This window comes from Hakea prostrata, chromosome 2 (genome assembly GCF_041222555.1).
Source record: "Hakea prostrata isolate BN-2017 chromosome 2, UWA_Hpros_2, whole genome shotgun sequence".
Taxonomy (NCBI): domain Eukaryota; kingdom Viridiplantae; phylum Streptophyta; class Magnoliopsida; order Proteales; family Proteaceae; genus Hakea; species Hakea prostrata.
The window spans coordinates 59315437-59435368 of record NC_142601.1 but is presented as its reverse complement, the minus strand read 5'-3'; the positions used below and the strand labels follow the sequence as shown (position 1 = coordinate 59435368).

The window sequence follows — 119932 nt, the reverse complement described above, 5'->3', positions numbered from 1 at the left end:
AAATCAAACTAGAGCACAACTCTTGAGACAATCCTCTCTAAGGATGTCTGTCATTTTCTGCGGGGATCATTGAAATAAACCAGATCATTTCTTCCAATTAGCCGCCTCTTAGACAACCAATCAGCAGCCTTGTTATTTTGACGCCTCACATAACTAAATCTAACATGGCCTCGAGAAGCATATAGGCTTCGAATTTTAGCAACTAATCTTCCCATCGATCCTTGCTCGTTAACTTCTAGTTCCAATAACCTTATGGCCTTCAGCGAGTCTGATTCTATTTGGAGTGGCCATGCTCCCATATCCAACGCTACCTTTACCTTTTCTTTGATTGCGCGCAATTCCGCCTCTACTACATGGCATAGAGGAATCTTGATAGCAAATCCTCCTCTGAACAAGCCTTCTTGATCCCGAATCACCCCAGCTAATTGAGCGTAGCATTCTTTCACTTTTACAACAGCATCCGTGTTGCACTTAAATCATCCTCTTCTAGGGCATGTCCACCCTAACACTTCCAATTCTTTACTTGGATCAAGAATAGGGCTTCGGCATGTTGTCCAAGCTTCCTTATTGGCTCGATAAAATTTTTCGATAATGAGCATACCATTCCCTGGTCTGGAAAAATCTACCTCATGGATATCTCGATTTCGCCATCCCTAAAGAAATTGTAGGGTACACACAAATCGCTCGGGCCAATCGTTGCTCCATTTAGCAATAAACCCACACATATTGGCATAGATCCATTCCTGCTTTTCGCACCTAAAAAACCATATTTGATTTCGTGGTTTAACCATATGTTTCCAAATGCTTATTGTAAAGCAACAATCCCTAAATACATGTAATACATCTTCAACCTCTGTCATGCAAAGATTGCATTTATCATTATCTTGAAGATGCAAGTGGCGCTTTCTAGTATTAGTCATCAACCTATTCTTTACAACTAGCCAAAAGAAATTGCAAAATCGGTTTGGAAGATGAAGTTTCCAAGAAGTATTCCAAAAATTTTCATCGAATATTCCCACTGGTTCGTTCTTTATCAATGTCTCATATGCAGAGTGTATCGAAAAAATACCTTCAGTGGATGGGATCCAAGACATCACATTAGATCCATTGTTACTAGAGGGAAGTGGGAAATCCTTCAGTTTGGTGCAGATTTTTATAGGGAGGTATCCCTCAATTTTTGTTGTCCATTCCATGTCATTACTTTACAAGTATTGGTTAACGACTTCCCACTGCCACTTACTAGGAACTGGAGAAATCACATTTTTATTATAGAACGATCAATATTGTATTATATATATTCAATTAAATCATATAATTGTAATTATAATTTTTTATTTTATATTCAAAGGTGTTAAACATTTCAAAATTTACAGAATCATTTCCTCGTTCGTTGAAAATGATTAAATCCCCCATTTCCATTGGCAAGAAAACCCTAGAATACCAAAATTTGGCTTTAACTAGTCATTTCGTCATCTTTACATTTGATTGGTTTCTAACTCATGTGTCTTTGTTTTCATTTCCTTCTTCACTCATTCAACACAAATAAGAAAATAATCAACCTGAATTTATCTCACCAAATGTTGTCTCACACCCAATCTCTCATTCCTTCATCTTTCCCACTTCTCGCTTCCCAAAACAATATCTTTGTCCGCTACTCCTCCAGCAACAGAACTTATAAAAAGAACCCACTTGAATAGTACAAAGAAAAACCTGGTTGTCAATCTCCCATTTCAGCCTGTGAGATGCTCAGTTTTCCGTTGTATCAGAATCTACCCAGAAGGAATTTTTGAAAGAAGCCCTCTCCAACGGAAATTTCTAGAACGATAATGGCGTTATCTTCTATGAGTAGTCTTTGTACGTTTACGCAACAAAACCCAACGGGCCCACTCGCTTATGTGAAAAAACCCAAAAAGGGATTGTTTAACTTTTCCACTCCTCCCTCTTGGTTTGGGTTGCCCATTTGAAGCCTCATGGGGTCCTTCTTGCCCTTTTAAGGTCAATGGGATGTGGAGGAGGACTTGGCCTAGGATCTACAGGTTTGGAGTAGGCCGGTTCTTGTAGAGCTTCTCCTACACCATTCCTCACCGCGATGGGGAGGTTTTGGCAATGCAGGGGTTTACATCAAGTGTTTTCAATGCAAATTATTTTTTTTTTTTTTGGGTGTGTGGGGGGGGTGGGGATGTTGTTGAATCATACAACCAACAACTGCTGCAGATCCATCAGACGAGTGACCCTCCTTGGTCCTATTGTGCTTAGGAGAACTACCTTTTAGCCAGGAAGGCACACTTGGTGTCTGAAAGAATGGTGTCTCGTCCCAATCATTGGTTGTTTGGCCACTTGTCTTCCTTGATTTGAATAACTGCTCTTTTACCCCTCCTCCCACCCCCTAAATTTTTTTTTAAAAGAATCACACACCAATTTACATCATTCAGTCCCCTCTGGATTCGTTCTTTTAAGTATAGTCAAAATGGGTTCTCACTCTTTTAGTCTCGTGGGTTTTAATTTTTGTTTGGTACTTATTGGTGTTGTTGTATGATATGATAGCTAGACAAATATTAGGCTTATCAGCCTACTCTTTTGGTCAATAATGTATTACCAAGCATCTTATTGTGATGGGACTAATATATATATATATATGAAAAAATTTTTGTAAGTGAAAAATAGACAAGATACATAGTTTAATTTGATGACAATACTCCTCATCATAGGTTCTCTTCTTGTATTATGAACAAATAAATGATAGTGGGTGAAAAATCAACAAGAAACATAGTGTATATTCAACAATAGTATATATTTTAAAAATATAAAAAATCTTTTCATAGTTGAGACGAAGCAACTCATGATATCAGACCAGCAAAGGATCAAGTCAGGCCGGGCTTTTGAAACACTGGTATACTAGTCATGATATAGAGCCAGTCTGGTACAAGCTAGTTAGGTTAACCACTTAACTTTGATCGTGACCCTAATCCTAATCTTGACATTAGCCTTCTTTGTCTCTCAACCCCTAAAAATTATACAACATGAATTTGATTGACAAGTCATGTGGATGCTTACAAATTGGTGTGGACCACCGTAGCTCAATATTGTGGGATGAAACAAGTTCATTTACCTTTTTGTCTTTCTACAAAGCAATTGGGTTGTTGAAGTTTCTATAAATGTACCAACCGAGAAAAAGAGGGCCAAGTCGGTTGTGAGCACGACTATTTGGCCTATATCCGCTCATTGGTTGCGAAAACTTTGTGTAACCATTTCCTCGAATATGCCGCTTGAATAAATGACTTTTCTACCCAAAAAAAAGAGAAAAAAAGACTCCATAGCAGGGATATGTTTTCAGAAAAAACACCATACGGCGTGGAATTATAGTAATATTACATGTCCATGTGTTTGTGTCGAAAAATCGCATTAGCATTTAACATTAGGATTAAAAAAGTTCAACAAATTAAAATTCACGTAATATAATTTTCACGTGAAATGGCAAGACTTATCCTCATTTGGCAAAAGGTTAAATTTACAATGGTGTTCTAACCGAGTTCAGATCCTCAACCCATTGGGGGAACAATTTGTGCTCTCCGACGGCTTTACCACCACAAATTACAGGGGGCCCAGGGGTTGGTGATGGGAGTTTTTATTTATTTATTTATTTTATTATTATTATTATTATTATTATTATTATTATATATTACCTGTGGGGCCCACCAATTTTCTGGTGGTAAAATTGTCGGAAAGCACTCTGTGTTCCCCTGATGGGGTGATGATCCGGATTCGTTCTAACCAACCATGGTTACAACCCCTATGTTTTATTTAGTATCTCCCGTACATCCTCAGTCTATTAGAATATAGTGGCATTATTGCAACTATAATATGAGAGAATCTCAACTGAAGTAGCACCCACACATGCATATATATACAATAATGCTATATAGTCTATGAGCGCCCCAATAAGAAGCAATGAGATTATTCATATGTAGGAAGTTAAGAGTGCTTAAGACTAATAACAAATATGTATTTGAATAAATAATTAGTCTATAAAATAAGATATATATTATAGTCCTCAATTATTTTGAGGTAAAGTCAAGGGGAAAGAAATCTTCTCCTGTGCACAGTAATGTACTTTTTATACCAAATAACAGGTTGAGATTTAAAGTTCGATTTCAAATTTGAATAGTTTAAAATAGTCTTATAATTTTTTTACTTTCTTAACCAGTTATTTGGTATATATGTACATTATTGTACATAGCGGAGGATATATTTTTTTTTCCAAGTTAAAGCATGAGAGCTTCTGAACGACAAGCCTCTGTTTGATATGCATTTTTATATAGCATTTTAGGTATTTATATATATACATTTCGTTGGTATGAGATCAATTGCTTTTTTTTTTTTATAATAATAAAATAATATTTCTTTATCATCTGATGACGTAAAATAGACCTAAAATGTATTCTAACAATGAATAAACGCAACCTAAATTCAACGCATCTCATATCATATACCACGGGCCATAAGACAATCGAAAGGTAGGTCGCATGAGCCACCTAACTTCCATCAATGGATCTTTGACCACAATGAGGTTGTCATCATCGTGTGAACTGTGAAACCTCTCAATTTAGCATAATTTTAATGGTAATTATCATCTCCACGTATATAAATAAAATTAAAAAACACAAACACACACAAAAACAAGCGTAGTGTTGCAATCTTATATTTGAGTTCACAAAAATATTGTTCTCAAACTCCAGGTGATCACAATAGAACAACTTACTATTGTATCAAGGCGAGAAGATCCACCTCTCAAAACTGGTCTAAACCTAATCCTCTAATGTCAGACAACATACACAAGTTTGGATTTGCAATCCCGATGCAAAGCACAAAAGTACTCTCTGCCTCTCTGGTCACTCTCAGACCACAAATTACAGGGGTTACAAGACTCACAAGTCACAAGGTATTGATGTGAGTTTCGTCATTTCTTAGTTTTTTTATTTATTTTCAAGTGAATTTCACTTAATTTTGTGATTAAAAAGTATAAGAAAAGCATTAGAGGTGATGATCCAAGGGTTTAGCTTCAATGATGCATATGGTCACGATCGAATCAAGTGGTCGAGGTCGAAATCTCGACCACTCATTTTGCATTTTTTTTTATAGGTAAGTATGGTTGAAAAAGTATATTAAAAAAAAAATTGAGACAAGATGATCAAGATTTCGATCTCGATCACTCATTCTATCATTACCATACGCAATTCAGTGTCTAATTATCTAGACTGTACAAACACCCAAAAAAGCCAGGAAAAGATGGTCAATAACCATCAAAACAACCATACCATCCTACCACCTGCTAATAAGGGTGTCAAATGGTACAGTTTCGGTAATTCGGTATGGTACCAACTTTGAACACCGAAAACCAGAACCATACCGTATCAAATTTACATGGTACGGTACGATTTCGATATTAAATCGATAAGGAAAAAACAATTTAAATACGGTATCTAGTGCAGTACACTTTTGGTACGAACAAACCCAAGCCACTTTTGTTATTAGTTCATTAATATCATAATGAAATTGCGATCAAACAATCGATATAATTTGATATTAACAAAGACAAAGCAAGTAAATCTAGAAAGAAGAGTGAAGGACAAAACGAAAAACTGAAATAGGGAATTATGGATAAAGTAAAGGTGAAGTGTTTTAATTGTAAAATTACATTTACATCCCTTAATTTGGTACAGTATCAATTCGGTACAGTTTTAGTACATACCGACGATATGAGTACTTGAAATCAAAACCGTACTGAAGAAATTCGGTTTTGATACGTATTATACTAAATTTTGAACGGTGCGCATAGTTTGGTACGGTTAAACAATTTCGATACGCAATTGACACATTTGCTTTCTAAAGTAAAACAACTCCCACCCATGCTCTCGGCTATATAATGGAGCTGCTTCCGAGAAGATGAGAGATGCAGGGTAAATTTGTATTGTCATTGTTGAAATGATTGCTTCAGACCTGGTGATTGATGCCAATGATCAAGCAAACACAAAAAGACAATTGGAGACACTACATGCCAAAGATATTTAAACTAAACAGAAGCAAAATTATACTAATTTATGATACGAACTCTAGAATATTCAGAGACATTAAATACAGATCTCATTCAAAATATAGCTTTCAATCACTCTCGCTGAGTAGCTGGTGATCCAGGGGCCTCAGAACTGATTAGATTTCTGTAAATGATCGGACTGAACATTTAGTTAGTTAGTTGTGATGGAACCATATTGAGTACACATACACAAAAACACTTGAATATGGAAGGTATTCGTACAATTTATAATCAAGGAAGAAAGAAGTATTTGACTTCCTGACAGAGGCCCATCACCCATGTGATGCATGTGATTGAAGACAAAAGGAAAATAGAGAGTTCAATTCAGTGGAATTTAATTAATAAGCAACAAACGAAGCAGTTAGAAACTTATCTGTGCCTGCAAAATTCAAATCCAAATGAAATGACAGGTTCACCTGCTTGTATTTGCACATTCTCCTTACTTCTCATCCTATCATTCAGAGCTTCAACTACTTTGGGCACTAATCACTGCACTTTCTCATCAAGTAGTGCTGGGGAATTGAAGGTCATCATGTATATGGCCATTGATTACTGCTGCCGTATACATTACCATCATCTTTCATATCAGATTCAGATCCACCAGGGATGGTGGATTCCACATTCCCAGTAGTGAGAACTATATTGTCTGGCCAAAAGTCACAGAAGATCTCACTGGATCTGACTCATTTTATGCCCTAGAATAGTTAGCAGTATCTCTCTTCAGTAACCAGAACGCTTTGAATATATTGTCACCTCAAGTAGTTCAGACTGTTTACCAAAGAAAAAAAAAAGTGTAGTCCAGACTGGTGATTTATTTGTGCCAACCAGAACAATAAATTTTAGTTGACTGGTGGCCTAAAAAGACTTGTCAATTCCCATGCCAATGGGGTAAGAGGTGTTGGGGCAGATAATGACTACTACACCAACCAAAAATCCATAGGGAAATTTTCAACTATTGGAATGATCCTTATATACACAAGTGATTTTACATATCGTTATCAAGCAACTCTAAATCCAAATTGCCTTAATTTACAACTAAATGAGGGGAAACATACTTTCCCCCTTGCTAGGCCAACCTCCATTTGCCAGACTTTCAAAAGAAAAGATCCTCAGAAGATTACCAGGAATACATGGAAGAAGGGAAACCAGATGGATATGAAGATGTCAAGCCGCATTTCAAGCAAATGGAGGTTCCCAAGGTAGTGGAGAAGCATACCAAACACAAGATACACATGTGAAGCTCTTCCAATTAGTTCACAGATGGGTTGGGGCCAACTGAACGTGTAGCTTCCGTTAGTCTTAGTGATCCTCCAAGTTCAATAGGAACAAGAGGTATAAGGGAATGTAGAACATCTGTAATCAATGGTCGATAACTTGGTTCTGGTTGCACACACAGTACAGCTACAGCAGCAACCTGCACATCATATTGCAAGATCAGTTTATTAGGGAATACAATATATCCACAGCAAAATAAAAATATGAACTTAGGAAGTATCAGTTTTCTGATTGATGTACCTGGTATAAATGTTTCAAATCCATTGTATTTCGGATTACAGGATCCACGATATTTGGAAGCTTTGATCGATCGCTGAGCTGAGGCATGGCCTGCACAATAGACATATCATGGGACAATCAGGTTTCCAAAGTATAAAGCATGACTAGAATTGTAATACCATTTAAGACTTTATTGTAATAGTGAATTTTAACAGGGAATTTCTGCCTTAGCGAGAAATTGAAGTGTATACCCATGTAACAATAGATTGGCATTGAGATGGTGCCATCTTCTCCACAGGTTTTCTTCCCATCAGAAGCTCCAAAAGGACAACTCCAAAAGCATACACATCGCTCTTCTCTGTCAATTTACCTGAAAATTCAATAATCATGATCAATAATGACAAACTGCAATATTATAACAGTACCAAAATGCCATGTCTTAAATTTTCACTAAACGGTTAAATGACAGTGTTAATCAAGGGGCAATCAGATGGAGTTCTCAGATGGTTGATTGAACACAAACATTTGCCTGTGGTAGACATACAGTTTGACTGTAGACACACTATTTGATGTTCCAAGCTAAAAATAACCAAGACTAAAAATAGCACATGGGTTAAAGGGTCTAACATTCAATCTGCAAAACCACATCATATGGATGGTTGTTTTTCTCTGATCCACCAAATGAAGGATACAGCATGGATGAAACAGGTCAGCTTTAGCCACAGATCTTCAAAGTAAGATCCACAGCTCCACTTCCCAGCATGATTCTGCTGGCTGAGTATGTTCAGCCTACACACCTTCAAATAAGCATTTAGCCCTCCTAGACACGGGGAAAAGGAACAAAGGAATGATTTCTTTCAACACGGAACTAGTTAGAGCAGTACTGAACCCCATCCTTACCATCAAATCCCACAACAAACCCTTTCTCTCCCTCCTTCCCCACCCAATGCCTTCCAACCCCCCCCCCCCCATCCCCCCAAAAAAAAAATCATCAATGGAGAAAGACAAAGAGGAAACTATAATAAGTTCAGGAGGGATCATGGAAGGAATTAAATGATGATTCAATTAAGGTGACACGTTCAACATGCAACCAGGACAAGCAAAGTACAGAAATAAACTTATTGTAATGTCATATAACAAGCTTGCCAACCATCTAGAAGATATTCCGGGGCAACATAACCCAGAGTGCCTGAAAGCTTGATACTGTTCTTGTTTTGGGAACCAACAGCTACAGCAAGGCCGAAATCTGAAATCTGGATCAGAACAAGAACATATAAGATTCATCAGACAAAGATAAAGATGTCCATTAATGCCACAGAAAAAATAACACCTCACAGATTTTGCAAAGCAATACCAAAGGACCCTCTCATTGCAATGGAGATGTACCTTGGAATTGAAGTTGGAATCCAGAAGAATATTAGATGATTTTAGATCTCTGTGTATCACTGGAGGGTTGCAGTGCTCATGAAGATACTCCAATCCTCTGATACTCATTTAAAGGTGGACACAAATAAGAGAGGATATAAACAAAAACGAGCACACTGTAACATGACCCTGAATAAAAGACAGGAATGTCAAATGTAGTGTGGCATAATAAACTCACCTAGCTGTATCCAAGGCAATTTTCATCCGGATATGCCAACTTAGAGCTGAACCACGAGAAGGTCCTACAACATAAATCAAGATAAACATGAGTGGAGTTGTTCATAATTTTTCATCTTGCATTTTTAAGTACATAGGGGGCGGGGGGAAAGAGAAAGAAAGAAAAATAATTGTACCATGCAATTGAGTTTCCAAGGAACCATTAAGCATCAGTTCATAAACAATAAATCTTGTCTCGCCATGAGTGCAATAACCCAAAAGAGAAATTATGTTCGGATGCTGAATTCTAACCAGGAGATCCACCTCGTTCTGCAGTGTCAATAGGCAATTTAGAAAGAAATCATCAGACAACAATGATGAATTGCAGAACATGAAATAAAGATGAATGTCAACAGGAACGGTACCTCGAATTCTTTTTCAGCATCCTGCGTGCTGCAATCAAGTCTCTTCACAGCAGCAAGCAAGTTGTCGTCAAACCGAGCCTTATAGACACATCCAAACCCACCCTCCCCTAAAACATCACTTTCTCGGAAGTTATTCGTTGCTGCTTCTAACAACTGGTACTCAATTACAGAGGCCGATCCCTTCTTACCAGTAATCCTCAATGAATTCAATTTGCCCAAAACTGGACCTAATGCAGGCACTCTATCAGCATCGTCACATTGAATTTTAATGGTTGGGAAATATGTAAAGAGCGTAACAGAAAAGAAATGAAAATTGAGCACAAATCTGCGATTATAATAAATCAAATATTTTTGCGCCACAAAAATCGAAGAACGATATAATTGCAAAATTAGACAGCCATGCCAAGAAATCAGTGAAGAGTGTTTCATAGGACGTACCTGAGCTCTGTAAGTTCTTAGGATCAGAATTTCGCCATTTATTGTGTTGATAATAAACACATACAGCCAATATAGCTAGGACGACCGCAACAAATACAGCAGATGCAACAATTGCCGCAACCATTTTTCTATCTAAATTCTCATGTTGCTGTATTCTTTCTACCTGTGCGCCTGGTTGCAAGAAGTTCAAACAAATAGCTTAAGCAAATGCACTTTTCTGGAGATAAGACCAATCAAACTAAGAGATTGTAGAAGAAAAACCCTCTTCCCCCCCAATCCCACAAAAATTTAAACTACAGCCCGGTAAAAACTTGAGGAGAATAAAAGGCCCAATCTCTGAACTCTGAAGCAAAAAGGAGAAGAAAAAATGTAAAGATGAGAATTGCTTTTGTCACAAAAAGATTTCAATCGATGGATAAGTAAATGATTTTACGTCATTTTAAATATTCATTGAACAAATCTGAGAAAAATAACAACTACGAAATCAAACAATAGATAAAAATCCAGAAAGTCAAGAAGAAATCACTACTGTTTTGTTAAATGCAAAGAACTAGTAGTTCAAATTTCAAATTTTGAATTCGGAAAACAAAATATTGATGACATATTTGTTTGGTGGAACTCTCACTGCGTGCATGACTTATCTACTAAAACCCAAGTACAAACTACTATCTACAACAAGAATGTGACTCCGAAAGCCCAGAAATCCAGAAGAAGAAAGAAGTAAGCACGATGGGAACAAAGCCTAGACTTGAATACCAGGAGCAAGTGCCGCCATTGTTGCATAAATTGGAGAAATAGGTCCGTTCCCAGTCGTGGCAGGTTGAGAAGCAGAAGAAAACCATGGCTCCGGTCTAGCATCACTGAGAAGAGACAACAGCGACAGGCAACAGACAGAAATGGGTAGAAGAAGAAGCAAACGACGAATAAGAAGATTCATGGCTTCTCGAAAAGACACAGAGATGGGTTTGTTTAAGTTGCCAATGAGAACGAAATCTGTGAAACTAGGAAGCCTTAGAGGTTTGGATCTTCTTCCCTTCTTTTGAATTCTTGTCACTTCTGGATCTCGTTGCTTTCCTGATAGAGGAAAATCAGAGAAGCTCTTTATCCTTTGAGACTGAGTTGGGTAAATGCACAATAATCATGTGGCAGTTATCGAAAGGTGAAGACCAAAAGCTCACGCTCAAAAATGTAGAACCCGAAACTCAAAAGTAGTGACACAGAGAAAAGGGAAAGTCCAGCTTCAGAGCTTCCATGGGACCATTCAAAATGACCAAATTAACCCTATGATGTCTGCCCTGAAAATTTTTCCATAGTTGTCCGAAAAGCAGATTGCAAATTTGAAATAGACTTTTCTACCAAAAATACGAAAAAAAATAAATAAATAAAAATGAAATAAATCTTCCTTTTAATACCTTCTTTTTGGCAATACTTTCCTCTTGATACCTCAAAACTGAAAAACAGAAGCCTTTTAGCAAAAAAAAAATTTAATAAATTGAAAGACAAACTCTTTCTCAAAGTTTGTTTTAATACCAATGTTCATCTAAGACTTTTCTAACCCTTGTGCTATCAAGTTCTTGTACAAACCATTTATTTTTGCACCTACGATTATAAAACGAACTTCCAATATAATACATATTCATTGACGTGTATGCTTTTGCAACAGTTACATGATCAACATGTTACCAAAAAACAAAAAAATTACGTGACCAGACAATGAACGTTTTACTTTTATCTATAGATTTTACTATGAGCTAATATGCTATTAGGGATGAGTAGCCAAATACAAAGACTACTAGGGAAGTGTCTTAAGTCACAATTTTAAGAGAAGGGGCAGCTAGGGGAGAATAAGTGTCTTGAGCTAGTTTCAATAATTCTCACCACTTCTAATTTCTAAAGCATATTGGACACTGTAATAAGATAGCCACATTGACATAAGATTTCGTATTGTATCGGAAAAAAATACCTTAATGGTATCGTTTTATTTTTATATAGAAGTAGTTTTGATTCATCATTATGTGTAGCAAAACACTTATGTGTAATCAACATTAATACCATTACCAACACATACAGATATATTAATAAAATACGATGAAATGTTAATGTAAAATTTCCCCCTCGAATTCAAGTGAGCAATTTTTCAACATAAATTTTTTATTTTTATTTTACACATACATAATATTTTTTTAACTTACAAACTCCTCCCTCAATGGTATCATGGAAAACCCACATTGAAAGGTTTTAATAAATATCATCGAATGGAACTCCCATAAGTATCCTATGCCTAAGGTTTCTGATACTCACATGGTAGCAACTCATCCTTAAAAAATTCTTGAATCCACATGCGATGTTTATAATACTTATACGAAGAATTATTGACAATGAATATAGATATATTATGATGTATGATAGATCAACTATCTAAAGTTAGATTGATGAAATAGCCATGTGACAAGTTTTAATATAATAGTCAGCTAGGTTTTTTTCATATTAACTTTTCTGAATAAAAGTTGAAATAAGTTAGATGATATACTATTTGGATCAAATGAGTCAACTTAAATTGGCACTTACATAAACCTAACCTGGCATTATATTGTTGTTGGTTACCCAAAAAAGAATTATTCATAGTTGAAATATTTTACCCTTGTTTTTTGTTGGACTTCAAGCAAAATGTACGAACACTATAATGTCTTATTGAAAATATTTGTTGCAAAAGAGATTCATGTATAGCCGTTTTTATATCGTGCTTGATTAAGAATAAAATCAACGAATGAGGACAATAGTTTCCTTCAAATACGAAAAACATCTCCTAAATGACAAAACAACCGAGCTCAAAACTTTTTTTCCTTTCTCTTTTCATATAGGACTTGATAATAAGTCTTGGATTAGGTAACCGTTCTACTTGTGAGAGAAATCTTCCTCACCTTATCAGTTGTTACGTGAGAAATGACTTTATCAACAAAAGATCTACAAATTTCTATATTAGGACATGTCTTAACCTGCATTTGATTTGACCATAAATGGATAGAATAAATACAATTTTTTTGACTTTGATTTTTATTGGTAATAAATCTATTGACTTAAGATATCAAATTTTACGCACAACCCCCAAACCCCTCACTCACGTCTGGACCACGTTTCTAACACAATGTGCTTCAACCACATAATAGAAGGTGGTGCCCAGCCACAAGGTATTGATTGAGGTTCTACATTTGATTATTTTTTAATATTCATAGAGTGGCTCGACCAGTATTACTTAAAAAACGTCAATGTAGCACATTGTTCTCTCCTAAAAGGGAGGTGAATAGGTGATCCAAACACCTCCACTGTAAAAAATAATAATAATAAAATTAAAAATTAGAAATTAAAAAAAAAAAAAAAATCAAAATAAAAGATATCGATAGGCCACCTCCTATTATGAGTTTATAGGTAATTTTATTTGAGAAAAGGGTTTTTTGGTAAATTAGGTTCTGCATTAAAATTAAATTCTGGAAGTATACCGGGCTGGTACAAAAACGTGGAATCCGGGAAATGGAGCGTGCCTTATTTAATGAGGCTTCTCAAAAATGTTTATAGCCCATTAAGATAAGCTTATCTGGAGGATCTTTTTATTTAATTTTTTTTTTTTTTAGAATAGGCTAACTTGTAAGGTTGCAGATTAGCATTGGTTCAATTTTCTTAATTTTCATATTTAAATCAAATCTCTTTTCATTTAAGAAGCATTTGTACTTATGATTTTCCCTCGATTGTCTTGAAGATGGTTAATAGATTTTGAAGGTGATCCACAATGTACTGTAATATTGAAAAACTCTGTTTAAGTTGCAGTAAAAATTTAGAAAACTTACTGAGTCTTTTTTTGCGGTTTAAGTGGTTCTCATACTACAACATTGATATTTTTGAAATTTAACTATCATTATAAGAACAAAAGTGTCTTAAAAATGTCAATATTACCACTCTAAACAATACAACACTAGACAAAAATTCAATTTTTTTTATTTATCATCATCGGGTTCTTTGGACTTGGGATCGATCGTCATTTTTTTTTTAAAACCAAGTTGATGCTGGTCATTGTGACTGGGAGCAAGCTTTAAAGTATTGGTATGGAGTATCGTATCGGTCAACTGATTTTAAGAGACGTATCGTCCTGTATCGAGTATTTGTATCACTCTGACTAATGTATTTTAGTGTAATTCAATGGAGAGACATCGAGATGTATCGTATTGGTTGGGTCAACTATGGATACGTATTGGCTAATATCGCATGGTATCATAAGATACTTTAAACCTTGACTGAGGGGTCTACAAGCCCTTTGGAGATGGAATGGGAGATGGGGGAGGAGAAAAATGTGAAAAGAACGAAAGATCCAACCACAGATCTCTTAGAACTTTAGGACTCTAAAAAGCGAAAACTGTCTCTGTTGAAATATTTGAGTCATACCCAACTTATGTTGAGGTACTCAAGTTATATACCCAACTTATTGTTGAGGTATTTGAGTAATATCCAATTTATGTTCTAATATAGACAATTAGATTAGTTACGATCTAACGTTGTAATGGGCCTTAGTGGGAGAGTCTAATTACCAATAGAACTCAATATTATTCTATAGATATTAGCTAGAAGCAGCGGTCTAGGTATTTCAATCTAGATACTCAGGGTGTAATGCTTTAAAATTGTAAGTAACCTAAGCCTAATAGTCTCAATTGTTTTCGATACACTAGAAGCGCACCCACATCATTAACCCACATCATTATATTGAATATGCTTATATGCCATCCCGAAATCAAACATGACTTGACAGAAATCGGTAAGATGAGTCTATCAATAGTAGGTTTTTCTTTCTATAAAAGAGGGCCACGTTGCTCCTGGAAAGAAAATATGATAATAAAATGATCACATGGTAGGTGAAGGGTTAGACTAAAAAAAAAGGAATCACTGGCGATGTCCCACCAAGATGATCATCAGGTCAGCCTCATATGGTGCCACGCAAATGGAATCCTCCTATTTCAATTGATATTTTTATTTTTAAATTTTGATTGGCGTTCCTCAATTAAAAATTGGGTAATTTTCATCTAGACCCCTGAGGTTTGGTCTATGTCATTTTTAGTCTAAAAAAATTAAAACTTTGCATCTACCTCCCCTGTATTATGAAAAAAGTCAATTTAAGGACAAAGTATCACTTTTATGACCAATTTGCCCTTTATCTTTTTTAATTTGAATTTTTACATAATTTAAAAACTTGAGGATTCAGATCGAAGAATAATTTAAAAACTTGAGGATCCAGATCGAAGAAATTCCCTTTTTTTAAAATTTCTTCAATAGTAGTCGTGCTTCAAGATTCAAACGCATTTTCAGTGAAAATTCCAAGCTTCAAATGCATCTTCCTGTATGGACCTGAAAAAACAGTATATTCCCCATTTGAGTTCTAACTGAGCAAATCTGGAAACAAACTAATTAGAAAAAGGAAAGAGAAATCAAAAAGAACTTCCTATTTCTTACCGTTTGAAGATTTTCTAATGCTCTTTTGTAATCAATGGACAATTATTTGAGCAGGTTAATGGCTTATGGGATTTACATGTTGTGTTGGCTAATACTTTATACCCTTGTCGATTAGCTGTTCTTTGTTGAACGACTCCAAAAGCTTCTTGGGCAATTTGCTATGGAACCTTTTGCTTTTTCACCATCGATGGAGAGGAGAGAATCAGAGATGTAGAATAAGGAGAAACCATGAATTTTTCTAACCAATCACGATTGCAAACGTCGGCCGCTACACAGAGGGAAAGATCAAGAATTTTTAGGGTTTATAATTTGTGTACTTTCCCTTGCAAACGTCAGCCGGCCGCTACACAGAGGGAAAGATCAATAATTTTTAGGGTTTATAATTTGTGTACTTTCCCTGTGTACTTTCCCTTGCAAACATGGCCGCTACACAAAGGGAAAGATCAAGATTTTTTAGGGAAAGATCAAGAATTTTTAGGGTTTACAATTTGATTTGTGTAATTTCCCTTGCAAACTCGGCGGCTACACAGAGGGAAAGATCAATAATTTTTAGGGTTTATAATTTGTGTACTTTCCCTTGCAAACATCGGCCGCTACACAAAGGGAAATATCAAGATTTTTTAGGAAAAGATCAAGAATTTTTAGGGTTTACAATTTGATTTGTGTACTTTTCCTTGCAAACTCGGCGGCTACACAAAGGGTTTACAGTGTGTACTTTCCCCCGTAATAAACATTAGCGATGGTAGGACCAGAAAAAAAATAAATAAATAAATAAACATGAAGATTATATATGTAAAAAAATTTAATTAAAAAAATGGCAAATTGGTCATAAAATGATAATCTGTCATCAAATTGATTTTTTTTATAGTACAGGGAGACAGATGCAAAGTCTCAGTTATTTTGGACTAAAAATGACATAGAGCAAACCTCAGGGGGTCCAGATGAAAATTACCCTTAAAAATTTAGAACGAGTTGGACAGATTACAGTTAAAGTCCGACTCAGTGTTAGCTGATATGGAGACAACTAGATTCACGATTCCATGAAGACTGCAGTATTATCCGATTCCAAGAATTTTGTCCATCTCATCAGTTTATAAATTATTATATTTATATTTTTAAAATCTTTTTAATTATGTACACTTTTTTTTAATCATATATCAATTGTATCAGTTTCGGAGTTACCCAAAAGTTGCTCGGGCCGTGCCCTACCATCTGGCATCTCTCTCAACTTTTTGAAAATTTTCCATCGTCTTTTTGGTCAATACAGGGCCGGTAGAGTGATAAGATTCTTATTTCTCAATGGAGAGATTATGGCTTAGACCATTGCGGATGACAAAGCTTCATCTGAGGATGTAATTGAGGTATGTACAAACTGGCCTGGATAAGTCTCAGACAAAAAAATAATAATAAAAAAAAATCAGCATTTGGCCTCTTATATAAGAAAAAATAACAACGACGAAAACAATGAGCTGAAGATCATTGTGTTGTGACTTTTTACTTGTTATTGTTTTATTATAAAAAAATAATATTGATTTTGAATAATACTTAATAGTTTTTTGTTTAAATATTAGTAATATAAATTTCGATCGGCCTCTGTTGATGTAAAATCCTGGTTCCATTGTTGAATCGCATTGTTACCATTAGAATAATTAAGTTTGTGAATAAATAAATAATAGAGTTAACTGATGCGTAAGGATTTACAACACATCCAAAAATCCTATACTACCATTCTCATCAAACCCTAAAAAAACCCCTCCTCAAAAAAAAAAAAAAAAAAAAAAGAAAGTTAAAAGGAAATGGTAGCAAGAAAGAATAAAAAGTTACAAAATCTTTACCAAATTAAAAAAAAAAAATTCCAAATCAAACCAAACCAACATCAAGATAGATGATCTCAATTACCTCATTTACCCTTATCACTCACAGTCTATTATTATAAGTAATTACTTACAACTAAGTTATTGTTATAAAATAAAGAAAATATAAATATAACTGTCATAAATATAAATGTAAATATGTTGATTACATAGATTCACATGTTCTCCTAAACACCAAATGTAAAAAATAAAAAAGACCCAAAAAAAATCATCCCAAGTTGTAAACCAGTTATTTTTTTTTATTGATTAACAACATAGGAAGTCCTCAATTAATTAATTGACCATAATATTTACTTTTTGAGAACTAATAGGATTTTCAAAAGTGTGGGGCGTGATGCTAAGGGTGTTTTCAAGAAGATTGTTTTCAATATTCCGTAAAGTATTACCGGAAACAACTTCTTTGTTTCAATTAAGTGGAGTAAGCCCGCCAGGGATCACCTTAGGAAGCCAGGGTTTGTTCTGGTAGGGGTGTTCTTGCTGATGATAACATGTAATATACTTGTACACATAATAATTTAATAAAAACTTATTTTCTCCAATATTTTCTGTTTAAAGGGTTAAAAGAAGATTAATTTTAATAATAACAAAGAGTCCATCTCATGGTTATAAAATCTGTTCTTTTTAAGTGAAAGTTTCTAGCTCTTACAAACATATTTTTTTTGATTAAAGAGAAATTTCTATTGACATCATTAAATGTATCAAATAACTTTGTAAATTTCTAAACAACTCTTTATAACCTTAGTGTTATTTGACCCAAAAAAAAGAGTAATTAATAACAAATATAAATTTTCTCTCAATTTGGATAAAATGTCACTGTACATGCAGTTCCTAACAGATTTTGTTTACACAAAAAGGATACATCAATGGTATATGTATTCTAACCAAAAAAGTGATGTATGTACTATTATATGTTTATTTAAACCAACAAAAACGCTCACACTCTCTATTTATCAATTAACGTTTTACAAACATGCAAATCATATTGAAAGGTTTTCATTCTTAATGGAATATTTAAGAAAAGAAAAAAGCACCTTTTGGTTTAATAAGGAAAAGCTTGTCATATATATTACTGTTTAAACCCTAAAGCAAACAATTAGTACTAATTGAGGTAATCAATAATTAAGACTCAAAGAGTTTTATTGGTTAATTAATATTGAATAAATAGGGGGGGGGGGGCCCCCGGCTTTAAAATAATCCACCAGCGACCACATGCGGGGTCGGGGGCCCTTTGTGCCTCCCCCTCTTCCTTTTTTTTTTTTTTTTTTTTTTTTTTTTTTTTTTTTTTTTTGGTGGTTTTTTTTTAGAGAAAACAAATTATGCGTGAGAATCTCTACAATTAATTAAAGGAGCAGAACAATAAGGACAAGGGCGATAAAGGACCACGATCGTAACCAAAGTTTTGTCTTTGTCTTTTGTAAAATGTGTCTAATTATGACTATAATGCTTTTATGTTACTTGTAAGTTGGGAAAGCCTTTTATAATCATTTTAAGTCCTAACTTAAACGTCTCCACACTAATAGTGGGCCATCATAGGTCTGAATAAGAAATAACAAATGATACTTAAATTTGAATAACAATGTTAAATATAAATTAAAATTGCACCTAATATACTCACTAAAAACTTCTCTGGATGATCTTTATTTTGGGCAGTTGAGAATAAAAGATCACTTTATTGTATTAATTTTTCATGGATTTAAAATTCCATATTATATAATACTATAATTTGATAAAAATAATAAAAAAAAATCATCCGGATTTTTTAATTTGTTAAATTTAATAGTTAAAATTATTTTTTTCTCATTAACAAATCAAACCCAGTCATCTGTGGAAAAATAAAAGTAGTTATGATCAATAATGAACTTTGAGAAGGGATTATTGACGAGTCTTGGTGTTTCCCACTAATTGCATTGTAAACTCCTTCTTTGTTTGTTTCGGGTTTTTGACTTTGAGAGTTTACTATAATTTTAGCTTTGTTAAAACAAAAAAAGAAGCAAATTTGTCGCTGAGTTGGTTGGCTTGAGATTTAGAAGTGACAACAACAATGACTCACAAACTAAGTTTGTGAGTATATCAGAATATTCTCTTTTTTAAGAGAGTACCAAACCAAAGATCCTTGTTTGGAACATGTCTCTTAAGAGATCTTGATCCTCTAATAAAATAAGAATAAAAATTTGTCTTTCTCACTTGTTTAATAGTAACGAAATCAAACAAAAAATCATTAAAAAAATAAAAATCAAAGCAAAAGATTTCTAATTCTAAAATAGAAGATTTCTCGAGGGAATTGGGATTCACATCTTCCCGGCAAATGCAAGTCTATTTAGAACCTTTGGAACAAATTTAGAATAGGTTGGGAAAGTAAAATTTTGTTGAGAATTAAGAGTTGAAACCTCCAAAAACAATTCACATTAAATTTCACTCATTTTTAGTTTTGAGTGAAATTTTAGTTAAAAGTTTAAGAAATGTGAAGTTTTTGGAATACATGTTAAGGTATTAGCATGTTGTTTATTGCTTCATTTGCTGGTTAAAATCTTGAAGGTAGAACGTTATCAGTTGATGATATCACATGGTACAATGTTGTCTATTATCATAAAATAATCCAGTGAATGTTAGTTAATATATCCATCCAAATAAATTTAATTAGCTCTACGTAATTTTCTGTAGCATTATGGGGGAGATGAAGGGGATTATTTAATATAATTTTTTGTCTATATTTTTTATGCATATATAAATTTATTTAAAGGAGTTTCACATATAAAAAAATAACCCTAACTCCCCCACGATTCCTGTCTCTCTCCATAAATTAAATATGAAAAAAATAAAAAAATTAATTTAATCTTTTTAAAGCAAATAGATATCAAGCTTTATGGCAAAATTAGAAAAAAATACATTAAAAAAGACCAAGTAAGTCTTATAGCTCATGTAGTTAGACATGAAATCGTACTATTTTCATAAAATATAACTACTTTGATTTTTTTTTAATATTACCTTGAATCAATAGTATTCAAAATTCATGAGATGGTTTAGTTTATTTTCCTTAAGTCCACTTCTTTGATGCCTAATGGAATATGATAATGGAGGGAAACGATTCAGATACCTCAATTGTGCGTGGAGCTTATGTTTTATATAGGGATTACCTTATTTGCTTAATCATTGGATTCGTTCGTGCCTTCTCTTGGTGGTTGTTGGATCCTAGGGTTTGACCCATCTTTTGGTGGTAAAAGTAGTTACCTTAATGAGCTTTGACCCATCTTTTGGTGGTAAGAGTAGTTACCTTAATGAGTCTAGTTACCTGTTATAACTCAATCATAGTTCCCGAATCACGTTTATCTTCATAACGGTAGTGTTCCTTCATCCTCACGTAACTAATGGGTTTGAACCCCGAACTGCTCCCAACCAAAATTTATAACCCGACTGTGATTAAACCCGATTCGGGTTGTTTACCAACATCATTCCTATTTGCATTTTTGTTTTAAAAAGCAAGTTTGTTGAAGCTAGAAACATCAGAATCTATTCTTCAATGGGTTATCAAGCATGACCTAAAATGACTTATAGAGGCATAATTAATTATCTACCAGTTGAATGTTTGCAAAATACCTTCCTATTTCACAAAAAGAAAAGAAAAGAGTACCTTCCTTGAACACTCTTTCCATAGCCACTAAGGGCCTGTTTGGTTACATGAGTCTGGAGATTTCAAATATCTAGAGATTTCAAATCTATGGAGTTATAATTTATAAAATTAGATGTTTGATTGTGGAATGAAATTTGTGAATTCATCATAAAAAACTATTTGATCGACGTGATTTTTGTGAATGTGCAAATGTATAGCTTTTTTGAAATCTTTGAATTTCACCCCTTACCCATAAATCTATAGATTCATGTTTTTAGTATAAAAAGGTGAATCTCTAGATTTCATTAATCTAGAGATTTTTACAACCAAACGGGTATAATTCTCAGATTCATGAATCTTGAGAAATCTCTAGATTCATGTAACCAAACAGGCCCTAAATTGGCTGAAAAGTAGATTTTGTGGTTTGAAGTGTGATCATATATTTGGGGAAGAATTTAAGAATTTTTGCACAACCATGCAAATTAACTAGAAGCATGTGAAAACGTGCATGTAGGAATTTTATTCCCTGACACTAGATAAAACACCAAGTTGATGAATTAAGATAATTGTAGGTCAAATGGAGCCTTGTGGATGCATTTTAACAACTTTTGTTCTATCCAGAAAATGAAAACTCAATAAAATAGTGCCATCTTGACCCCACCCCGACTCATGAACCCCATCCAACCTGCTTTCCTAGATAATAGGTATGAAAAATATTTCAAGAACATATTTATCAAACAACCATTTACAAAATACAAAAAAAAAAAAAAAAAAAAAAAAAATCAACACAGCTGATCTTTCAAAACCACAAGGATACCAAACTTGTGCCTTTCTATGTAAGTAATTTCATTTTGCTACTAAATGTTAAGTCATTGTATAAATAATGTTGTTGTTGTTTTTCTTTTTCTTTCTTCCTACCTGGCATAGGTGAAGCATTCACCTACTAGTTCAGACTGGGTCTGCAAGCAATCCAAATAAAGATCAATGACCAAACCATTGTTCAGATCTTGATTATGTGGTTAGAACAGGGGATCTAACGGACCAAATAAAGCCAAGACAATAATCACAAACTATAAATACGAAAGGAACGTGAACTTAGTTAAGATTCAATATCGGCAGAGATCTATCAGCAATCTTTTTCTTGCCTTCTTATCCTTTTGGAACTAGGGTTCTCAGGAGCTCTAGCATCTTCTTCTTAGGTCTTCACTTACTTGATTATTAGAGATGGATTGCCGATCAAGTTGATTGGCTTGGTTTCAAATGAAGCCTTTCGGATGCATTTGCTAATGGTTTTGAGAGAACAATTCCAGTGTGCTTTTATTTCCAAAGAGCAAAATAGCAAGTGCTTAGTGATTATCAAGACAATTTGTTTTTTCATGTCAAAGAATGAATCAACAAGAAAAGTGGTTTAAAGAACTACTTTTGTTTTTATCCATAAAAGTAAAACTCAATAAAATAGTGCCACCGTAACCCCTAACCCCCCCCAAAAAAAAAAAAAAAAAACCCACCACTCGTGAACCCCTTCCACTCTACTTTCCTATGATGCACCATTGCTCAACTACTAAATTTTTTAGATAATTGCTCCAAAAATATTTCAATATCATATTTATCAAATTGCTATTTCCAACCTGTTACATAAAGATGTTAACACAACTGATCTTTCAATACCAAAAGGTTACCAAACTCTTACCTTGTAGTTGATGAAAGCTAAAGCAGTTCATAATGCTGTTCTCCATGATAGGACCATAGGAGAATTCAGTTCCATCACATCTTTCACCAAAAAAGAAAAATTTCCATCACATCATCTTTTTATGTGATTGCTTGGCTTTGGTGAAGCAAATTCACTGCTCTTCCCATTGCTCTGATTGGACCTTGGATGCCATCGTGAATAACATTGGGAGGGGAGGTCGTGGGTTTGCCAATGAGGGATTAGTCTAGCGGTAAAAGACTTGCACTCTCAGGGGAGGTCGTGGGTTTGCACCCATTCGGCGGCATATATATAAGTAAACATTTAATTTATGCATTAATATAAAAAGCTACCCTGAGGATGTAATCGTGACTAGCACAAGCTAGTCCGATGAACCTCAGATCCAAAAGAAAAAGAAGAAAAAAAAAACGTTGAGAGGGGCGAAAGGCTTTCTTGATTTGGTAGCAGATCAAGTAACCCTTTTTTCTTGCACCAAATTTTCTCTAAAAGTACTAGAAAAGTTGTACAAGATCTAAACCTTGATAGATGCAAAAAACCATAGTCTTCAAAAAAATAATCAGTCTCAATCTATTCATGTTGATTACTCCAAAGGAGTCCTCCCAAAAAGAGCAATAGATCTATATGATCTTTTTGGGTTTTGAATGAAGAATCATGCACACATTAAAATAGAATAATGAATATTATTTAATTTATGAAAAGAAATACACATACATCGTTTGAGTTGTTAAGATATCAGATATGGATGATCTGAGGTTTACTTTCCCATGAACCAATCTAGTTGAAGACAGACATTTCGATTTTCATATATAAGAAAGTAGAATGAAATAGAAATTTCTCTCCCTTTATCTCTCTTTTTATTTTGGGGAGGGGAGAGATTTTTATTAGGTCCATTTCAAAAATGGACCATCCATTTTGTTCTGGATGAATGACACATGTTCATTAGTCACATCGAAAGGTTAAAGTAAGATTTATAATATACAATATCTTTTATTTTAATTTAGTTTGAACCTTTGAATGTGATTGATGGACATGTGTCTTTCATCCAGAGGGAAATGACCTGATAAAAATCTGGGGTCGATTCAAGAAAAGAGGAATTTGAAATGGAAATCATGGGCTTGGCGCTTGTTTATCATGAACTTGGACGGATTTAATCGGTAATTAATTGGGTATTTGCAACTTGTGCTGGCCCGCTGGCCCATGATAATTGGACCTTGTCATCGAGCCCATATTTATTTTGGGGGTTGAACATCGGGCCCATATTGGTGGTTGCACATGTAAATCGGTTAACTTGGCTCAACCAAGTTGTATCATTAACAAGAAGTTTTCATGCATTATTTATTTATGTAAGGAGTGAGGTAAATGATGGTTAACTCCGTACTTTGTCAAAGTGCAGTTAACATATTGGGTTTTTTTTTTTTTTGTTTTACATATTTATAGTAGAAATAAAGTCATATTCAATATGAAAATATTATAATCTACAAGAAAATACAATATATGATTATTATACAGAATAATATGCTCTTAATATAAAATAATAGATTGCTGTGAAATTCAATTAATATAAGAATGTAAATTATCAAGATTGCATGCTGAGATAGTTAAGATATTCATTTAGAAGTTACGTATTTTTTTGTAATATCTCTTCGAGAGTAATGGATATCTACAATCAATATTATTTATAATAATATTAATTTATTTGAATTATTTTATAAAAAATCAAATAATTTTGAAAACTAAAAAAAAAAATTTAATTTTAATTATAAAAAAATATATTTTAAAGAAAGGAGAATTTCCACTCAAATGATTTCCCAAATCCACACGGTACCAGCTTTCATTTTTATCCTGATGGTTTTGAATATATCTCACAATGAAGAAACATCATGAAACAAGCATTTTCCTAATTTGGGGGAGATAATCTATATCAACAAAACTAGCTGATTGGATTTGTTTGGACGGTGAGTCATCCATCGAAACTCGGTTAAAAGGCCTAACTCAGTCCATTACGTTTCTGTTACAGCGCTAGACGGATCAGAATACTAACAGGGCCTAACATGGGGTAGAATGGTTATTAGCGTCGAGAGAAGGTGTAAATGTGTAATATATCCTCCGGCTGAGAAACCTATGAAGTTTATAATAAATGATATCTGAGAAAACATAATCTCATTTCCGATCTTTTTCTGGCCCAACTCTTTATTGTAGTGGGTCCCACTCCCACGGCGATATTTCGAAGAAGAAACAAAGAAAAGCATGAGAAAGAGAAACACGTAAAAGACAAGCCATTATTGGAGGCGGTCTAATACGGTGGTGTCATAAGTTCTGGACTTGAACCGCCCAACAGAAATTGGTTGACCGGATCATCACGCGCTTCACCATCAACCTCTACGTCACGTCGCCGCCACAACAGCCATGTCCACCACATCCACGCCAGCTGTATCCCCCAAGAGAGAGGAGATACAAAGGCCTTTAAACTTCTTTCATAAAAGCAAATTCATTACCCCATACCGCCATACGGACCTGACTGTGTAATGACTATATTACCTCTAAACAAACTCCAATAGCGTACTTCTAATAATGGTAAAATTGTAATTATTTAAAAACGATGAGCTCATGATATATACAAGAATATGATAATGCTATCGGTAGTTTTGGGGCCACGTGACAAGTGGTATTCAAAGAAGCGGTTTTAATGGCTTTTTTCTGGTTCACCTCTCGAGCCACTTGTTTCGCCCCACGGGCCACGACCGCCTTATTTCCTATATATAACAATGAGGGCTTCTTCTTCTACTCTTGTGTTTCGTTGTTTCATGATCTCGTCATTTTTCGTTCACCGTAACGGGCGTTACTTATTTTCTCTGTCTCCTCTGTCTCCATCTCTGATTTCTGATTTCTGATTAACAAGTTTGTTTCCTCCATGGCGACTGCGGTTCTCCGCTCTCAAGATTGTCTCAAAGGTCGGTTTCCAGCCGAAACCCTAACCTCTTCTCCATTAAGACCTCGCCGGAACGGCAACCCTAACACAAATGTTAACCCTAATCCTAACCCTAGCCCTAGTTTTTCCAGATCTGGCCGGAAGAAACGAACTCCGGTGGGATCTTTGGACAAAGAGAACGGGCGAAGTGCAAGATCGTTCTCTAAAAACTTGGTGATGGGACAAGTTACGATTTTGAAACGCGGTGAGATTTTGAAGTCGAAGGAGGAGCGGATTCATGTTGTTGAGGAAAAAGCCAAGGTAAATGAAGTTCCGGTTTTGTGTTCGACAGATCGTCTAGGGCCGGAGCCAGATATGGTTCCGAAGCGGATCGGCCTAACGGATGTGAAGTCGGTCGAAGGAGTTTTTGCTGGTTCAGCGTTTCTTTCTTCGCCTCCGCCAAGTTCCCTTCCCTTGCCTGGTTTTTTCACCAAAAAGGCAGGGCCGAGCAAAACCGATGTCGCAACAACAGATCTACGGCGGATTCTGAGGTTGGACGTTTCTTGATTTCGGTATTCTACAAAAGTGATATAAGGAGTTGGTGCCGTTTGGTATTGTTTGATCTACAGTACCTTCCACTATTAGTTGCTCCGTCCTTGGATCTTTTTCGATCTTCCTTTATTTTTTTGAATAGGATGATTCGATTTAGGGATCAGATGGAGGACTAAGAACATCTTATGCAGATGCACTGCTAGTCTGCTACTCTACTGTTCTATCGATGCATATTGTTTGTGTTTGCTCGAGGAAGAAGTGGGGTAGTCAGGTGAATTAGAAAATATGTTTCGTTCACATGTATAGCTTACATGATTTGGATTTTCTCATATACAAGGTAGTTTGGTTGGTTTTATTTGGTTTTAGGGTTGTAAATGGGTAGCAGCCTAGCAGGGTGGTTTGTTTCTGATTTTTGGGGTTTTAGCTTAAGGTTCTCTCTCTCTCTCTCTCTCTCTCTCTCTCTCTCTTAACTTATAATTTGTCAAGTTTGTCTTCTTGATGGTTCTCAGTTTACAGATGTACCTGTGAAGAAACAAATTGTATGCGATGGTTTATAGGGTTGGTTGTATCAGTTCAGGTTAAAATTTATTTATTTCAGGAAGTGTCTTCGAGTTGGAGATTTAGTTCTCTAGGTTTTGCTTTTGTTTTTTCTTTGATCTACATGTGATGGTTTTATTAATAAAGTTTGTAATAATCTACTCGGTTTTTTCTTTATGGTGGGTGGTTCATGCTTGTCCATACAGAAGATTTAGTTCTACGTTATGTTTTTGTTTTTCTCTGATCTACACATAATGGTTAGATTGATGAAATTTATAAGAATTCTACAGAAGATTTGCAAAAATATTTTCTCCAAGCGGTGGCTATATTGGTACCCGTCCCAACTGGATAATAACAGAGGGGTTTTTGCTCCTTCATGAACGATGATTAATATGATTTTTATCTGGTCTCCAGATTTTTTTTCTCTCTTTTGTCAACAAGTAGTTTGGTCGGTGCGGTTTGATTTTTTCGATGGAGTTTTTTCTATCTGGAAAAATGGGCGAGAAGTGTGGTGTGGTCTTACCAACTGTAATGAAATGTTTCTCGTTTACCTCCGAAGAAATTCTCGTTTCTATCTCCAGGTGGAAAAGAAAGATTTGGCGACCGGTGCCATGATGTTGAACCATGAGATGGTTCCTGGTTACTTGTGACAAACTACTCCAAGCCCTGTGCCAACTAATCTATTAAACACCATCCTTCCTAGTTTCGAAATGGACGATTTATGTTGAAGAGTCTTGCACAATGGGAACCCTCCCAGCTGGATTAAATTATGATTCATTCCTTTCCTTCTGAAAGAGACTCACTTGTGCGGTTGTGCCACGCTAAACTTGAAAGTGATTTGGCACCTGTCTCTGTCATTACATAAATCTTGGGTTTGGACTGGTGGCGTTGGATCTCAGTTGCCACACCAAAATTTTAGTTGACTCTTTAAGGAGGATTTAAAACGGCTGGTTGCATGATTTCTCAAACTATATGATTATATGAGGACAGTGAGGAATGATAAAGAAATAGAAAACCTGAACAAAAGAAGTGTTACACAACTACACAAGCAAGTTAAATGATCAAAGGGAAACCATTTACACACGACTGCTCTTAGTCATTGATACCATGAATCTCTTAACTGTACAATTTGACACCATGTAGCATGCCTGTTCTCTCTCTGTCTCTCTCTCTCTCTCTCTCTCTCCTGTTTTCTGTTCTTCATTTTGTCATTTTGTCATGCAGCAATAGGGATGAAAATCCCCTTGCTGAACAAATGAAGCAAGAAAGAGTAGTATCATATCTAAAGCCCTCCTTTTTGTTTCTTATTTGTGAGATAAAAACTAGCAAATGAATTCTGTCATGAAAAGAATAGCATACATTCGAAATGGACAGTTCATCAATTTCTATTAGACTTGAATAGAAGATTAATAGTGAGAGGACACCGTAATCAGCACAGTTGGATTAGGAAAACCATTAAGTTTGTAATCCCTTAGAATTGTAGTTTGGCTGTGCTAGCGAACAGAGCTGCACTCCATTTTACTATTAATGTCATATTGTGCCTTTTAGGTGTTTTTAACATATATGGACTAAAAAATCTACTTCAACAGAAAGTGAAGGAACTGAACTGGTTAGCTATTGGCAAATTTTGAGATTACATCTAACTGAATTCTCTTAGAATGCGTTGCTTGTTCCAGGAAAATTTTAAGTTCATTTGATATGATTCCAAGAGCATATATAGAATTCATGAATTTAAATTCTTACTTCTGTAGTATTACATATTCTTTATCAAAACCTAACAACCTTCCTAGACAATTCAGCAGCCATTCTTATGGATTTCGCAGCTGCTGACGCCCCACCTCCATTTACTTGGTTTGTTCGTTGGTTTCCTCGTCAAGTTCAGTAGGCATAAATCGCTTCCAAAACCAGTGCTTTCTCCATACAAATATCATCTCTTCAATGGGAACCCCCTTGGTTTCAGGTAGAAGGAAATAAACAAAGATGGTCATGACAGTGATCCAACCAGCAAAGAAGAGGAAGATACCAAACTTGAAGGAACAGAGGAGGGAAAGGAAAGCCTGTGCAATTACAAAAGTAAAGAACAGGTTGACAGTTACAGTGATGCTTTGTCCGGCTGACCGGATTTCTAAAGGAAATATCTCACTTGGCACAGTCCACCCAAGTGGCCCCCATGACCATCCAAAAGCCAACACAAAGAGGCAGATCACTGCTACCACTAGTACTGAGAATCCTTTCGAGAGCTCCTCATTATTATTGAACTTGAGGCCTAAGATGATGGCAACTGCTACCTGATTTATGAGCAAAAGATGAAAAAGTAGGAATAAGATTTAACCGCAACAGGTCCATTTGGCTAGTAGAACATAACTAAGAAAAACAGCAAACAAACTCTATATCTACTATAACTAGATTGGGAAATATGGAATGAATGGTATAATCTAATCTAGGAACAAGGTTTGTTATCGCATTGAATTCTTTACCTGACAAACAATCATCTGTATTCCTCCACTGATTAGTAGAACTCTACGACCCAATTTATCAACTGCTGCAATTGAGATAAAAGTTGATAGAACAAGAACAGCACCAGTCAACACTGAAGAGTACAGCGAAGCATTTCCCCCAAAACCCATGCTCTGGAACAGCACTGGGGCATAGAATAGAATGGAATTAATGCCTGTTAGGATCTGGAATGTTGGCATGAAGAAAGCCATCATCAACTGAGGTCTGTTTCTTCTCTCAAAGATGCTTCTAAAGGGATGCTCAATCGAGTTCGAAAACTCACTAGCATCAATCATGTCTTCAAACTCTGCATCGACATTGTGAGTCCCTCTTATCTTTTCTAGAACTTTCCTTCCTTTATCTTGCATTCCTTGTTCAATTAAGCTGTTAGGTGTCTCTGGAAGAAGGATTCCTCCTACGGTCATCAGCAATGCAGGGGCTGCTGCGAGACCTAGAGAGAGCCTCCATCCCCATGGTTTGATTTTCTGTGTCCCAAAATTTATCATGTTCGCAGTGAAGATGCCTAGAGTAGTAGCTACCTGAAACATCATGTTCAGGCCTCCTCGGAGATGGGCAGGTGCCATCTCTGACAAATACAAGGGAACCGCCTTCAAGTAACCATGAACAGAGAGTAAGTAAATTGAACACTGCAACAATAATGACAACAAACTTGGCCTTACCCAACTTAAGGACGTTCGGTGCATGGGTCATAACAAAGTATCTAAAGCTGAGGTCTATTAATAAAAAGGGAATGAAGAGAGGGGAAATGAAAAATGAAAATGACAGATGAAATATGGGAAATAAAATAAAATGGAGGATGAAAAATGAAAGTAAGAGGAAAAAGGCACAACCCAGCAAGTCAGGGAGAATCTCAGCTAATGGGATCTGCTACAAGGGTCCTATACTCCGATAGACTCTATCCAAGGTGAAACTTGGAATGACAATGAAAATTCAAATATACTGGCAGCAGCCTAAGTTGATTGTCATTCTATTGGAGACCATATGATGTCTAGGTCTCAAAATTTTCTCCTGGCATAAATGTTCCTATATCATCAGCTTGTTCTTGATAATGAAAGAAACCTGTCTATATTCACTAGTACGGCGGTCATATATGAAACCCAGAAACCCTCTATTGAACCTTTGTTTATTAATCTATTTGACTTCACTAACTGTTCTCTGTACTTCTGGCCATTCAGAAGGCCTATAGAAAAGCATAACTCCGTTCTGGCTATTAGTGACTTTCCATCACCAGACTCTAAGACATGCATACAGAAAAAGCTTAGCAAAACAAGAACTCAGGTACTCTTCTTAGATTTATCAGGATCCTCAAAGGAATGAATTCTCATTAGTATCATCATATTTAGAACTTGCAGTGCACTAATAAAAAATTTAGAACTTGCAGGATTACATATTTACATGGAAGAAATGAAAGCTACCTGACTATTAACCATGCTGGAATACATAAAGTCAACGAAAAATCTACCTGATTACCAAATCCAATCCCAACACCAAGCATGATTCGACCCAATATCAGCATTGTCAAATTCATAGCAGCAGCATTAAGAGCAGCCCCAACGAGGAAGCTGATCCCTCCGCATATTATGCTTACGCGGCGTCCATACTTTCTTGTCACAGGAGAAGCTGCCAGAGATGCAACCAATCCAGCAATATAAAGAGAAGAAGTGAATGCAGAGAGGCCCTGGTTGTTGTATTTGCAGTAGTTACTTTGTTGCACATGATTCTGCTTGTAGTAGATTGATGGGAAAAATTTAAGCAGAAAATCATCCATAGATGTCACCCCACCTATGAAATTTTAAAAGGAACAAAAAATTTGATTAAATAAAGCCTCAGACCTTTTTATTGACTGAGATACTGCAAAGCCAATCTTCAGTTATGAGTTTGCCTCCTTCCAATTCGTAGCTGCTTCATCACTAATTAAAGGCCAAAACTCTAAGTTTATTCATTCATCCAAACTCGGATGATGACAAAGTTTTTGATTCATTAAAATTAATCAAAACTAATTCTTTGATCATTTTTTAGAGTAAGCTTTTGCCAAGCAATAGAAGACCTTATGCCCTTATTCTAAGAATCCCTTTGGACTCTTCAACCATTTACAATGAATATTCGTTTACTTTAGGAATCACTCATCGGAATCAACGATATCTTTCCATGAATAAACACTGCAGAAGTTAGAGAGGTGACAGTGATGAGAACACAGCTTATATGCCTATGAAATAGAAAACCAAAATATAGATTTTTCTGCTTATTGATGAAATTTGACTGTAACATATAATCATCAACTAATTCCATCCACTCTAAGAAAGCTAATGATTCAAACCCAACGAAATGAAAATGGTACCTGAAATTCCAATATCATAGCCGAAGATTGACCCTCCCACGGCGGCAACGATACAAGCAATCACCACATACAAGGTGACCTTCCCCTGATACTGCTGTGCTCTCTCCTTAGCCACGCCGGCCGGAGCAAGAGATCCCCCAGCCATTTCAGCTTTTTTTCTCTTTCTCTCGCCACTAGCCGCCTAAGCTCACTAGTCCCGGATACAAAAACAGCTCCAAACAGAATGCAGCTTCAAATTAAAATCTCAATCTGAAGTCCAAGACAGAGAGGCCAAACAACAAAACCCTTTTTAAATCTAATAATAATCACTTGGCACTTGGCAATTGGCATGAACTGAGAGTCAAATCAATCGATTAAATAATGATTCTACTTTACTTCAATTGATAAACTCACCTTTCCCATTGTTAATTCATTTTTGACTTTGATACCATCAGAATTATAGTGAACACTCTGGACTTGGAGCACGAAGTGTGAAACTGCAACATGTCTGACTGACCCAACTAAGCTTTTGCTCCTATTTCGCCTTGTAAATAAAGAGGTAGGACCAATTTGGAAGGTGAAGCTGAAAGAAAGTGACTGTAAACCGTAGAGAAGACGTAGAAGGCTGGAATAGCTTTTTATTGAGAGTCATTAATTTCCATGTTCAGTCAGTTCCTTCCCATTCTGCACTTCTGTGTTGTGTATTTTTTCTGGGAAAACCTTTTCTGCTGTGTGGGTCTTTGCCCAGTTTGAGATTCGACTCATCTCTACCTCTCATGACGTTTTCCCTTCTTTTAGATACGAAAAATTTGCTTCTCTCTTAATGAGACCATTGACTTCTTGAATTAAGTAATCTGAATGCATCATTATCCGATCACACATCAGGTGGCAAGTGGGAAGAACAGACGGGTTTATATTCTTTCCAACTCCCTGCCCGTTTGCAATACTTTATCCAGACATGGATGGGGTAGGCCAAAATTTTATAATCTTGGCTGTTTAATAAACACATTTTATTTTTCTTTTTTAGAAATATATTTTCAGACATAGAGTGCAAACAATAATTTAATGTGGTTCTTCCATTGTTGGAAACAAGAACATGGGTTGCCAAATACTTTTCCAAATATAGGGTGAGGAACACTAAACAATGGCATATAAAGTAGTTCTATTACTAAGCAATGTTTCCTTGTGAAGTCAATTACATTCTTGAAATTTATTATATTTTTCAGATTATGTAATAAGCAGTAAGGTGTTTAAAGAAAGAAAGAAAAAAAAATAGGGTATGCATATTATTGGGTAATATGATTGCTTATAGGAGGGAATTGTAAGGAAACGAATTATAAAGAATGTGGATCCCTGTTATAGATTTTTCAAATCGAATAAGATATTTTCTTTACTTGAAAGTCAATTTACAAGAGTTCCAAATTGCATACTTTTTCAACTTGGGGACCAGGCGATAATAAAGATATACAAATTGAATGATAGTGGAAGGCAAAGAAAAAAGGAAGGCACAATCTTGGGTAGATAGCACTTGTCTTCTCTTTTTCTTCTTCCTTCTCTCTTTCTTTCTTTCTTTCTTTCTTTTCTTTTCTTTTTCTTCTTCTCTTTTTTGTCAAAGTATAAGAATCACTGTATGAAGGGGGGTAGATAGCACTCTCCCTTTTCTTTTGTTATTGTAGTAATTTTTTTTATAATAAAATATGATTGATTGCTATGTTACGTAACTAATAGCTTATGTCCATGTTCCGATGAAACAATGAAATAGTTTATGTGGAGCACATAAATTTAAACCTCTTTGTGAAAAAATGCTTCCAAAATAAAAGGGTTTGTGCATGATACTTATATTTTCAATTACTAAATGATAAGTAAAAAGTTGTAATCCATGTGGTAATATCCATTTAGTGGTAGAAATTACAATAATATGAAAAAAGGGTTAGACTTGATTTTTTTCAATGTCGGCTGTTGAACCGATGCACCAACTCTCCTTCTTTACCTGGCTTGGGACAAGTAACAAAACACTAATAGCGTTAAAAACTACAATAATATACATAGTTGAAAAAAACTCTTCCTTTTGACATGATAAAAAGCCAAAAAACAGGATTGTGAGAAATTTATTTGAATATGTGCTAGAATATCTAGAGAGGCAGGTTAACCATAATTGGGGGTGGCAAAAGGAAAAGATAAAAGGAGAGATGCATAGATCAGACCTTTACAAGAAATGATATTATAATATGCATAGATCAGACATTACACCGAAGATGATGTTACAGTATCTGAATCTTATTACATATTCGGACATAAAAATTTGTAAGACAATGATACTTTACCCAACTCTTTTTACTTTTATTTTATTATTATTTTTCAAAATAATATATATTTTAAATAAAAAAAAATGCTAAACAGAAAGGAACTCCTTTGGACATGTTTGCCATTCATTTTTGCTTATATGCTGACCTCCTTTCTATATAATACTTGTCATGATATTTTTTTTTAAGGATAAAGTTCTAATTTATTTAAACTTAAAATCAACCTAGATTATTAACTAAAATTGACCCCCCCAAAAAAAAAAAAAAAAGAAAAGAAGAAGAAGAGGGGGTGGGGGAGCTGATTTGTTGCTCCAAACATTCCATGGTGTGGCCAAAGTCTAGAAACAGGAAGCTTGCACTGAGATCCTGAATATCTTGAATTGTATGACTAATCTTTCACGGAATTGATTGAGAATTAATTTTCACCTTCAAGAGATGAATCATGAATGAGGTATAGGTTATCATGACACACTTCTCAATGGGACTGTATTTAGTAGTTTTTATTTTTTATTTAAAAACACATTTCATTTCCTGGAAATTTGGACTTTCCACCTAAATTTTCAGCTTTCTGTTCTTCAAGATGGTCTGTCTTAGGAGGTCATGCATGATAGCTTGAGTTCAACAAACTCCTCCTTTGACAGGAAGGCATTTTGATTATCTTCAATGCTACTTATTCTTTTTTTCTTAGTAATCAACAAACTTCGCATCTACTAATGACATAATAGGAGAAGTATGGAATTCAACTCATGTTGATTGGTTATCTGACAAACAATCATCTCCGTTCCTTCACTGATTCCTACCAAAAAAAAAAGTGTTCCTCCAATGATTAATTAATAGAATCCTACGACCCAATTATCAACATGCAGTTGGAATTCAGATTTACAAAAGTTGATAAAACAAGAAAAACACCAGTAAACACAGAATAAGAGGTGAAGCATTCAAATTCCATGCTCTAGAACAGCACTGAGGCACAGAATAGAATAGAATTGAATTAGTGCCTGTAAGGATCTGGAATGTTGGCATGAAGATTGTTGTCATCATCAACTGTGGTCTGTTTCTTCTCTCAAGGATATGTCTGAAAGGATGCTCAATTGACTTCAAACCCTACATCGACATTTTGGGTCTCTTGTATCTTTTTTAGAACTTTTCTCTGTTTTTGCAACTGTCATCTTATTAGGCTGTTAGGTGTACCTGGAATGAGGACTCCTACTACCATCAGTAACGCATGCAGAAACTGCTGCAAGTCCTGAAGAGAGCCTCCATCCCCATGGTTTGATATTCTGTGTTTCGAAAATTGATCACCTTTGCTGTGAAGTTGCCCAGAGTATCTGTTGAAAAATCATGTTCAGGGCCTCCAACAAAATGGGCTGATGCGATTGTCATTCTGACATAGTTATGAGGTGTGTATCCATTTTGCCATATATCTTTGAGATATTCTTCAAATTTTCTTTTTCTTTTTAATCGATTAACGCTCTTAATTGTATTTCCTCCATTGATGAATTCAACTCGAATATATAATTTCCATATGACTTTGAATTACAGAAGTAGAATCCAAGAGGCAGGTCCCACAAGTGTACAAAGACTTGAGCCAGTTTCCACATTAGTCGCATATACAAGCCGCACGATTAGGCAACATTCTTCTCAAGAAAATTTTTTGATAGCTCATTAACTAATGCATGTAACGATTTTAGGTTAGCTAGTGTTAGTAAGGATTTCAGGTCAAGTTTCTTGGTGCTCGAGAAAGTGCTATTCGTTTGAATCAGTATTCGAAGCTGAATTATCGACTTACATAACAACCTCAGTAAATTAAGTAAAAGGGAGATCTGGAGAGACACAGAGAGAAAGAGAGAGCCCCTATATCAATGATCAGTCAGCTGCAGAAGAAGGACAACCAGTTAGTGCGAAGCACTTGGGCGTTTAAGAATTACATTTAGCAATGCATCTTCTAACTCATCTGCTGGGTGTTCAGTTGGGTTTAATCTGTGTCGACACATACCCATTCCATTCCTCAACACAGAGACAAGTGTGAGTTGTGAGTTACTGTGCCATGCATTTCAAGTTTTCAACACCATGGCTGCGGGGCCATATTTTATTACAAAGTTGGTCCTCTTCATAAATCTTAAGGACCCAGTCCCACTCTTTTCCTTCTTCATCTTCTTTAAATTGAAGTATAGCATGAATGCATGCATGCATGCCGCCGGCACATCAAACTAGACAACTACCCCCACCAACATTGAATTCATCAGCCCCTCCTCTTCCCAACTTCCCAGGCTCTGACCTGAACGCAGCTTGTCTTAGTTAGTTATATGCTTTGCTGAAGAAACAGAAATCTGCAAGCTCCAAACCCTAGCCATAAATTCATGGCTTTAGAGGGAGAACTCCATTTCCATCCAAATGTCGCTCCTCAAACATCGAAAATGGAGATCCGTAGCTGTCCTCAGTTCCCGCTGCTGATTCTACCTGATAGATTTTATTTACTGGAGGGAGAAGAGATGAAATTACAGTTCTCTCTTGGGCACCATTACTTCAGTTAATGAAAAAGCTTCAACATGGAAAAGACCCACATCCAAACCCAGTTTCGACCGTTGGATATTGCTCTTGTTTCGTTGATATCGATGGCGTACACTATAAATAGACACAACTCATGCACGAACGTAAGTCTAGTTTGCATGGAATACGTACAGAAGGGCTGGAAAAACTAATAAGTTTGAAAGACAGACAATGAGAGGCTATACTGTGAGAGTGAGAGTGAGAGTGAGAGTGCTAGTGCTCTTGGTGGCACTGCTTCTAGCTAGTCTCAGTTTGGCGAGATCAGCAACACAAGCAAGAAGCATAGCACTTCCGACAAGCCAGCACCACCACAGAGCAAGTGCAGTAGAAGAGAAGAGAAGAATCAGCTTCCACCGACACTGGAGCAGAAGCAGAAGAAGTGGTAGAGGATCGAGAAGCGCTGGGCAGAATTGTGATCCATTGTATCAGTATCTATTTGATTGTTGTGGTCAGTGGCCTTTCTCTACCTGTCCTTCTCCAAACAATCCTTTTCTTCCGACCCTCCCACCACCACCACCTCCTCCTTCACCACCACCGCCTGAGCCATGTATTGTACCACCTCCGCCTCCTTCACCACCCCCGCCTGAGCCATGTATTGTACCACCTCCACCTCCTTCTCCTCCTCCTCCACGTTTTTGTTGTGTATGGCCACCAATAGTGCTTCCTTCAATTCCACCTCCATCACCACCTCCACCTGTACTATTGTCCCCACCACCACCATCTCCTCCTCCTCCACTTGTACCCTCACCCCCTCCACCTCCACTAGTATCCTCACCCCCTCCTCCTCCTGTACTAATTCCTTCTCCTCCTCCCCCAGTAATTTCCCTTACCCCACCATTACTCCTTTCACCACCACCACCACTACTGGTGTTACTTTCTCCACCACCATCTACAGGGGTACTACTTCCTCCTCCGCCCCTTGTAACTGATCAACCACTACTTCCACCTCCGCCACTTGTAACTGATCAACCACTACTTCCACCTCCGCCACTTGTAACGGATCAACCGCTACTTCCTCCTCCGCCCCTTGTAACGGATCAACCAATACTTCCACCTCCGCCTATTGGTACAGATCAACCGCTAGTTTCTCCTCCACCTGACTTTCTTTCACCACAACCTCCTGATCTTTCACTGCCTCCACCAGTAATTACACCGGCACCACCAGACGTTGTGTTTTCTCCGCCGCCAGCCTCACTGCCTCCACCCGATGACTCTGAGCCTTCGACACCTTCTGCACCAGTTATTTCTTTGCCATCACCAGTCATACCGGAAACCCCCGTTGATCCTCAACAACCAGACCCGTTCCCGTCTACACCACCGACACCAGATGCTTTTCAAGGTCAGCCAGATCCCTCTCCACCAGTAGAACCGGAAAACCCAGATGATCCTCAACAACCAGAACCGTCTACCCCACCAGCACCAGATGCTTTTCAAGGTCAGCCAGATCCTTCTCCACCAGTAGAACCGGAAAACCCAGGTGATCCTCAACAACCAGAACCGTCTACCCCACCAGCACCAGATGCTTTTCAAGGTCAGCCAGATCTTTCTCCACCAGCGGAACCGGAAAACCCAGATGATCCTCAACAACCAGAGCCGTTTCCGTCTGCACCAGATGCTTTTCAAGGTCAGCCAGATCTTCCTCCACCAGTGGAACCGGAAAACCCAGTTGATCCTCAACAACCAGAGCCGATTCCGTCTACACCACCTGTAGGAGATGGTTCTGAAGGTGACCCAGATCTTCCTCCTCCAGTTGCGGTGGAACCGGATGTCCCAGTTGATCCTCAACAGCCACAACCGATTCCGTCTACACCACCTGTAGGAGATGGTTCTGAAGGTGACCCAGATCTTCCTCCTCCAGTTGCGGTGGAACCGGATGTCCCAGTTGATCCTCAACAGCCACAACCGATTCCGTCTACACCACCGGCAGGAGATGGGTCTGAAGGTCAGCCAGATCTTCCTCCACCAGTAACGGTGGAACCGGATAACCCAGTTGATCCTCAACAGCCACAACCGATTTCGTCTACACCACCGGCAGGAGATGGGTCTGAAGGTCAACCAGATCTTCCTCCACCAGTAATGGTGGAACCGGATAACCCAATTGATCCTCAGCAGCCACAACCGTTTCCATCCACACCCCCGGCAGGAGATGGTTCTGAAGGTCCACCAGCCGATAGCTTCTCTCCTACATCATAGATTTTCAGTAAGTACATATCGTCTGATTCTGCCACTCTTGACAAGACCCCGCGACTCCCCTGCTCATCCATGGACAAATGCTCGGGTGGGTTGTGAATTGTTAATAAGGACCTGTGATGTGGTTCCGTATATTCCTTGATTTACTTACTACATAAGTTAGTTAGAGGAGAGACAGCTTCTGTTTTAGCTTCTTCCGCAAATCCGAGCTAGCATCTCATCATCACTCTCTTTCTATCCCCATCTCTGCATTTCCTGGTCGCACCAATCATTCAAGTGACTTGCCTATTCTTGACTTCCTTATTCTATTTTATCTGAAAGGAGGAACAGACTGCATGTTTATATCAGAATTGAGACCGATCTTTACCCATAAGAAGAACAGAGATCGAGACAGAGAGAAAACAAAAAGAGGGAACAATCATGGACTTCTGGTTTCACCTGAAGGTCTAACCATGCAGACTATCATGACTTCAGGCACTAGATAAATTCTGTTTTGTAAGCTGCATGCATTCGCCACCATGATTGATCTGGAACGCAAGAACGCATCCATAATCGGCCAGAAGTTGTGTAATTAATCTTCTCAAACAATAATACAAACCTTATCAGTAAACAACAATAAATGGGCCAACACTATAAATCTCCTCACGTTCAGTTTAACAACTCAGCCCATCCCAGCCCAGCTTAAGTACCAGTCTGGGCCGAGACAGACACTCCAAAAGGAATAGGGATAATAAGATTCGTGCGTATGAGATTTTCCATGCAACACGTCCTTTTTTGGTCAAAAGTTCTAACATTTCATTCATAAACTTGAGAGAAAACATAGACAAAAACACCAAACAAAAGAAGAAGAAAAAAAAAGAAAAGCTAAGGGATGGGTGGTTGTGACAACTACAGAACCAGAAAAGCATAATGAGTATAATATACATATCCACCACCACCGCCTACGGAGACACACCACAAAGGTGGACATTGACTTTGGATGAAAAAAACACACGCTACCAAATGCTTTCATTCCACACTCAAGGCCGGGGCTGACTGCCACAAGGTCGGATTCAGAACACGTCTCATGTGCAAAGACATAACAAGCTACAAGGGCTTACATACCACACGCCACAAGGGCGGATACAGAATACGCCTTATAGACGAAAACAGAACACACCACAAGGGCACCAACTCAGTTGTTGAAGCGAAAAGTGCCGGATTTTGTTTTTGAACTCCTATCTTGAAACCGCAAACATGGAACAACCAGTAACAATAGATGAACAAAATCAAAATACACGACCAAAGCTCGCATCAACCGCCGTTTCTTTTTTCTCTTTTTTATTTTTTTATTTTTTTATTTTTTTATTTTTTTTTATTAACCGGAAGCTGCAAACAGTGATAAAAAAACAGAGAATAGAGATGGAACATGTCCTCATAGCTAGGGAGAAAAGAGATGGAACATGTCCTCATAGAGGGGTGTAGGATAGGGAGGAGCTATCCTAGGGCTGGGGCTAATGTTTTGAAATTTCTTCCTCCCTTTTCTCAAATTTAGAAAGTTTTTTTTTCACTCTCTTTTCATGTGTAGAAATATCATTTGTCACCCCTTTACTTTTCCTAATTTTTGAAAGTTTTTTTTTGGCCTTCTTTACATTATTTTGACCTTTTAGAGGGAGGTGATTAACCGGTTGGGGAATATTTTTAACAGTAAAAATAATGAGCATAAAAATTATTGTATTGTATATGAAATATAAATATTTGGTCTTCCAAGGGAGGTGCCTAACTGATCCAGCAGGTGTTTGTCCTTTCAACAGCATAGGTGTAATACGTGCGTCCATGAAAAATAAATATTGCCTTTGGATGAAAAGAAAAAAAAAATAAAATAATATTGTCATTTGCCTGGTAGTTAGTTTTTTATTTATTTTTATTTTTATTTTTATTTTTTACAGCCTTAACCAGAGTCGAACCCACGAATATAAAATTAAATAAAAAAATTGCGGAAAAAATAAAATCAAATAAAAAGAATAAAAAAAAAAAGAAAGGAGAAAAAGAGAAAAGATAAATATATTGAGAAAGAAAACCTAATTATGGAGAAGAAAACTTTTTTTTTTTTTTTTTTCTAAATTTTTCTTAACCCACGCTTATAAAAAAGAAAGAGAATAAATAAGAAGCAAATAGGAGACGTGAGAAAATAAATAGAGATTGAAGAATTAATTTTTCAAAAATCTCTTGAAATCTTTTATACAAAGAGAAGAGAATAAATAGAAAGAAAAAGATGCGAGAGAAGAGATAGAGAATAAATAGGGATTGATGAGTTTGTTTTTAATCAAGAATGACATTTACATTTATTATTTTATTTTTAAAAATTGTTCTCAATATTGAGGGGCCAAATAGTGATATTTTACATGTAAGAAGAAAAAAACTTTAAAAACTAAAACAATTAATCAAAAATTTCAAAAAAATGGGGGACTAGGTCCCTTCCAACCCCAATATAAGTCCACCTAAGGTTGAATTAGTAACTTAAAAAATAAAAAAATAATAATAATTAAATTATAGTACAATAAGTTAATAATAATTATCCCTTTATAAAATCATGCTAGTTATTCCGTACTTGTGATTCTCATTTATTCGCATGTTTTTTTTTTTTTTAATCATGAAAAAAGAGAATAGAACGTATACATTTGTTCCATCTCAACCAGAAACCTCTTTCACACGCTAGGGCCTTGGGCACAGATGGGTAGGACTTAAAGGTGGGTTTTTTTTTTTTTTTTTTTGTTAAAAACTAAATTATTGAGCCAAAGAGCAAAAGAACCAAGAAGCATTTAGATTACAAAGATCAAGAAGCCATTGAGTAGCTAAGGGCCAAACTGTCCGCCTTGCCAAAGGCAAGACCTGTTGTGTTAGAACATACAAAATTAGTTGTTTTAGAAATAAGGTGAATTTTCAAACTTAAGATAGACCACATGGTTCTCACATCCTTAATAACACTACAAAAGTCAAGAAGAGGGGGAATATGAGTCTTGGAGATTAAGTCCACAAGCTCAACACAGTCCGATTCGACAGTGATCCGGACATCTTGAATCTCGTTTAGCTCAGAAGGCCCAACAGCAAGGACCCAAGGAGGTTGGTAATGGTACCATTGGTAATATAGAGGAAAATCCCGCTCATTTACATTTGAAATTCATCTAAATCTAAATCTCAGTAACGGATCTCCACTTTTCTAAGATCCTTTTTCTTATAAAGAAACCAAATCTCTTGGTCTATATATATTTCTCTCGCTTTCTCCCTATTTGTTCCTCTGTTTTTCATTCATATAAAAAAATTATCAAATCCTTAAAAAGCTTCCCTGGCTTCTCTCTGTCTCTCTCTCTCCCTTCAAGTTGTTTGATCTCTTCCCCCAAAATAACCACCATTCATCAACAACCCCACTGCTACTTCCCCAGATAACTCCTCCCTTCCTCTGTCTCTTTCTCTTTCTCTCGAAAGATCGATCCTTTGGTACTTGGAAACCCTAATTCCAGTTTTGCAGCAATTCTTTCTCTCCGAGTCCTGGTAATGGCGAGTCGATGGGAACATTTGCCGGAAGAGTGCTGGGAACTGGTGTTCAATCGCCTGGGTCATAACCGCTACTTGGAAGCCCCATCGTTAGTCTGCAAGCGGTTTCTTTCCATAACGAATCGACTTCGATCTAGTTTAACCGTGTCCGATCCTACAGTTCTACTCCACGGCAGCACTTTGGGTCTGCTTCGACGATTTCACCACCTTAAGCGCATAGATCTCGCTGAAGTCCACGGCGATTCGAATCGAATTCTCCGGGAGATCGCTGTCTCTGGGTTCAACATCGAAGTTCTCAATCTCTCCCAGCAGAGGAGACTTCCTGTCGATGGCATGAAGGAATTGGGAGCCAAGGTGAAGACTTTGAGGATTTTGATCTGCTCGAGATTGTGTTTCTTGCAGGATAGTGACCTCCTTGTAATTGCTGATTCGTTCCCGTCACTGGAGGAACTCGATATTAGTAATCCGGAACAGGATTTTGCTTCTTCTTCTGATGAACTGGATTATGCGGATCACCATGCCCTCTCAGGTTCTTTTCCTTGTACTGTATCAGATGCAGGGATTGAGATTTTGTCATCGAAGCTTCAGAGACTCCGCAGAATTAATATCTCTGGAAACCATTTCGTTTCGGATCAGTCCCTTCTATCTCTTTCGTCCAAGTGCGTTTTTCTGAACGAAATTGTGGCTCGTGATTGCAGTCTAATAAGTGAGACTGGCATTGCCTTGGCGATCCGTCACAATCCTCGTTTGATTTCTCTTTCGGTAAATGGAAGCATGGTCTCCCCTTCGGTTGCTGTTGCGGCTTCCTCCTTTACAATCGAAAGCTCTTTGATCTGTGCAAGAGCTTTGAACACTCTTGATTTCTCTCAAATGAGCATTTCAGATGAGCTTCTCAGTTCAATCATCCAGGCAGATCTTCCTTTACTACGCAGGCTCGCATTATCTCGCTGCCGAGGATTCACCATTGCTGGAATATCTTTGGTGTTGTGCAAATACAGTTCTCTAAACTACTTAGATATAGAAGGAGCAGCTTTTCTTACCGACCAGTCCATATTGGAGTTATCCCACTATCTCCATCATGTAAACATCATAAACTTAAACTCCATCACCAATCTTACAAATTCAACCTTCTTCTTGTTGGTGCGAACCTGTCCTCATCTGAAGGAAATCAGAATGGAGATAACAAGTCTAGGCAAAGAAGATGGCCCTTCACAGTTCAAGAAGAATTCCAATCTCCGAACCTTGAAATTGTCATGGAACAAGTGTCTGACTGACGAAACCCTCAAATGGATAGCAATGGTCGCTCCCAACCTGATGTCACTCGACATAAGCCACTGTTGGAGCATTACAGGCAAAGGAATTGGGTATATTGGGATGAATTGCTGCGAGATTAATACGTTAGAGGCAAGCGGGTGTAGCGGGATGAGTAACCTCGGGACCAGTTCTGGCTTTTCCAAATTGGAATTTCTTAATGCTGCAGGATCAAGCATCGACGATGAGGGACTACGAATGATGGTGCAGAGCAGTCGTTGGCTTCTACGTTTGAACTTGGAAGGTTGTCTGGGAGTAACTGCTCAGGGATTGAAGGAGTTGGTAACGAATTGCAAGGTTTTGAAAGATGTTAGGTTGAAGATGTGTTGCAATGTCGATCCTGGTGTCATTGCTTGGATGGTGATCTCAAGGCCATCTCTGAGAAACCTAATCCCACCATTTGATCTTGGTTCCACCCAGAAGCAAAGGGATTTTTTCTTGCAGCATGGCTGTTGGGTTCATGATTGTTAGCCATTGCTATTGGCAAGATCTCCAATCCCTGTTTTCGGACATTGAAATTGTAATTTTTCAATCTTTCATACTAAATACATTCGATATAATCTTGCTTCTCTTGATTTCTTGAGGGGGTTGTTAAGACTTCCAGCTTCAACTTGATCTTTTTGTTTCCCCTTTAGTCAGTTTTACATTCAGTTCTTCCCTGTTTCCCTCCCCTCCCCCTTATCCATAAAATGCCAACATAAGTAGGTCCGTATCCCTAAATTTTAATACAATGTGACAGTCGTAATAAATTTCATAAGCAATCACTGATTCTACAAGCTGCATGAATAGCAGAGTATAGGAAAAGTGTCAAATGCTTCTGTAAACATGACCTGATCAAATACAGGTGAGAATCTAACCGTGCAAGCTCATGGGGAAAATTTACTGGTATTGATGATTATGTGGATTCCTCAGCCATTTTAGATTCCATCATAAATGCATCTGGATATCTCACTTCCTGCGTTTTTTTCTTTTCTTTTTCTTTGAACTTTATTATCCTCTTGGACAGTTCAGCCAGAATTGTTGGTATCACATAGGGATTAGGTCACGTTCATTAACTCAACTGTAACATCAAGGAAAATTTGATGCACTACAATAAAATTCTGCTACATCTACTTCTTGCACCTTCACCAACCATCTGAGAGCAACACAAACCGATGGGAAAAGGGAGGGAATGCTTCTTTTCAGGGATTAAATCACGTTCATTAACAATCAAAGAAAATTTGATGCATTACAAACTTCAGCTACATCTACTTCTTGCACCTTCACCAACTGTTGAAGAGAAAATGTGAGAGGCGTGCATAAGGAGAGACTATCGGTGATTGTGAGTATGAGAAAAGATGACCCTTAAGAAATAATGGTTATACTCCCTCGCAGTCACCAATTCACCGGTATTCAAGACAACCAAACTGTTGATTTTTCGTTTTCGACTTGCTGCTCTTTAAAACTTTTGGTTGAAAATATAGTCTTAGTTTGGGAAAGTTTCCTATATTTGGGAGAAATCTGGACTCTCATCATCTGGGTTTATCTCCTCCCTGGTGGGGGAAAATAGTTAAGATTCCTAATTCTAGGCTAACGAATAAACCAGTGCCCAGGGACTTTGGGGAAAATGTACCCAGTTTCACAACTTCCACAAAAAGAAGGGGTTTTCCATACTCAAGCCTATGACCACTTGGTCACAATGGAACAAGCTTACAGCTTGCAGCCCAATGCTTTGGACTCTAGGTCAGCTGATAATGCAATAATCATTATATTGACGATCATACAGTTGCATAAACTAAGAGAAAAATGTATAAGACAATGTGATGGACTGCTAGAACAGCTCCGAAAAACAGTCACACGAGAAGTAGATACGCTATTGTTGACCTAGAGTAACCAGAAATTGATATAGATGCCATTGGGAAACTTGTGTCATAAAGCCATTGCCACCATCATTCACATAAATGAATAACATTTACCTCAAAAATGAATTGTCTCAAACACAAAGTACACAATTATGCTGAAAATGGTCTCCATTAACAAGTGATCAAAAGAATTTGCTCAACTTAAACATTAAAACATTCACCAAAAAAACAAAAACTTAAACATTTAAACGATTCTACTAAGAAAAAGGACGACAATAACTCTCTGCATAAATAATAATACATAGATCCTTCAGCTCAGTCACCAAATATAGAGAGAGAAAACCTGATTCCACAAACTACGAGCAACTGCCACTACCCAAGATGCAACGAAAGAACCGTATCATGCAGCAATGAACAACTGAGGAATTAATCAAAATTGGGCACTGATTGTACAACCTCTACCAAGTTTAAGAAGAGAATAAATTCAGGACAGCATCATAGAGGGGTTCAAGGTACACACGTGCTGTCCTGTTCCATTTTTCTGATCATCTCCACTAGTGATTCAAAAATAAAAGTTTCTTCAGGTGGGGAAGCTCAATCAAGTTTCACTGAAGAGAACAGGTAATGCACAAACCAGAAGGAAGACATGAAGCCAACTGTGCCCGTGGCAAGCATGATTGCTACAACCATGAAGAGTGAGTAGCCAAGGAAAAGAGTAGACGACATAAATCCGCTCAGATTCCTGAGATCAAATACAAGATAGTTTATGCAGTACAAGAAAATGTAGAGGGCAACAGAACCAGAGGCAAAGAAGGATTTCCACCACCACCTCCAGTCTTCAACACAGAGGTGCATGTAAGTTAAAACAAGGGATACTTCAGCACACACTACCACAAGCAGGGACAGTACTATAAACAAGAAACCAAAAACATAGTAGACACGGCCCATCCAAATGCTAGACAGTATGAAGAAGAGCTCAATGAAGAGCGTACCGAAAGGAAGAGTCCCTGCTCCAAGGACCAACAACCAAGATGGGTACTTTTGGGCAGGGATTTCACGAGGGATCTGATTGGTCCGAACAGGGTATTCAATGTGTGCAGCCTTAGACCCAAGGTACCCACCCACAAGAGTAAGAGGAACAGAGATGCAGAACCAGAGCAAAATCAGAACAACAAATATGGACAAAGGAATTGCCCCAGTACTTTGGCTACCCCACAAAAGGAAATTCAAAGTGCTAAGTATCAGAAAGGCGATACCAGGAAAGAAGCAAGCAGCTTGCCATGAGATTGAAATCCATCCCACGTCACTGCTACAGCTGATTGTCCTCCAAAGCCTAACAGCAACATAACCTGCTGCGATTCCAAGGAACATGTAAAAGAATAGCATACCCGTTAGAAGCGCCCCACGAGAAGCTGGAGACATGAAGCCAAGGGCAGCAAAAAAGATAGTCACAACAGCCATTCCCAGAATCTGAACACCATCTCCAGCCATTATACAAAGGAGTTTTGGATTGTTCGGTATCCTGAAGACATCTCCTACAACAAGCTTCCACCCGGAAAGCTCCTCGTTCATCTGGGCCTGAGCTTCCTTATCGAGCTGCTCATAACGAGTAAGGTCTCGCCGGACAGTCCTCAAGAATATCACAAGCACAATACCAGCAAGGAAGGTTATCACCATAAGAGAATTGAGAATTGAGAACCAGTGGACCTTAGCACCCTCCATCTTCAAGTACGCATCCCATCTCGACGGCCACTTGATATCACTTTCGACAAAAGTTACCTCATAGGTGAAGGCCAATGACTGACCTTGTTTAACGGCCATTGCCACAGTGGTCGGATCGCAATTGATAGGAGATGGGTATTTATCATACATACTCAGTTTCTTTACCGCTTCCATATCGTGCTGGATACTGCACGGAACCACCTCAAATCCCACAACCATGTAACCAGGTACTTTGGATCCGGCCTTCTCCATTGTAGGGATCACCTCACCAGCATCGCCAGTGCCCATCATTCCAGCCATATTGGATTCCTCGTACTTGTGAATCAGAACCGTGAACTTCAAATGGTTAAACATATAATAAACATCCTGAACCTTGATACCGACGGGGTAACCCGTCCACCGGATGAAGAAATTATCTTTTTTTGTATAGCGAATCGCAGGGAGGTTATCAAGGATCAGATTCACCTGATACATCTCTTCTATCCTCTTGGTCAAGACACTGAAGTCGTCGGCCGACAATGGACTAGTTTGGCAGAGAAAGATCTCGGTCTCGTTGGTGTTCATCTTAAACCTGATCGGAGAATTCTCGATCCTGTCCCCCATAAGGAGTTCCCCAAGATTTTCTCGGCTATCTCTCACGCCCTCTGGAGGTTTGCAGAAGGGGAGACTGTAATAGCTAAAGGGCATCTCCGCCTCAATGGAAGTAAGGGAATTCACTTTCACTGCTAAAGTCTCGCCGATTTCGTATTTATGAGGGTAACTACCCGGAAGATAAAATCCATCTCCGGGATGAAGAACCAAGCAGAAAAGCAATACCCAAATCCATAGCTGACAGGAACAGCCCATCCTTGCAACGTTTTGCATGGTTTTCTTCAGATCTGGAAGGTACCCAGATCAAAAGATGCGCGGAGACGACCAAATCTTGGGATCAAGTTAGATCTAGAAATAAAAACTTAAAATTACTTTCCAATTATATGTGAACTATAGAGCTAACGGTGATTAATATTCAATACTACCGAGTTTTCTTCCGAAAACTTTCTACGGGAATGGAATGGAATGGAAAAGGAAGCTGACCTTTAAAATAGAAAGCCAAATTCAAAAATTCCGAAGACGAAGCCGGCTCCGTTTAGAGATTTCTGCAACTGTGGAGATCGTCTGGAATCCGAAATCTGTCTTTGCTCGTAGGAGGAATAAGCCCTGATTCCGAAACCTCTCCCTTCCAAGTTCTGAGTCTTCTGACCAAATGGAAATGGTGTTCTAGATGTTCCGACTCAGACTATAACCCTTGATCTCTCTGGAATCCCGAAATGAGGATATTATACGTTTACACCGTCACCGTCTCGTCAATAGTTTAATGACACAACTACCCCTATACTCTCCGTGTTATTACTAATTACAACAAAGCCGTGATCCACGGATCAAACCTGCCCAGTTAATTGAACCAGTTTCATGTTGGGCTTCGTGATCCAAACGATTCAAAACAAGGTCTTGGATCAATTTGATAACTCACAAATGTTTCTGTTTCGAAAAACACTGGAAACAGAAACACTTTGATAAAACTTGCTTCTCAAAGTAGATAATTTATAAAATTTGTCATGTTATATTTAAGGTGCCAGATTTTATAAAAGGCCTGTTTGGTTACATGAATTCAGAGATTTCAAATCTCTGGATTCATGAATGCAAGATTTGTTCCTAATTGATTGTAAAAATCTCTATATTCATGAAATTTAGAGATTCATCTTTATATACTAAAAATGTGAATTTGTAGATTTAAGGGTATGGGGTGAAATCCAGAGATTTCTCTACTATAAAAGCTCTAAACATTTGCATATTCACAAAAACCGTAAATGAATTCACATATTTGGTTAACCAAACAGTTAATTTTATAAATTATGACTCGATTTGAAATTTCTAGATATTTGAAATCTCCAGACTCATGTAACCAAACAGCCCCTAAGTACTCCTAAAACTCTCGCTTAAATCTAGAGATTCACATTTTTACACTAAAATCGTAAATCTGTAGATTTATGGGTATGAGGGGAAATCGAGAGATTTCACCCATACTATCAAAGCGTTAAAGATTTGAACCATAATTCAATAAATATTTTTTTAGGATAAATCTAGAAATTTCATTCCAAAAATTCAAACTAACCAAACAGTTAATTTTACGAACCATGACTCTAGAGATTTGAAGGCTGTAGATTTGAAATCTCTAAATTTTTGAAATCTACAGACTCAAGTAACCAAACAAAAAATTTCATAAATTTCAATTTATGTTATAAAAATTTTGCAAAATAAAATAATTTCACCAAATAATTTTTGACCAATTTTTCTGAAACACTATAAATTGTTCTTCAGTGGATTATCAAACGGTCATTTAATCTCATTACCTGTACCCAGATTGGACCAGCTGATACCAAGAAAAACCAGCCGGTCTGGACCGTTACTGATTGATATCTTTATAGAAGTTTTGACCATAAAAAATAACCCTTAAATGGGTTGGATTTGGAAGAAATTTGCTGCCTCGATCGATTTTATTGCCTTGAATGGCGCATAACTTCGTTTATACAAGAATAATCATGAAGCGTGGGAGTGAACTGGCAAAACAAGTCACCACTTCAAAAATAAAAATAAAATGGCAAAGCAAAGTCTTCGGAACGGAACGGAACGGAACGTGGGAGGGGAACCTTGCCTTTAGCCTCACCGTTTTTCGTCACTCTTTACGTAGAGCTTAAACAATGCTTTTAAGTGGCAAAAGTTTTTATTAAAAAAGGAAAAAATGCAGGAGGTGAAAGATTCCTTTCCTATAGTTGAAGTGACCATGCACGTTAATACCTCACACTAATAAAAAAATAATTATTAATGTGTCCTTATATTATTGTAAATTACTTATAGATAATCATGTATTCCACGAAATTACCATTGTGCTTTTCATTTTAAACGATATTGGGTGACTATTAATGTACAAAGACCATTTTATCATTTTTAAAATTCAATTATTGATGTAAATGTCTATTTTACTCTATTAAAAATGAAATAGATGTGAAATTACTATTCTGCTCTCATTGTTGACTTATGAACGAATTATTAACTTTAATGCTGCTTAAATTTGAAGAATAATCATAAAAAGTCAGTTCTTTTAATCTATTATACCAAGGGTGGAAACTAAGAAAAGTACTATAACTAAAAGTAAAATCAATACTAACTACCACTCAAGGTTATTTTAGACATTTAAAAGAAATTAAAAGATGCCACACCATTAGTTAGCAAATTATTTTTAACGGCAAGGGGCAATAATAAAAGTAGGCAAAGTATAATATTTGAAAAATAATTTCAAAGCATTTAAGGGATAAGATTGCAATTTAAGTATGTTGTAGGGGGACAAGAAAAACTATCATTTTATTTTTAAATTATCAACATGGACGTGTAGTAGGCTTTTTTTCTCTCTTTGTATTGACCCAAAACAACATCGATCGAGTCATATTGACATTGAATCATTCAACCTTCCTTGTAAGTAGTGAAGATCATTAAATATCTAACCGATCCCAAGGGCAGGAGGAGTTGAATTTAAATTTATCAAAAATAAGACGAGTCATATTCAAGACCTCATACTTCCTTTGATGATGACTACACTACTATTTTGAATTTAAAATGTATAAAACCTTGACTGCATCCACTTTTTTTTTTGGAGGAGGTGTAAAACGTTGACTACATCCACAGGGTCAAGGTTTAAAGTATCGGTATCGAGTATCGTATCGGTTATGCGATTTTAAGAGACGTAGCGTCCTGTATCGAGTATTGTATCGCTCTAGCTAATGTATTTTAGTGTAATTTAATAGAGAGACGTATCGAGATGTATCGTATCGGTTGGATCAAATACGGACACGTATCGGCTAGTATCGCATGGTATCGTGGGATACTTTAAACCTTGCACAAGGTAGCCATTGTTGTATACTTTCAATATACCATCAACGAGAATTAAATCCATGATCTCTTCATCAAGAGACGTTGGTCATTACTAGTTGTACAACCCTTCAATGTTGTTCAAGGATTTTTTTTTTTTTTGGGGGTACTAGAGCACTTTTTATATAAAGGTGATGAGAATATTACATTTTCCATTCGCCTGTACCCGCAACCTCTTCATTAAGAGGAGTTGATCATTATCAATCGAGCAACCCTGCGATAGTTTAGGGTTTTCATATTGATATACCAAAATTTGATAGACGAATAAAAAATAGACACATGTTACTTTGACTTAGTTTGTTGCCCCTTGTACCGGTTTGAGGATCCAAGGAACCAACCCCTCCAGACTTGATCGAGTGACTCAGTTTGTTTTCCCTTGTACCGGTTGAGGATCCAAGGAACCAACACCTATAGGTCCTATCCAGTGACCCGGTTTGTTTTCCTTATACCAGTTTGAGGATCCAAGAAACCAACCCCTTTAAGCTCTACGGAGTGACCGCTAGTAGTGATAAGGATCCCCAACCCAACATCTTTGCCTCCTCCAAGCCGTTTGTCAATTGTCTCTTGAGACAGTGAGATGGAAACCCTAGGAGTGCACAAATGTGTCTAGATCCTCTTCACGCAACTTATTCATACAGTCATACACCTTCACTCACATGAATGTGGGACTCACACTGACTTGCTGTGGTACAGACAAGCATTGTATGGGTAATGTCCCATACTCATGTGAGTGTGGATATTTAATTGTATGGACCGGCTGAGTGGAAAGATCCAAATTCTGCAAAAATCCCTCTGGTGCTGGGAGATAACCTCCCAGTAGTGACGAAGAGACACCTGTCCATTGAGGACCACATTTAGCTGAACGAAGTGCTATAAATCTTGTTTTACCGAAAAAAGAACAGATGCAATTGATCTTGCCTCTGCCCTTTGGTGCAATATTTTCTTTCTTTCTTGGCAAGGCATCTGGTGCAATATAAAACCAAGTACAATTAATCTTGCCTCTACATAAACAAGTTGAGTATCTTTGCTTTCATTCGACCAACTATCCTCACCAGGATCATGCCAAGGGTCTACTGTAGCACTTTATGTACTACTAGAAGGAACAACTAATGTAAATCTGACTTCCAGTGATTTATCACCAGTCTCTTAATTAATTTTCTTCTTCTTTTGAATTAGCCAAAGAAAGAGTTTCAGAATACATATATTACAGGACTTCTCTGGTTTAATTATGACATTGCAAACTCAACCAGCTGACCAGTAGTAGCAGCTACATTATCATACATAACTGATACTTGAGGCCTCAGATTTACATAGTCAAAAAGTGAGTTACTAATTCAAGACTTTGAACCATTTCTCAAAAACTGCCTTCCTCTAGCATTCTACCTAAGCCACAACCTACTCAAATTCTTTTGCAGGGATTGGACAGTAAAAAACCAACCACCTGATTGCACAAGTTATTTCAGCATTTCCAATAGCTTGGTCGGAAAGAGTACCTACATTTCCAGTCAAGATTTGAATGTCCTCTAATAGTTCAAACTTTTATCTGCTTAAGACTTTAGGGTTTTGCTCAATTGTTTCTGGAACTCAGCCATGTGTTGTTAATCAATCCAGATCATGTTTTCTACGCACTAACTCAAAATTGCTGTCCAATCTGTCAACGGGTAGATCCTGGAAAATATACAGAACTGAAATGAGGAATTCTAAAGTGTTTGTGAAGTGAAACATGCATTGGACTGTTCAGAGCCTGTAATTTTCTTATAGAAGTGTAGTACTGGATAATACTACTAGTGCCGTAGCCAAGCATACATATCACAAGGGTAGTATGGAGTGACATCAATGGAAGGCAGGAGTCAACCAGTTTACAGCACAATCCAGCAAACACCTTCTTCAATCCAATGGAAGAAACTTAGACTAAAGATAGAAGTATATAAACCAGAGTATAAAGAAGAACCAAAATGACCAGTAAACTATCTGACCAAATGATAGGTCTTGGGCATAAATGGTATACATAGTCCTGAATTCTGTTGTTACTGAATTGTAAAAATACATGAATACAATTCAAGGTAGAGCTGTCTGGTAAAAAGATCATTCATTCATACTTTAGGTGCATTAGGTCTGTAAATGATACAGAGTTATCTACAGCTCCTAATGCAGTTGTTTTCTTATGACAAATTCAAGGTTTATGAAAAAGCAGAAGACAAGCCCTGAAAATGAGAACACCTCGTAGTGTCACATGAGAGGTAGAAAACAAACCGCTCAAATAAGATATTTGGACAATATTAGATTGGAAACATCAAAATCAAAATCCCTCTCCTTCATTAATCCATTGAAGTTCTAAAAAGGAAAAAAGAAAAAAGACACCTGCAACTACAAGCATAAGTTTCTATGAATCTCTTAAGGTGCAAAAAAAGAAAGAATCCGTGGATCAACTACCTACTCAAAAATGAATCAAAACTGGATGAGGTCATTATTACCTTTACCAAGTTTACAAACAAAAGAATCTGAGGACCGGTGGCTAATAAAACCAAGGCATATTCATGTTGTGTTCTTCAATTTTCCTGTATGTTGCGCCAATCTCGTTGAAAAACATCACATGGGGTGGGCAGAGCTCAATCCATTTTCACTGAAGAGAACAGGAAATGCACAAACCAAAAGGAAGAAAGGAACCCAACAGTGCCTGTGGCCAACATAATCGCGATAACCATGAAGAGTGAGTAACCAAGGTAAAGGGTAGCTGAGATAGGGCCGCTCAAACTTTTAAGATCGAATATGAGATAGTTGATGGAGTAGAAGAAAATGTAAATGGCAACTGAACCAGAAGCAAAGAAGGATTTCCACCACCACCTCCAGTCCTCCACACAGAGATTCATGTAAGTGAGGACTAAGGACACTTCAGCACAGACTACAACAAGGAGTATCATAACAATGAACAAGAATCCAAAGACATAGTAAACACGACCCATCCAAATGCTGGACAGTATGAAGAAAAGCTCGATAAAGAGTGTTGCAAAAGGAAGAGTTCCTGCTCCAAGAACCAACAACCAAGATGGGTATCTCTGAGCTGGGATTTCACGGGGAATCTGATTGGTCCTAACTGGGAACTCAATTTGAGGTGCCTTAGCTCCAAAGTACCCACCCACAAGGGTAAGAGGCACAGATATGCAGAACCAGAGCAAGATCAGAACAACAAACAGCGAAAAGGGAATGGCTCCAGTACTGTGGCTACCCCACAAGAGGAAATTCAAAGTGGATAATATCAGAAAAGCAATACCTGGGAAGAAACAGGCAGCCTTAAATGAGATTGAAACCCACCCCTCTTTATCACCTCGTCCAATGGTCCGCCAAAGATGCACAGAAACATAACCTGCTGCAATTCCAAGAATCAAATAGATGAACAGCATACCCGTAATAAGAGCACCACGAGAAGCTGGAGACATGAATCCCAGTGCAGCAAACAAGATTGTCACAACTGCCATTCCAAGAATCTGAGTTCCATCACCAACCAATATACAGAGAAGTTCCTTATGGTTTGGAGCCCTGAAGACATCTCCCACAACAAGCTTCCATCCAGACAATTCCTCATTCATCTGCATCTGGGCTTCCTTGTCGAGCTCCTCATAGCGAGCAAGGTCTCTTCGAACAGTCCTCAAAAAGATCACCAGCACAATTCCAGCGAGGAATGTGATCACAGTCAAAGAATTGAGAATCGAATACCAGTGGACCTTGGAGCCCTCCATCTTCAAATATGCATCCCATCTTGAAGGCCACTTGATATCGCTTTCCACGAATGACACTTCGTAAGAGAAAACCAACGGTTGACCTTGCTTAACGACCATTCCAACCGTGCTGGGAGCACATCGAATGGGTGATGGGTATTTATCGTACGTCTTCATCTTCTTCACTGAGTCGACATTGTGCTGGAAACTGCAAGGAACCACCTCGAACCCGACAACCATATAGCCCGGGCTTATCTGATCCAGCCTTGTCAATTGTGGGAATCACATCTGCAGCATCGACAGTCCCCATTACTCCAGCCACATTGGTCTCCTCGTACTTATGAATCAAAACTGTGAATTTCAAATGGTTGAACACGTAGTGTACATCTTGAACCTTGATCCCAACAGGGTAACCTGTCCATCGGAGGACGAGGTCTTCTTTCTTCGTGTACCGGATTGCAGGAAGATTGTCTAGAATCAGGTTTACCTGATACATTTCATCGATCCTCTTCGTCAGAATCTTGAATTCATCAGCAGATAAAGGATTAGTTTGGCAGACAAAGGTCTCCGTCTCATTGGTGTTCATCCGAAACTTGTAAGGCGAATTCTCGATCCTATCCCCCATGAGAAGCTCACCGAGGTTTTCTGCACTGTCCTTCACGCCTTCCACAGGTTTGCAGAATGGAAGACTGTAATAGCTGAAGGGAATCTCAGTGTCGATCGAAGTAAGGGAATTCACTTTCACTGATAACGAGTCGCCAACACCGTGTTTGTGAGGAAAACTGCCCGGAAGGTAGAACCCATCTCCGGATTGAAGAATCAAGAAAGAAGACAAGACCCAAACCCAAATTTGATAGAAACAGCGCATCTTCCCTTGTCTTACCATGGTTCTTGTCCGATCGAGGAAGAACAGAGATCAAGAAACCGGTGGAGGAGACCAATTCAGAAATTTCCAACTAAAATCTATTAATCCAGCGGCAATAATAGCAGTGACAATTACAACGAGTTCTTGGGAATGTTTCAATGGGAAAGATTAAAAGACAACTGACCTTTAAAGTAAACGACTACATTAGACACAGAGATAGAGACCGAAAGAAAATAACTCCTCCATTTTCAGGGATTTCTGAAACAATGGAGACATGCGAAGCGTCTGAAACCTGGTGGCGGAATCTGGGATCAAAGTTAGTTTTCATCTATTCCTCGTTTTAACAGTTGAAGGCACCTTTCTTCTTCCTCTGAAATGTCAGTATACACCTTTCTCAAAATCAGAATTTCTGGTGCATTTCCTTAAAATCATGGAGAAAACCGGTTCTGCGGTTGGACTGAGATGTGGAATCGTACCGTAGGCATAGAGGCGCCCATCGAACCATTCAATGAGATTTTTGGGGTTATTACCCACAAAAAAAAAAAAAAAAAAAAAAAAAAAAAACCTTAAACGGATTTGCTCAGCGGTTGTGCAGAGTAGTGCACAACCACACGGGTAAAAGCACCCAATGTCTTGGAAAAGAACAACATAAACCGATAAACGCAAAACGCTTCAACGACACAAATTTTGCGGGTTCTTTCAATTTTTTTTTTCTATATGCTTCCTTAGAATGTGATGAATAAGAATCTAGATTTTATCTTATTTTCTTTGTAGAATTGTTTTAGCTATTGATTACGACTCGGAAAGCACATGAGATCAGAAGTAGAAAGCTTTTTGTTTTCAGCATATTTGAGTGCCCCAAAAGAAAAAAAAATTTATGTGCAATACCTTGTAGACAAATAATATCACTGCATCCCCTTGCAGACAAAGAATCATATAATCATTCAAAATCTAAAAGAAAATTCTTAAATGGGCTAATGTAGGGTTGTTGAGTGGTAAAGACTCATAATCGTTAGTGAATATGTTATGCGTTCGACCCTTGCGGACAACATATGTAATACCCCTATCTTTATATATAAAACTCTCTTGCTTCAAAAAAAATTCTTACATTGACCCCTTAGAAATTTGAAACTATTACATTCCTTACCCTTAATTTTGTTTTTGTTACTGGGTTCTCAACGAGAAGAGGAACCATGGAGGATGAAGTTCCAAAATAGACAGAAGTCTAATTGTAAGGAGTGTTTGAATTGGTTTTCTTGGTAATGGGCGGGGGGCGGGGTGTTATTTAGTAAATGGATCTCAAAACTGGGTTCCTTTCACTTAAAAGCAGTCATTTAACCTCAACCCTTTGTTTAGGGTATTTCATGTGGCGCATTGTGGTGGTGTGCACAACATAAGATTTTTTTTCATTTGCTTAGTTGACCGTAGGCATAGAGGCGCTCATTGAACCATTCAATGAGATTTTGGCTCAAAACCTTAAAAGCGTTAATCCCCCTCTCCCCCCCCCCCCCCCAAAAAAAAAAATCCTTAATCGGGTTTGCTTAGTTGACGAAGAAGGTTTAGATCCTCTCCATCCAACCTGCCCTTCCACCCATTCACCCTCCCTCATAGGGTCTACCTATGTTAGGGTAGAGCAATGTGGTCATATACTCGCGTGAGTGTGGGTGTAAGTGGAAGGGTAAACCGGGTGGGGAGGATCTCCACTATAAAAAAACGAAAGTGTCATAGCATAAGGCTAATAATTCAAATTTCTTTGGAATGAAGTGAATATTTAAAATGATATACCATATTACTAATTGTCAAAGGCCCTATTTGATTATATGAGTTTGAAGATTTTAAATATCTAGGGATTTCAAATCTATAGAGTAAAATTAACTGTTTGGTTGTTGAATGAAATCAATGGATTCATCCTAAAAAACTATTTGGTCAACATGATTTTTATGAATGCACAAATATTTAGCGTTTTTATAATAGAAGTGAAATCTCTAGATTTTAATGTAAAAATATGAATCTCTAGATTTCATGAATTCATGGATTTCATGACCAAATGGATATAAATCTCGCATTCATGAATTCAAAGATTTCAAATCGTTGGATTCATGTAACCAAACAAGCCCTAAAAGGAATCTATATGTTATACCAATTTGTTATTTGTGAAAGAATATCTGCGACGTGGCAACCACACCGTTAATGTAAATGACTGAAAATAATAATAAAATTATCATGTGCAGAAAAAGAGGAGATTTACCAATTTGTTATTTGTGAAAGAATATCTGCAACATGGCACCCACATCGTCAATGTGAATAAGTATCTTACATCGTCAATGTAAATGAGTATCTTATTATATATATATATATATATTTGTTATTCTTACTTATTTATTAATACTACTTGCTCAACAAAATTGTAATTTAAATTGAAAAATCTAGATGAACCCAGGATATGCGAGTTGAAGTGTTGAAATTTCTTCTGGGTCAAACAACAGCACCTAGTGCGAGGGAAGCTCAATCTAGTTTCACTGAAGAAAACAGGTAATGCACAAACCAAATGGAAGAAAGGAACCCAACGGTGCCAGTTGCCAACATCATCGCTATAACCATCAAAAGTGAGTAGCCAAGGTAAATGGTAACTGAGACAGGGCCGCCCAAACCTCGAAGCTTGAATATGAGGAAGTAGATGGAGTAGAAGAAAATGTAAATGGCAACTGAACCAGAAGCAAAGAAGGATTTCCACCACCACCTCCAGTCCTCCCCACAGAGATGAATGTATGTGGCGACTATGGAAGCTTCAGCGCAGACTACCACAAGGAGAATCATAACGATGAATAAGATTCCAATAGTGTGGTAACCACGGCCGAACCAAACGCCAGACATTAGGAAGAAGAGCTCAATGAAGAGTGTTCCAAATACAAGAGATCCTGTTCCAAGAGCCAACAACCAAGATGGGTATTTCTTAGCTGGGATTTCACGAGGGATCAAATTGGTTCTCCTAACTGGGTATTCAATTTGAGGTGCTTTAACGCCAAGGTAGCCCCCAAAAAGAGTAAGAGGCACAGAGATGCAGAACCAGAGCAAAATCAGAATTAAAAGTTGTGAAAAGGGAATGGCTGTTGTACTGTGGCTGGACAATTGAAGAAAATTTAAAGTGAAGAATATCAGAAAACCAAAACTGGGGAAGAAGAAAGTAGTCTTGAATGAGATCCGAACCCATCCCTTGTAATCGTCACATCCTATCGTCCTCCAAAGGCGTACAGAAACATAGCCACCTGCAATTCCAAGGATCAAATAGAAGAAAAGCATACACATGATGATGATGATGAGAGTGCCAGGATAAGCTGGATGTGTTAATCCCAGGGCAGCAAACAAGAGTGTTAGAGCTCCCGTTCCGAGAATCTGAATCCCAGTTCCAACCATTATACAGAGAAGTCCCCTATGGTTTGGAGCCCTGAAGACATCTCCCACAAGAAGCTTCCACCCAGATAATTCCTCGTTTATCTGCGTCGCCAGAGCTTCCTTGTCGAGCTCCTCATAGCGAGTGAGGTGTCTTCGAACAGTCCTCAAGAAGATCACTAGCACAATACCAGCAAGGAATGTGATCACCGTTCCGTAATTGTGAAACGAGAACCACTGGAATCTGGAACCCTGCGCGAACAGATATGCATCCCATCTCGAAGGCCACTTGATATCGCTCTCAATGAATGAAACTTCGTAGGTGAAGACCAATGGTTGACCTTGCTTAGCAACCATTGCAACCTCTGAGGGATCACATCGAATAGGTGATGGATATTTATCGTACATGTTCATCTTCTTCACCGAATTTTCATTGTGCTGGTAACTGCAGGGAACTACCTCGAACCCAACAACCATGTAACTCGGCACATCTGAACTAGACTTGTTGACTGTGGGAATCATCTCTACAGCATGGCTAGTCTCCATAACTCTTGCCAAATTGGTCTCCTCCCCATAATCGTGAATCTTAACTGTGAATTTCAAATGGTTGTACACATAGTATTCATCTTGAACTCTGATCCCAACAGGGTAACCCCTCCATCGGAGAGGGAAACCGCCTCTCGACCTCATCGCATATCGTAAAGCAGGAAGATCTTCCAGGTTCAGATTTACTTTATACATTTCCTCGATCCTGCTCGTCAATATCTTGAAGTCACCAGGAGATAAAGAATCAGTCTGGCAAAGAAAGATCTCGGTCTCATTGGTATGCATCAGAAACCTGTAAGGTGAAGAATACTCAATTCTATCCCTCATGAGAAATTCACCGAGGTTTCCCTTACTGCTGGCCACGCCCTCCATAGGTTTGCAGAATGGGAGACTGTAATAGCTGATGGGAATCTGAGTGAGTATCGAAGTAAGGGAATTGACTTTCACGAATAATGGGTCACCAACAGTGTATTTGTGAGGATAACTATCCCGAAGGTAAAACCCATTGCAAGATTGAAGAATCAACAAGGAAGATAAGAACCAGAACCAAGGTTGGCAAAAACAGAGCATCTTCCCTCTGTTTTTGAATGGTTCTCGTTTGATATGGAAGTAAACCAAGATGAAGAACCAGGTGGAGGAAACCAATTTAATTCTAGAAAGCTTTTCGAGGAAATACAAACTTAATCCAGCGGCAATAACCGTGATATTAGTACGAGTCCATAAGTGCTTGAGAAGAATGTTTCAGAGGGAAAGGAAGCAGTTGCTACTGACGATGTAAGGTAAAGAAAACACTAGAGAGAGAAAGCATATATATTTTTCCACATACATTCTTTCACAAATTGATAAGTCAACTGTCAAATGGTTTTTCTCAATTTTTATAATTACTTTTTATTTCAGTATGGAAAGAGAGAAACTTTAGGGTATTTACACAAAAAATACCCAATCCATTGATGGTGCTATCTCACATAAACCAATGGATCGTAGTTTTATAGATACAGCAAAATGAGGAAAACCGCTTCAATCCCCAGGAAATATCAATACAAAATAATTTAGTGCTACTTCAATACTTTGAAGACAATATTTGTGCCAACATACCACAAACTAATAATGTTATTTTGATGTGTGCAAGAATATCTAACAAGTGAATAGAAACATGGGTGTATACGCGGGTGGACATATAAGGTTCAACAATTTTGAAAAATTATATACAATGGATGAACTGGAAGCGACACTTTTTGGTCTAAAAATAAGAATTGACAAGACAACACAACACAAGGGCTAAAAATACGAGAGATGTGAAATAATCATCATGCGCTACCATCTTTCTTACCAAAACCGATAGCAAGAACATGGCATCTTAATGTAATCACTAGGTTAATGAATGTTACTAAGACAATACAAACAACTACGAATGACAACTTCCCCTCCCCCAATGCTCCAATTTTGGTTTGTTAATCTAACTATAATAGCATCTACTCATGCAATAGAAACTAATGGATTCCAAACTGATATTTGTAAGCGTTTTTAGTAAGATAATAGATTTTTCTTTCATCCCAAAAAAAAAAAAAAAAAAATAATTTCAAACCCCAAGAAATTTTGAATATTCTAGACTGACTTTTGACCTTGATTGTCAAAGATAACCTGTTTACATTTTACATTTTCTTTTTGTTCGTCATAAGTATAAACTGTATTCTACCAAAAAATATAGATATATATATATATAAACTGTATTATGGGCTATTGGAATGGATATCACAGGTGTCCAATGGACTTGTGGCCAATATGATGATACAATCAAAACCTTTTGGAAGTGAGATTCAACTGTATATGACAGGTTACATTTCACCTCTAAAACTGATTTTTAAATGGTAATGACTTCCATAAATGATGCCAAATACAGCCTAAGAAAGAGGCAAAATCAAATGGTTATAGGCTTATAGCTCTCATAGAATCTCGATATCTGAACTTCTAAACATAAGTATGTTTAATTAGAATTCTAGATCCATGTTCCAAAGGGATAAAATTTAGTTGAGAATAGGAAAAATGATTAGAATGACAGGAAGAAAGCGACACCGCCTCTTCAAATTGAAAAATAGTTCTTATTCGTCTATCATTAGTTTCTTCCAATACCTTAAATATTCTTAACAATCTTAAATATAAAAATGACCATAAAAATGTAAGAATGATCATAAAAGTTTATGAGCGATAAAAATATGAAAGGATATTTTTCCTCTTAACAATCATAAATATAAATGCAATCGATTAAATTATTATAATGTCATTTCATTTGAAAGAAAATGCAATTAAGATTTTTCATTTACACAATAAATGCATGCAGTTACAAAACAGAAGGTAACATGAGAATCACAAGTTAAAAAAATAACAAGCACGATTTTTGGAATTAGTTCAAAAGAATAAGAATTTCGTTAATCCAAATCAGCTAAAGTGGGTACAGTTGTGGACAAATCTCTACCTTTCATTCGAGAAAAAGACCTCACTTAGATGGAGGGATTTTTATTTGCGGCAGCAGCATGCAGCTGCTGCCGACGGCTCAGATTTACCCACATAAACAAAATTACATCAAACGGCTGTAAAAGAGAAACAAAGAGTATATATGTAAATATAAATAGTTATTATTTTATCTAAAAGTTTAAAAGTCTTGAAATTTACAAATCAATCCCTCGAACGGACGGAATCCCTAAATTCCCAAACCCTTTGTGTGCTCCGCCTCTTCATCGTTCCACCACCACCTCCACCTGCAGACTTCGCCAGTACCTTCTTCGATGATGAGCTTTCCATAACAAATAATACTGACCACAAACGAAATCTGAAACGATGAATAGGCCAAAGGGACCTTAAGAAATCTGAAACGATGAACAGGCCAAAGTGATAGAAGCAGGAATCGGGAAATCGACAGCACACGGATTTGATGGAATCAGTGAGGATCGTGGAGGTTGATGATGAAGAAGAAGGAGATGACGAGGTTGAAGTCGTGGTCGAGTTTCGCCATCGTCATCGTTGTTGTGATTGTATGCGACGACACCAACAATCCCTGTGATGATGATGAGTGTGAGCAGCAGGCTTCTCCTGAGGTGGACTGACCGGCACAGCCCCATTGTCCACGGCCTTGTTGTAAGCCTCGTCGACGTTTGAGAAGCGAAGCACACTTCCACTGGGTTCCTCTCCGCCCACTTCCAGGTATCTGTACTTCACCACTTCTTCCATCCGTCTCATGTTGATGTGCCGGCGTGAGGCTATCGTCGTTTGCCCACTCTCCAGCTCTCCCATCTGTTGTATGACTTAACTCATAGTCATATCCAGCCACAAGAGAGAAAGAACATAATTAATCAACCCAGAATTCAGATTTGGCAGGTGAAAAATATATATAAAATAAAAATACCTGTGAGATTCGTCGAGCCGGCGAACTGAGTATTCAAATGCCTTTGCGTAGAACTCCACCGATTTGGCTCGTCTTTCACATAAACCACTGTGTGCGAACTGGAAAGCCAGTCACATTTTTGGATGCCATGAGTGATAGATACACCGGTGTGTTCTAACTTACCTTGCTACCTGCTTCAGAGTATTCCAGGTCTTCTCCGACCTGCGATTTGCGTTGTTTGGATGTTAGACGGCAACGATGAGCAAACGCTTGCGACGAAACTTCGGGTCACGGGTCTGCCGAATGGATGGACATAGGCTTTGTTACTGCTCATTTGGAAGTGGGTATACGAGGGATTCGTTTTGTAAATTAATAAACTTTAAACCTTTAAAGTGTAAAAATAAAAAATAAATATTTACAAATAAATCCTGTCTATTGATTTTCAACCATTCGATCAAAATTTATTAATGTGGGTAAATCTGAATCGTCGGCAGCAGCTCCTGCTGCTGCCGCAAATAAAAATCCGTATGTGATACCCATACCTTACAAAGGGTTCAGATTTCTCCCCACCTATATCCATGTGAGTAGCAAATCTGAAGATTTTGAACCCTCTCAAATATGTTCATATTGAAGAGTATTCTTTTTTTGCCCAAGATTGAAGAGTATTCAAGGGTGCTAAGCAAGGTTTAAAGTATCGGTATTGAGTATCGTATCGGTCAGGTGATTTTACAAGACGTATCGTCTTGTATCGAGTATTGTATCGTTTTGGTTAATGTATTTTAGTATAATTCAATGGAGAGACGTATCGAGATGTATCGCATCAGTTGGATCAAATATGGATACGTATCGATTAGTATCGTATAGTATCCTAAGATACTTTAAACCTTGGTTCTAAGGTGGACAGTATTGATAATGGCTGAACCACTCAAACATGGACCAAACCGACCGTTTCACTATTGTTGTACATGGGGAGCTTTACCATTAATATCGGTTTTGTATTGTTTTCGGTTAAGTTATGGTTTTGTTCTTCATGTTCAATGTGATTTTCAATTAGTCCACTGCAATCAATTTTCCAAATGATTCCCTGTCTTCCAAACCAAACCAAACCGGTTTTAAAGAAATTTGTTGAAGCAATGAGTCCTTAATCAGGTCCAAGAAAACAGATCATTTTGTGGTCATGTGAGCATTGTTTTCAAATAGCTCATCTTTTCTAATCAGCTTGGTGCTCGGTTTCATACCAAAACGTCCGACCCAAAAACATTGTAATTTACCTTTTTTTTTAGAGATTTTTACATGTAAGTCCCTTTAGTGGACCATAAACTAATGTTGGATTTCCTTAGTGCAATATATTATATGTGGGTTTGTATGTGTTAGGGTAGAACAACGTGGATCATACACTCATGGAAAGGTAGACGAGGAAGAGAAGATCGCCACTATAATAAGAATTCAAATTTCTTTGGAATGAAGTGCGATGTATATGCAAATTAGCTTAAATGAACTTCATTTCCAAAAAACCAAAGCTAACCCAACCCCAACTTTTTCAAAGGATCTTTGTTAGTTGCATTCTAGGCTAACATAAATTGTTCATCACTATGGATTTGCATACACAAGGTTTTTTTATTTATGCCAATGAAGGGTGGTCGGTAAGGCCCATACCTCTTAGTGAAGTTGTCGTAAGTTTGACCATTGGAGATGACACATGTAATATCCCGATCCTTTATCTATAAAAGTCTTCTGTTCCCAAAAAAAAAAAAAAACACTATTAATTTGCACAAATTACAATAATACACTATATTATTAAATTATGTTTAGTCATAGTTAGATAATTTTATAACTCCTAAATTGCCCTTAATTTCTTGTGACAGTTCCTCTTAGTAAAATGAAATTATTTTCTTCCTTCTCCACAAATTTTTTCATTAATTCTTTATTTTATGATATAAAATTTAGAATAATTAATTAAAAAATATATATTATTTCTTCTAACTATCTTATAAGAAAGAGACCAACTACTAACTTAGCATAGTTTTAGAATGTCTATACTTTTTAAGATATTACCAAAATTTTATCTTCTTTTTTACTAATACACTCAAAGGAAGCAAACTAGAAATTATCAGCTAGAACAAGTAACAAAGAAATAAATAAAAAAGATAGATCAATCAAAAATGTAAAACAAACCATATCTAAACCGTTTTCATGTTAGTAATCTCCAAAATTTTCCTCATTATTAGACCAGATTCTACAGAATCATCCCTTCTTTTTTTGATACATAAACATGGTTAAAAAACCCAAATCAATTTAAAGAGAGCTGGTCAAATGATCCACCTGAAGGAACCCTTCTATCCCTTTTTAAAATATACAATTAATTAACACAAACTATTAATAATTTTCCATGTTTCAAAATATTTAAATGATATTCCATATTACTAATTGTGGGAAAGAATCTATTTGCTATACCAATTTGTTATTTGTAAAAAAATATTTGCAATATGGCACCCACATCTTCAATGTAAATGACTAAAAATAAAATTATCATGTGCAGAAAAAGAGAAATCTCCCCTCTTAGTGGAAAAGCATTTCTACTTAAGTTATTATTTAAATATACATATTTTTTTTAAAAAAAGATTTGACCCATTTAATTGGTGGTCTGTTTGTCTAAGTAGATTTTTATCCAATCCATTTTCTTGTAAATGTGTGACATGTGTTCTTACATTAAGTCAAAAGATTGAGTTTTTGTTGATAAGATAGACAAAATCTTTTAATTTAATCACAAGCCTTTAATGTGACTTGTGAATATTAGAAATGAATTGAATTAAAATTGTATCCGAGAGAGGGATGGATTATTGAAATAGTAATTTAAAAGGGTAGTGTTGGTATCTTAAGTTGATTTTCTTGTGAATGGATTAATAGTCATTAATTGGGGTTTAGGTATTCATTTCAACCCCTGGATGTAAAACATTTTTCACTATACATCTTAGCAGTTATTTTCTTTATCTCATGAACCCAAGAAATTTAGGATACCTAGCCTGACTTTTGACCTTGACTCTAATCGACTCTATTTTAAGCTTGATTCTAATGATAGTCTAAAAATTATTTGCATTTTACATTGTTTTTTGTTGGTCAGCGGTGTGGTCTGAAGCGGGTGCCACCTCGGAACTCCGCTTTGCCGGTTCGTGGGGTGCTCGCTGCCTTTGTCCGTCCTCTCCTTTGCGTGTGGCCGCGGTTCTGGTTGTGTGGTGGTGCGGCTGTGGGCGTCCTTTCCGGGCGGACTTGTTTGGTTTGGTTCTTGCGGTTCCTCCGCTTTTTCTCGCTCCTTCCGTGCTGTCCTCGCCCGTGGTTCTTCGGGGTCTTTCGGGGGCCGGCGGGCGGCGGCTGGTGCTTTTCTCTTTTTGGGGGGGTTTTCTTGTCTTGGCGTTGGGGAAAGATGAAGATAGAAGTTGACACTTACATAGCTTGTTTGAGGAATTGCCGGAAAATCAGCGATTCCGGTGATTTTTAGCAAATATCAACATCGGTCAAATTAAAATATCGCCAATGCCGAAATGGCGGAAATTTGATGAATTGTTTTTCGATGGTAATAAGTATTGGAGTGTATTATGGGCTATCGATATGGATAGCACAAGTGTCAAATGAACTTGTGGTCAATATGATGATACAGTCAAAAACTTTTCGAGGTCAGATTCAATTGTATATGATAAGTTGCACTTAACCAACCATTGGATTCCTGTAATAATGAAGAAATAACAAAATGACATTAATTTATCAAGAAAAAAAAACTTAAAATTAACTAATACCTTGTATAATAATTATCACTTGATTTCTTTTGGCTGTATTTCAGTATTTGGCATCATTTTTCATTTTTATTAGAAACGTTTTGGGTTGTATTTGGTACCATTTATGGAAGCTATTTCTATTTTAAAAAAATTTTAAAATAGAAAACTGAAAATAAATAGAGACTTTTCTAAATTTTGGTTTTCAAACTATTTTTACTAAGATTTTAAAACCTGACGGGAGATTCTATGAGGATAAATTGTTATTGTCATAATACAAAACCCACATGAGATATTACGAAGATAAAATTGTAAATTTCATAATACAAAATAAGGGAGACAAATAGTGTATGTGTATCAAATAACAATCTAAAAGCTATATTTTCCATTGTGTTTCTCCTCAAGTCTTATGGTCTGCAACTAAGTCAGGGATTTCAAGGATCGCTACTTTAACACCCATTTTGATAGAAACTGTTTCTTATTTTGTGCTGATCGAAACACTACACATCATCTTCAAGAATTACTCTATGCAAAAATACCCAAGAGTAGAAGTCATGCCTACTCCAATGGAAACAACAATTTCATATAAGCAATAATTTGAAAGGTAACAAAAAAAAAAAAAAAAAAAAAAAGAGAGTTCAAAATGGAGAAATTTAATCAAAAGCAAGAGATCTGCATACCTTATGGAAACTCAGTTTTCTTTCTAAACTTGGGGCTGCCATAATGGTGATGGATGGGTCTAAAAGCTTCTTCCTCCAACACCTCACAAATTTTCTTTGTAACGACTAATACCTATCAACCTCTGATAAAGTTTACATTGGATGCAAAAGAGTAGAATTAGGTATTATTCCTGTCACTTCATAAAATCTAAATAAAACCTTAGACGGTGAAATGGTAAGCAAAGAAATGCCGAGATTCAACTGGACATTTTTTTTTTCCTTTCAAGAAATCAAATAGCGATCATCAAAGATGAGAATCATATTTCTTTTTCTAGGATGGGAAGAACATCAACCTCCATGGAATTGTGGGTGGAGTAGTTATGGAGGAAGAACTGCAATCCAATGGTTATAGGCTTTTAGCTCTAACAGAATCTTAATATTTCCAAAAAGTCTTGATATTAAGTTGAAAATGGGAAAATTAGTTGAAAATAGGAAAATTTTAGTTGAAAAGAAAAATTATGAGAACTACAGGAAGAAAACACCACCACCTTTAGATTGATAAATAAGTTCTTACCAGTCTATCATTAGTTTCCTCCAATACCTTAGATATTTTTTAAAATTTGTGAACCATAAAAATATGAAAGGATGTATTTCCTCTTAACCATCTTAAATATAAATGCAATCGATTAAGAATGATCACTAATTATTATAATGTCATTTCATTTGAAAGGAAAATGCAATTAATATTTTTAATTTACCCAACAAAAGCATGCACCTACAAAATAGAGGTAACATGAGAATCACAAGTTAAAAAATAACAAGCACGATTTTCGGAATCAGTTCAAAAGAATAAAATTTTCGATAATCCAAATCAGCTAAAGTATGTACAGGTGTGGATAAATCTCTACCTTTCATAAGAGAAAAGGACCTAACTTAGATGGTATGTGACATTCATACCTTACGTAGGGTTCAGATTTCTCCCCACCTATATCCATGTGAGTAACAAATCTGAACCCTCTCAAACCAGCTTGAAGAAGCAACAACTACATTTCTGAATTTACTCCCATTATGTTCAGATTGAAGAGTATTCAAGGGTGGTTGGTTCTAAGGTGGACAGCACTGGTAATGGCTGAACCACTAAAACATGGAGTCCGGATCAGCTCCCCCGACGGTTTCTGACCACACAAAGCAGTGGGGCCCACGGTGAAAAACACTTTTTGGAAAAACACAAACAAAATTATATTTTACCCGTGGGCCCCACGTTTTGTGTGGTCAGGAACCCGTCTGGGAGCACTCTGTGCTACAAGAGTGCTACCCGACGGGGTGAGGATCCAGATTCTAAAACATGTACCAAACCTACCGTTTCACTATTGATGTACATGGGGGACTTTACCATTAATATCGGTTTTGTATTGTTTTCGGTTAATTTATGGTTTTGTTCTTTCATGTTCAATGTGATTTTCAATTAGTCCAGTGCAATCAATTTTCCAAATGATTCCCTGTTCTCCAAACCAAACTGGTTTTTAAGAAATTGGTTGAAGCAATAAGTCATAAATCAGGTTCAAGAAAAAAACATTTGCAATTGATTTCTTTTAAAAATTAGTAAATGTAATTAATTGTAAATTCAGGAAGTCTATGTGTAATTTGCCCTTTAGGAGTCATTTTTTTTCCTAGTTGTTTTTCTTTTTCCTTTCAAAACACACCTGAACGCCAATGGAAAAAATAATATAATCAATAAGCTGGCAATGGAAAAATAATACTTTCAGAAGAAACACTTCCTGAGCATAATTTTAGCGAATTACGACCCAATAGCTTCGAAATCGAAATCAATGCAGACATCAACGGAATTGAGCAATCAAACATGTTCAAAAGCTTCTGTCTCCCAAGTCCCAACTTCGCTTGTTTGTTACTATTTTCTGCAAGTGGATCAGCGCCAATCGTCACAGCTGCACATCTATGGAGGATGGATTCCACAATTCGATCAACAGGAATGACATTGGAGCAGCAGCTTGTTTCTGAACTTCCTTCCATGGTTTAGTCATCATGTTGGGGATGTTAGGAAACCAATTAGTGCTTCTGCATCACTCAAGTCCTTTTTTTCCCAATGAATTCCACTGTCATAGCATCACATTTCCATCTTAACAAGCAAACAAGGGACTAATTCAAGGGCATATATTGTAGTAGATTTCACAATCCCATGAAAGAGTAGTTGAAGATAATCACCTGTCAGTAAATTTACAATTCACAAACATAGAAATCATTCCCATGAGAGAGAGAGAGAGAGAGAGAGAGAGAGAGAGAGAGAGATACATACATACATACATACCCATCATTTAGCACCTAATCCTAAAGATTTCGGGCGCCTAACTGCAAACACTGGGTTGACAATACCCTGAGAATCTCTTCCCAAGCCCATGCCCTCGACGAATCCCATCCTCGTCATCATCTTTGAACCAAACCCTTTCGTGTGTTTCTCAAATGCTCCTAGCCCCTTTGGGTGTTTCTCAAATGCACCACTTTTATTCGATCCAGCCCCTGAAGCTCCTTTCATAAGTTTCTCAAATGCTCCACTTTGACCCCCTTCAGTTTCTTGGATGGGAGAGAATTCCACACCCAATCCTAGTGACTTCGGCCGTTTAATAGCTTCTATGGGCTCCACCATTCCTTGTCCATCCTTTCCTAACCCTCCCCCTTCCACAAATCCCATCTTCGCCATCATCTTTGATCCAAATCCCTTCGTGTGTAGCTCGAAAGCACCTAGTTCTGAAGAGCTTGTTGTGGGCTTTATTTCAGAAGCGCTCCTCATATTTGCATCGGAAGTGATTATCTCTACATTATCAGCTTGCATCACACCACTTGAGACGAATGACAAAGGTTGATTAGCATAAGGTATACTGTTCCTCCCATCATGTTTCTTCCCACTTATCTCGATTTTGCCATGATGCTTAGTTGAGTTCTTCGACTGCTTGCTTCGGGCAGATTGGTGTGGTTCTGAAATATGCAGACCCCTCAGTTTTGAGGTAGCCTTGGCTCTTCTTTTCTGATTCAGAGCTTTCTCTTTAGGTCCCACATTGACCACAAAATCTGCACGCTCGTCACCAGGTCGCACCAGCTGGAGTTGATAATTCAAAGACGATTCAACAACATTAATATCTAAAATTTTGTTTGAGTGAAAACTATTATACTACTAATGTAGCTCCCCAAAACCCAAGTTGACACAACTTAGCTAGATTATGAACTGAAATTTTCCACCACACCAAAGACAATCCAGTGTGCTGATAAGTACTAAATAAGTTTTGCTATTATTAACCTGAAATAGGGTAAGGGATTGAACTGGGAAGCAGATTTGCAATCACAAAATCATACCTTCTCTAAGCGTTGTTGATCAGTTGAAGACGGCATGCATGTATGTGCAGTTCGTGTCACTGTAACAAACCTGGCAGTAGAATAATATCTTCAATCAGTCTTGGACATAATTATGCTAGATCACTGTTGGAAAAAAAAATTCTCTTCAAGCCCATGAATCATGAACTACTCTCAAACACTTTACCAACCAGAAGATGCATCAGCAATTCATTCAGACATAAATGGGAAATTCAATATGCAAAAGAACTAGGAATTTGCTTTTGATTATGCATTACAACAACATGAACAACTCAGCGTTACCCCAACTAAATGGAGTCGGCTACACAGAATGTTGCATTTCAATCAGCTCTATTTGATGTCATACTTGATCCAAAGCCAAAGCCATGCATATACATTCGCACTTCTCCTAAGGTAACTTTGATCTGCTTTTTATCATGCATTATTTTCTTCAATTTGTGTTCTATTTTTACATTTTACATTTTTTAAAGCAGGGAGTTTTCTCTTCCCCCCCCCCCCCCCCCCCAAAAAAAAAAACCAGGGGGAATTGTGGGGAAGGATATACAGTAAGAAAGTTAAACAGGCTATTAGGTCCTTTTGACTAGTTGAGGACACTGATATCCTTCTATTTGTTTGCTACAACAATTCCTGCTTATGTTTCATATATGAATGATGCAGATAACATATTCTAATGAGTACCAAGAGACAGAAGACCTGGAATCAGTAACTTAGTAACTCAGTGATGCTGTTGAGTTAATTCAATAATTTCAGTCCATCTTTCAACCTGTTCAGCTGGTTCCATTCCTTGTTTCTGGTCCAGCCATAAACCAAATAATTGGAAGGCTTTTAATAACCTAGTCTCTTTCTAGTTCCTACTTACTAGCAGGAATCTGGACCGCTGATATATTATTACAAAAGTTTGTTTAATTAAGGAATTTCAAACAGCCGAAGGTAGAAATTTATGATGATTAAAGAATCTACTTTGCTTCTAATTCTGTTTTACTTCTGTTCTCAAGAGTTTGATGCCACAATTTCTATTTGCCAAATTAAGTGGAATTTTAGCAACATCCCATGGGACTTAGATGCTGCCTGGTGAGATAGTTTTCTCCTTGATACCTTCTTTGCATCATCTTCTGATCACAATCCTGCAAATCGGTCAGATTCTTAACCAGATTCCTTGCACGTAACACTTTTTGTTTCCCTTTCCATTTAGTATATTTTAAAAATATTCGAGCTGGGGATTGTTTCCCAATTCCTTACTTTTCCCCTAATTGAAAATGATATATAAAATGATATAAACTTTTTCTTTTTGGGGTTTCTGCCCATGTTTCCCCCTGGTCTCTCTTTTGTTTTGTAGTCTGCCGTAGTTGTGGTGCCTTTCTGCGTTTTTTCTTTGAATAGTAGACTGAATCTGATAGATTTCTATCATATCTGACTGAAGTTCTTTTAAGTGACATATTCTACAAAAGCACCTCTTATACTTCCAGTTTCCTATTTTTGAATAGAGCCCTGATCCCAAAACTGTTTGATTTCCTCAAATTTTGAACTCAGTTTTCGGTTCAACATACACATCCAGGAATTGCATGTGATAGTTTTCATATCAGATTACATATTCAGGAATCACATATGGTACTACCACATTGACTTCACATTCAAAACAGGCCTTCTCATCAAGTCATCTCGGTTTCATTCTCAAGCAACTACCTGAATCTTCCGTCGAATTTTGAATTCAAGTCCTAATTTGAGACTTAATCTGTGATTTTTGCTGGTTGATCAAAATTATTTTGAAGTTAAGTACTAGTGTTCCCTACACCTGTTATATTCGAATTACTACCTTAAGATCATTCCAACTCCACAAACATCAATTCTCAGTTTCAAGTGGAAACTACTATATAACTTGAAATCTAACCGTTAGGTTTATTTATTTTCTTTCTTTTTTTTGAAGGGGGGGGTTACCATAGATCTAAACTGCACCAGATGGGGGGAGAGAGGGGTTGGCGCTGATACCAGATCTTGTTTGTCTGTATACATTGACAAATAACTCTTCACTGCAGCATTCACTCAAAAACCCTATATCCTTTGGCTTCTGGAAACCAGTCCCGAAATACACTGATATTAAACAAAACAGAGCGAGGGAAAGGGAGGAGGAAAAAAAAAACTCCTACATCGTGTCATGTCACAACAAATGAGTAATAAATATTAATACAATCATACATCAAGAACAGTATGTCTTGGTAATAAGTTCATAGGCATTTTTGCTTTTATTTTTCTTTTTAAATGCAATACACTCGATTATAAGACCAAAAAACTGGATCTTACACTTATGGCCATTCCAAATAGCATGCATGAGGAGGTTGAATCGTTTCAGAAGGATTTTTTAAGTTTTGATTCCAAGCCAGTTTAATACCTCCTCTAGTGCTAGTTAAGGGGGAGGGAAGATGTAAACCAGGAGGCTTGAACTCAAGACCTTCTGGTCACACTGGGCTTATACACCCCCACAAGCCACAAAGCGCACTAGGCACTTGTTCACACGGTTCAGTACCACTTTATTTATATTTTATAGTCTTATTATTGGTAAAGTGGTGGTTTGAGTTGTATTCAGGTTGGGCCAAATTCAATCATAGAATTAAAACTCTTGACAGTCCTGTAAGCATATGAACCCTAGACTCTGGCATTACATATTGATATGAATAAAGTAGAATTCCCTCCAATGGTTTTAGCTGCTGCTATGAACTACAGGCATGGCCGAAAAGTATCTTTCTTATCTTCTTCCTTCTTTTCTGTTGTTTTTTCCCCCCATCTCATTTCCTTTATCACTACAGGTAATAAGCCTCATAATAAAAGCAGAGAACATACCATTGTGGACGTGTGTGTGTGTGTGTAAAGTGAAAAGGCAGGATGAAAACTGCAACCCAGTTTATACCTTTTCTTGCCAGAGCCTTGGCAACCACTCTGTAACCGATAAATTGATGCTAGCCGCCTTACCTGATATGCAACAGAAACCTATATAAGATTTATAGACCTGATAAAAAGAATAGTTTGGACCCAAAAAAGGGCTACAATCAAATGGAGAGTTAAAGCACCATCATAGATAAATGGTGTTCCAGGGGAGGAGCAATTTTCCCCCCCGTGTGTGTGTGTGTGTGTGCTGGGGGGGGGGGGGGGGAGATGCTTAGATTAATAAAATGCCAAAGTTAAAAAGATAACAAAAAACATTTCAAGGTTTCCAATGCGGTGGGTGCAAACATAAACATAAAATTGCACCAAGTTTCATTTCTGGAATTCTACTGAACTCAGAACAGAAGGTGATGGCAAGTACCCAAGCATAAAGCATTACATTAAACTAATAAGAAAAAGATGCCATTATTGGGTACCAACTACCAAAATAATTAGAAAACCATCCAACACATAACATTAAAAAGCCCATGTGTGGAATAAAAATATAATTTATTTGTAGCTTGAGCTCTGAAGGATCCTTGTGTTCACTATCATATTTAAAAGATATTATGGGTCATTAAGAATGGACATGTATTCACACATCAAGACCAAGACATAGTCAATCCAACTAAGGATCCAAGTCTGGCTTGCTATGAGTTCCTCAGAGGTAAATCAGTTTCAACTTGGTGGGAAACAATGAGAAACATTAAATAAATATAAGAACATAACCAAGCTCTAGAAAATAAAAGATTAAAAAATAAGGTGTACCATGGGCATTTTGCTTCAGTGCAGCCGTACACCCATCTTGAATCTGAGTCGTTTAATTCAATGGCTCACATGTTGGATGGGTGTACGGCTGCCCATCCAGCCATTGGCTGCAGTTGCAGCAGCTGCACCCAAGCAAAGCCCATACCATGGACACATATATAAGCAACAGGAATAGGGATGTACTCAAATCTATTTCTATGACCAAAATATGAAACGATAAACAAAACTAGTAAGTGCATAAAAGGTTAATGCCATATACCAAACAGCATGCATTAAAAATTACTTATAGACATATAAGAGCTGTTGCAAAATCCAAACAAAGATACTGTGATACCCCTAAAGCCAAATGAATGGCATTAATCAGATTTCAATACCTGCGAACAATCACGAGAATGCATTGGGTGAAAGGATAATATATCAACTTCATCCAAGACCATCTGCCTCAGTTCCTGCAAGTTAAGAATCATAGCTTTGTTGACTTTCTGGATAATATACACAACTGTATACACCTGAACTGTTCACTCTACAGCAGAAAAAAAAACTATAAATTGCAGCTGCCCAATCAATAGAAGAACAAACGTAAATCTAGACCACAACTCCCACAATTAGCATCAAGGTGATAGCTAATATTATTTGGGAAAAGGAGGCCTGTAAGGAATTAGTGATGCATCCACAGTCTGAGTCACTTTGTTAATGTCTTCTCACGCCCCCACTAAAATAGCAAATTTTGCAGACAGTGAGAGGAAGTCCATCTAATGCAGTTTCAGTTAAACACTAGGCCTGTATTGATAGTATTTGGTTCTGGGCTTTTGCTGAAATGTTTTTGTATGTACTGGACGACAGACGTCACGGACCTCGGTGCAATGGTAAAATTGCACCATTTTGACCTGATGGTTGCTAGCTCAAATCAGGAAACAAATCTTTGTAAGCGGGGATAAAAGACATGTACGTTATGACCCTTCCTAGACCCCTTAACAGTGGAAGCCTTGTTGTATGGAGTGGGCCCCTTTTTTAATATTCTATAATGGACTCAATTAAGTAATTAGTAACTGTAGAGATGCCAACCCGTAAGCAATTAGTTAAGAAGTTACCTTGTTATATAAGGTTATCCTGTCATGGATATAGTTGAAGGAGATATAATTAGTTTGAGATATATTAGGACTCGTTCGAAGAGTTTCTTTTTCAGTTTTGAAGTAAATTATTATTTACTAAATCAGCTGTATTAGGACACCGAATTAGCATGCGGCTGAGGGATTAGATTTGGTTCAAATTGTATTGTTTTGATTTTGTTGATGACAGTGTTTAGATGGATTTACCCCAAAAGAAAAAAGTGTTCAGATGGACAAGACAAAAGCAAAGATTGACAACAGGTTAAGATATGGAGATCAACATTGGATCAAAAAGTCTTAAACCAAGTAGAACAAAGACGAGAATATGATCTTCAATGCTAGTTGCAAGCCCAAAGTAGGACAGCTAATGAGAGGGTGAACACTGACATGAGGTAGATTCCTCAGTGGATCACTCTAGATAGCCAGGCTCAAAGTAAAGGCAGCAATATAGCAGATGATGTGGCTCACTTGATTAATACAGGATAGATGAAACAATTGGCATATACCTTTAAAGCAGCTTAAACGAAATATTGTAGGACTGGCATATATCTCCTGTGTGGTGCACCAACATAATGTTGGGCAGCTAAGAAATGTCATACAAATAAGTTAAGTGCAGCAGAGATGTGGACAATAAGGTAGATGTGCAGCAAGACTAGGATGGACAAAGTAAAGAATGCACATGTTCAAGATGAACCACACGGGGGTGAGCATGTACAACAGAACCCTAAAGATGCACCACCACAGAGGAGTGATTTGAGTCAGATTGAAGGTACTAAAAAAGCAAGGAGCTGGCATCAAATAACCATAGGAGAAGTGATAAGGAAAGACATGCACCACCAAGGCCTCATTTCACTTATGTTGTCAATATAAATGACTGGACAACAAGGATCCAGGTTGCCGACCCAATTTAATCAAACAAAGAACCATAAGACTACATTGTTGTTGTTGAACCATAGAATCCAAGAAGTTGATCCTAGGTTGAATCACATGAGTAAACTTTGGGCAAACATAAAAAATTCCTAGTTTTTACTGAACATTAACTGATTGCTCCATCATCTACCGGATATAGAGATTATGGGGGAAGCAGAATAGAGTAGAGATGATGATTGGGAACTCAAATTGTTAAATAAATAAGTAAAATCAGTACACACTGAGGGCGTATTTGGCAATGCTTCTAGCTCTTGTTTCTGGCATTTTTCCACAATAGTGGAACCAAAAAGCGGAATCTTCCATTTGGATATATCATTCTGTCTTTGTGTGCCAAGAAACAAAGTGGTCCATTCTTTGTGCCAAAACAAGACTTGGAAACACTGAACCTCATTTTATCAATCTTCAAAACAACATTTTTTCTTCTTTAAATAAAAAAGGGCTCCAAGTAAAACATTTTTCCTCCAAACTTCCACCAAAGGCTCAAACGAAGAAGAGAGAAGGGCGAATGGCTACCACTCTCCATCAACTTCCTCCTCCAACTTTACCTCTAGAAACAAATTCAGAACAGGTTTACCAGACACCATTTTATGGCTCAAAATATTTTTTTAGCAAAAGCAAAACCAGATGTTTCAGATGAAAAACATTTCTTAGAGAACAGGAGTGTTCCAAACATAACCTAATTGAAAAAGAACCCTAGGTAAACTTCTTGGTTTACAACACCTATGGATATAATCATATATTCTCCTTTACATAAGTAATGCAATACAATAACACAATAGGTCACAGCTGCAAAGAAATGGAAAACAAAACAACAAATTGTTTAGCAAAATGGTTAAAAGAAAAAAATCCCAAGCGCAAAAAAGAAGAATTAAATGTATTAATTTATGAATCAAGCATTATGATACGTATATAAATATGAAAAAAGAAACTTTAGAATAGCTGAAGTACAATCACTTCACCATATTTATTTGCTCCAAATCAACACCACGGCGCAGCATTCTCTCATGACGCTTCACAGCAATCATTTCTTTTCGATGTTTCTTTTTTGCACCTGAATGAAAGTAATTCAACTATAAATCACAAAAAGAACCAATAAATTGGAGCTCTCGGACAATAAATACAACCAGAACAAAGACGTCATGCAAAACTAACTGTGCATAACTTGAAAATAGGAAACTAAAAGCAAGCCAAGCAACTGCCCTGGCAAGGCAATCACTTAGCACCCCAGCACTGGGGAAACTGGGGCAGCGATGGTGCGGAAAAAAAGCCCACTTATAATCACGCCCACAAGTGTTGCCTACAACCCCAATTTGAGGCACAGGAAGGTGCAGTATCTTCGAGTCAAATTGCAAGCAAAAATGAAGCTTCTAACACGGCCAAATCACCCTTTCATACAACCTAAAAAACCAACGGTCAGTGTTTTGCCACATCTTTGCCTAATTAATATTAGGCCAAATTGTATTCTAGGTGGGCAATATGCGACTACTCTAGTTACACAAAATGCCAAGTCACAGTTGGGAGAATTATTTACCTGGGATGCTTCTAGAATTCTTACTCTTGCGAGTCTCACGGGGCCAAGACTGAGGAAACCGAACAGCATGCATCTTATTAACAGACGCCATTCTGGCATCCTTCAGATAAATGGCATCATCTAAAATCATCGACTGATCATTCATGGAGGATTTGAACCTGCCATGTCCTATTTGAGTCTTCTTCTTTGATTTTGTCTTCTTCACACCATATGTCATGGATGCCTTCGTCAAAGCGGCACCTTCAAACTCTTCTAAAACATCATCACTGTTACTGCTTGAAGAATCATCTTCATCCGAGTCATTCGAATCCTGCTTCAACGACCACTTAGTGTCCACTGATTCTAAACTCCCACCAATTCCTTCTAAATAATCCTCGGCAACCTCGTCATCGATTTCAGAATCATCATCAGAGAACACTTCGTCCATGCTACCGTATTTAGATGATCCATCTGAATCGCTCGACTGTGAACACTCGGAACTACTCCCATCAGCTGAATCAGATGAAGCTTCATCTTCATTATGCACAAAACCATCACTTTCCTCATCAGAAATGTCCTCTGTATATAGTTTGAGACCTCCAATTGAAATAAATCCTGAATTCTTCCGGGAATGTAATTTCCCAACAGAAATTTCACCCTTCAAAGAAGACCCCTCTTGACAGCTGGTAGTCTCAGCATTCACTTCCTTGTCCGTAGAAGATAAATTGAACCCCAATCCCTCTCTCTCTTCCTCCTTCGCGGAAGATGATCCAATTCCACTTGGGGTCGTTTCTATCTCATCGCAGTAGCCCAAACCTCTGTGACAGCTCTCGCCCAGAACAAAACTCGAACCGTATTCATACTTAAAATCCCCACTATTTAAGGCGTTAGCATCAGGTGTTTGGTCCACATAAGCAACAATTTGGTGCTCCTTGGAATCAACCAGAACAATCGGCTGCGACTCCTCCACTTCAATACCTTTCAGTTTGCCTCCGGTGGAAGACTCCGAAACTAAAAGCTCCTAAAACAAATACACCAACAACCCCAAAAGCAAATAAGAACCATACGGAATCCCCTCCCAAGTTACAAATTTCCAGACTCGATACTTCAATTGATGGAATTTTTTCTATTTAGCCATAAACACTGAATCAAGAAAGAAAAGGGAATTTTAACTCTAAATAAAGCATACCTTACTCTTAGTGACCGGATAATTATATCCAAAAGGATTCCCAGTACGATTCTGAGATCTACTACCATTTGAAGAAAGCCCTTTCGGCCTATCGAGTTTCTCAGATTTCGACACAGATTTTCCATTCTCTTTCGCGGATTTCCCTGCATTTTCGACAGATAAAGAAAATAAACAAGAAGATAACAACACAAATGGAGAGAAACCTCCCAAAAATCTTTTAGAAAATATCACCTCGAATTGGAATCGGCGAAGTAGAATCGTTCTGCCAATCTGACAAGAGGCCACCATCGATGAAGAGAGCTTTACCAGAGCGAGCTCCACCTCTGTTCTTTCCGAAACTCTTCTTTCCTCTACCCATGGCGTAACTAGGTGTAGTAATGAAGCTTGATTTTAACTTACGAACTCTGAAGTTCCATCGTTCCCCCCAAGAAACTGCAGATCAATCTATATACTTAGCTTCGGGACAGACGCAAAAAAGTGAAAAAACAAAGATGATTTTTTTTTTTTTTTCCTTTTCTTAAGAGACGGAGATAGCCGTATCTTCCATTTGGCTTCTTCAAAGAAGGAAAAAAAAATATTCTCTTTCATTTGGCACACAACCACCCGAATATACCCTCGATGCCGTTACGTGTCATGGAGCACCGCTCCGAAGGAAGGAGAAGTTCTTATTGAAGAATTGTATAAAATACCCATGCGTGAAACAATACAATTCTTCCCTATTTTTAATCTTAAAAATTTTCATTTACTAAAAAATCTTATATTTCAGGATCCATACAAAAGAAATTTCTTAAATTTCAATAAAAGAAACATATGAAATTTAGATTGTAAACGAAGATCAAGAAAATAAGAACTCAAGGAATTACCAAAAAAAAAAAAATAAGAACTCAAGGAGAGAACGATTATAATTTGAAGTATTTTTTTTATTTATAAAGGGAAGGGAATATTACATATAACATCAGAGAGATAGTCAATCCATTACTTCTTCGCTAAAAGTGTTGATCATTATCAATTGCAATTCTCATATGATGTCGATCATGTTTTTTTTTTTTTTTTTTAATTAATCTTTATGGACAAAATGTTAATAAACCTTAAGAACCTCTATAGTCGTTTACCACAAGTAGAGTATCCTTTGTAGCTCGTCTAATTTCCCTCTTCTTCAAGGTATTTTTATCCATGGTACTTAAGGATCTTAAGAGATTTCTTGTTATTCACATCATTTGCTTTCATATTTATGAGAAATCCTCTTAGGTTTCTTGTGAGGCACTCTCTACTTTCAAGAGTAAAAGATAACATTATATTTATGCCCCTTCATCACACAATTGAGGAGAAACCCACTTTGCAAGTATTTGGAGGTAAACCCTTTGTAAACATGAGCATAGGAGATTTAAAGATAATACTATCCTCTACGCTTGAGAATAGTGAATCTCAACACATTTTTTGAAGTTGTTGCTTCTCCTCACAATGACACATTTGATAACTCATCAAGTATTTATGTTTGGAAAAACACCAAAAACAGTTCTAAGTACTTTTAAAGGCCAAAAAAAGTTTTTTTAAATATTTAATAAAATTGCTTATAGAAGTAGATTCTAGAAGCAATTCCATAGGCGTTTGATAAAATTGTCTCTTCAAACACATATAAATTGTAATAAAATTTGTTATTATTAATTTTTTATATTTATAATATTTATTTTTATAAATACTCCTTTTAAAACTATTTCCCTCAAACTCTACTTGTTGTGAGACTGTTTCATGAAGCAAAAAAATTCATAAATTTCAATATATGTTGCAAAAATCATGCGAATCAAAACAGTTTTCAACAGATTTTTCTGCTTCTCTAAGCAGCAAACACCAAATCAATTTTTCTGTGGATTAACAAACAGGTCCCAAAAACTCCCTCTTCAAATAAGATTGACCAACCAAAGCCCAGAGAATCTCAGCTTACTTGAAAGGCAGAGGAGAGATCAGGACAAATCTAAGCCATCAATGTTTCTGACCGATAAGAAAAATCCAAGCTTTATTATCCCTGGGTAAAAGGACTTCATTGTTTCAAGCAGTAAGGAGCACCACCGTGGGTATATTTTAAACTAGCATCTCCACAATCGAGTAACCCTGACTTTTCTAACCAAAGTCAGCTAAAAGCTATATTTAAGCAATTAAGCCATATCACCTTGAGGGCAATGACAACTGCAGAGGAACTTCACGACAAGCTCTTCCATTACCATTTTCTGAGACAAGCTTCCATATCACCACCTTCATCTCCTTTGTTGGTTCACCATACCATACGGTTCAACCTGAAGAGAGAAAACCTTGAAGATATTAATATTTAATGAAGGCCTTACCATGCACTTTACTGTCTAGTGGTTTCTACAATGGTGTCATAGATGGCCATGCCCTCCTGGTCACGGAGGGGTCCAGTCTCTTTTTTTTGCTGAGACTTATTTTAAACATAAAAAAAAAGAAAAGGCGCCCCCGCGGCGGAGAAAGCCCGGCCCCCCCCCACGGGGGGGGGGGGGCCCCCCCCCGGTTTGGGGGGGGGGGGGGGGCCCCCCCCCCCCCCCCCCGCCAACACCCCCCCCAAAACCCCCCCCCCCCCGGGCAAATCGATAGGAGACATTACAAAGACAAGGAGAAACCATGATACACTTTACTACATAGAGTATCAAAACAGTAAAACCCAATGTAAGAGGGGAGGGGAGTAGATTAACAAACAGTAAGCAATGTTGCATGAAAGCCACTTCTTTGGCCAGAAAATCAGCAGCCATATTTGCGTCACGCTTAACATGCTGGAATTTGATTTATGAGAAAGAATTTCCCAGCTCTCTTATGTCAATGAGCAGCACTTTAACCTTCCATGCAGGGTCTAGTCTCATATGTTGCACCCGCGGAACATTGTCAAAAAAATCATTAGGATTACAATTTTCCTCAACTAAATAATAGTTACTGTTGAAAATTCCTGATTTCACTTTGATTAGTGTCCTTTATGAAATTACTCAGAATTTATCAGATATGAAAGTTAAAAAATATATATATAATTTTTAAAAAAATAATAAAAAGGCTTGCCAGAATACATGGGAGAGGAAAACCCAAAAAACATTAAAAAGGGATAATCTGAAGTTCCTCAATATCAGCTTTTCCTCTCTTCCGAAGCTGGGTGCCAGTTTCTAGTTTATTTTCTTGTAGTCTGGGTTGTCCCTGAGACCAAGCTTTGAGAGAACAAGGCAGTAGGAATCCCAATCAGTTCTTCGAAGATACTTCAGTAACTTCTTTCTCTTTTGAACCATTCCTTGAAGACCCTTGCGAGAATGCTTGTCCTGCAAGATATTTATCCAGTAAGGTGTATATTTACTGTAAATCTACCGAGTATAGAAAAAGAAGCAAATCAGGATCAGAAAGTTTTCAATTCAAAAACCGGCCAAATGAATGAAAAATCAAATGTAAAACCCTACAAAATCACTCCAGAAAACTTAAAATAAGCATGCAAACCACAATCAAAGCAAAAAGTGCGCTCCAAAGACCAGATGCAAGGAATAAGGAATGCAAATATATCACTAAAAGAACAGCAAAACCACACAAGCAACCTATTTTACGAAACAAGATGCAGATCATCTCTAAAACAGTAGCAGTCTCAGTCACCTTTTTATGCAAAACCGATGAAAGATGCTTGATTTTTGTCGTGAGTTGTGCCACTGCAAATAAATGAGAGGTTAGACAACTTTCAAGCCAAAAAGATACATACGAACTGAATAAACGCAAAATGTAACCTTTACTCAAGCGTGCTCGAAGCCAAGAGCAAAGAATTAAACGTTCAGAATTCTTTCAAAAAGGTTAAAAATGGGTGGAGCCAGCAATTTTCACATTCTGGCAGGGGGGATGATTATTTTGGAAATAAAGGAGACGTTTGAGCAAAATGAAACAGCGTGCATGGGATATTCCACATCATAATCAGCTGTTGGTTTATGGGCTCGATCCAATCAATTAACCTTACGAAGTAAGTGGCAGCAAAGCAAAAAATATCTCAAAGGTTTGTCTCAGCTATGCTCAACCTTGAGACCAAAGTTAAAGGCTCCGTAACAACAGAAGCCAACATCAGCAAAAGAGGCCAGACATTCTTGAAAAGCTCAAGGCAGACATATACATATATACTATATAAAAGGAAAAGCTCAAGTTAGTTATGGACACTCTTTCTTTGGACCAAAATGCCCTTCCTGCAAAGCAACATTCCCCCTACCATGAAACACATCCTTTCAAAATAAAGCACCCCTCAAGAACCCGAACAAAATAATCCACCCTCCAAGCAACATAACCTCTTGCCACGGAACACACCCTTTGAAAACAAAGCACCCCTCAATGGCTAACCACTCAAACTTTCCAACCCCCCCCCCCCCCCCCAAAAAAACAAATACCCACACCCTCCCAAAATATACCTCAATCAAGATGTGGAGGTATTTCACGTTTCATACAATCATACTATATTATATTATCATATCATACTACTATATAAAATTACAAAATTCAGGTCTGTTTCGGTATAACCACCTTTCACTGGACCAAAATACCCTTACAAGCCTTCAATAAAAATTTCCTTTAGTCCAACATTTTTTGGAAGTTCTCTTTTTTTGTGTTGGGTGGGGGGGGGGGGAGTGAACACATCTTAAAGAGTCGCATCTCTGCACACTTTCGCTCCCTCTAAAGAGATATCTCCCCACATGAATATTAAGAATCTTAAGAAATTTCCTGAGGTGCTCCACGGCAGTAAAAACTTAAGTTTATGATACTACCATATCATACTATCATACTACTATATAAAAGTAGAACTTCAAATCAGTGATGATATGTTTTTTCAGTGTACCAAAACAGCCCTCACTAAAAGCCACATACCTTTAGCAATATCATTTCAAACCCCAAGAACCCGTTTCCCCAAAACAAGCCCCGTTTGAAACCCCAACTTTGGCTCCAAAACTCCCAATATGACCCTACAAAGAAAACCCAGACATCGTCTTCCAAAAATCAATCTTCAACGAAGCATGCCTTCAAAATTACTCCAAACCCTGATTGCAAAGATGCACTCAAGAAGGTTGAATCTTTTCTTCCCTCTGTTGATATTGATGGACTGGCAGGGTTTGTCATCAATATATTGAGTTTTTCTTTGATTCATTTCTATCATTCTGACTTGTTTCACAATTAATTAGAAGTTTTAAAACAGAAATGCTTCGTTTCGTTTCCGCTAATTTTGAAGAATGTGAGTTTTCTTTACAAGTCCTTGAGAGGACACAACGTTGTCTCCAGTAATGTCAGATTTTGGCAAACAAGGATTTCCCTTAATTTTGTCTCAAAAGTACCAGAGCACTTTTGGGATATCCGATCTTTACTTGCTTGGGACTGAAACTGAATTGATCATGTGATATATCAAGGTAGGGATGGAGAGTGCCGACAAGATAAGAAGAGCGCCGGAAATCAGCGGCCAGGGTGCTGGCCCATCCTTCTCAGGCAGAGAGACTAATTCAGTGAGAGGAAAAGGAGGGTATCAGGATAAAGCTCTGGCCTCGGAAGCAGATGGGGCACAGTGGAAGAGGGGTAGAAGCCCTGCTGACAAAAAGAAAAGAAGATTAAAAAGGTTGGGTTTCGGTCACTGCTCCATTTCATTTCTTTGTTTTACACTGATAATCCCACTAAGAATGACCATTGGACACTACCATGATCACATATTCTCGGTAACCTTTTCTTTTTCTTCTTCTCCTCTTGCTGATGTTTGTTCTTCATTTCTTATTTGCACTGTAACATCTTCTTCTTTGCACTCCCGTTTTCAAATTCTGAATTCTTCAGCTACTGAAAGAGTCTCATGGACTGCTAGACTGCCATCAGTTCAGATTAGAAGCATTTGAGTTTAATCTTGTTTGTGAAGATGATTACATGGACTTGGGAAGAACTGGTTTGGGTGCTTGTTTGCTTGATGATTTGCATGATTGGCTGACTGCGTATTCAGCTCATCTAGTAGGCTTTTTGCTGCCTTTCTTCCTCTATCTGAATAAACCTTCTTTGTTTGGTTCCGAAATACTCGCGTATGTGGTTGAAGGTCAGGCTTAAAAATTTTGAGAGGACAACTTCCAGTGGAGATTTTGACCCATAATACGGAAGAGGAAATTCTTTCTGGATATTTGCCTAGAAACTGAGTAGTGTGAGGCGGAGGTCCAAGTAATTGTTTTTTATTCTACAACCAAAGACTGCAAAATTTGACAGTAACTCTTGACAACATACTTGCCTTTCTTCTCCACAGTTAAGCCTTCCCAGTCACATTATTGCATTATGAACCTGGTTTGGTTCATTTTCAACCAAAAAAATTTACCCCAAGGTTATATTGGTGTCTTATTATATGTGCTGTCTAAGGTTTAGTACTGTACTGTTTCACATTTCTGGTTTGCACATTCATGACTATTTTGTATGACACAATCTGCGCAGGACTCCACTTCTGAGTCTAGCACAATACAGGTTCCTACTGGTTCCTGTTGCCATCTTGTGTGAAAAGGCTGCTGATGCTTTCCTCTCTTGCAGCATATTTGAACCTCAGCTAGGTAATGCTATTCCTGTGGTTAAAACATCTATAGTAGACTCCAAGACACTGAATTATTGGTCAGATATATGCTGCTATGTGGTTAGAATTATGAGTTCATTTATGCCTGCATAGATTTGATTTCTTTTCCCATTTCTTCCCTCTCCAGAGGAGTTGGTAGAAACTAATAATGATAAACAATTTGGTGATGCAACAGAGCAACATTAAAGGGTTAGAACTGTAAAGAAGGCCAACTTCTTAAGTTAAGCAAATTGATGTTCTTCCTTAAGTAGGAGTTCAAGAGAGGGTTTGTGAGGATGGAAAGTCAAGAAGGACAGATACAGAAGAAAGTAGTAGAAAGTAAAATAAATCTGAAAATATTATCTGTTTGCTCCTTGTAGTCTATCAGATATATCAGTAGCAATTTTTAACCCCCCCCCCAAATATATATATATATATATATATATATATATATAATATATATATATATATATATATATATATATATATATATATATATATATATATATATATATATATATATATATGTGTGTGTGTGTGTGTGTGTGTGTGTGTGTGTGTGTGTGTGTGTGGCGTGTGGTAGTAGTAGAAATTATAGAAATATATTATGATACGAGGGTGCAACTGAACTGTTTAAAGAATAGAGAGACTGACAAACAAACGAGACTTCTAATGAGTGGATTAGAGATGGATTTTGTGGCTGGTTCTAACTTCTAAGTGAGTCGGAAGATCTTGAGACAATGTCGATACAGGTGATACTTTCAGCATTTTTTCCTTGAAGTGCTCTCATAGGGAAGACCAATATTGGAGGGTCAAAGAAACTAAAAGACAAAGCGGTAGGATGAACCACCCAAAAGTTTGAATGGCTTTTGGGTTGATAGAAACATGGGTTTAATAGAGTTGAATAGGTGAACATGGAACTTCAAGAACGACAGATATAGAAGAAAGCAGCAGAAAGTAAAATAAATATGAAAATATTATCTGTTTGCTCCGTGTAAAAAGTAGAAATTATAGAAATAAATTATGACATGAGAGTGCAACTGGACTGTTTAAATAAATTGAGAGACTGATAAGGAAACAAGACTTCTAATGAGTGGATTAGAGATGGATTTTGTGGCTGGTTCTAACTTCTAAATGAGTTGGAAGATCTAGAGATAATGTCAATAGAGGTGAAACTTTTAGGACTTTTTCCTTGAAGTGCTCTCATAGGGAAGACCAAATATTGGAGGGTCAAAGGAACTAAAAGACAAAGTTGTAGGATGAAGAACCCAAAAGTGGTGGGAAGATATGAATGGCTTTTGGGTTGACATCAACATGACTTCAATAGAGTTGCATGGCTGAACATGATTTAACTGTACAGTTGGTTATTCAGGAGTTAAGTCAGTGTTCAGACTTGTGAGGATGGAACTTCATGGACGGATATAGAAGAAAGGAGCAGAAAGTAAAATATAATCTGTTTGCTCAATGTAGTGTATCAGATATACCAGCAGCAATTTTTACAACCCCCACCCCCCCCCCCCCCCAAAAAAAAAAAAAAAAAAGATATCTCAGGAAAAGTAGAAATTATAAAAATATACTATGATATGAGGGTGCAACTGGACTGTTTAAAGAAATGGAGAGACTGACAAGGAAACGAGACTAATAAGGAGTGGATTAGAGATGGATTACAATGTCAATACACTTCCAGGACTTTTTCCTTGAAGTGCTCTCATAGGGAAGACCAACATTGGAGGGTCAAAGGAACTAAAAGACAAAGCGGTAGGATGAAGAACCCAAAGTGGTGGGAAGATACGATTGGCTTTTGGGTTGACAGCAACATGGCTTTAATAGAGTTGCATGGCTGAACCTGGAACTTCAAGAAGGACAGATACAGAAGGAAGCAGCAGAGAGTAAAATAAAACTGAAAATATTATCTGTTTGCTCCTTGTAGTGTATCAGGCATACCAGTAGCAATTTTTACCCCCGCCCCTGCCCCAAACCACCAAAAAAAAAAAAAAGGGGGGGTTCTCTGTAAAAGCAGAAATTATAGAAACATATTATGATATGAGGGTGCAACTGGACTGTTTAAGATATAGAGAGACTAATAACAAAACTAGACTTCTAATGAGTGGATAGGGATGGATTTTGTGGCTGGTTCTAACTCCTAAATGAGTTGGAAGATCTAGAGACAATGTTGATATAGGCGATGCTTTCAGGGCTTTTTCCTTGAGGTGCTCTCATAGGGAAGACCAATACTGGAGGGCCAAAGGAACTAAAAAGACGAAGTAGTTGGATGAAGAACCCAAAAGTGGTGGGAAGATATGAATGGCTTTGGGGTTGACAGCAACATGGCTTTAATAGAGTTGCATCGCTGAACATGATTTAACCATAGAGTTGGTTGATCAGGAGTTGAGTCAGTGTTCAGATTTGAAAGCATGGAACTTCAAGGACAGGTACAGAAGAAAGCAGCAGAAAGTAAAATAAATCTGAAAATATTATCTGTTTGCTCCTTGTAGTGTATCAGAGAGTATCAAATTTGTAAATATTATATATATGACATATCTTTGCTTGCTTATCATTCATTTATTTACTCCCTTCCAGAGCTTCGACACTTGCTGAACAGCTTACCAGTCCAAATTGGCGAGAGACCATCGGCTCTTGGAGACTGCAACAAAAGGAGAAGGATGCATGGCCCTTTCAACCAGACAGCTCAATTTTGATTGATTCCATTTTGGTGGCCGCTACCATTTGAATGATAATTATAAAAATTGAGAACCTACTTTGGAAATGTTCTAAGTCTTTACTTTGGCTTTGGCAACTGAGATGGTTGGAGTTCCCATGGGCTTAGCCATGATCATGTGGAAATTAAATATTTTATTCCTTTCAACCATGGTTGTAATTTGGATATCAAAAGATAGGCTATCATCATTGAAATTAAACTATAAACAACAACTCACCAATCCAAGTATTTGGGATCTGGCTTGGATTTGGCAAAATAAACGATGAAAAATGAAGTAAAAGAAACAAAAGATCAAGATATATATTGAAAGGGAGACGGATATCGAGGATGGTAAATTTTGGGGGGTATTCCCATCATAGAATTAAGATTATGTTAGTGAATGAGAATTGAGATGAAGATAAATACAAACTCAGAACACAGGTTTCGGTTTCTTTATGATATGAAGTTACGCACATGTTTGTTAAGAAGAGAAGCATTGGGTGTTAAGTTGGCTTGAAAAAAGAATGAAATCTTTTGATGGGTTGGAAGATGGGAAAGGAACAGAAAAAAACAACGGGTTTTAGGTGTTTGAATTATGCTCATTGCCATGTAACTCTGTCTATTTCCTTTTTTATCACTAAAATACATTCATGTAAGTGTGATTCGGAAGCATTCTTCTTTTAGAATTGGGATCATTTCCATATAAAAAGTGATGAGGAGTTGAGGACATCAATGAGCCGTTCCGAGTTTACTAGCGACGCCGACGTAGAGATCATCCCACGACAGCATCTATGTGGATGGATGATGAGTTCGGAGATTATCGGATTGCTAAGATCCTATGGTTCGATTAAAAACCCTGCTCATAGGCAATTTGTCATGTTATTTTCCTTAGTCTTTAGTGGGTTGGGTAATAGTTTACTATTGAAATATTTTAATTTCATCCTAGAGTCTATTTGGGCCCAATTTTGAATTATTTTGAGTTTGGGTTATATTTACAACTTAAGTTGGGGTTATTTTGGGAATTAAACATGTAGGGTTGTGAGGGATCAATTTTTTTATTTAAACCTTGTATCAAATTCGTTTTTGGCAATCAATGAATGAAAGAATTTAAAAAAAAAAGAGCTCTCTCTCACACTTCCCCTCTCTCCAGATAATCTCTCTCTCCTCCTTTCACCCTTGTTTCCCGCTAGAAAACTTCCCCTTGCTCTCCTCTACAAAGATCAACTCTCTTTTTTCTCAAAAAAGACCTAGTTTCTTTCATGGAAATCTTCTTCTTCTTCTTCCCCAAACCCCACGGTTCTGTTTTTCTTGCAAAACAAAAAACAAAAAACCTTCTTTTCTTTTCTTCCCTCTTTCCCTTATACGGCAGCTAGTTGTCTTTTGTTAGTCTCCCTTCCCTTCTCTTTGTTTCTTTTCTTTCTATCCCTCTCTCTTATCACCTACTCTCTTTCCTAGGATGCGCCATTACTTCAAAATATTATTTTCTCCTTTCCTAGGATTCCCCACTACTTCAAAATATTTTTTCTCTCTCTTATTTCTATTCTTAGATGCTTTCTAACCCTTGTTTTGCAGCCAGGATCAGCAGGTAACATTTTCTCTCCCAAAATATTTCTTATTTATTCTTTGGCAGTAGTTTTGTTTAAAACAAAAACTTCCCAAGACTCCCTTTACATTGTTAGTTGTTGAATTCCTTGCTAGAAATCTGATATTGACTAGGACAGCTCTATTTTTCTTTAAGTTTCTTAATACCCTTGCATTCAATTTAGTGTTATGGTGCCAAGATCCCCATCCCCTTGTTTCCCTATTGATTTTTGTTTAGTTGTGCTTACCAGTAAGACTTATTGTGTTTATTTTTCTACTTTAGCTGTCTTACATGCATGATTAATCAGATTTCAAAGTGCTACAAATTCCTTTCTTTACTATTTGTCAAGAATAGGTGTTTAATTCTAAGAGTCTAGTAGCCCACTTTGTAGGTCCCCTAGTTTCTAGGGTTTCTCCTACATCAAAAAGTCTAATGGACTAATTTGTAGATTGTACTACTTATTCATTTAATTGAGTTTAAGATGGACACTTGTGAAACATTCGTATAAAAAAAGGCTCGCAGAAGTCTTAGGTTTCTTGGAGAGGGGGTTTGGTTTGACTGTATTGCTGAGTTTTGTAAACAAACTAACATGGATGGTCATAGATGAGATCCATCCTAAAAAACAGAGAGAAACTATTACTATCAGATATACCTTTCTTCAAGTTTGATATTAACGAAACAAATTAGTTTTCTATTTATGTTCATAATTGATAATTGGGATATGTGTTCTTCAATAACAAACGACTTATCTTCTTGAAGTATCTTATTCTCTATTTACCCTTACTCCTCTCCCAAAAGTTTTACATCTGATTCCCCTGAAAATGTGAATTGTTACCTTTTCTTATCCATGATATTTCAAAATGGTCAAACTAACATTTGTTTTTTTATCTCCTGAATTGAATGTCTTTTTTTATCCGTGATATTTAAAAATGGTCAAAACTATCATTTGTTTTTTTTTATCTCCTGAGTTGAACATGTTGATTTCTAATCCATTTATCTTAGTCTTCTTCTTCATTTCCTTGCCAATTCTTTTTAATAGTGAATCATTACAGATGACTTAAATGAAAAGATTTTGCAAACACTATTAGCTTTTTCTTCTTATTATAGAACTTCTTAATTTTTGGTGTTTTTCTTTCTCCTCTCTTTTCTCGATTTTTTCCTCTCTCTCTTCCCCATGTATGGTCTCACGTGCATTTGCAAGTGTCACTTAGCTAGTCACAACTAAAATTACAGGAACTAACAAAATCATAGGAGGAATAAAATGGTACCATGAATACCACAACAAGAACAAAATGGTACTATGAACACCACAACAAGAACAAAATGGTACTGTGAACACCACAACAGAATAAAGGAACACTAATTTAGGAAACTTGAGACAAACCTTAATTTATGCCCAGTATCTACAAACAGAAATCCAAATCTAGTTCCCCAAGCCTTGTATTTAACAGTCCACCACATTAATTCAACTATATTTTAGGATGCCCCAAATTATAACATTTTATTATGACAAACCGTTTCTCAAAATTATTTTGGCCCACAATTATCACCATCTAAAAAAGGGGAGAAAAGGCAGAGAGAAACAAATCAATTCCAACTTGATTATTCTAGAATTCAGCAATTACTAGACAAGCAACTTTTCCTCAGCTAATTAATTCTGTCTGTCACCATTCCAGTGCTATAGCTGAGGTGCTAGCAGAAAGCATATGAGACATGCACTTATTTGCATCTTGGCACATTCAAATAGTAGACTGCACATCACTTCACATTCCAGAGAACACCAAATAGAGTTGAGAGATTTCATATGAATAGAAACAAAAAGAATATAAATCAGATGGCCAAAAGAAAAGTGCAAATTCAACTATTGAAACCAAGAAAAAAGAAGACCCAAAAACAAAGAGCATTCAGTAAGATGAACCCAAGGAAACTGGAAGGTGAAACATCCTTACCTTGAACACGTGCTGATCCACAATCAGTTTCTGACATTTTAAATTCATCCCTAACTTTTTTGAGCTCTAGTTTCATCTTTTCTTCAGATGACATGTTATCCGGATGGAAATACTGTGACGATAAAAAGAAAAAAGAACAGATTGTAACATCAGCAAGTCTAATGGTTACCAAAGACCCAATATCATTGGCAACAGTATTGTTTTCCAAACAGTTAGGAACAATGCCCTACGTTCCAAACAATGTGTCAGCCATTTCAGAGTTGTGCCCTAGAAATTATTTTGCTTCTTTTGGATAGAACCAGACCAAAGTGCGAAGCAACGTGTACTGCCAGTAACGATTCACACACTTCAATTATTAGCAAAAGTACTACCTTATAAAAAAACAAGCTCTGCATGAATTTCAAAAGCATTCAGGTAATATCCCTCATTAAGATAGGAACCCTATATAGAAAAAAAAATTTGTATAAAACGATTATTACCATTTCCTTCATGCCAAACAACTGCTCTTACATCCCCCCCCCCCCAAAAAAAAAAAATAGAAGAAACACAAAAACAAGACATGAAATTAACAAAGGAAAGTTATTTCAGTTGAACACATCATCCTTGCAAAAGTCAATATAGGCTATACAACAATCAATCAAATCATCCAATAGAGAAACCTCTTTTTTTTTTTTTCGGGGGGGGGGGGGGAGAGAGAGAGAATCTGAGAAAACCAAATTTTCACAAAAAACAATATGAGAATGCTCCATTTTAAAACAACACCAGAAGCACATGAACCTCCAGAAAACAAGAAACATAAAAGTATAAAACTACAGAAACAAAATAACACTTTCAAAAACATTTACTTACCTTCTCAACAAGGTGTTCCTTTGGAGGTGACAGCATAAACTCTGGAGTCCCACCCAGGTGACCCAGTATATCAAGCCTGCGAACTGATAGCAAGAAACTTATCAGTTAAATAACATACAGATCGTCCACGCCAAAAAGGAAAAACGGAACAAGCATGGGAAAAAACACGTTTTGAAAATGCCCTGTCCAGGACTTATGCATGTCAAAAGGCTTGAACACAAAAAACTATGCAATACCAAAGATTATAAGGATTCCATAGTTATATCCTCAGTTTACCAACATACTTGCAATGGATGAACATGTTCCAACTATAAACAGTTCTACAAGTTTCCTAGCATGTACCAACATTTGATGAAGTGTATTCAATAGCGTTGGATACTGTTCCCAACCAGGCAAAAAGAGACTATGAATAGAACTGGTTCCACACCTCCTCTATATATATAATTTTATTTCCAACATGATACAGATAATAATGTACTTACATACAAACAAAGATGTCTGTAAGTATACAAACTGTGTGGCAGGATTTCTTATCCATATAACCCACACCAGTAACTGAGGCCATTGGAGATCATCTGAACAAAGTATACGTGAGTCCAGAGAGAAACTAAACATCTTGTCAAGGGATTCAGGCCCCAACACACTTGGGCCATAGATAAGGCATCCTGACTTGGATCAATCATACTTGTATCAGAACTCTATAACCCATTCCAACAGTTCTATGCAGCAGTCGAAGTATAGTGAGTCAACTGACAAACCAATATGTAAACTCCTAAAATGAAATGTCATCTAGATGAAACCGCATAATCTAGCAGCACAAAATGTGCACAAACATTAAGATATCTTAAATCTGATTTATATTGAAGGAGTTATGTTACAGTCGAACATTATGATGAAGGTCCAACCCCAAATTGGTCAATTTTCCTTTAAGATCAATAGGATCAACTTAGGGTTGATAGCTATGTGCTGGGCAGTAATTCGGAAAGTTCGTGGTCATGGGCATCTTTTATGGGCCCATAACTTTAGTGCTTAGGGCCACATATGAGAATAGATTTTTATTTTGTTTAAATTAGGTCACAGCTATCAACGGTAATGCGCCTTAACTAAGTAGACCTTATCAAACCCTGATACACATCAGTAAATAATCGTTATCAAGGGCCTGAGTCGCCTGACACACATGACTAAACGCTAAACAGTCCTTATTAGGTTAATCTGTGGTCCTACTAAATTCAAGTTAGTTTCTAACTACAACTACAGAAGTTAGTTCAAGGCGATAAACACAAGGCCTGAGCATGTAACACAATTCAGAATGCAGATTTCAGAATACAATTAATTAAAAGTGTGTTACTGCCTAAGAGCAGGGTGTTAGTAGAGCTTCTAATCAGTGACAAGGTACTTCCAGGTGATCAAGTAAGCATTATGGGTTTCCAAACAAAAGCATTTATCCTTTGGCAGAGATTGCACCTTGGGTACATCATTCCATCTCCATCTCAATCCATCACCAAATTTGGTTACAGTTAAGTGAAAAGTCACCCTTTTTCCATTCACCTTTCCCCTATTTTAACTAGCTATTTCTGCAAACTCTGCCGATTTGGCCCTTCTTCACTTCTCCATGAACCCTATAACTAATAATTCTTAAAATTCCATTAGAATCCTTCCCCCTTGCAGATCCATAATCTCTCTACAGCCACTAACACTTGATCTCAGCCTCAACTCTATTCACTCCTTTAAAACCTTAAATTCCCAAACCCTTAGGCCTTACTCTTAAAGTCGTAATTGTGAAACTGAAATCCAAAACCCTAGACCTTCAACGGCCAACTTCTACAAATAATTAGTTTCCCTTCTAGAACCTTAACATACCTAACCCTAGACCTGTAACCCCAAACCAGTCCCTGTACACCCCACCCGAGAAGCCCCAAAACCCTAAACAGAGCCCCAATCAAAGTTCTAGTAAACCCAAACCCGAATTCCTGAATTGAGGAATTCAATTCCTCAATCAGTTATATGAACAAGGCAGAAAGAAAAGATCTTCAAGGGAGTTCAGTTCAATTTCAGAAATCAGAAACAGTTGAAAGTTCACTTTCAGACTCAGGATTCTGTTAGCCCTAAAGAGCAGCTTGAATCAGTCCTGACTGAGACATCTTAAACCAAGTTTGTTTCACTGTTGTTCATCCAAGGATCTTGGCTTTCTGGCCCTCATTCAGTTGAGGCTACATCGCCTTATTTTCTATGCATGAATGCTGTCAAATCACCTTGAAAAAAATCACAGAGCGATGCTACAGGAGATTATTATCAGGATTTAAATTAAAATACATGATATGGTGATGATGATAGGTGGAGATGAAGATAGAAGATAAATGGCAGTTTAGACTCCCCACAAGTTGCCAAGGCATAGGAGTTCCACCAAGGCACACATAACATCACCAAGCTAGAGTCACACTACTTGCACCATGGAGGAGTTTTACCTAAGCCCACTTGAGCAACACCGAAATGCTTACATAGTATGTTGTAAAATCACTGTCTTTGAGAACAACCAAGATTTGCATTATATAGAGCTTAGGAACAAGGTTTTATAACTCAACAGTTTCTTCAAAACCTTGGGACTCGAATGATTCATGTACTTTTTCAATTTTGTGCGTCTTTAATTTTTACATAAGCCACAATGTAGCAGATCATAATCACATCAAGAATATATTAGAAGTCAAAACAGGCAGTTTCATCAATAGCTATAAATCAATCATGGTTGTCAAGGCAACAAGGCAACCAAAGTAGTGGCAGTGCTCAAGTGTCTTGGTGATAAGATGGTGCCCAAGGTGGCAATATGGCGACCAAGACATTTTAATACATTTTTTTTATATCACAGTTTTATGTGGCACAAATAGTACACCAAAAACTTATATACTTTTTCTATAAGCTAAAAAAAATTAAAGAATCATAATTATGAAAGAATAAAAAAACAAACATAAGTTCATCTTATCATACCACAAATATATACAATAGCAATTAGTAACATAAAGTAATAACATTATAATATATACTTATGAACCATATAAAATTAGAAGTACAAAAATGGAAATAGTAATTATACTTACCTCTATGATGGTGTGATGTCAATTAAGTGCCTAGTGCCTAGACCCTACGAGCGTTCCATATAACGCATCAGCCTCATTTGTCAGATTTATCTACTGCTTTTTTTAACCAATCCGATAAATCAATTGATCGCACTATTCTGAATAATTCTCTATCTAATGATTCATGAATCCAAAATACATTCATATATGGTTTCGTAGAATAAAATTTGAAGATTAAAAGAAACCTTAAAAGAAGGTCCAGATACAAAATGTCAAAAAAGTGACCGCTATAGCGACTTAGTAGCAATCGGGCACACAAGGCAACAAGGCAGCAGCAAAGGCGATAAAGCAGCCAAAATTGTGTCAATAAAGCACCTCAAAGCCTAGGGGGCAAAGAACCACCTAGGTGCCAAGGTGCCACCAATATGTACCTTGATAAATATCATCTCAACCCACCCCTCTTTTTCAACTAACTGCCTAACCCACTTTCTTGAGTTACAGCTTTGCACCTCCATTCTTTGCCTCCACATTATGCAAACCATTGAATAGTAAGGTCCATAGTTGTCAAAGCAGCAAGGCGACCAAAGCGATTGGGGCTCCGCCTAGGCATTTAGGCGGCAATAAGGCAACCAAAGCGGTTGGGTCAAAAATTTTCAATATAACTACCTTTTAACTACTTTTCAATACAATTACTTTCTAATAAGCTAAACCAATATTCAATAGTCATATTCATAAAATTTATAAAAAAAAAAAAAAAAAAAAAAAAAAAAAAAAAGCATTCAAAAATCATAATTATGAAAAATTATTCACATAAAGAACACAAACATAAGTTCATCTCGTCAAACCATGGTTGTCAAAGTGTTCGCCTAGGCATTTACTGATTTATTGATTCTTGATGTTGAGTATGGCTTATACTTCACATTCTGTTGCCGACGGGGGTGTGGGGGCAACGCCCCCGAAGCAAAAAATAGGTTCTATGTTACTTTGGGCCTTGGAGTTCCATTGCAAATTGAGTGTCAATTAAGCGGTTCAAAACAAAGTGGTTAAAAACGGCTTTGCATTGACAACTATGGTAAGGTCTCAAATAAGAATAAAAATAAAAAAGCATCTGACATGTAAAGCAAAGTAGGCAAGTACAAAGAATTGTTAACTCTATCTCTTCCTCTTCGCCTCATCTACATTTTTATCAATACTTCTCGGTGGCTTCTAATACAATCTCCAATGAAAGCACCAGATACTCTGTTGTTGTTGATCACCAAAGCAAGAGAACCAGCACAAATTTGGATCTTTTTTTTCTTCATTCTTTTTTTTTTTTTTTTTTTTTGGGGGGGGGATGGGGGCACAAAGAGAGAGAGAGAGAGAGAGAGAGAGAGGGGGGATTGACTCAACACTTCCATCACTAGAGACATGGAGGGGTGGAGAAGTAGCAACAGTGGCAATTGCCATAGACAAAGAAGATGTCTGAGAAACTTTATTTTCCACTCTATTCACCGAGTTCCCCCTTTGAAAATCCTGAATCACAAAAGAGATTTTCTTGGGTTACCTATGGACTTGAAGGTACGAGTCCTTCAATGTTGGATTCCTCATTCATGAACACTCAAGGTTGAAGAAAATTGAGGGACATGTGGAGGAAGAAAACCAAGAAACTAAACTCAGTGAGTATATTTTACTAGCGCAAAAGTGCTAAGTTAAAAGTGACCGGGGCAAACATCGCCTGGTTTGGTCATTCACACACTAACTGACTCTACATTAGTGTCACCCAGGTCTGACCAAATTTTGACTTGAGTCAGGCAACTAGCCAGGTCAGAACCTAGTTTTCTAACTATAATACAGAGGTGAAGACCTTGAGTATGGCAACATAACATTTAAGAAAAAATTCCAAAATCCCTTGGAATGCCCAAAAGTAGATTGAATTCCAAGACTTAGAAAAATCCCTAAGACACTGAAACTACAATTAAAATATTGAAAACCGACAATGGAAAAGGTACTTAATGCTGCCTTGACGTACTAGAAGGAAAAAAGAATCTGCCAGAACTTTGTTTGCTTCAGGAGTCCACAATTGGAAAGCTGAAGGGACAGGCTAGTCTGGAAACCAAAGGTGCCTATCAGGTTACATTGGGCCAGCCAAGGAGCTGACCTTTGGTCCTCTTTGCTTGCGATGATCGATGTTCCTGCATCAATTCTCCTTTGCTTGAAAACAAACCAGAACAAAAGTTTCACAATGGACAATCAAAATCAAGTGGTGAACATGTCTTCCAACCATAAATGTACTCAAGCCACTCATGGATGTTAGAAGGCATGTAATAGTCAATGAGTGGAGTTTCCTAAAAAAAAAAAAATTAGATGCCTTCATGGGGCCTTCTACAATTACATCTTCTTGTGTTCTTCTTTCGGTGGTTTCAATCATTACAGCTGATAATTTCAACCTGTCAACTGCAGTACTAAGTTCCACACTGTCCACCGCCTCAATAATGCCTGCTTCAAATGTTTCAACAGAAGCCTCAATATTCGTACATAGACTGACTATTTGGAAGCTGAAGGTAGACTAGAGTCCCTCATGTATCTAATTTATTTGTTCTTGTCTGTGAGATTGCTCAACCGTCTTCAATCAATTACTCAAAGACTTTGATAATTCGCAATTCATTGTATAATAACAGATTTATTTCCTAATGCTATAGAACTAGTTTTTGTTTCCAGCCATACTCTCAGACCAATTCAGTGTAAACCAGAGAGAGTAAGCAAGCCAAGATCAATAGAGGAGAATGTTAACCATTAAAGCATAGTATATAGGTTTATGATGATGACAGCTGACGATGAAGATATACAGGTGGCAGTCAAAATTACACTAGTTACCCCCCCCCCCCCAAAAGGAATCTCACTTAGCCCCACCTGAGTCAAACAAGTAATAGTAGTTGGTAAAATCTGATGGCTGTCTTTAAGAGCAACAAAAATTTGCATTATATGAAGGTGAAAACCTTGGGTACATAACTCTTAGAGTTTCAAAACCCCTTTGAAATTCCCCAAGCATAGATAACAACGCCTGCATAAAACTTTACCCGCTGCAACCCCCCCCCCCAAAAAAAAAATACTGAAAACTGTTCCCATGTCATTGAAATTACAACTAAAATCATGAAAACTGATCAAAGGAAAAAGTACTTAATGCTGTCTTGTAATGTGAAAAAGACAAAAGAATCTGCCAGAATTTTGAACATTGGCACTCTTTGAAAACAATGGATACCATTAAATTCATTCATCCCCTAAATAATCGGCATCTATATCACCAAGGGGTAGGAAACCATGTCAGTATGACACAGCAATTCAATGCAAATTGGGATGGTGAGGGATCACTTCAATGCTCAAACAATGGTCTCAATTATTTGTGACTCCCCCAACAACTCAAACCTGGGGGAGTCAGATACAAGCTGAGTAAATAGATTGCTGGGTGGTCTCACTAGTTACGAGATGCCAAACCAAAACCGCTCCATAGTGCGAACTAAGATATTAAAAAAAATAATAATAATAATAACTAAAAAAACAAAGATAAATGACAGAACTGCTGTCTCCATTTAACCAATGAATAACCATATTATCATACTATTAGCTAAACAGTAATTCATGATTGAACTACTACCCCAAAATAAAAATAATAATAAAAATAATTTATGGTTGAACTTACTCGACGATTTCTTTGTCTTATCCTCATCTGCAGTCTTCAAGCTCACTAAGCTATCTCGTATGTCTTGAAACGCAAACCCACCTTTGGGGGGATTTCTAATTTCAATCTCTCTCAGTTTCATCAGTCTATCAGTTAACTCCCCAAGTGAAAACCAGTTTTTACTGATATTAGTATCAACAGGACGAAGTTGCCGAAGCTTCTCCCCGAGCTCATTGTAATCATACATCCTCATAAGCTCTGTCTTCATTGATGGAGATTCTGGCTGCTTTGCTCTCCGTTCTTTTCCAAAAACATAGGAAGAGAGCGCCTCCGACCCTCCAACAACAGATGAAGCCGAAGAAGGGTCTTGGGGCTGCTGCTTGAGAGTACTTCTGAGAGCGCTGAGAGACAGAGGGTCAATGGTCCTGCTTGCTCTACCGCCCGTTCCTCCGAATCGATCACTCGCAGGCTGGGTTCCAGCTGAAGCTCTAAGTTGCCTAATGCTTTCCTTTATAGTATCAAAAAATGGTCTTTCACTGCCGCTTCCGGCTCCACCATTCCCACCTTCGCGCTTTTCAATCACATTTCTCTTGTAGAGGTCCTGAAATGAGACAACTTGAGAAGGTGAGGACGAAGGCTTGTCATTGGACGGAGGAGCAGCTGTTCTTTGGCGATATTCAGCAAGATTTTTGCGGATTTCTTCCAGAGAAGCGATCTTCGAAGGTTTCTGCGCAGTGAAAGGAGTTCCCCTGGAAGAATTGGGAGAATTGGGAGAAACCCTTCGAGGAGGAGCTGAAGACTGCTTTAGACTGGCTTTAACGTCAGTCAAGTACGAAGAGAATGAAGAGGTAACCGGAGTCGATGATTCCTTCTTGCCTTCCTCATCGTTAGATTCTGAGGACGAAGAAGAAAATCGTTGGACGAACCTAGGGTTTTGCAGAGTTCGACATTTCGATCTCCACTGTAGTGCCATTGACTAGCTGAATGAAACCGTATCTCCCAAAGCGCCGATGCAAAACCCTAGTGCGAATTAGAGAGTGCAAAGCGAGACGACGACAACATCAGACTCTCTGGTTCGAGCTTCGTCTGCTAATGGACCAAATCCTTACCGCAACATGAACCAACCAATCAGCTTCGGGTTGATTGGAAACGGGTTTACAATGGGCTCTGCGGGCGCGTTTCGTAACAGGTTGAACGAAAACCTGGAATTTTATTCAATCCATTTTTGAGATATGAAAATGGACCATCCATTTCCTTATAAATAGACCACATGGGTTGAAAGTTAAATCAAATAATCAAGATTTAATTAAAATAAATTTTTTTATATCTTTCAAGTCTAATCACAGCCCCTAGATTTAATCTTATACATGTATTGCTCATGCATAAGGAAACGGATTGTCATTTCCATGTCAAGACTGAACCGTTTAAAATTCCACGAATTTCTCTACTTCAACTAAAACCATTCGTGCACATCCTTTAAGTCACATTCAATTCTTTAGATTCCATCTTTGTAATTAAGGATGTTATAGTTCAATCTCGAATAATCTCAACCTAGGCTTAACGGTCTTAGACTGAAAACAAATTGTTGCGTCTAGACTTTCTTCGTGTCAGCCGGATAGTTGGATGACCTCTTGAAGGCTTCTCTAACTGAATACGAATAGGTGTGATGCCTGCACTCACAAAGGAAATTAAAGCGGCCCGACCTTGTGTTGGTCGAGGGACCACCTCCGACGCCCAAGTTAATTTAGGCAACAATAGAAGGCCTTGAGAGGGTTCTCAAAGCGTAGAGACTAATAGTAAGTTCAATCTCGTACCTTTCTCATATTAGGATGGAGGTTATATAGAGGTTACCTAGAGGCGACGTCTCCATTAATTTCACCCATTTAGTTGAAGAGTGGGCGAGTTGCCTTAAGAAGTACGTTCCATTCCTTAGCGGACCTAATAGAGCCGTTATTCCATTATCTACCTCTCCATGTTTCGGAGTGGATACGATGGGTAGTTATCTCTAACTAACCCCTTTGACTTGTTCGTCTCCAACGTTATTCTTGGACTTAGCATTTGAACGTCTTCTCACTTTACGAGCTTGTCTCAAATATGGATAGATCCCCTAGGAAATGTCTTACCCAACTATCCGAGTGAGTGAGTGTTTCCTTCTAGGGGCTCTTCAAGTCCTCCCGAAAGGGTGATACACACTTACCCGAGTGAGTGTGTGTTTCCTCCCGAGGGGGTTCTTCAACTCCTCCTGAAGGGGTGATACACACTTACTCGAGTGGGTGTGTGTTTCCTCCCGAAGGGATGAGTGTTTCTTCCCGAATGAGTGATGTACACTTACCCGATTGGGTGTGTGTTTCCTCTCGAGGGGGTTCTTTAACGCTTCTTGTGGGGGTGATATTCACCTACGTGAATGAATGAGTGTTTCCTCCAAAGGGGTTCTTCAACTCTTCTCGTGGGGGTGATATTTACCTACCCAAGTGGGTGAGTGTTTCCTCCCAAAGGGGTTCTTGAACTTCTCCCAAGAAGGTGACACACACTTACCCGAGGGGGTGAGTGTTTATTCCCGAGGGGGTTCTTGGGGTACATATCCACAACACAAATCATTAGCAAAATTGCAATGTTGGTCTAGTTTTAGCTTGGTGTGTTTTAGTTTTCAGTTGACTAATAGTTTAGATTCGAATGGAATCGATTTCAAGAGCATTATTAACCCAATATCAACCATTAAACCCATTTCAAGTTAACAATTATTTGGATCTTGGATTTTGCCTCTTATATTTCTTTAACATTTTTTTTTAAATAGTAAAATACAATCATAATCTATTGAAAAATAAACACATCAAAACCAATGTAAAAACATGAAAAGTTTTTTGGTGTAGAAAAAAACATGAAAATCTAATAATTCCATAATATCCGGACCTCTTTAATTTATTTTCACTTTAATTTTTTGTAAAGAAATACTTTATATTTACTTACTATGAAGAAGGGGAGGGGACTATTAATATGCCATTAGAGATGATCGAACCCTAAACTCCCCACTAAGAAACATCGACCACTAACAACTGACCTAACTTTATATGGTAATTTATTCCAATATTTTACAGTAAGAAAAATAAAAAAATGTACTAAAAATACATCTTATCAAATAAACAAATAAATAAAATAAAATAATTAATGCTCAAACATTTTTTCGCATCACGAATCACGAATTGAAAATAAATAGTAACAGCTCATCATGTTATTTACCACTCAAAAATATAGATTAAAAATGATATTAACTCCAATAAATAAATGAATAAACTAAAAATCCTAGATAATTATGGGTTAAAATGGTTTGGGTATTTTTATGCTTCGGTCCAAGTAGTGGTTCGATCCATTTGCAACAAGTTGGGCCAAACCAACCCGAGACCAAGTGAATGTTTTTAATCTTTAGTCCGTTTTCGTCCAATAAGCCTCTCTTTGGTTCACTTTGGAGTTTGGGCTTTATGGGTTAGTTTGGTTGGATCCTAAAATTGACTCGGCTATAACGCCTCAATAAATTGGTTTCTTGCCCCCAAAAAGAAAAACATGAATCAATTAATGCTTGTTGTAAGGTATCAATATTTAGGAAGATTAACTATTTAATCTAGTTTTTTACCAAAAAAAAAAAAAAAAAAAAAACTATTTAATCTAGTTTGTTAATTATAGAAGGGATAATTACTATTGCCTCCTTGTACTTTAATTTTATTTATACTTTATCCCTTGTACTTTTTAAAATTACTATTCTAAGCTTTTACTTTGTCTATAATTACTAATGCCACTTACCGTTAAGCTCCGTTAGTTTATTGATGATGTGGCATCTATATATTTTTTCAAAATCCAAAAAATAACCCTGCAATTATTTTTTTACTTATTTGCTCTTTTTTTAAGTTATAATACTACTCTTAATAGGAAAAAGATTAACTTTAATTTCACTTTTATTTTTTAAAAAGAAACCACCAAATAAAGGAAATATGTAATTAAATAAAACTTAAATTAGAAACTAAAATGTTAAGAAATATCAAATTTAATTCAAAGTTGCAAATTGAAAATCACCTAATATATGCTGACCATTATGTATGTTACCAAATTTTCTATGAATTAGATCTTATATGCTAATTTGTTTGTAATACTTCCATCATGATAATTATGAAAAATTTAAGTGGAATGTGAAAGTTTCAACAATCATAAGTATGTGGTTCCACCAAATCAAAAACTAATTCTAAAATATAAGATTTTAAGGATATAATTGACATGCAATATAGTTTCTATAAATGAGGATAATGCCATATTTTTTACTTCTTAATTTTTAAGGGCAAAATAGACATTTCATATTTGATGTTGACAACAACTTAACACCGTCAGAAGTGAGGGGGGTAATAGTAATTTCACAATGAAGGGGGTTTGATTAGTAATAAAACCAAAGTATAAGGGGATAATAGTAATTATCCCATTATATAATTTTTTTTTTTTTTTGTTATCAACAACACTACCACAATAATTGGGGGTCATAGCCCTGAGTGGGGGCAAGAGGGAAAGATATAAAAGGATGATGCTCAAACCTAAAATTTATGTGATCTTATTGCCTTTACATAAGAGATTACCACCACTGTGCCCTAAGCAAATCCATAATAATAGATCTTAATTTCATAGAACTTGATTGTAAGAATAATAACAATGTTCCATTAGCAACAAAGATATTGTATACAACATTTATATTCCACAAACAATTTGAATTCTAACTCATTAACATAGCTAAAGAGGGGGATACATAACATGGGAATTAATCAAGTATTTTTTATTTTTTGGATTCGGCTCCTCTCCATGGAGGATATCCCTAAAGAGTGCCTAGCGAGTGTTGAGAGGCTGACATGTGTAAAATGCTAATCCAATGGTTAAGGTTAAATACCCATTTTTTTACTCTACTTGAAACCCAACCTTGTGAAAAACCAAAGAGAGTTTACATAAAGGGGATAAAAAGTCAAAGTCGGAATTTTCACAAGATTGGGTTACAAGTAAAGTAAAAAATTAGATTAGTATTTAAACATTTAATTTGGGGGAGGAGGGTGGGGTTGGGTGGTCAAAAATAACCAAGTACTTGTACCCAAGGAACAACATTTCGGCGAAATTTGCCAGCGGGCGAAATAAAAATTCACCGAAATCGAGATTTCAAAATTTTGCTTGGCGAAACTTTACAACTTCGCCGGAAAATCAACGATTTTTCAATGAAACTTCAAAACCTTTTTTTTTGTTGGTTAACGATTGTGAAACTGGTAGCAGCGGTGACATCGCCTGATCGTTGAAGAAGAAGAAAGAGAGAAAGAAAGAAAAAGAAACATAAGAGAGAGGTAGTAGCAGCGGCGACATCGCCTGGAGAAGAAGAAGAATGAAAGAGACAAAGAAAAAGAATAGCAGCAGCCAACAGCGATATTGCTGGCTATGGTGTCGGCGAATCCCGGTGAGATATCATTCCTTGCTTGTACCTAATGAACCAACGAAACAAGACAATATATATGTTTGTTTCACTTCTTCCTTTTTTGCCCCTTCCAATTGAAGTGGCAATATATTGGATATGAGTTACTCTTAGAACAAAATGGGATTCAGATGAAGAAGAACTTTAGACCTAGAACATAGAGTTTCAGAGGGAGGACCAATAGTAGCAACTTCAAAACCTTGTACAACAGATTCCATCAGTTGGAAGCTATTGCACTTTGGGTAGGATTGTCCTATTATTGGGGAAACAACTTAGGTCCTCTCAACATGGATAGTGTATCCTATAAATGCTACAATGTGTCCAAAATCAGGGCCCCCCCCCCCCCCCCGCACCAAAGGAAATTAATCAGATGTAGAAAAATTCATATGCCTAGAAATGTTTTTGAGGATGCACATTCAATCATTTTTTTTTAGTAAAAAACTAGATTAAACTGAAGGAGACAAAGGCTCTAGATGGGGAACATGCTCCCTCAACCAAGCAGTGGAATTTTGCCAAACCAACATTGTCTCAAGCGCTAGGGCTTCCTGAGCCAAGGAATGAGTCACACCATTGGCATCTCTTGGAATATAAGAAAAAACACATGATAGGGGAGCACTAGCCAGCTGTCTAATATCAGCTATTACATTTTGTAGTTGTGTAGGAACTTGGAGAGTTGGGTTTAACAGCAAACTGACAACGGAGAGACAATCAGATTCAAGTATAACATGGAGCCACCCCTCTTCAATTGTTGACTAGAGACCGTACTTCATACCCAGAGCCTCCCCCACTGCCGCATCTCCAAACACTACAGGTATCGATTTTGCCCATATCGGTTCCCCTTGCCAATCTCATAGCCACAACACCAATGCCACTTGTAGACCTATTAGCTCACAATGCGGCATTAGAGTTAAGTTTAATCACTCCCCTTGCTGGTGGTTGCCATTGAGTAACACCTCTATTTGGGTGTGGACAAATGAAGGACTCAACTTTGTAAATTAATAAAATTTAAACCCTTCAAATTTAAAAGCAAAAATTAATATTTGCAAACATACCCCGCTATTTGATTTTCAGCCGTTCGATTGCATCTTGATGACGTGGTGCAATCTGAACTCGTCGGCAACCAGCAGCTGCTGTCGAAAAAAAATCCCCGAAGAACATGGTGATCAATTTTTATACATGTGTGGTTTGGATGGTTAAAGAATTGGTGTTTTGGTCAATTTGTTGGTTTTCCTTTGGATTTCATCAGAGAGGGAGACAGAAGCACATTGTAAATATTGTTTATCTATTAAAAATAATATGGATCAAACTTAAAGGTCTAAATAAAAATTATCGGAAGAAGGAATTTTTTTTTTACAAAATAAAATTTATATTTTCAAGTTAAAAATAGGAGGCAAACAAATAAAGATTTACAATACAAGCCGGAAGAGATAACTTCCAAAACCTATTAAGTTTAATCGATTGTCTAGCTAGAAAGGCCCTATCTCTGACAAGTGAGATGGTTTGGCCTTTTTTCTTTCATTGGCTTCAGAAAGCTTGTATTCAGGATGCCTTGAGTTCTTGTCTCTCTTTTAATTAAATTTTCGTTTACAAAAAAAAAACCTATTAAGTTTAAAAACCCTTGAATCCCTAGAAGAAGGAAATTTAGAGCTAATGCTTAGCATTTATTGAATCAGACTCAAAACATAATTAAGTTGACATAGAAAATTCATAAGTGGGATGGAGTCGAGTACACATTCATTTATGTATGTACCTTGTCGTAAGAAAAAAAAAAAATTAAGTATAAATTTTGTTGGGTTTAGAGGTTTAAAGTCTAATAGCTTTGAGTAATCTTTTGTTGGTAAGAATTAAGATAACAGTTATTGTTACAACGACATCTGGTGTTTTAGCATAATTTACAACAGACATAAATTATAGTGGCATGAGAATTACAATTGCAGTTAATATTTGAGAATATATCTCCAAATCGTTGGACTTCTTTCCTCATAACCGATTTGAATTACCAAAATGATGCGATGTAGGTCCCACTTGTATGATGAATCCACAACCGTAAGATCCAGTGACGTGGTTTTTGTACGGGGATTGAGCATTGAGTAAGTTTCAACACAAAATAATATACCATATATACAATATAAAAGTGTTGAACCAACATGCACCGAAAGGGTATCTTGCCACCCACGCAATGTTTACAATCATACTGCAATTCGTATCCAATATATCTCACGTGTCAACCAACCACATAAACCCTTTCCTGGTCACGGACTCACGTGCGAGGACCGTCATGCTCTCTTCCTTTTCTACGACTTCAATTCCTCAATTCTGTGCCGCACAATTTACCAGGTTTTGTTTTTTCTCCCCTCCTTTTTGGTAAATCAATCACAATTTACCAGGGTTGAAACTTGAAAGTTGAAGATTGACATTCGGAGTTACTATTTTGGTTTGTATCTAATAATATCCGTTGGATTAGAATTCTTCGTGTTTCACCGATGAAGATTCCAATCGGACGATCCGGAGATTGGCCACCATTTCTGAAAAGCCAATCTAGGACATTCGTAACCATCAAGCCCTAAGCCTAAGGCCCCGAAAGAAGCGGGGATAGCTGTCAGTGCCACGCGTAAGTAATGTATGTGGGGCCCAGAGGGTATATTGTGAGAGTACTGCCCAGGGAAGGAGATTGGAGAGCGAGCATCTACTCCAACAGTCCAACGCCACATAAAAGTGTAAAAAAAACCGGAATACCGGATGTGCATTAAATTAAAATTTCTTATTTAAAACCAACAGGTTTTCTTTCCTTCGCCACCATAATCATATTTTTTGGCTTTGCCTTCTCACTCCGCTTTATACCTCTTGTTTCCTTTCTCCACCCGCTTTCTTCTCTCTCTCTCTCTTTGTGCGTTTGCGGCTTCTTTCTATCTCTCTCTGTGTTTTCTGGGGAGATGGTGGAGGATAACTGGTGCCGAGTGGCTTTGGCCGAAGATAGGCTGGTGGCGGAAGTGCTGATGCAGCTCCGCCACGGGAAAGAGTACTCCTCGTCGTCGTCGGCGGCGAAGATTTTAGTAGATACGTCGCCGTGGCCAGTGTGGGGGGCGACACAACCGCGTACAAGGCAGATTCCGAGATGCAGTACTCTTCAGGAGAATAAGGAAGTTAAGTCTACAAGAGCCAGTCCGACGACGCCGCTCTCCTGGAGCGGCGGTACATCTCTAAGCGGTGGCGGCACTGCAGATTGTTACGAGGAATCAAGCTATCTTGTGAATCAAAAAAGCGTTGTTAGATCTAAGGTTAGCTTCACTTCGCTTCTCTCTTTCTCTCTTCCTCTTCCTTCTTCCCTCGCCAGATCTCTGAGAATCTGAATTTCAACTTGTTGGCAAAGGGAGATGTGGTAGTTGGTACTTGGTGGTGGCGTTCTGTTGTCTGCCGACTGGAGTTTCGTTTGTTTGTTTGTTTGTTTAGGAAAACAATTTTTTTCATTCTTCTTTTTGGTTTGGTTCAATTTTCTTTTATGGACCACAAGGCCCCTCTTTGCCGGTCGTATTTACTTGGAATTCTTTTTGAAGCGAGAGAGACTGCGAGAAAGAAGGACCGCCTGGTTCCCGATCTCTCGTCGCAATTTCAATCGTTTCTTCCAATTTCTTTTATTTCTTTTACACCTTTTCCAACAAGTTACATATCCTTTTCTTGGAAAGAGCCATCGATCTGTAGGCGTTTCCGTAAGATATCACTCTGAACAGATCAGGATCACTCTATGTCGTCGGCCATTACTCTTTCTCAGAATTCTAGTTTTCTCTTCCCATTTTCTACTTGATGACTTTGAATTCTCCGGATGGAGTTATGATTTGTCGCTTCACGTTCTCTCGGCGCCTGTTCTTGGTCACCTGTCATCCCTAGTTTTTATTTTAGTATTTGTGTGGAGAATGGGGAATGGGGGATTTTTTAAGTTGACCGATATACCCTTCCCATGAAATCCCAAAAGCTCCTCTACAATTGAAGGGTGTTTTTGTCAAAAAAGGATGGTTTTTCCTCCTTTCCGAGAACGAGGAAAGTGTCCACGACTGCTAGGTCTTCGCCTCAGTCTCGGATTCTAGGGTTTTGAATCTCATGTTATTTCAGCTTGGCGATAATGACGGAGCTGCCTACTCATATAGTCAAAATCTTCTTCGGACATTCAATAATCTAGAAGGGCTTTTTCGTCACATAAAGAAGGAGCGGATTTACTTTAAGATAGAGCTATATATTCTCGGTGGCGTGATGTCGTGTTTGTTAAGGAGAGAGGGGGGAGAGTGTGGTAGGTGGTCCCCACCCAGAGTGTGGTGTTGGCAGAAAAGGGGAGCGGAGAAAATAGGATTAAACTGTGGCGTTAGGTCTGAGTTTCGTTTGGTGAAATGTCATAAGTGGAATGGCACTGTTATTGAGTGTTGGACGAAGAGAAATTAATTTGATTTTGCACGAACGTGGTGATAGTTTGGTGTTTTTATGAGCTCTTCTACCTATTTGTCGTTATTTGTCTATCCTTTAATGTGTTCCTTTTTGTATGTGTCTTTGAAGTCTGAAAGAGAATTTATTTCTTTTTATGGGGCGTCGGAGAAGAAAGTCCAGGGAACCTCTCTCCGGTCACGTGAAATTGCGCTGGCAGGTGAACTGTATACAAAATGGAAAGAATCAGAGGAATTAATTTAGAATTTTATTGAGGTTTTTTTTTTTAGGTTGAATTGAGGTTTGATTTGATGGTTATTTCCGGTCAACCCTTATTTTGTTTGCCCATTTAAAATTGTGTTATTTTTCTTTTCCTATTTGTGAAATGGAGAGATAATATGGATTGAAGGGGACCCTCGTGGTCACTGGGGACTGGATTAGTGTCCCGTGGGTGACCAATTCAGCCTTTTGGATAGTATTGGATAAGTATGGTTGATGGTGCTTAGAGCGCAGCACCACGGTGACGTTAATCAGATTCTTGTGGGAGGTCCACATGATGTTATCACTTGGAAGATCGTCGAATTGGAATAAATAGTGGGCCCGTCAAATTAATTGCTTTCATCTTAAGTCTGTTGGAGTAGTTTCATGTCCAATTATTTCTACCATAGAAAGTCATCTCCAATCTTTTCCATCCGCCCAGTCTGGGATTTCAGTTATTCGAGGAATTTTATTTTTATTTGACAAGGATTCTTTGGCCTGATTCTCCCTAATTTTATCAATAGAAAGAATCATGAATTAGCCTTAATCAATTCTTACAAATACTTTTTTTTTTTTCTGGTCTAATATGATATCGTATCTCATGAGTCAATAACCTTGTCTAGATTACATATGTAATTTATTTACTGAAAACTGATGTTTCCTTTCAGGTTATTGCTACGGGTGCAAATAACGGAAAGAGGTCAAGAAGAAAGAAGGTAACTTTTCGTAGTTTGACCATTACCTTTTTAAGCATAGTATAGGCTGTACAGCTAGCTCGGTAGATTTGATAATGCCAAAATGCTAATATTCTCGGCCACCTAAAAAGATTTGATGCATATAGTTTGTAATTGTGTTTAATCTTGACTTGGAATATCTCATAAGGATTGCTTTTACTAGTGGCATACAGATTTGTATTTGCTAAAGAAAATTTATTGCTTGTTAACAGACACCCGCAGAACTTAAGGAGGAGGAGAATGAGTTGTTGAAAGAAAGGATACAATTGAAGAAGGTGTGCTTCTGAAGCATCTTCTATTGAGTTGCATTGTTTTCTTTGTGGGATTTCCGCTAATTGACAACTCTGTTTCTTGTGCAGGAGTTAGCAACGCTTAGAACCAATTTTGAGGAACAGAGGATTAGGAATGTGAGCTTGAAGAAAAGGAAGGTGAGTTCCATCTTCCTTTCTCTGTAGTTACTTGTGTTTCTGTTTTATTTGACTTGTCTTTTGCGTGTGCATATGATCCTCTTTTAATTGCTCGACTGTATTAACATGCTTTGTGTGTTTGTATTTGTTAGTGCAGAACATGAGAGTGAATTAATTTGATTTAAATTAAAAGTTAAAAAAAAAAAAAAGACTTAGAAGCTGCTGAAATTAATCAAAATATTTATGTTGTCAATTAACCCTTTTGGATTTACTGGTTTCTAAGTCATGATTGTTAGCATTTTGTTATCCTAGTGAGTCTTATTATGATTAGCACATACAGTTGGAACTTCATCCAACCCTTTTCTTGGAACTTATTATAATTTGACCACAAGGTATGCTGTATTTAACTAAATTGTGATCCCTGCACTTTCCCTCCCCCCCTCTCTGGTTGTGTTTGAGGAAACCTTATATAAAAAGTCATCCGACCGGGGTGTAGTAACTCCTGGAGGCAAAGATCAGTGGATTCAGTTAAATATGACTTGGCCTTGTCTGAGATACAGCTGATGCGATCTATATCATTCCTGAATGCGTACAGCATCTCATAGTGTCATGAAATCTATTTCGAATAATTATCAAATGATTTGTTTCAAAACCTACCGTAGTGTCTAAAAAGGTTTTAATCATGTGCCCCACTTGGAAGTCTGTAGCATGCAATAACTTTTTCATTCAACATTGTAATCATTTTTCTCATTTATGTTCATCATATAAGTATCATTTACTTTTCACTTATTAGCTTGCACAAATTAAATTCGATGGAAAATCTTGAAAATGTGTTGCTAAAAAGGATTTTTCTGTGCTGATTGATTTTCAGTTCCAACCTGTGAATGAAGCATCTGCAAACGCTGGACAGAAGGAAGGAAATTGTAGTGTACCCCACCAGGCAGAGGCTTATTCAGTTGATGAATTTCCTTCAGTCTTACCAAAAGAGGTTGCATCTGTTGAACGTGATTCTGCTGCAATCCCATCTTCTGTTCCTGATCCTTGCAGAATACAGAAGGAGGATATTGACGAGAATAGAAATTTCTTTGCTTTGCCCGATCTTAATCTGCCTTTGGATGACGACTCGAACTCTGACATATTATATGGAATAAGCTGAGGAAAGGGAAGGGAAGTTATTTATGATGATCTTCTCCAAGCTGAGGTTAGGAAAAGCAATTAAAGATTGAGTAGTGAAGAATGATCACAAAAAGCGAGCATAACTGTATATATGCAATAGAGCACATCACCTTCTGGCGATGTTGAAGTTGGAACCATTAGATAGGGAATGTTCTGAGGATAGTGTAGAGAACCTAACCATTAGATAGAGATTGTTTTTCCAACTTTGATATGTACCTCGTTGGGTAATTCTTTAGGGAGCTAACCCTCCTTATTTCTTTATTGTTCTATTTCCTCTTGAAAATATCTACTTACTGATAAAATTGTAATTAACAGTGGAGATTCAGTTCTTGTTGCCTAATTCCAGGTAACCCTTTGAATCAAAATTTTATATGTTCGTTATTCTACTTGGTTTCTTGCTTTTCTGTTTCTCATCTTTGGTGGTGCTGCTGCAATTTTGGTGTGAAGATTATATACCATGGCATCAGATGGGCTTACCTACCTGGCTTGTTCTACGATGAACGACACAGGATTGGTTGTGGAAAAAGGAAAGGTTGAGACTTGAGAGAAGGGGAAAAGACACTGGGAATCAAAATGAGATGTAATATTGGTAAATCTTCAATGTACGGTAGAGAGAGAGAGAGAGGGGGGGGGGGGGGGGATAACGTATGGATCTATCAAAAGCAAAAGCACATCAATCGTGTCTTTGGTGTTTTTGATCAGACGGAGAAATGACAAGTCAGCAACTCATACAGAAAATTCCTTTTGGAGTCTTAACTCGAAGGCATCACTGTCGATGGATACCGAACCTAGCTGTGAACTTGTTGTGCTAAGGAAGGAAGGGGTCGAATTGGGTGAATGGCGTAAAAGTTGGAAGACTGAGGTGGGCCAGGGGTCTTCATTGAGGGTCAGAGTGGGGTCCACGGCCGCCCATATATCTTGGTTACTCCTTTTCTCAACTTAAGAGGAGGTTGTGAAACCCGTGAAGGTACAGTGCAGGAGGAGCTTTGGTGGTTGGTCGGTGGTGGAGGAAAGGGAAGTCAATAGAGTCTGTTGGGTGGGCCCTATAATCGCATTCCAATCTGGCAAAAGATAAGATGAATGGAAATAAGCCGATCATCTCTTGGTCTATGTGACATCAAATAATTTAGGAATGGGTCAAACGGGTCTTACATAATATGTGTGGTGAGTTATGTGCTCTTCTGTGACCGGAAAATGATTTCAGACTCGCCTAAGCGGTTAACCCATCTGCTCTTTAAGATGTAGGGATTTTTCTATGACCTGATATAACCTTCAGGAATTCTTAATTCCCCCAGCTGGCTTAGTTCATCATCAGTGATCTCCCCCCTTATGCTAAAAATGGCGTAAGAGGTTCAATTGTGATTAACAAACTAGCCATAATAGGATGAGAGAGGGAGAATGAATAGTCACCCACATCTGAAAATTAGTCTATACACAAGTGACAACCGAGACGATGTGAAATGTTAATGTTTATCTTACTTTGAAGATCAGCTACGTTTTATTTATTTATTTATTTATTTCTCGGGAGAAGGTAGCAAGCTGTAAGATCAACTACTCTCTGAATCGCTGAATTCTACATTGTTAGTGGAATATTGAAATGGTGATGGTGGTTGTGACTCGTGAGCATGAACGCATTAACCTAAACAAGTATTAATTGCTGTTGTGGCGTTTCTCTATTTAACACTAGTGTCAATAGGGTTTAGAGAGGGAGATTTTCTTTTCTGGGTAAAATGGATTTGGGAGATCTTAATATGAAAGATCTATCTATCTCTCCTGGGGTTCCGGTGGTCGCGTGTTTGACTGTGACTCTCAAACGAATAGAAAGCAAGAATAAAGCCTGCGACGCAGATGTTTGGGTTCGTTGGAGGAGCGAGCATAAGGGTGGAGCGGTAGACGCCAAGTCTGAGAACAGTACAAGCTGTCCAGTTGTTGGTTTGTTTGGCTCACTTTTGACTTTTTTCACAACAACGACGTGAAAGCATCCACCCCTAAAATCGAGGTGGTTGTTAGTGATGTATTATTTTTTTCTGCTGAATTTTTTTTTTTCTCTTTTCTTTCTGGCATTGTCATGTCTTTACTAGCAAAGTTTAAAGTGTTAGTATGATATCGTATCGGTTAGGTGATTTTAAGAGACCTATCGTCCTGTATTAAATATTGTATCGCTCTGGCTAATATATTTTAGTGTAATTTAATGGAGAGACGTATTGAAATGTATCGTATCGGTTGAGTCAAATAAAGATACGTATTGATCGTTGAATACTTTAAACCTTGTTTACTAGTCAAATACTTAAAAAGGGGCCTTATTTGTGACCTATTTTATTTATATGTTTCAAAGGTAGGCTCCTCTCTTTAACACTCTCTACTACCCGTTTTGAACTTTGGATGGAAGACCCCAACTCTTAGACTACATAGGCCATCAAGGGCGGGGCTAGGAGCTAGCTACCACAAGGTAAGGGGGCTCTATTTTTTGAAATTTACCTTGAGAAACCCCTTTGTTCCTTTCTTTAGCCCAAAAAATTTTCTTGTGCCTTTTTGTAGGTGTAAAATAGCAAACGTTAACCCCCCTTGGCTCCTAGTTTGTTGAATTTTTCCTCAGAAGATTCCTCTAACCCTCTTTTCATATGTAAAATACCGGGCTCTTAGCCCTCTCTTTGCCCTTGAGTTTCTGAAATTTCTTTACAAAATTATTCTAACCCTCTTTTCATGTGTAAAGTACCAATATTTAATCCTCTTTCCATGCAGTTTCATTCTTTTACAGCCCCCTCTCCTGATGTTTAAATCATAACTACGCCTTAATTTGTAGGCCATTTAGGGTCGTGTGTCATATTCAAAACAATGAGTAATCCATTTTTTTCTTCTTCTTATTAATGAATAATTCACATTACACACTAGGAAAAAAAATTAATAAGTGTCAACCTTTGATGAAGATAGAGACTCGATAATGCAATTTGACACTCCACTAGGTGGAAGTAGAACCCTAATTGGCTTGGGCTCTAATCTTAGACATCAACCATGGCCCAACCCAACTGATCCTGTACTTTTTAAAAAAAAATTTTAGGCATCACTTTTGCATTCACTTACAGATTTAAGGAAGAAGGCTACAACCAGAAGAATTGTAGCCTTCTCCCTTAATCTGTAAGTGATCAAGCTCCCTGTACAATTTTTCTATGTTCTTCTAAATTCTACCGAAAATGTGTTTATTCCGGTCACGAAGCTTGTCCTTGCTTTCTGTTAACTTATCCAACATTTTCTTTGAAGCAAAGCCTTCTACCGAACAATTCCACGCCTTCCTAGCTACTTCTTTGTATTCCTAATGTTTAATCCACATACTTTCAAAACGAAAAGGACGACTCCCACTTATAATTCCACCTTCAGAGTCAAACAATAGGGGCGCATGATCAGAATCAATTGTTGTTCTAACAAAGACATTGGCTTCGAGGTAGAAAATTCTCCAATCCATATTGCATAAGCCTCTGTCCAACCGAATTCAAATCAAACTATTAGCCTTACTCTTCTTTGTAACCAAGGTCCATCCACAATTGTTTAAGCATATGTTCGAAAACTCAGACAATTCTGTAAAAGATTAAGTCATCACCAATTTTTTTTCCTTCCATTTAAGATGGGAGTTGAAGTCTCCTATACACATGAAATGATCTAATATTCTCCATTTGATCCCACACCTTTGATCTAAGACTTTTATCTACATCGTCATAAATAAAAGAGATGAAGACAAGAGGATCTAAAACTACAAAGACTTGGGTATGAATGATTTGACTATTGGCTGAGATGATTTTGATACACGTTTGATCTTTCCAAAATAATGATTTGCTTCCATCCCTCAAGTGTTCCAGCTCAAGAGTAAGAGTGCAACCCGTGGAGCATCTCAAGTATTGATTGGGGTTTTCTTGCCGTGGATGTAGGTTTCCCAATGAATGCCGAATCACATTAATTATTTGGTTCTTTGTGTGTGAATGTTTATGGTAAATTTAACATCAAGCTAAGATTTGCTTCTACCCACAAACAGTAGCATTTACCAAAGAATTAGAGAAGGAAAGAGAAGATGCAAACCACACTCTACGAGCGAATTCATAGTCCATCAATATATGGTCCGTCGATTCCAGCTCTAGCTCCACATTTGCAACATCTAGGATAGATCTTTAGGTTTCTCTTGCTCAGTTCACCTGCTGAAGGTAACCACACTCTGCTGTGTCAGACATCTTTCCCCGTTGCTTTCAATGTAACTCATATTTTCGATGGCTTTTTAATTGTTTTAATACCCAACTACCTGTAGAACTATACTATCAACAATATAAATCACCGAGCTAGTGGTTACTCTCAATTAATAGAGAATCTGTAGCTTTCAAGTGCGCGAACTATACTAACACTTTATATTTATCTATTTTTTCTTTTAAAAATAATGAGTCCAAGAATTTTTGTTCTCATGTACTCATGCTTCTAGCACGGTGGTGGTGATACAGAGATAGTAATATCAAAGAGGTCTCAAGTTCAAATTTCTATCTTTTTACATTTTCTCTTTAGTCTATAATCCTTATGTCTGAGTTGATAATATTCAAATAATAATAAATTTTTTTTTTGGTAAATGAAGCTTTAATTAGAAGAGTGGCAAGAAGAAGCTAAGACATCCTGAGTACAAGCTTCAAGAAACCAAGGAATGGAATTAGACCAGATCGTTCTACTTGCCAAGGACAGGGCCTTCCTAGCTAGATAATTGGCTACCGAGTTAGCCCATCTAGAAACAAAATGAACCGACCAAGAAGGTTCAAAGAAAAGAAGTTGGCGAATATCCTCCACCACCCGATAAGCATCTAACTCCACAGGGATGAAAGGGTCCACAAAGCAATGAGTAAGCCTCTGTGAGTCACAGTCAAACACGACATTCTTAATCCCTGCACTTAAGGTCCATGAGATCGCCTCCCTTAAGGCCAAAGCTTCGCCCGTGAAGATGTTGGAGCATTCAATAGGGATCGAGATAGCAGAGAGGCAGCAGCCATTTGAATCCCTGAGTACAAACCCCAAACCAGTTGTACTTTCATCATCCGCCATAGAGAAGTCAGTGTTCATCTTCAGCAGCCCTTCAATCGGAGGAATCCAGATTCTAGGCACGTTCAGAGATGGAAAGCAAACTGACCCTAGAGAATTCCAAAATTCCGTATACGCTTTCCAGGCTTTCTCTACGATGCAATTCGGCCTCCATAGCGAACCTTTAAAGCTGAGATCGTTTCTTACTAACCAAATTGAGCGGCAGGTAAACAAGAAATGGCTTAGAACTTCCCTGTTTATTTTTTTATCTGGAAATTTCAGAGTCTCCCATTAGTTCAAGATCTGAATTAGGGACCTCTGGTTGTTGGCTTCAATGATATTCGAAATACCCATTCCAAACCAGATTGCCCTCGACAACTCACAATCAAATAGGATGTGATCAATAGACTCAACCCCTTTGCAGCATCTTCCACAGGTAGGATCAATCTTAACCTGTCTTATTTGCAAGTTTTCCCCTGTAGCAATTGCCTGATTCATCACCTTCCATACAAAGGTTTGTATTTTTGGATAACACTGAGCTTTCCAGATTAACTTCCAGGTCTTTGGAGATACATCCTCCCACTTGTGCCTCCGAGATGTTGAAGGAGAAAGTAAAGCTCGAGTGGGAGACAAGTAGATATACCTTATTCAAAATTAAAGAAACCTCTTTCTCACAAATTTGTCAAGAATTTTACAAGAATAAAAAAAAAAAAAAAAGGGTTAGTGAAGAGAAATTTATGGGTTTGGATGAGTCCCCCGAGTTGGAACGAGTCAAATAAACTGATATAAATCTGGAAATCGATTTTACTTTGAAAAGTGTTGCAATGTTACATATAAGAATTAAATGATGAACCCATCAATTTCATGAGAGTAAAAAGGTTCCTTACCCTGGCTGGCCCTGTCTATTGCATGTACGACAGTTTGGTCATTTGCCGCTCCTTAGTTCGGTCCGAACCTTGTGTACTCATGCAATATGTGTTTGTACTTTTTTTAGCTATCTGAATGAAGTCCTGTTTACCAAAAAAAAAAAAAAGGTTCCTTTTCCTCCTCTTTGACATTACTTTAATGATTTAATGATTTTGAATCCTCCCCACCCCCTCCTAGTCGGCAAACTTTGCTCTCACTCTCATGTAACCCATGAATATTTAATAAATTATCTCTTTCAAACTTTAAGATAGAGGTTGTATGGACATGTTTAATTTATATAAAGGCACCGTTTCTTTGTTGGGTCTGAATTGCGGCATGAAAAAAGAGGTGAGAAAAGTTTTGAAAAAACAAATTTTTTTCATGAAAGTCTAAAGTGTAACTTGTTTGATTTACTCGGCTGAAAAAATTACACTCATTTTTTTTAAAACTTCACAAAATAGAAAAAGTATGAAAAATAATAAAATGGGATTTTCATTATTTTTTCCTACCTCACATTTACAAACAAACGTTGCCTTGTAAATGATTCGAATAAGTCAATGTAATACATGTAATCTCAATGCAACTGCACTTTAGACCTATTTATGTTCATAGGAAATTTAATGCTATCGAATATCTCCTAGTTGTGAAGACCCTCATGATTTCATGTATGATCGAGTGGCCATGTTTCTCTGAGTGGTAATTAAAGCTTTGCTCTGCCGTTAACTCTTGAATAAACAAGTTTTTTGCCGAAAAGAAAAAAAAATATGCATCAAATCTATATCATGCAATAAGACGGTTGTTGTTACTAACTCGAAAGGAATGTTGATAGCCTAATAAAATAAAATCTCCATTATTTACTTATTTATTTATTTATAGAACTGATAACTTTATACTAGGGGGATAATGATTTATATACAAGGCTTGGTGCCTGGTCTTAAGGAGAGTCGACCTCTTAAACCTCACGTTTGAATTAACAAATTATGATTTCTAACAAACCCAATATTATATAATAATAAATCTTCCGATTGATTTGATATTAGTAGTTTTATCAAAAGGGGAAACCTTCCTTTAAATTTCTTGTTAAGGAAGATCTAAGGGCGTAATCCCTATAGTTAACTTTTTAATTATTTTTAAGGGAAACTTGGAGTGAGATTAGAACATGCCACTCTTTTATATTTAAAACCTCTCTCAACCTCTCTCTAAGGCCCCCACTAATTTATTAAATTCATGCTTGAATCTCCTTCCTAATTGACTATTAATCCTCTTCCACCCTTTGATCCGGAGTTTATCCTTTACTCGACCACCACCAGTTTATTAAATTTTGAGTTTTTTACGTGTGGGTTTCTCTAGTGGACCACAAACTAATGTTAGGTCCCCTTAGTACAATTATATAATTAATGTTTAATGACCAATTATCTTTTTTTAAAACCATATATTAACACAATATATTCAATAACTTGAGGGACATTTTGGTCATTTGTCTTTGAAATTTGAATATATTTAATGACAGTTAATGGTGTTAATCTACTTGGGATGCACAAGTAATATATTGTATTAAGAGGACCGAACACTATCTTATGATCCACTAAAAGGACCCACACATAAAAAAAAACTCTTAAATTTATTCTCAATTCGGTTATTTTGGATCATTTGTGTTAGGTGTAAAACGGAATTTGGTTGGACCGGTAGTTTGGTCTAATCAGTTGGGCTGAACTTCCACGCGGAGCGAAGATTTCGACTGTTGGATGTTGGACTACTGTATCAAACGGTTATAATAGTTAACGTTTCCACCACACAAAAGTCCAAACCGAAGAAATTAAGAAAACAACAAACAAAATTTCCAGTAGACAGGTGTACCGTTGAGCACTGTCACGTTTCAATTTCTCGCGAGTTTTATCGTTGTTGAATCTTGAATGTGTCGACTGACTCGGACACTCGCCAGTTCCTCGAAAACTCCGTTACGTAGTTACGACTCCGTTTTGCATTTCTCATCTCAATATATAAATATATAAATATATAAATATATAAATATAAAGCCACCCCATGTGCCTCTCAAGTCTCAA

At 37.3% G+C, this 119932-nt stretch overlaps 6 protein-coding genes and 3 pseudogenes across 13 annotated transcripts; 2 read left to right on the top strand and 7 right to left on the bottom strand.

Moving 5' to 3' along the window:
* Positions 1-6243: 6243 nt before the first annotated feature.
* Positions 6244-11241, bottom strand: LOC149025329 (putative receptor-like protein kinase At1g80640). Of its 2 annotated transcripts, none has more exons than XM_089145551.1 (10): positions 10786-11241; positions 10030-10200; positions 9592-9818; positions 9364-9496; positions 9189-9252; positions 8972-9068; positions 8736-8838; positions 7837-7955; positions 7607-7696; positions 6244-7505 (listed from the first exon to the last, which is right to left on the bottom strand). In XM_089145551.1, exons 1-10 carry the CDS (start codon positions 10964-10966, stop codon positions 7341-7343), a joined length of 1350 nt encoding a protein of 449 aa, XP_089001677.1. In that variant the 5' UTR covers positions 10967-11241; the 3' UTR covers positions 6244-7340. The 2 variants fall into 2 exon arrangements, with proteins under 2 accessions (XP_089001677.1, XP_089001678.1); XM_089145552.1 differs by having other exon boundaries at positions 9592-9812.
* Positions 11242-28324: 17083 nt separating this feature from the next.
* STP7 (sugar transporter protein 7) lies at positions 28325-32324 on the bottom strand. Of its 2 annotated transcripts, XM_089145549.1 has the most exons (6): positions 31957-32324; positions 31564-31812; positions 30688-31007; positions 29488-29812; positions 29186-29349; positions 28325-28996 (listed from the first exon to the last, which is right to left on the bottom strand). In XM_089145549.1, the coding sequence occupies exons 2-6, from the start codon at positions 31706-31708 to the stop codon at positions 28553-28555; spliced, it is 1398 nt and encodes a 465-aa protein (XP_089001675.1). In that variant the 5' UTR covers positions 31709-31812; positions 31957-32324; the 3' UTR covers positions 28325-28552. The 2 variants fall into 2 exon arrangements, with proteins under 2 accessions (XP_089001675.1, XP_089001674.1); XM_089145548.1 differs by having other exon boundaries at positions 29186-29812.
* Positions 32325-41870: 9546 nt separating this feature from the next.
* LOC149025327 (RNI-like superfamily protein) lies at positions 41871-44095 on the top strand. The gene has a single exon (XM_089145547.1). It carries the CDS (start codon positions 42120-42122, stop codon positions 43899-43901), a length of 1782 nt encoding a protein of 593 aa, XP_089001673.1. The 5' UTR covers positions 41871-42119; the 3' UTR covers positions 43902-44095.
* A 1285-nt stretch (positions 44096-45380) lies between these two features.
* Positions 45381-48300, bottom strand: LOC149025326 (transmembrane 9 superfamily member 11 pseudogene; annotated as a pseudogene). 2 transcript variants are annotated; one of them, XR_016171723.1, is made up of 2 exons: positions 48068-48300; positions 45381-47871 (listed from the first exon to the last, which is right to left on the bottom strand). The product of XR_016171723.1 is annotated as a transmembrane 9 superfamily member 11 pseudogene, transcript variant X2 (transcript). The 2 variants fall into 2 exon arrangements; XR_016171722.1 differs by having other exon boundaries at positions 45381-47932; positions 48068-48299.
* A 4010-nt stretch (positions 48301-52310) lies between these two features.
* LOC149025325 (transmembrane 9 superfamily member 11 pseudogene) lies at positions 52311-55996 on the bottom strand (annotated as a pseudogene). The gene is made up of 2 exons (XR_016171721.1): positions 53431-55996; positions 52311-52624 (listed from the first exon to the last, which is right to left on the bottom strand). The product of XR_016171721.1 is annotated as a transmembrane 9 superfamily member 11 pseudogene (transcript).
* A 1938-nt stretch (positions 55997-57934) lies between these two features.
* Positions 57935-60212, bottom strand: LOC149025324 (transmembrane 9 superfamily member 11 pseudogene; annotated as a pseudogene).
* Positions 60213-68993: 8781 nt separating this feature from the next.
* Positions 68994-79533, bottom strand: LOC149025323 (D111/G-patch domain-containing protein). Of its 2 annotated transcripts, XM_089145546.1 has the most exons (9): positions 79316-79533; positions 79085-79227; positions 77917-78916; positions 77345-77436; positions 74721-74795; positions 73565-73626; positions 70645-70714; positions 69605-70390; positions 68994-69501 (listed from the first exon to the last, which is right to left on the bottom strand). In XM_089145546.1, exons 1-8 carry the CDS (start codon positions 79440-79442, stop codon positions 69608-69610), a joined length of 2352 nt encoding a protein of 783 aa, XP_089001672.1. In that variant the 5' UTR covers positions 79443-79533; the 3' UTR covers positions 68994-69501; positions 69605-69607. The 2 variants fall into 2 exon arrangements, with proteins under 2 accessions (XP_089001672.1, XP_089001671.1); XM_089145545.1 differs by having other exon boundaries at positions 68994-70390.
* A 2188-nt stretch (positions 79534-81721) lies between these two features.
* On the bottom strand, positions 81722-100628 carry LOC149025322 (S15/NS1, RNA-binding protein). Of its 2 annotated transcripts, XM_089145543.1 has the most exons (5): positions 99478-100624; positions 92731-92813; positions 91882-91993; positions 82718-82770; positions 81722-82395 (listed from the first exon to the last, which is right to left on the bottom strand). In XM_089145543.1, the coding sequence occupies exons 1-5, from the start codon at positions 100427-100429 to the stop codon at positions 82246-82248; spliced, it is 1350 nt and encodes a 449-aa protein (XP_089001669.1). In that variant the 5' UTR covers positions 100430-100624; the 3' UTR covers positions 81722-82245. The 2 variants fall into 2 exon arrangements, with proteins under 2 accessions (XP_089001669.1, XP_089001670.1); XM_089145544.1 differs by lacking the exon at positions 82718-82770 and having other exon boundaries at positions 82280-82395; positions 99478-100628.
* A 7122-nt stretch (positions 100629-107750) lies between these two features.
* LOC149025321 (uncharacterized) lies at positions 107751-112456 on the top strand. Its single transcript, XM_089145542.1, has 5 exons — positions 107751-108216; positions 110275-110322; positions 110553-110615; positions 110700-110768; positions 111619-112456. The coding sequence occupies exons 1-5, from the start codon at positions 107872-107874 to the stop codon at positions 111901-111903; spliced, it is 810 nt and encodes a 269-aa protein (XP_089001668.1). The 5' UTR covers positions 107751-107871; the 3' UTR covers positions 111904-112456.
* Positions 112457-119932: the final 7476 nt, after the last annotated feature.

What these genes read in the sequence shown, in the direction of transcription:
- LOC149025323 (XM_089145545.1), bottom strand. Translation starts at nt 79,442, where the DNA reads ATGGGTAGAGGAAAGAAGAGTTTCGGAAAGAACAGAGGTGGAGCTCGC. An exon ending in GAATTCTAGAAGCATCCCAG is followed by an intron (nt 77,437 to 77,916) that starts GTAAATAATTCT and finishes ACTTTCATTCAG; the next exon opens with GTGCAAAAAAGAAACATCGA. An exon ending in ATCAACAACGCTTAGAGAAG is followed by an intron (nt 70,391 to 70,644) that starts GTATGATTTTGT and finishes TATCAACTCCAG; the next exon opens with CTGGTGCGACCTGGTGACGA.
- LOC149025322 (XM_089145543.1), bottom strand. Translation starts at nt 100,429, where the DNA reads ATGGCACTACAGTGGAGATCGAAATGTCGAACTCTGCAAAACCCTAGG. An exon ending in TAAGACAAAGAAATCGTCGA is followed by an intron (nt 92,814 to 99,477) that starts GTAAGTTCAACC and finishes TCTTGCTATCAG; the next exon opens with TTCGCAGGCTTGATATACTG. An exon ending in TGGATCAGCACGTGTTCAAG is followed by an intron (nt 82,771 to 91,881) that starts GTAAGGATGTTT and finishes ATTTATTTGCAG; the next exon opens with TGGCACAACTCACGACAAAA.
- STP7 (XM_089145548.1), bottom strand. Translation starts at nt 31,708, where the DNA reads ATGGCTGGGGGATCTCTTGCTCCGGCCGGCGTGGCTAAGGAGAGAGCA. An exon ending in CTATGATATTGGAATTTCAG is followed by an intron (nt 31,008 to 31,563) that starts GTACCATTTTCA and finishes AAAATTTCATAG; the next exon opens with GTGGGGTGACATCTATGGAT. An exon ending in TACAGATGATTGTTTGTCAG is followed by an intron (nt 28,997 to 29,185) that starts GTAAAGAATTCA and finishes CTCATAAATCAG; the next exon opens with GTAGCAGTTGCCATCATCTT.
- LOC149025321 (XM_089145542.1), top strand. Translation starts at nt 107,872, where the DNA reads ATGGTGGAGGATAACTGGTGCCGAGTGGCTTTGGCCGAAGATAGGCTG. An exon ending in AAAGGATACAATTGAAGAAG is followed by an intron (nt 110,616 to 110,699) that starts GTGTGCTTCTGA and finishes TTTCTTGTGCAG; the next exon opens with GAGTTAGCAACGCTTAGAAC. An exon ending in TGAGCTTGAAGAAAAGGAAG is followed by an intron (nt 110,769 to 111,618) that starts GTGAGTTCCATC and finishes ATTGATTTTCAG; the next exon opens with TTCCAACCTGTGAATGAAGC.
- LOC149025329 (XM_089145551.1), bottom strand. Translation starts at nt 10,966, where the DNA reads ATGAATCTTCTTATTCGTCGTTTGCTTCTTCTTCTACCCATTTCTGTC. An exon ending in AATGGCGGCACTTGCTCCTG is followed by an intron (nt 10,201 to 10,785) that starts GTATTCAAGTCT and finishes TCTTGCAACCAG; the next exon opens with GCGCACAGGTAGAAAGAATA. An exon ending in ATTTGAAACATTTATACCAG is followed by an intron (nt 7,506 to 7,606) that starts GTACATCAATCA and finishes TATGATGTGCAG; the next exon opens with GTTGCTGCTGTAGCTGTACT.
- LOC149025327 (XM_089145547.1), top strand. Translation starts at nt 42,120, where the DNA reads ATGGCGAGTCGATGGGAACATTTGCCGGAAGAGTGCTGGGAACTGGTG.